The sequence below is a fragment of the Alligator mississippiensis genome, chromosome 12 (genome assembly GCF_030867095.1).
Source record: "Alligator mississippiensis isolate rAllMis1 chromosome 12, rAllMis1, whole genome shotgun sequence".
Lineage (NCBI taxonomy): Eukaryota > Metazoa > Chordata > Crocodylia > Alligatoridae > Alligator > Alligator mississippiensis.
The window spans coordinates 67,149,084-67,290,598 of NC_081835.1; the positions used below are offsets into that span (position 1 = coordinate 67,149,084).

At 53.8% G+C, this 141,515-nt stretch overlaps 1 protein-coding gene and 1 long non-coding RNA gene across 3 annotated transcripts; one reads left to right on the forward strand and one right to left on the reverse strand.

The window, feature by feature from the left end:
* Positions 1-5,205: 5,205 nt before the first annotated feature.
* Positions 5,206-103,482, forward strand: LMX1B (LIM homeobox transcription factor 1 beta). Of its 2 annotated transcripts, XM_059715764.1 has the most exons (8): positions 5,530-5,740; positions 5,832-6,018; positions 89,950-90,182; positions 93,280-93,458; positions 93,857-93,934; positions 94,303-94,369; positions 96,033-96,194; positions 97,834-103,482. In XM_059715764.1, the coding sequence occupies exons 1-8, from the start codon at positions 5,602-5,604 to the stop codon at positions 97,989-97,991; spliced, it is 1,203 nt and encodes a 400-aa protein (XP_059571747.1). In that variant the 5' UTR covers positions 5,530-5,601; the 3' UTR covers positions 97,992-103,482. The 2 variants fall into 2 exon arrangements, with proteins under 2 accessions (XP_059571746.1, XP_059571747.1); XM_059715763.1 differs by lacking the exon at positions 5,832-6,018 and having other exon boundaries at positions 5,206-5,740.
* On the reverse strand, positions 8,364-12,323 carry LOC132244495 (uncharacterized). The gene is made up of 2 exons (XR_009455967.1): positions 11,797-12,323; positions 8,364-9,998 (listed from the first exon to the last, which is right to left on the reverse strand). It is a non-coding gene; the product is annotated as an uncharacterized LOC132244495 (long non-coding RNA).
* Positions 103,483-141,515: the final 38,033 nt, after the last annotated feature.

A 141,515-nucleotide genomic window follows, 5' to 3' on the forward strand; every position in this document is an offset into this window, starting at 1 on the left:
GTGCATTTAAGATAGAGATCAAATAGAACGTGCATTGGCATAACAACATCACCGAACTGCCTGGCCTCGGTGATGCGTCCATGTTTTCAAGGCCAATAAACTTTAATGTACTTGTGGATTTTTTTCAAAATCACATAAAATGCCTTGCCATGGACTGTTCAAAATGTTCTAACGCAGGTTTTATGGTTCGAAACGGTCCTTTCACCATTTCTTTGTTTTTCCAACATGCATGTTAACACAAGGGGTAAGTAACTAATTCATTTAAGACTTTGTAAGACACCGTTCTCGTTTGCTTCTATTATTTGTCTTCTGTATCATTTGCAAGCCAATTCTGCATGTTCAGTCACTGAAATTATGTCAAGGAGTTCGGGTCCCTGCAAACAGCTGACATCTGGGCCCGAAGGCTGCGTGCTTTCCAGCTGTTTGTACTCTCCTTACCTGAGACCTATTGCCAGAAGGAGCAAGAGGGCTTGGGGTCCCGCGGGGAGGCTGCTGGCCTCTCACCCATGTTCTGATCCGGGGTGTCGGTCTGCTCTGACACCCCTGCCCCACCATTCAGGAGGGATGCCCAGGGCCTGACACCAGCATGGAGGGCCAGGAAGCCTGTCCTGTGGCCTTGGCTGTGCAACTTGCCCTCTCCCTCCCTTGGCTTCAGCATCCCATCTGTATGCTGGGGCTGGCACCTGCCTGCCTGCTTGCCTGGTGGCAGCATTGGCAGATTTGGGTCAGACCGTGGCAGTGGCCGCAGCCCGGAGAGGCTGTGCTGTGGCACGCCAGAGCAGCCGACCCTCGTCGGTGTGGGGGGTCAGGTCAGCCTGCTCCCCCCGCCGTGCCAGCTCCGCCGGCTCGTACGGGGAGGTGAGGGGCGCAGTGCCCTGCGAGCAGCTGCCGCAGTGCCACACGTCGGCAGTCATCCATTGTGCTGCCCCAGGGGAGGTGAGCGTGGCGTGGCTCCGGCCCTGCCCAAGTTGCAGACTCCTGAGATGCTTCCCGGGGACGCTCCGCTCTGCCTGTCCGAGGCACGTTTCTGCCCCTTGCTGCAGAGGCCTGCGTGCGTGCTAAAGCCCCGGCAGCCAGGGGGAAAGCTCCCGCTCCGTACTGTTTGTAAGCCTGCTTTGTTTTTAAGCTGGTCACGTGCTATTTTGTGTCCCCGGTTATGAACGTCCAGCGCTTGCGACGGATGACAGTGACCCGAGCAGAGCTGCGGCCGATTTCAACAGGAGCAAGGGCTGCCTTCGAGTGCTCCTGTCTCCATCTGCTGGTCAAGCCCAGCTAATCCCCGGGTCCTGGCTGCCGTGAGGGGCTTCGGAGAAACCGCATTATCCTGGTTTTTTCCCTGGGCTTTCATGGCCCTGCTTGCTCTGCATTCCCCGTCCATGTTCTGGGTGCAGGGGAGACAGAATCGCACCCGGTGTGTATTTATTGGCAGATGCTCCCCCTTACAATGGGATTTTTTACTGCACTGAATCGCTGTTGTAATCCAGACCTTTTTTCAAAATAAAAAAAATGACTCCTATATCTTTTAAAAATATATACACAACTTTTAAATTGCTTTCCCTGGGCACTGGCAGGATTAGAACAGCAATTCCAGAGGTGAAAGGCCTGTAATTAATCCTGTGTGCCAATCAAATCCCATCAGTGAAACACATTTCATTGATATTTGTTTTTTTACTCTTCCACCACTGTTATAAACACTCTAACGGTTCACATCTGTCTCTCATCGAGCAATTGTAATTGAAATTAAAACACTGGTTTCTCCGAGGCAATTAAATTTTGGAAATGAACATTCCTGGCAGTAGAAGAACAGCATTTTCAGCTGCGTGTCTCTGACCCCGTGGCTGGAAATAAGGGACGTTCCTTGCCCCTGCACCAGGTGGAAGGGGACAACGACTTGGCCCTGACAATCCCCGGCAGCAAGGCCTTTCCCATGTCCTGCCCTTCCTCGCTCCATCTGCACATCTTTCCCTGGCCACTTTTAAGTCTGGAATTTACTGCACGTTTCAGTCTGTCCACTAAATCCCCTCCTCTCACAGGGGCTTTGTACAGAGCCGAAACTCGTCCTGCTGAAGTTAATGGCTCAGCTCCAGATGATTTCAATGGGGCCGGGGACTGGCTTGCAACAGTTGGAGCCAACGGCAGCACCCACGGTGCCTTCAGACACAGTCACAAGGGGAGTGCTAGTGTGTCAGCTCCGAGGCGCTAGATGGCTCGGACGTGCATGCTGTTTGGGTTGCTTGCTGATCTGCACACATTTAGCTCTGCTGATTGCTCGGTCACGGGGGGCTAGTGTGACCTGAGAAGATGCTGCACAAGTCAGCAAGGGAGCCCCCCATTCGGTTACTTCTGCTAGGAGACAAGGTCAAGGAAGTGAGACGCTCAGTCTGGCGGGTTGCTCCTCACCCGTGTGCGTGCCCACGTTAGCAGCAGCATGCTGGTATCTTGCAGGTACAATGCTTGCTAACTAAGCACCACCTTCTCTTTGCCTGTTTGCAAATGCTCCACAGTCCAGGGACGCTGTGAGCAAAGGCCTCCTGCATGCCTGGGAGAGATCAGCCTGGGGGAGGCCTGGAGGAGCAGGGAGGGCTCCCGGACGTGGGCGCTGGGTGGGCAGGGAGGGCAGAGTCGGAGCCGGGGACCCCAAGCTGCAGCCCACAGGAGGAAGGGACAAGACTGGCCTGTCTGGGTGAGCTGCTCCCCGGTCTGGGGAGGCTTCCTCCGTCCTTCCCCAAAGAGCTCTGTTTTCTACCTGAAGCTGTGACGGGCCCCGCGCAGGAAGGTCTCTGCACGTGTTGCAGCTTGGCCAGCGGAGAAAAGCAGGTTGCTGGGGAGCCAGGGCCTGGACCACTCATGTAGGGAAGCCCTTGGCCCCAGGCTCAAGGCTGCGCCGTGGCTGCTCGGAGCCTGGCCAGGCCCTTCTGCTGAACCGAGACAACTTCCTTAAGCGACAGCCCGAGAGCGTGCTGCAGCGAGGCGGCCGCTCGGCCTCGAGACACAAGCGCTGCGTTCTCGGGGGCACCCCAGAAAGGCATGTCGCTATTCGGGGATCTGCTGCAACCAACATGGCCATCCCGATTGCCTGTAGCTGTGCACGTGGGAGGGGCTCGGAGGCCAGACCACGGCCATGCAGGCATGTGCATGCAACACGATAGATACCTCCTGCAAAAGGCAACGGTCCAAAGGTGCTGCAAAGGCGGCTGCCTGTGTGGCTGTCCCCCGTTTGTCCCCACACGTCCTGGCAGCGTTGCTCATGCAGGGACGAGCTGTCGGCCCTGCCTCCGTCCAACCAAAACTAGGCCCTAAAAGCACCCCTGAGCTCAGTGCCGTCTCCCCAGCGTATTTAATCCCCTTGGGCCGAGGGGCAAGCTGGTGCTGCGGGGCACCACGCATTAACCTGCACCCTTGTGTCAGAAGAGGTGACTCCTCAAGGGAGATTTCCCCTCTTGCTTCCTCCTTGCAGAGAAACAATAAGTGAAACGGTGCATGGAAAGCACCGCGGCTCCGAGCGGAGGCACAGGGGAGCTGGAGGGGAGCACACGCGAAGTGCACTTGGGAGTGTCAAGGGGGCTAATCCGTCACTGTCTGAAGGAGGCTCAGGGTGAAAGTGTTTATTGCTCCTGATAACCTCTGAGGCCCCGGGATCAGAGGAAGCCCTTGCGGAAGACCCCCTCGGGCACGACGGCCCCTCGGCCAGGTGCCCTGCAGCAGGACCGAGCCGTGCCCGGAGGAGCAGACTACTCCTAGCCCCTGCGTGCGCGGCTGGGGGAAGCCGGGCCGCCGCTCCCTGGCAGCGGGCGGTGTCTGCGCAGACCCGCGGGCAGGCTGCAGATGTGCATCGTGCCCTCCGCCCCGGCACCCGCGCCCGCATCTGCGCGGCGGCCGCGGCTGCCCCGGGCCTGCCTGGCCAGCAGGTAAACCGCAGGCAAGGAGTGAGTGGAGCGGCGAGGGGCTGCTGCCCGAGCCCCGGCCCTTTCCAGGACGGCTGGCAGAGGCCAGGGCTGCGCAGCCTGGATGCGGGCAGGGGTCAGCGCCGAGGAGCCGCTCCCGCGGCCCGGCCGCTGCCCGCCCCGCCCCGCACCGCCGCCGCCGCGGCCCGGCACCCCCGGCCGGCGCCCCCCGCCGGCAGCCCCAGGCCCGGCCGGGCGCGGTGCGGTGCGGGGCGCGGGGCGCGCAGGTGGGAGCGCGGGAGAAGCCGCGGAGGGAGAAGCCGCTGCCGAGCCGAGCCGCGCGGGCCGGGGCCGGGACCGGGCCGCCGCGCACCCGCCGCGGCCCCGATGGGGCGGCCCCGAGCGGCTCCTCGGGCGGCGGCGGCGGCCCGCACCCCCGGCCCGGCCCGGCCCGGCCCGGCCCGGCCCGCCGCCTGCAGCCGAGCGCCGCCGCCGCCAGCCCCGACGGGGCGTCCGCCGCTTCGCCCGGCCCCGCACGGCACGGCACGGCACGGCACGGAGCGGGGCAGAGCCGAGCGCGCGGGCCGGGCCACACGCGTGTGCGGGGCGCGGGGCGCGCACGGCCACCACGGGCCTGCGCGTGTGTGGGGCTGCGAGTGTGCGCGCGCGTGCGACTGTGCGCCTCCGTGTGAGTGTGTGCGCGTCTGTGGGTGCGCGTGTGAGTGCGGGTGCGAATGTGTGAGTGCGGGTCTGTGCGCGAGTGCGGGTGTGAGTGCGGGTGTGCGCGTCCGTGTGAGTGTGTGCGCGTGAGTGCGGATGCGAATGTGCGCGTGTGTGTGGGTGCGAGCGCCTGTGAGTGCGAGTGTGAGAGCGCGCGTGAGTGCGTGTGAGAGCGCGCGTGTGAGTGCGGGTGCGAGTGTGTGCACGCGTGAGTGCGAGTGTGAGAGCGCGCGTGAGTGCGTGTGAGAGCGCGCGTGTGAGTGCGTGTGAGAGCGTGTGCACGCGTGAGTGCGAGTGTGCGCGCGGTGCCGGGCCGGGGCGCAGGGTCCGGCGGCGGGAGCGGGCGGGCGGGCGGGGAGCCGTGTCTCACACTCGCGTGCGCACAGCCCCCGCGCCCCGCCCCGTGCACGCACCCGCAGTCCCCCGCGCCGCGCCGCGCCGCGCCCCGGCCGGTCCCGCGTCCCCGGCGGTGCGGCGGGTCGGGTCGGGCCGGGGCCGGACGGGGCGGGCGCCGCGGCGAGGAGCCCGGGGTCGCGGCGCCCCGCAGCCCGCAGCGCGCCGCCCTTGCCGCGGCCCCGGCCCCGCGCCCTCGCCCGCCCCGCGGCCCCGCACGGACCCCGCACCCGGGCGGCGGCGGCACTACTTTCCGTCGAGCAGACGGATCACGGCGGCGCAGCGATACGGGTTCAAATGTCAGCGGGTTTGGGGGGGGAGCCGCATCCCGCCCGCCGGGCGTGTCCCTCCGCCGCCCGCTCTAAACGCGGCGCCGCCGCCCGCCCCCGCGCGCACTCCGCCCCGCCCCGCCCGCCGCCGCCGCCGCCCGCCCGGCAGGTGCCCGGCCCGGCCCGGCCCGGCCCGGCCCGGCCCCATGGGCAGCGCCTCCCGCCCCGGCGCCCGCTGCCCGGCGGGGCCCGCGCTGCCCCGGCCCCGGCCCCGGCCCCGGCCCTGACGCCGCCCCGCACCGCCCCGCCCCGCCCGCCCGCGCCCGCCCGCCCGCATGGACGTCGCCGCCGGCCCCGAGGCGCTGGAGCGCTGCTTCCCGCGCGCCCAGCCCGGCCGCGCCGCGATGCTGGACGGCATCAAGATGGAAGAGCGCGGGCTGCGCGCCGGCCCCGCCACGCTCGGCGTGCTGCTCGGTGAGTGCGGGCGCGGTGCGGGGTGGGTGCGGGCGCGGGCGCGGGGCGGGCGCGGGGCCGTCGGGCCGGGCTGACGCCGCTGTCCCCGCAGGCGCGGAGGTGCCGGCGCCGGCCGTGTGCGAGGGCTGCCAGCGGCCCATCGCCGACCGCTTCCTGCTGCGGGTGAACGAGTCGTCGTGGCACGAGGAGTGCCTGCAGTGCGCCGCGTGCCAGCAGGCGCTCACCACCAGCTGCTACCTCCGCGACCGCAAGCTCTACTGCAAGCAGGACTACCAGCAGTAAGCCCCGCGCCCGCCCCGTCGGCTCCCGCCCGGCCCCGCGCCCGCGCCCGCGCCCGCTCCGGCCCCGCGCCCGCTCCGCTCCGCGCCCGCTCGGCTCGGCTCGGCTCCCCCGGCCGGGCGCTCCCCGCGGCGGGACGGCCCGCGGCTCTGCCCGGAGCCCGCACAAACAAAGAACAACAACTCTCGGGTTGCTGCAACTTTTGTGCGGCGTGCAGCAGGCTGCCAGCGGCTTAGCGGCAACAATGCGCATTTCATAGCTACAGCATGAAAATCCATCTCTATGGAAACCCGGGGTAAACGCCAACAGGACGCGCCGCGTGTCAGTATTGCCGGGGTTAGCGCTCCGGCAGGACACCCCCGTTTTTAGGAACGCGTGGTTTCGGGCCCCGCGCTCTTCTCTCCCAGGTAGTTGGACCCCAAACACGGCGGCTGTCCTGGCCGCTCCAATTCTGCCCCTCGGGGATTTTTTTCGGGGGGTGTTTAGCAAGCGCCTGTATTTTCACGCACACCCCTTGGCAGAAACGGCTGGCGTAGCCGGGGCTGTGTCGGATCCCTGCGAACGCGCTAGGTAAAGAGGAGACGCTGCCCGAGCTTTCTTTTTCTCTGCGCTAAGGAGCTCTCGGTAGAATCCACATCCTTTAGAAATGCAAAATGTGAAGAGCAGCGTGTAGGACCTGCCTGCTTTGAAAAGCCCCGGGGAAAACAATGGTGTTTTGTAAACTAGAAGTAAGAGAAAGGGCCGCACCGCGGAGGGGAAACAAGGGTCTGTCCCTTTGGGCCGGGGGAAAATATTTTTTGACTAGCACAGAAAGAAACCCTCGGCAGAAGTGCAGATATTATCAAAGGCGTCTAATTGTATAGGGGGAAGCAGGGCAACCAGGCTGACTGGCAATAAAAAGATATCAACATGTTAGCCTTTGTTGGATCACAGCACCTAGTGTGACATGACATGGCAGCCCGCTGTGCGTGCCCCCAAGGACTGACAGCAGAAGGAGCTAATGGAAAGAGGGAGGGGGGCACGGCCAATCCAAATTCGTTTGCCCTGAAATTTTATTAAATCGGGAGAGAAAGCACGGGCGGCTAAACTCACGCTGTTCACGTCCCGGCTCTGGCAGCCGCGGCCGAGGCTTGGAGAAGTTTTCTGCTATTAGCGATGCCTCCTAACGAAAGTGTAAAAATAGCCCTGCACGCAGGCACACACTTGCGCGGCGGCGTGTTGCAGCACACGGGTTTCACGGGCAGGAGCCTGGAGGGCTGCGTTGCTCCGACTTGGAGAAGCCGGGAGTGAATTGTGCTGCATGCCCGTGCCCCCTCCGCACCCTGGCCGTGCCGCCGGCCACATGCCGAGCTGGTATTGAGCGATGCTTTTTTTTTTTTTTTAAACCAAAAATGAGGAGTGAAGGAATGTGCAGGGCAGCGATCCGGTCAGGTGCCTTTGTTATCCTGCATCCCATGCACCGAGCTCAGAGGGAAAAAAGAGAAGGGAGATTTCCAAAAATTTCTTAAATTTCTTAGTTACTTCAACTTACTTTAAATAGCTTTTCCCTACATAGCAATGCAATCTAAAGGTCGGCTTTCTCCAGAGCTCCCAGGACTGTAATCGAGGCTGTGTGTCTCTTTGGAAAACGGGGCTCTCCTCTGCCTAATGAAAGCAAGCTTCTGATGGGTCGGATATCAGACCTTAAACCTTTCCCTGGGTCAGGAATGATTGCTGCCTACCCTGTGCAAATGTGGGTGGGGGAATTTCACATGAGAAGGAAAGGAGGAAGCATTTTTCAATTTTATTTTTTTGAATAAAAATGCTGGCCGCTGGAAGCTGCTCCTCTGTTTGGAACGTAGGGATAAATCCGGGGGGAGACGGACGAGCGGCCGGAGCGCGGTTCGCAGTGGTCAGAGGTGCCTGATAAATGCAATTTATCACACGAATATCACCGCTGCATCGCGGGCTGCGCGGCTGTGCCCGGGCTCTGCTTCAGCTCCTGATTCGATAAGGTGCAGGAGGTGGATATTACACACCGGTCTTTTGATTTCCACGTGAACTGCTCATGCATTTGTAGGGGGGGAGCATTTGATTGCAAGGAGTTTAGGGGACGACAGTGCAGCGGTGTAGCAGCATTTTGAGGGATGGATCCTGCGAGCCTAATGCAAAGGAAACTGCACTGGTGGCAGTAAAGCTTTGGCAACGAAAGGGTGGCAGGATTGGGCTCAGAGTTGGCACTTTACACTTTGGGGGTGGGGGGGATGAAATCTCTCTGACGCAGGGGAGTATTGAATGCATAGTGATCAGTCCTGGGGAAAAATGAACGAGATCTCAGGTTTTGCCGCAGTAAAATCAATGAAAATTATTTGCTTAAAAGAAAGTATTTATTAGAAATGTAGGGTGAAGTTTCCTGCTTCAAAACCGTTCATGATTTAAAATATCAGCTTGGCACTCTCCTCCCTTCATTTAATCATGGTTGGACTTGGCGTGCCGTTGTGATCTAAATGTGCAGCGTTACATAAAGGCTGTGTCTGGTTTTGTGCTGTTTGGTAACAGCGTTCACTCCGGTTCCCAGCGCTCGGGGCTCGTCGGGGCTTGGGTGCTGTGGGCAGTCTTTGTCTGCGTCTGCCGTGTGTAGAAAAATGTGTCCTCCTGTTGTATCTCTGAAAAGCAAAGGTGGCAAAAGAGTTCCTCCTTTCACAGTCCCTGCAAATGGGGACCTGCCAGCATTAGCTGATGTTCCAGAATTTTTCGTTCGCATTAACAGTTGGTGTTTGCTCAGGGCAAGAGGGGAAATACATGGGCTTTTCTCCCGAGCACCAGGACGTGTCAGGCATTGTTTTAAGCATCCACGCTGGATGCCGTGAAACATTAGCATAGATTTCTGGCATGTATTTCTGCTGTTCCTGATCTCTGGGCCTTTCTTTGTCAGCGAGTACACTTATTTTTGAAGCGAAATCAACCTGGAACGGAGCATAAGCAGAGAGACAAAAGAAATTCAGTTGGGCATCATTACTATGCTAAATTTTAGGCTTGCCCGATTTTGGAACTGCTTTCTGGAGAGCGGAACAATAGGCTGGTGTTTCCCAGTTAGCTTTTACGTTGAAAACAAAACAAAAACTCCCGATTAGGAAACGTCTCCCCCATTTTTGTGACCGTTCGTTGCTTTTCCAGCGGAGAGGAGCGTTCCTGTGCCGAGCGGGCTGTGGAATGCAGGCAGGGTTCGTGGCACGAGAGATGGCTTGAGCTCTCAGCCTCTGCCACACAGACCCGAGCATAACCATTTACTGGCAGGAAGCCTCTGTTTTGTTTTCAGTTTCATAGTTTTTTATTGTTGTTGTTTTAGCTGCGGAGCCCCAGTCTCATTGTTGCGCTCCGCAGTACAGATGTTCAGATTCTGAGCACGGTGAATTCGGCAGCGTTAGCGTTCCCCTCTGCTCTTTGCCTCTGCTAAAGACTGGCACAATCCTTCTTCGTTTGCCTTGAACAAATAGCCTAAAAACTGCGCAGGGCTCAGAGATGGGGAGCAGCATAAGAACTCGCTCAGAATATGGAGTAATGATTCATTTACAGCATCCAGTATAAATGTAAAGAAAGTGTCTGAAATGCTCTGCTATTTTTGCTGAGGATTCGATGCACTCCTTTACATCAAACCAACTGGCCATGTTAACAATCCTTAGCAAAACCCGTTTTTAATAGCACCTCCAAACAATTTGGTACACAGTTATGTGAAATAAATGAGTCACTGGGAAAGTTTAGGAAGCATTACTGTTATTTCTGCAAATGACGTCACCAGAATAGCCAGAGACCAGGCTGCAAACCCGGCGCTTGCCCCCATGCCGGCAGGAATTCATCCCCACGCAGCCTGCGTAAAGGGTGGCAGAGGAGATCCTTCCACGGGCTCTGCAAGGAGACGCGAGGTTGATTCGGAGGATGTGTAGTCACTGCTAACACGGAGATTGCTTCGAAGGCGATTTCTGAATTTGAGGAGGCAATTCTGTTTCGAAACAAAATTTATTAAGCGGAACTTTTCTAGATTACAAAACAACGAGAACAATTTTACACTCAGCCACAGTAGAAAATGAGGATGGTTTTTTACGTAACAGGCTACGTGCAATTATGTTAAGTAGAGGAGTAATCAATAATATTTAAACTAGTAGCCTTGGAAATTATATAAAGAAAAAATAACCAATAAATAGGAAAGCCAATGTGAAAATATTTTTCTTTGAAATATCTAGTTGAAATGGAAATTTCAGACTCTGTTAGCACATTCTTTTTTATTCGTTTGTTTTCTTTTAGGGTTGTGATTTTTGGGGGGAGGACAGAAGGGTCTAAATTTTTTAAATAAATCAAAAATATGCATGGCATTCTTTTAACTGTAAATAATACACCATGGTCAGCATAAGGTATATAAATCCTGCTGTCCTTTTGCAGACTAATTGTTGTATGGGTGTATTTCCATTCTAAGTGCGTACACCCTCCATGCTCCCCTCCACATGGATCGGCATATAAAGAATTATGAGTCTTAAAATGCCTACTGCCATGGGGGACTTGAAAAACCAAGGGATATTTAGTAATAATTAAAGACTGCCGTGATTTATACAGATTGCTGGGAAGAAATGTTCAGGAGAAAGAGAGATTCTCTACACGCTGCAGTTACTTGTGACTCAACTCCAACAGAAGATCCTGCATTTCTTCCCAGGCAAAATTCACAGCACCCTTTCTGTAAAGAATACCACTCGCCCAGCTTTGTGTGACGTCGCAGAGTGAATCCAGCATGATTTTACTTAACATCTATCCTTCCCTGGGCGTGCAGCGTACAAAAGTTACTGTATTCTGTGGACGTGTGCCTGCGTTCCTTAAACGCCTTCAGTGGGAGACTTGGTTGCACCAGGAATGAGGACTGGGCCCTCTGTGGATGTAATAAAATATATACTTAAATATAAACAGGCTTGCTCCCTTGCCACCTTTGTGTAGTGTGTGTGTGTGTGTGTGCACGCACGCAGCCCAGCGTGCACGCACAAAGAGACCTTTACACTTTTGCTGACTTGCTCAGGGAAGGAACGAGTGGGGCAGCTATTAAAATATTCTTTTATTCTTTGTCATTGTTAGCATGGTGCAGAGGGGCAGGCAAGCCCGTTTTGTGTGCCTTGAACTCTTGTGCGGCTCGGTTGTGACGGGGGTGTTTGCGCTGTTCAGTTCTCGTGATGGTTTTGCAAGGGTGGCAAATGCACGGATGTCACTTACGCTCCGTATTATTGAAGAGTAATTATGTGCTGCTTAGGCTGAATTAGACCATTTTCATGTGTTGCATAGGAAGCAGCCATCAGTGGGCTGTGTGTTTTACCTCTAACAAGTGACAGAAAAAGCATATTAAAATGCCACGCACTGCTTAGTTGTACTGCATCAGAACGGATATTTGTGGAATAACTAGGGAGAGACAGTGCTGTTTACTTACATTTTCCTTTTCTGATGTGTCATATATATATATAATATAGTGCTACTTATCAAGCAGTAGAAAATAAAAAATTAAAGAGTGAGAAGTGAATTATGCAGTAACCCTCAGTAAAGGAAAACAAGCCATGTATTACTCTTGGATGGTGTGCTGAGGTAGAAAGGGTTTTTGGCATGATTTTGAGATGACTGCATTACGAGGCAAAATTTACTCATAATGAAATGAAGTTTCTTGTTCATTGCAAAATAAGAAAAGCCCCCGTTTATCCTGAAACAAAGGAGCAGGTTAGCCATGTCAAAACATGGTATAAAACTTAACAGCTGAATTAGCTGGCGGTTACCTTGCATGTCAGCGGTGTTGGGGTTTACATCGGAGCGCAGGATTCGTCCTCCTGCTGTCGCTGGCCTGAGAGAGAGTCCGTGGGCAGGGAGCTCCGACCAAGTGATTTTCAGTACAGGACCCTCAATCCGTGCAGCGCTGGTATGCGGTGTCTAAACTTACTAATTAAAAATACACTAAAAAATGCAGGGTCAGTATTGCATGGAAGCCAAAAGCGTGCTCCAATTTAAGAGATTAAAAAAATATAACTGTGAAGCATGCCCTGGTTACATTCCAGAAAAGAGACCAAGTTTTTCTCTGTAAGAAACTGGGAAAAAATATATATATTGTTTGCTGCGTGTCTAACTTAAAGTAAATGCTGCAAACGGCAAAGCGCGGGGACCCCGAGCTGGAGCAAACCGAGCGCAGGAGATAGAGGCGTAATCGCCGTCCGTGACAACAGGCTGGTTTTTGGGTCTGGACACGGTGCTCGGTCGTGTTTGTGGCCGGCACATGAACACGGGGCAAAATCCTGCTTGCCGTATTCGGGTGAATTGCCCTATCCCCTGCACCCCCCCACCCCCACCCCCCCCCTTTTTTTTTTTTTTTTTTTTTTTAGATGCTGTTTTAATTTGGGAGCCAACTCGGGCACATCTTTAACAGAGTATTTCTTTTGAATTTGTAACCTTGCATTTATTTTGAGTTCCTGAAATTGCTTTGGCCAGACTGATATTCCTCAAGTGAAATATTGCTGTATTTTTTTGGAATGTCTGAAAGTGCTTGAAGTATTGCACCTTGACAAACTTGCCCAATCGGTATGAGTAATGCAGTCGCAGAGATTTGGCCCAGGCATTGGCATCAGGAGGTGTTATGAAAAGTAAAGACAATTTATGTTTGTAAGACCGGTTGGGGGCGGGGGAGCGAACGGGGACGTTTGCCCCCTGGAAGCATGAACAAACCTGGCTCAAAACAGCAGTTTTGCAAAATAAAATAAATAAGTTGTGCAGCAACAGCTGGTATTTTTAACAAATATTTACCCTCTATATATATGAACAATGGGCATAAAGAAAATATGCAGTCGCCATTGCTGTTCATCTGACATTTACTGTAGTTGCAAAATAGTTTGTAAGTAGCAGGCATTATATATAACATGTTATGCAATTTAATGCAGTGTATGCTGAAGTAAACACGCTTGTGATGAAGGCTGAAGCTTGCAGTATCCTTTGAAAAAATAACAAGTTCAGGTCTTTACTTCTCAGTTAAGCCTGTGCTTTATATATATATATTACATCCTATAAGCAATAATAATATCAGCCTTGCAAAATGGGTATGGAAATTTCCAGCCCCAGCTCAAAACAGCTCGTCTGCCTTTGATGATTAAAAAAAGTAAGGTATTTCCCTTACCCATCAAAAAGTACTTGCCACAGGCAACCGATCAAGTAGACATTTGCAAGTTTGTATTACAGTTTAGGAATTGTAATTTGGTTATCTCCAGTTTGATACGTTGTTGGTGCAATTCATCCTTGAATTTGTAGTCATCTGAACACAGAGCTTGTGAAGACATTAAATAACTTGCTCAGTTAAAAATAATTTCTCTTTGATATCACAGTAACAAAACCAAAGAGCTTTGTTCTTACGGATTTTATCATGCTTTTTACTCAGACATTTCTATTGGTAGCTAACACAGCTATGAGGAATATAGCCTCATTTCTGTGGTTATTTGTTTGCTTCTGGAATATCTTTGGGTTTTTCTCCCTCGTGTGCTCAGTACCTTCTGCAGGTTTGAAGATGAAATAGCGTACGTGTAGCTCCCGTGCATTTCCCTGGGAGACAGACACATGCACGAGAGGGTAGGATTTGGCTTTTGATTTCCCTGTAATCAGTGTATGATGGTGTCTGTCGTGTACAAGAGCACACATGTATTTTCTTAGAGCCAGCGGGCTGTACTGCACATGCTGGGGACCAAATGCTGCTCGCAGCTGACTTCGGGTCAGTAGTTTGCTCGAGTAAAGCACCAGTATTTGGCCCCCTGTATAGTTTAGATTGGCATACATACATTCATCATTAAAAGAAATCCTCGTAGGACAGGCTGCCACAGCAGTGTTTTGCAATTGTTACACTTACGATGGAGATATTAAACAGGCAACTGAAAGTGAGAAAACTAGTCATTTCCTACTCCGTTTCAGGCTTTGCTTACTGCATCCAGAAATGACTAATTATTTTCTCAGACTGGTAAAAACACTTGCTGTTCTGCTTGTAACGCTGCCGGCTCGCTCTCTGAGCGCCAGTGACAAAATAGGAAAGCGCTGCGAGCCCAAATACCGTGGCATGGAGGTGTTCAAAAGCCTGGTACGCAGAAGTGTTCGTTCGTTAAGTGATTGGTGTGTGCGGCGCTGAGAGCCCTTCTCTTCCGGCGAAGTTGGTGGGAGTTGGGGCCGCTGTGCACGTTGCAGGATTGAGTCCTAAGGGTGCAGCATTGTACCTGCCCCAATTCATTAGTGAGAAAGGTTGTAGTTCTCATTAGCATCCATCGGCTCCACAAATCAGTTGTCTTAACCTGTGGGATCCTATCTTTTGACATAATCGGTTTGCCTACAGCTAGCATTTTGATATGGCTTGATACATTCGAGTCCTGCAAGTCCCCACGGAAGCATAATTTCACAGCTTTCCTGTTTTCAGGCCTTTTCTCAATATGTCACAATCTCAACCCCGTTTCACGAGGACTGGTTTGTTTAACAGGGTTTTGCTTGGTATTGTGTCACCGGGGCGGGGGGGGAAGAGACTTCCCAGCAAATCAGAATAACTACTCTAAGAAATGTGGAGTGAACTGTAAGTGGTGGAAAAAACCCAATGAAACGAGCACAGAATAAGCAAACTCTTCTGACTCCCATTTTGAGGTGAGCCTTGTTGCAGTGAAGTACAACCCTTCACAAGACAACCTGATGATCCTGGCACCACCCATAACCACGTAGGCTTTTTTACGTACGTGTCACTGCAGTTAATGATCCGTGGCAATCGGTCGTTAATTCAACAGCCTTAAACAATTTTGATGGCAAGCTCTTCCATTTTTTTGCTGGATCTAGACAAATTAGTGGCAACTGCCTGACACAGTTTCAGGCTTTGGTTTTGTATTAGCATTGTGTTCATTTGGGGGTATATTCATCATCTGCTAATTATTCAGAAAGTCCCAACAGTCGTTCTTGCCAGCTCATTCTGAGTATCGCGTGTGCATCTTTGCACGCCAGGAAAAGTAGTTTTCTTTTGCGAGCCGGCAGGCCAGTAGTTGTGCTTCGCAGGCCGTGCCCTGCACGGGGGCGCGGCGCGGTCGTTTCGGAGAGGACGGCGTGCGCACTGGGGTGTATTCTGAGCTGTGCAAGCTCGTCGAGGTCGGCGGCACATTCCTTATAGAGCCGTCGTCCGCGTGCGAAAACACTCCCTGTTTCGAGTGGCTTGTGCCGTGCGTGAGGTCATGTCATTGGACTGAGCGGGGGGGCCTGAGCCGGCTGCAGATCCTTACGTGATCCCATGAGCCGTCCCGCGGAGGACCGTTTTTTTCTGGCAAGTGGCAGCGTGCAGCGTCATGCAAGGTCACTGTACGTGCGTGTCTGGAGGGGAGTCGGTGGGGCTGCTCGGGGGATACAGGTCTGTGGGGATCGGGTTCTTTTTAAGGTAAAACGCTCTGGGTGTTCATATTAAATATTAAAATTGACCCTGCGAGTCCCAGTCAACAGTCCAGCTTGGCACAGAGCTACCTCTGATGACAATAAGACTGCCACATAGGTAGGGGGACGGGGTGGGCTAGCCCCTGCTTATCCTGCTCTCAGTGGGAAAAGCAGAGCTGGCGTACCATGTACTGGTGCGTGCACACACGCTCCCACGAGCAGCTGAGACTGGAGTGTCTTCCTGTTCAGAAGCTTCTCGGCCTGCTTGAGCATGCTTTGAAAAGGCACGCTCGTGTGCATGAGCATGCATGTGGCTGACACGTAGAGATGCAAGCATCTGTGGCCGGCCTTGCCGCTGACAGCATGGCATCGCACAAGTCGCTCCATCTCTCTGCCTCTCGCTGCTTGGGGAAAGCGAAAGCATTTCAGTTGTTATTCGTGAGGTTTAAGGTGGGAATGCTGCACCGCAGACGTGTTCAGACTCCAGCGTGTCGAGTACGTAGGAGCCCTAGACAGACGGACACTGCTTTGGGGGGAAGTCACTTCTCTGCAGACACTCCGCACAAAGCCTAAGCATCTCCTACGTTTAATTATTAGGGTTAAAAATGGCCTTCTAGACTACGCCATTCATAGCTGGGCAACTTACATTTTTACACAACTTTCTATAGAAGCCCCTCTCCCAGGCGTCGTAGCATTAGTGTTACGGTCACGGCCATCGTCCGTCAGGGTTCTGCCACGGCCATCAGAGATCATCAGCACTTAAACAAACATTTTTAAAAATGGAAAGCATGCATTTAACTTTCAGATTGTGGTTCCAGCGACCTGCGGTGCCTGGGGGTGCCAGGAGGCCATCGGGCTCAGCAGAAGTCCAACAGCACAAGCAATAAAAAAAGAAACCCTACTGAGTGAGATCGCAAACGTAGCGCTGGGCCGAAAGCAGGAGAAAGGCTGGAGACCCCGTGGACCCCCCGGGCCCGCGTGCGGCTGTCAGCGCCGTGGGGGCGGCGAGGCGAGGCGAGGCGAGGAGCAGCACGAGACGCTGAGCCGGGCAGGGAGGGGAACGCATGGCACGGCCGGGGGCCGCGGGAGCCGAGCCCCGGGCGGGAGGGAGGACTGGGCCTTTGCAGGAAGCCAGAGGAGTTTCAGCAGCATAAAGAGCGGAGGAGAACAGGCTGGCCCCAGTGTAAATACAACTGCACCGAGGCTGTTTTCTCTTAGGCCGCTGCGGGTCGTCGTGTCCCTCCCCCCGGGGAAGAGTGGGACGGATGGAGCCTGGCTCCTCGCTGCCCCTTTTCCCCAGGGCCTTGTGCCGAAACGGGGCCCGGGCGGCCCAGGAGCCCGCGGCGCCGCGAGATCGGCGCGTGCTGACGTGCGATCGCCGCCCTTCCTGGCCGGATCCCCGCTGCGCACAGGCCGCGTGCGGGAGAGGACGCCTCCCGGAGCAGCGCGGGGCACGGAGCGCCAAGCAGGCTTGGGGAAAGCCAGGTTTCTGCCGCAGACCTCGCGAGGAGGCGTAAACAGTTCCTCTGGCCTTTATTTTCCTAGGGTCTGTTTCTCCCTGTGGCCTAGAAAGAAAGGAACTGCTTCTGTCTTCCTAGGTATCGCGTTGAGCCCTGGGGACAGGTCCTTCTTGCTCCTCCATGGATTCACTTTCATCTAATCCAAACACTGAGAAGCCTGGTGAAGTCTGGAGACAGACTTGCTTTATTTATGCACGTATACACAAAACTGCTTAGCTGATGATTTCACGTATCAACATTTGCCTGGACCATAAGCTGCCCGCACAGTTTTCCTTTGGAAATCACCAACGTGTGACAATAGCAGTGTTGAAGCCACACACTTTCCGGCCAAGAGCACTTATTCTGGCATTCGCCTGAGCAGGGAGGTTTCTGCCAGTCGCCTTTCTGATGCCCAGGGCAGAAGGCCTGGACGTGCAGTGCAGACGGCAGACTAAGACTCGGTGCGATTTGTGGGAGTTACACTAGTGCGTAGCTGCAGCGGTCCCCAGGCGCTGTGCACCACTGATTTAAAACGATACAACTGGAAGTCCCACCAGCAATTTTTTCCGTTCGGCCCTGTGCCCCCAGGCAATCTGTGTCGTATAAAGTAATCACAATCAGTCTGTTAACGCGTACCCCTGACAGGCTGTCTGTGTACCCGTGGTGGTGCCCGTGCCACAGGTTGTTTCAGGGAAGTCCCCGGAGGAAGAACGGGACCGGCAGGGGACGTGGAAGGCCGTGCTGAGGTTATTGCGTAGACCTGGCTGCTCAAACCTGCAAGCCCTTGCCTTTGTGGCAGGTAACAGCCAGTGCTTGCTGCCTGATGGAGCGAGACTGAATTTTTGGGGGGGCTGTAACAGACTTTCATTAGAGTAACACAGGGAGAGCTGAAGGACAGCTGGTTTCTCGCCTTCCCTCTGCAATTATTCCTCCTCCTGCTCACGGGCTGAAGCCGTAAGTCCCACGTGGAAGACGCGCGAGGGCAGGCGTGAGACTGGGAAGACCCCGTTTCGGCACTGCCGTCTCTGTTGCGTCATGCAGGGACAGATGTTGGTGCCACGGTGTTGGTCGCTGGCAAGGAGCCTCCTCGCCCTGACCGATGCTGTGGGATGCTGGAGAGGTCTCAGCCATCTCTGAGCACATCCCTCCCGTGCCAACACGGTGCGGTGGCAGGCATGCTGGCTTGGCCCAGACCCCGGACGGCCTTGCGGGTGTGAAATAAATGCGTGTCCGTGCTGCCTAGGTGACTTGCCTCGGGAGAAACCGCAAAGGGACGGAGCGTCCTGCGGAGCAGCCGCGCTCAGCCCTGCCTCTCCGGCTCCGCTGGCTCCCCCAGACCGGCGGAGGGCTTGGAGCGGGCAGTCTCGACCGGGGGCCGTGAGATCCTTTCAAGGGGGGCACGGGTTCCCGTGCACTTTGAACACTGCTGGGTGCTAGAGATATTCTGACTTGTGATCTTTGTGCGTTCTTTGCAACAGCAACATTGCTCTATTGTTTTTCTGCAGTCACAAAAAGAGTGAAGACTAAGAGCTGGCACTTTCGGCGAGGTGCCCTCAGTGTAAAGAGGTGGAGACCCACAGGCTTCGACCAGAGGCGCTGGTGGACGGTGCCGTTCTCTCTCGGACTTTCTCCAAGTCAGCGGAGTGTCTGCTCTGCTCGGCCCCGCAGCGGGAGAGAGCGGGCTGCGGCGGTCCACGGGCATTTCAGATCCTCCTTGACGTAGCTGGTGGGATGGCACCGACTAGCTTTGACTTGTTGGACTCGCCATGCTGATGTTTGCCTTACTGTTAGGTTGTATAAAAATAAAAAGCCATAGCAAGTGAAAGGTCTTTATTTCATACACATCTTAGGAATATCAGTTGTCTAGGATAATTGAAGCCTGTTACATTTGTGGGTTTTTTTTAACTTAAATATTTAGCTCACATTTTGGCACTGGTTGGTCTGAGCGCACAGCGGATACGTTCAATGACATGAGCTATAACATTCAATTTGTTGGATGCCACAATTAAACCTCAGCTTTTTCACCCAGGCATTTAAAAGCCAATTGCAAGTTGTCACTCAAGCAAGAATACATATAAACAAGGGCAAGGCATAGCCCCAAATCCTAACAATGTGATTTTCATCACCCTATCAGTCTTTGGGGAGTCTTCAGCTTCCATCTGGAAGTACCTTCAACCCTGTCCAGCTTCGGATCTCGAAATAATGAGAACAGAGAGAAAACCAAAATTACATGGAGTTTATTGCCATTTCAGAAGGAAAAAAGTGTTTGCAAAAGTTTATTCAGGAAGCCAGGGGAAGTTAAGTGGGAGACATTTGCCATTTCATCAGTCTGTTGGTGATAGCCATTCATGTCATAAATGGCTTGTGTCATTTGATGCCAAAAATAACACAATTTTCCTCCCCAAAGGCCTATAGGGTTTTTTTGCAATAAATGTTTATTTGTTAATAATATACTTTAAACAGCCCAGTCTTGACCTCAAGTCTCCAAAAGAATCCATCTTCTCTCCGAAAAATCCTACCAAGTTTGTGTAATTTTTCTGGGGAGGTGTAATTGATGGGGCAGTGAAGGGTAGTGTGTTTGCTTTAACTACTGCAGCTGCGTGGATTAGCTGTTTATAAGGGCCTACTGTGCTTTGAATGGCTACTTTCTTAGATTTCAAACTCCGGTTGACAGCACTTCCTAATGGTTTCATGGATTTGCTTAGGTTTGATCAGGAAAAATAAATTTCTGTATTAGCTCTCCCATTGTTCTCCCCTCTGCGCTGCTGGGTCGCAGTCTTCGGGGCACTGGCATGCGGAGGTGCCTTTCATTGATGAGCCTGCTCCGCGCCGCGTGCGGGAGGGCTAGGGACGGGGTAACCGTTGCGAGCGGCTGATGCGGGGTCCCATCCCGCGCCGCCTGCCCCAAATCTCCCGGTGATTGTAGTGGAAATTTCGGGTGCTCAAGGAGCCGCTGTTTGCAAATAGTTTTCAGTGGAGTCTCTTCATTTGTGAATAGGAAACTCAAGTCGAACACACACAGCTACACATGTGAAACGCTCTTTCTGCTGACAGTGCCCCAGGGGGGTGTTGGAGCAAAAAAAAAAAAATTAGGAATTGTGCAAATCTGCACAACAGAGAATTGTTGTAGTGTGAGAAGAAAAATGCTTTCACAATGCGAGTCAAATCGGTAGAATTTGACTCTAGAAGAAACAGAAAAACAATCCTAGTGAATTTAAGCCTGTTCTATAAGCTTGAAGTTGCCTTTCCAACAGCGAGAGGTAGGTTTCTGCTGTTGTAGTGTTCGCAGGACGTCCGCGATACGTCGTCGGCCGTCTAAAGATTGCCTTTGCCTTTCCTGCGGGATTACTACCTGCCGTGTCTCGGGTCACGTCAAATCCTCTGCTTCGCCAGTTTTGTTCTAACGTCGCAGCCAGCCTGCCCTTCCTCTGGCGTTGCTCCTCGCTCCTGCTTGCCTTAAAAGGCAAAGCATTGAGGCATTTGTTGAAAATGTTTTGTTAGCCTTAAACCGGGGAGGGAAAGTTTGGTACGAGTGTCTTCGGCGCAGAACTGCAGCGTTTTGAGTTACTACAAAGGACCTTGGTTTTGTTTTTAAGCTTTCTGTGTGTCTAGGTGAGTCTCATCTGTATCGAGCCTCCCAGGGCAGCTTTTCAGATGAATATAGAGCGACTGAGAGCACCCGCGTCAATGGGGCGTTCGGGAACACTTGCAGCAGCATGTGTGAAAATGGATGGAAGTCACTGTCTCTTCAGACGTTTCATGTGTGGGGAGCTAAATGTTCTGGATTACTGGCATACTTGTGAAACTCCCTTAACTCATCCCTTCGCAGGCGGGCTCCATACTGCCAGACAGCAGCGGTGTCTTGCTGGGACTATCAGCCTGGCTCTGATTCGGTTAGGGCTCTTCCCATGTGCGGTGTTTGCTCTTATCCTGGGAATCGGCATTTCTCCTCCGGGCCCTGATCCCAAAAACACTTCCAGCTCGTGCTGAGTTTTGCTCGCCGGCTCGGAGACCCTCTGTTCACACGAACGACGTCCCGGTACGCCCGGGGAAGGACTGAGGCCTGAGTGACTAAACAGCAGACAAACGCTGATCTACTTTCCAGAGGGGTTTTCTGTGATAGTCGGAGCATTTGTCACCTGAATAACTCTCCTGTACAAGATTACTTTGAATGACAAAGGCTTGACTTTGCTGCCTGTTCTGCCTTCTTTAAGATGGATCTCTTCTTCTTCAGTTTACGGAGAGGGGAATCTGTCTGCTTAAATTACAAACTAATCCTCACTTAAACCCAGAAATGTTAAAATACTCAGATGACAGTTTAAAAAATGCCTGTACATTTTCAGCAGGGCTAGGACCTGTTCCCCTTCAATCTTGATGCATTTCTGGTTGCCGTGGAAGGGCTCGGAGCAGAGCGCGCTGCCCATCGCCTCCCTCCCCAGCAGGACCGTGCTTTTCCTCCCAGGTTTTCCCCGTGGCTCGGGGGCTTTCCCTGTGCTGCCGTGCTCGCCGGCGCTGGGGACAGGACCGGTGTCCTCGGCGGGGCCCACAGAGCGCGCAGCCTCAGCGCAGGCCCCACCGAGTGAAACGCGGCGGTGCAAAGAGGTGCTAACGCCGGGGTCGTTGTCGAGGGGAGCAGTGCGTGCCCTGAGCGGTCACTGCCTTCTCAAGAGGCAGAAAAGATGCTGACGTGAGCCAAAAGCAAACAGCGCTGGGCTGTCTGCAGCGGCTTGCATCTTCAGCAGGCTGCTACCAGCCATCCCGCTGCTGGGCACGCAGGCGCTGACGTGGGACGTCTGCCCCTCGCCTGTCCGCGCTCTGACGCAGTGCCTAACTCCAGCCTCGCACGTGAGCTCTCGCACCAATTTGGGGCTTTTCTTGCAAAAGATCCCAGTCGCTTCTGTGCCTGCGCAGCCGCGGCTGCAGCCTGAGAGCGGTTCCTGGCCCGCTGCTGCGGCGGCCGAGATGATTCCTGTCCGAGTTTTATCTCCGCGCCTCTTGCGCTCTTGTGAGATCCAACATCAGCAGCGTTAAATGGACAAATGAGCAGGAGAGAGAAGAAAAGCAAAGGAGCAATTAAATGTAACTTTTCATCATGAAAAGGATTTCACTGGTTTATCTTCTAATAAGATTATGTCACTAACACAAGTACCCAGAAAACCCCTGATTGACAGGCGCCTGTACTTTTATCAGGCAGTGTGACACTAAACCTCGGGGCCTTTTGTCCGATAGAGTGAGCTAACGGAAACTTGCCATCCTAATCCCCTTATTCATGTCAAGCACAGAAAAGAAGTGCTGCTCAGATGGCACCTTACAACAGTGTCACCTCCACCCCCTCGGAGCTGGATGGACGTGGGACATCTTCTGCTTTGTTCGGGCTCCGCGCCCCGCTCGGCTGGAGCCGCGCTGCCTACTGTACGCGCCGGCCCCTTCCCGACGGGTCCGAGCCGCTCGGCCCGCTGCTCTTTGTGTCGTGTCTTCCCGCGCTGGAAGTATCTTGTCATATTTAAAGTTGAGGGACTCGTACGTCTGTTGCCAAGAAATCCTGCAAACGGTATAGACGTGCCGCCACTGTAGTACTGTTTAATTTCTTTAGAGAAAATGCTGTCTGCACACGTAGATTTTTCCCTCTGCTCCCTGCGTGCGAGGGGCTGCCTTGGGCTGCATTAAATCTGCCACCTCGAAAAAGGGCTTGGAGGGTGGAGCTGCAAACAGGCAAGCTGTTCAGAAACGCGGCGTCGGAGAGAAGTGCAGCGCGCTGTTGTGCGCGGTACCGGCTAATGGGCTTATCATTTCAAAAGCTCACAGCAGAATCGATCGTGTCGTGCTAAGAGAGCAGAACTCGCTCCCGGTGTCGTGGAAGTCAACAATTCATCCCAATCACCGGCATTATCGTTTCATAGCTCCCGTCTTTTCTTAGTAGTGGGAATTCCTTTGTGCGTGTCCCTGTGGTAACCTATTTCAACTAGTGGTTCCCTGCGGTGCTTTATTTACTTGTCCAACTGTTTGGAAGTCTGTTAGTCTAAAGATCAGATGCACTGAAACAAATCTGATTACTTTAACCAGTCCTGCAAATTCTTCTTTCTCCGTTTTTATTGACTTCTCTTCAGCTAGAACTAATACACATGCAGCAGGTGGGCAAGTATGTCTCCCAAAGTTTAGCCTCTCCGAGTTACCGTGAGCAACTATAAATCTTTCTGTTTTTCTTGGAAAATGTGGGAAACCACAGGTATTTGAAAAGTCGCCTCCTCAGTAGGTTTGCAGAGCCCGTCCTGGTTGCCCAGATTTCTGAAAAGGAAGTCACTGGAATTATAGAATTATTCTGCATTTTGGGGAATGGGCTTGTTCTTTTTTTCTCTATAAATCCATTTTAAATCTTCAGTGTTTTAGCAATCGTAACCAGAACCGGAGGGGAGGGGAGGGGAGGGGAGCAGCCTTAAGAGCTGGAGATTTTTTGTCCTAGTCCAGCATTATCAGTCCAAATAGCGGCTGAAATTTCACAGGAAGAATTTGCTGAAAGGCGGTGGAGCAGGACAAGCTGCCAGTCTGGTGTTTAGAGGGTATTTTCCCGCTCCTCTTTACTTTTGCACAAAGTGGGGTTCATTTTCAGGGGCAGAAAGGAGCTGTTACTGGTAACCAGTGTTTTGGACGTGTTTACCAGCAACTCCAAGAACCGGTCTGAGCGTCTGCGGGGGCGAGGACGATGCCCTGCAGAGCTCACGGCACCTGGAGGCAGCCACCGCCCTGCTCCCCGTCTTGGAGCTAGGGGTCTGCGTGCTGCATTGGGCCCCGGCGGGCTGAGTCCCTGTCCCTGTCCCTGTCCCGTGCAGGACTCGCTGCCTGCCCCCACGCAGACGATCTTGCACCGCAGAAACGGTTCATGTGGGGGCTTCTCGGGGTCTCATTTATAACCATCTTCTTTCCAGCATTTGCTGGTGTTGTGTCAGGCTGTCTTTGTTTTAACTTGCATATCAGGAGCTGCAGTCCAGCCCCGCAGAAAACCCTACAAACCGTGCGCACTTCTAACAAATAAGTGCAGGAATGCAGCAGCGAGGAGGGTTCCCGGTTAGCAGAGGTTGTATCAACACATCTGATGGGTTTGATTGCGTTTGGCGCTCAGCACCGTCTCCAGTTCGACTACGGGCATGTAATTAAGGGCAGAGTCGGGGGGAGCAGCAGGACCCCGTTAAATACAAACACCCGAGCGATCGGCGAGGCTAACGAGCGGCTCTGCTGTAAGCTGAGGGGCTCGGTGGAAGCAAGAGCCAAGTCGTTTGGCAGATGACATCCCGGCGTAGGTGCGAGGCGATATTTGGAAGTGCGTACACGATGACGAAGACACCGGCGTGCCAAGCAGTCCCAGGCGAAACGCAAGACGAGGGCTGCGACTGCGTCATGCCAGAAATTCCAGGGCCCGTCGGATGCCTGCCCGGTTCAACGCAGCCGGCTTTGGAAAACAGGAGGAGAAGCCCTCTTTTCTGCTAGGGTTCACGTTTGGCAACGTCTGGACTCCTCTCTGCTCCCTCAGTGCTTGAAGGGCAATAATTCATGTAAAGAAGAGGTCCTCGAGCAGGATGTCACAGAGTGAAAACGAGCAGGTCTGTTTTATGAGAAACGAGCTGGTCGGGTATGTTGTGCATCTATCAAAGGCACCGAGCCTTCGGCCCGGGGGAGCGCCGTGAACCCGCACGCAGCAGCCCCGCAGACCCCGCGACACGTCCCGGCCCCGCCGAACACGAGGGTCAGCAAACAGGGACGCAGCGGTCCAGCGCCAGCGCTGGCGGGGCGGTGTCCTCGGCTGTCGGGGCGCTGCGCGCTACCTTGTTCTGACGGAAAGAAAAATAACCCTTGCTTAGACTGAAAAAGAAAAAAAACAACTTTGGGGATTAAATTTCAGAGCCTCCCCGCCTCTCTCCCAACCCCCCACCAAAAGCTGAAATGATTTGTGTTCAGGGGTCTGTGACCCAGGGAGGCATCCAACAGCCGAGAAGGGAAACATTTGGAGTTCAGAGGGACAGTGGGTATGGATGACCAGCGTAAGACAATGCAGATGTTTCAGATCAGGAGTCCTCTAGCGATGACAGGAAAGTGCCCTCCGACAGCCCTGCTGATTCGGCTCTCGGCTAAGGTTTTGTTTTGGTTTGGTCCCCCCAGCCCCTTCCTCTGCCTTGAGACGCGGTCTTCGGTCCAGGACTCGCCAGGAAGGACACGTCTCTCCTGCCAGGCTTGGGAAAGAAACCGAGCGCCCGGGTTCTGCTCGGGACGTGCGCGCGCCGCGAGGGGCCGGTCCTGCTCCCCCAGGAGGCCCGGGGGCTGATCCGGGCACCCCGCCCCGTGCAGCGCTCCAGGGCCGTCGGGATCTGGTCGCAGCACTGCCGCCTGCATCGGCGCTTCAGCTGAACAAGCAGCCAGGGCCTCCGCCTCCCTCCGTGCATCTCCCCGGGCGAGGGGCGCTAAGGGCAGGAGGAGCCCCCTGCTCCTCGGATCCCCCTCCACGTGCCACGGGCAGGCCACGCGCCGGTCCCGGCTGGGCCGCGGGGTTTGTCTCTGCGGAGCTCCCTGCCCGGGTAGCTTCCCCATCCTACTCTGCTCTCGCCGTCGCCCCGGGCAGAGCCGGCAGCGTGCAGGGCGCTGCGCTCCCGCGGGCAGCTCTGCCGTGGCCGTGGCCGCGACTGGCGCGAGCAGAGAGGGCGTTTGCCGTGTCAGCCTGAAGTCAGGGCAGATCTGCACCTTGTAGACTGACTGAGTCAGAGATGTGTAGCATGAGCTTTCGCAAGCAGAGGGCTGACTCCATCAGCTGGTGCAGGGGGGCTGCGGGAGGCCGAGCTGCTGAATAGCAAGCAGCGAGTACGCTGCAAAGGGCACAACCGAGGTTGCCAGGCATCGTCCTCCGAGCAGCCAAGCCTGCACGGCGAGGGCTCGGTGGAGGGCGCGGGGCGGCACTTTGGCCCCGGCCACGCCGAGGTGCCCAGCCCTCCGCTGGCTCTCATCGGGGCGGAGGGGCGAGCGATCCAAAAAGAAAGCATGTCCTTCAAGAACCGTTGCTTTGGCTTTAGGCCGTCGGTTCAGGGAGCGTGAATGCCACGGGTGCCTCTGGAAAGGCGAAGGTGTCGTAGTTTCCCGCCGTGCTGCGCGGTGGAGCAGGCAGCCCCTCTCCCCTTGCCTGCTCAGGGCCACGGCCCGGGGGTGCAGCGCCACGTCCACGCCCCGGCCCCTGCAGGCACGGCAGCGTTTGGCCCGAAGCCGCCTCGCAGGGGGCATCGATCCGTCCTGGCTCTTCTCTCCACCAGCTCTCGTGGGATTGTCTCCCACTGCCTGCTCCAAACCGAGCCTGGCAAGCAGGCCTCCGCGCTCTTGCCGTGACAAACGACCTTTGGATAAATGTGTCTTCGCTGACAAATGGCTTGCCCAATTCGCCTCGTGTTTGGGGGGCAAATTGTGTCGTCCCGCTGACAAGCCACCCTCTGCCTGGGGCTCTGTCCCTCCTAGGAAAGGGGGAAAGATCTGTTCTGGCTCAAGTGAGAGCGAGGACTCCCGCGCCGTGTGCCCTGCGTCCAAGGCTGCGGGCGCTGCCGCGCCGCGCTGGCACTGCCCCTGCACAGCTTTCGCTCTCTGCAGCGAGCTCTGGCAGCGTGCGCTGGATGTCCTCGAGATAAGCTTCCCGTTTCCCCTCATCTGTTGTGTTGCTGCTTTTTACGTAGTGCAAAGTGTCTGGGAAAGCTGGAGCGCGCTGCGGTCTCCTGCCACACCGCTGTTGCGCGGCGCTCGCAGTTCGAGAGCCCTCTTCTGATCTACTCCGGCGGAGGCGGAAACGCTCTGCCAGTGTCTCGGACGGAGCCTCTCGCTTGCGCGCACTGGGCCGCTGGAGTCCGGTGCGGGGCTCGTGACAGAAACCGAGCCGTGGGCTGCGATGGCCCGGCCTCGGCCCTGGCCTGGTCGCGGCTGGGCGAGGAGCACGAGGCTTTACGACTGCACGCTGGGACGCGCGCTTGCGCTGCGAAGGAGACGTTTTCAGGGAAGATCCTGTTTAGAAACAAATGATCCTGGTTTTCCGTTTCGGGGCTCTTCGCTCTGAAGCCAAGCAGTCTCCGTTCCAGACGCGCAGCCTCGGCGTTGTTACATTTGGGCTTTGAGACACCGAGGAAGCGTGCGGCCTGCTCTCGATGGCGCGGGCAGCCGTCGTGTCCCCCCAAGTGCCGGCGTGGGTGATCAGCTGATTCTTTACGTTGAATGCAAATTAAAACGACATCTGCCTCCCATATGTCCCCGATGCACCCCTTACATATGTTTTTGGATGTGTTATCTTAATCACATTTATTGACCAATGCAAAAAAGTGAAGTTTTAAAATGTTTTTAGCTCCATAATAATAAAAAACTAACGACTGCAGAGCAAACGAGCCGTTTGCCACGCTCTGGTGGTACTGTGCAATTATGATCCGGACTTGGGAATTGCATTTCCTCAACGGAGTGAAATCTCTGGACAACTCTGCTATCTCACCCCTATTTTTTTTAAACCAAGATCTAAAGAAAAATTAATTGTGCGTCTCTGACTGATTGGTGTCCCGCTGCAGTATGGTTCTAATCCTTATTAACATTCTCCAAAGTCATGCATGAAATATGACTTTTGCGCTACACTCGGAGGCATATGTTTTCTCTTTCCAGTGTATTTTTCAAAGTATCTTCAGCCCTCACTGCTGTTCATTATTTTAAGATAGGTTTAAAGTTTGCCACAGTCTCAAAACTGATCCAGTACAGAGCATTGCAAGGAAAAAAATGACACATCATTCTGTTCATGAACACAAATTGCTTCTGATTATTTAGCTTTGAATGTTCCCCTCATACTGTTTCTATTAAAAGCTCCAGTATATTTACCCTTGATAGTGTCTTCAATTAAGTTAAGAAGGGTCCCTTTTCTATAGCAGTATGTAAAGAAAATAGTTGTTACAACCACAAAATTACCGTAAAAACCTGGTTCTAGTAAAGTACTACTTCAGTTCAACAACCACAGCACGAAGTTTGCTGTTTCCTTGTAAACTTTCCAACCATTGGATAAACAATCTTTGTATAGGAAGGAGCGTCATCCCTTTGTCTCGGGGTGGTTTCACAGCTCTCTGCAAAACACCGGCTCTCTTAATGAGACGAGCCTTTTTGAAACCCTGTTAATTGAGATCTGAAATCGAATCTCTTGAACCATCCCTGACGCCGAACTTGAGTGCGCGAGAAATGCTGCTAAGGGTTGGCGAGCACCCCGGCCGTGCCTCGAAGTCTCTTGGTTTGCGGCTCGGGAGCGGGCTTCGCTTAAGCAGTGACAAGGGGAAGAGCAGTTGTCGCAAGGGGGACGCCGTGACTTCGGCACAGACTCGCGCAGACTCGGGAATGGTTCATTTGCCTTTAACCCCCCCCGAGCAGGACAGCGCTGCTAGTCGCAGGAGAGCTGGTTTGTCTCGTCTTCCCACGCTGCGGCGTCACTCGCTTTCTTAGGCCGCGCAGGCGCAGACCCGAAGCGAGCGTGTCGGGAGCCCGGCCCGTGTCGGGGAGTTTCCACAAGTGATTTCATGTCGCTGGGAAAACCCCTCCGCCTGCGCTAGCGCTCTGATCTGATCCCTCGCTCCAGAGGGGTTTTACCAGAGTCCAGATGGCGGAGCAGAGCCGTTTTGATTTTCTTCTCTTTTCTTTCGGGAGGGGGGCACTGCGTTTCTGCCCAGATTGCTTTGTTCCCGTCGCTCTTGCAGTGGGCGCACGAGATCAGCTGTAGGGGTTTGATCAGGAAAGAAAGAGGAAAGGTGAAACAGAACAGGGAGACGCAGGTTACCCCCCTTTCAAACCATCGTAGCACGGACGCTGCTGTGTTTGTCGCCGGCTCCCCGGCTAGCAGCGACGGCAGTGCATCTCCGAACGAATACTTCACATGCTTGAGGCTACAAAGCTGCTTGCGCTTTGAAGGCGCTGGGGTATGGAGGAAAGGGCTGTTTGAAACATGTCACTTTGAACTGCGGAGGAGGGTCCCATGGAGCTGGCCACCTCGGCCTTGCCCTGCCGCCTCCCAGATCTGGTTCCAGTCTGCGAGCCCTGGAGCCAGGGCAGAGTCTGCTCAGGTGGCCCCACTGTGAGATGTCAGGCTGATAAGTGAAAGTAGAGACTTACTCGTGAAGATCAAGCGTTTGCTGCGTGAACCGAACCTCCTTCTCCGGGCAGTGGCTCCGGATGACAACAAAGGGGTTTTCTGCCTGGAGAGACGGATGCCGCCTTTGCAGAGCGGTGCCTCAAGTACGAAGGCTCAGCCTGGGCTCCAATAAAGGCCGGCCCGGGACTTCAAGGGACTGCATCAAGAGGAAATTCGGAGCTGGGGGGCGGGAGGCGCTAGGTGGGTCTGGAAGACCTTTATGAACAAATGTTTTTTATGGAACCTGTAAAAGAACAGCAGTGTTGATTATGGATGGGTTTTACAGCACGTGTCTGGTCGGAACCGGCAGTCTCGCAGCTCGGGGCTTAGTAGCATTCGTGCCAAGCAAGCCAGACCGATGGCTGGTTCTGGGACGTCCTGGAAGCACCGATCGCTCGTGAAAACGAACTAGCGGAGCCTCTCCCTGCGCAGCGGCAGGGCTTTCTTGTCACGTCCGCGGGTCCGGGCCAGGGCAGCTCCGCTGCCTGCTCTGCGGGCTGATGCGAATTGGCAGCATCTCCCCAAAAGAGGCTGTTTTCTCTTTGTGTTACTGAGGTTTCCGGTGTGAAATCACGTCCACAGTTCTTCGGATAGCCTGCTGAAATGTTAGCCCTTCGCTCCCACCTCCCGCGCCATCTCTTCCAGCATCCCTCCAGGAAAGGGGACGGTCCCGAATTTGGGGGAGAGGAGAAGCGCGTGCAGGGTTCAGGCAGCCCAGTGATGGGCTTCAAATGCACAAGCCCTTCTGGGAAGCACACTTGAAGTGTTAATCCTGGCACGTCCATCAAAAGCAACCGTGAGACTGTGCGCGCAGATCTAATGGATTCAGTTGAAGTCCGTCTGTTTAGTGACCGAAGTGACTCGCGCCGAGGAGGGGCGCAGTACTGCCGGACTCGCCTAGCTCGTGAGAGCAGCATGAACTGAAGAATTAAGAGCGACTATCTGCCGGCAGCGGGTGGCAAGGGCTGCGAGGAAGAAACTTGTGAACAATTACGGGTTGTGAATAAACTGAGCGCCCCGCAGCCTGCCCGCGGAGACGTTGCAAACAGGCCGGGAGCTGACACTCGACAGCTTGTGTGTTGAACCGCGCTTGCTCAGCGGCTCTCTCGATGCAGCGAGGGCCGCATGCTTCTTCGTTCGCTTTAATTTGGGTGCTGACTGTAGGCAGCAGTGCTAAGCTCGCAGCCCGCGAGAGCTCGTGTGCGCTGCAGTGAGTTAGACCTGAACATGCAAGAAATGTCAAAAGAAAACATTTTGCTCCTGGTGCTTGAATTCGGTTCACATAAAGCTGGGAGCACAAAGAGGTTAGCAATTGCAATTTTTTGCAGCCAAATTTTGTCTCTCTGATACCAGTGTAAACCCAAAATCACTCTGCCAGGCATGACCTGTGCAGAATTTATGCAACTGGGTGTAGTTTTGACCTGTCAGAAGGACATAATGAAAGAGTGCAAGCCTTTCAAGCCCTGGATAGAAACAGTGTCATTAAGCATTAAGAACTTGAGAGAAGCTTTTAATAACTATAATTAACATTTGTGGTTGTTTTTAAAGGCATAGGAATGGGCAGCATGCCTATTTTAAGGGAAGAAATGAGCTTTTAATTTGATTTCCTGAAGACCTTTGGTCTGTAAGTTTTACTATTTATTGATATCAGTCAGAACGCACAGCCCAGGGCCCGTCGCCTTTGCGGGCGAAGGCTGCGTCCGACCAGGACTGACGCCGGCCACAGCAGCATCTGTCCCTGCCTTGTGGTCCGTGGCCCCTCCTGCCCCTCGCGGGAGGCCGGGGCCATGTGAATGGGGCGCTGCAGCCCCCGCGGCTACGCAGGGAGTCGCTGGCAGAGCAGGGCCCAGGCCACCGGACCGGCCTCGCCGTGCTTGCACCCGCCCTGCCCAGCCGGCGTGGCTCGGCTCCGCACCCCTCCCCGGGCTGCCCACGCGGGGATGCTGCCCCGGAGCTTTGCTCGGGGAGCTCCTGCTGCGGGCAACTGTTGGGAGCGCGGTGGCGTGGAAGAGACGGTCGGCGCCTTGCCCTCCCTGCATCTCTCCTCTCTGCATCCTGGCGCGTCCGCCAGCCCTGGGCCTGGAGAGCGGCTCCTGCCGGGACACTGGGGCAGCTGAGCCCCTTGCTGGGGCAGCCCCGAGAGGGCACGAAGCTCCGAGCGAGAAATCCTGGCGGTGCCGCTGCGGGGCAGGCCGCGTCCTCCCCTGTGCCCTGTGCTCTCGTGTCATGCGGGCAGGCCTGCGTCGGCCGCGGAGATCCAGGAGAGCTGCCTCCTCCCGGGAGCGGGGCAGGAAAGGGCCAGAGACGGCACAGGCGTTGCAAACCCAAACGGGCTGAGGCCTGACGGTGTGAACCCGGCACGGCTGCACCCCAGGCTCCGGGCAGGTGGGGATGGACGGATCCGGCGCTGCCCCGTGTCGGAGCGCGAGGGGGGTGCATGCAGAGGGATGGGGGGCCGGGGAAGCTTTCCTCCCCTGCGGCGAGCGGCTGGCGCTGGGACAGGGGAGCTGTGCGGGGCAGGAGCTGTCGGCAACCCAGCGGCAGCCTCCTCAGACGTGCTTGTGGGCTGCCACGTGCTCGGGCCAGGCCTGCTGCAGCTTCTGCCAGCCTCCCCGCGTGATGGTGCCAGACAGCTGGGACACTCGGGCACGCGCCAAGCCTGCACTGCAGCTCCCCAGAGCTGGGCACGTTTGGGGCGCACGTGCAGGAGGGGCCAAGGGAGCACACGGCCACTGCATCATCCTCCTGAAGCGCGCTGAGCCCTGCCCACGTTGCAAACGCTTGGCCCGCCATGCTTGGCGTGTGAGCCAGCACGAGAACGCTGCCAGCGCCCGCCGCAGACTAGGATGAGCCCAGCCAGGCGCGTGGGTCACAGAGCGAGGGCCCGGGCAAGCGGTGGGGCACCCGGCACGGCCGTGCAGCATCCTCGCGCCTGGCTGGTGTGGGGCAGCGCTGGGCCGTGCACCCGCAGGGCCCACCGCCGGCTGGGCACAGCCTCGCGCGCAGCATGCGTGCCGCCACAAGCCAGCTGGATGCGCGGCAGGGCGGGAGAACGGGAGACCGCTGTTGCCGTGAACGGCGCCTGCTTGGGGGGGGTCACGTGCTGTCTCGGGGGCCGCAGGGTGAAGCAGCGCAGCCCTGTCGCTCCATGGGTGGCCGACAGCCGGAGAGGCGTCTGATCGAGACCCGGGCACCTTGCGGCAGGACGCGGGGCAGCGCCACCGACCCCGTCACGTGGCGTTTGCTTTCCATCCTCCCCCCAGGCGAGCGGGTGCAGCGGGATTTTAAGCAGTTTTGCTTCGTGGTGATGCTGGAGGAGGCCGGGTCCAAGGCACGTGCTGTGCAAGGGGAGCGGACAGGGCCGAGGCTTGTGCTGGTCCCTGTTTCCCGAGGCACAGGCCAGACCCTCCCTTCCTCCCTCTCCCGCCTGCAGCAGCTCCCCTGTCGTGCTGTGGTTCGGCTTTGGCAGACGCCCTTCGCCCACGCGGACCACGAAGGCCGTTCCCAGGCCAGGCCCGGTGCCGGCTGCGCTGGCTCGGGGACACGGGTGCACCGGGCGAGCTGGCAGCTGGCCTGTCTGCGAGCTTGCCTGGGGCAGGTTTGGCGCTGGGCAGTAACCGCGTCGGTCCGGCGCGTCCAGGGCAGGTCCCCACGTCTGTCAAGGGGGAGGGAGAGATGCTGGGTGTCCAGGCACCTGTCCCTTGTGGAAGCCTTTCCCAAGCCAGGAGGGGCTGGGTGACGAGATCCAGGGGTCACCACTTGCGCCCCTCCTCGGGCGAGCGCGCTGACTGACTCGAACCTCTGCTCCGGCCTGGGCGCGGGCGGTCTCTGTGACGGCGGCCCGTCCGAGACCGGCGCGGCGTTGCGGCGTTCCTCGCTGCTCTGGCCACGGAGGCTGCAGGTGAGGTTCAGGTGGGACCAGCTGCCTGGCCGGGCCGGGAGTGGGGCTGGCTGTGAGCAAGCAAGGAGAGGAGTTGTGGGGCATGCGTGCCGTCACGTGCAGCCTGTGCCAGCTTTGCTGGGCGTCTCTTGTGAGGTGAACGAATGGCGGGAGTTGTCTTACGCGGGAATCGCCCTTGGGACCGGTGGTTTGCAGAGAGGACGAATGCAGAGCCACGTGCCTCCCCGCCCGGGCACGCCTGTGCCAGGTGCACGCGCGGGGAGCCAGCGGAGGGCAAGGGGTGCACAGGTGGGTGTGCTGGCACGGGGGGGGCCACAAGAAAGCTTGTCGCAGCTCGTTTTGGTGAGCTCTCCTGCTCCAGGTAACACGGCGGCGCGGGTGCAGGGTGTGTGTGCGTGCGCCGCAAGTAAGGGGCATCCTGCCTAGGCAGCGCCCAGCTCCGGGCGCCGGTTCCCGGGTTGGCATGTTGCAAATGCTTGGAACCGGCGCGGGACCCGCCAGGGTGCTTCTCCTTCCCTGACCTGCTCTGCCCGCGTCCGGGGGGAAGCCCCAAGGGGCGGCACGGAGGGCACTGCCGCGATGCGGCGTCTCCAGCGAGCTGCGGTGGCGATGTGAGATGTTGTGCAAACGTTCTTGGATCGAGGGTCATTAAACTGTCAATTAAACCAGCGGTATCAAAGCCACTAGCAAAATGCAAAGCTCTGAGCTGAGACAATATAATCTCCACGTATTGTTGCTCTGTCAATGCAGTGCTTTACCAGAGGGTCGCTTAAGTATCTTTAAAACTAAGGATTCATTCAAGGTGGAAATAAAATGAACTGAAAATGACTGAGGAGTGAGCAACGAGCAGTCCCCATAGGCCATATCACAGTAGGAGAAAACACTTAAAGTTTCTTTAGTGCTTGCAGGTTCAAAAGTCATGGCTGGATTCAATTAGCCTGGGAGAGTCTCAGTGATAAACAATTCCTGTGGTCTTGCAGCAGAGGGGCTAGCTGCGTGCAGCCATTCCCACTGCTCCGGCTGGCCCTCTTCCCCCGTGCCGCGAGTAGCTGTCTCTTTGAATGACGTATTTGTCATAGTTTGTATATGAATTCTTCTGAGTTTCTGAGAGAGGAAAATACGAACAGCTAGTCTTTCTGGGTAAGGCATGTCTTGCCTGAACATTGCCCAGAGCATCGGCTTGAAGCATGCACAATATTGGAGCAGCTCCTTCCTTCCTGTCCACGGGACTGGAATATGTGTGCGCATGCCAGTGTGCGCATCCACGTGTGCATGCATGTGCCTGTGCGTGGCGCGGGCCTGGATCCCGCACAGCCCCGGGGGAGGATGGGTAGTGTGGAAGGACCTTGCCTCCCCAGAGGCAGCGCAAGACCAGACAGGTGAATGAACGCCGGCTGTGCTGTGTTCGGTGTCGCCCGTGGGCGTAGCGCCCTCTGGAAGCAGCACCTTTGAGGGTGATGCTGCAGTGTGGCGTGCACCCCAGGCACATCTATCCCAGGAGAGGGGGATGTGCGTGGACCAGAAGCACATCCACGGCTCCTCGAGCATCCCCACGTTTAGCTACCGCTCTCACTGGCGATGCCCGCGGAGACGACAGCTCACTTGGCAGATGCAGGAGCCCGCATGAACAGATGTGTCGCTCTGCGTGGGCTTCCAGTGCCAGTTGTTACAGGTGCAGCGGCGTGCGTGCAAGCAGCTACTAGAAAGGGAGTTTCAAACTGGACACAGGATGACACATACTGGCGGGGATCCCCGTCCTAAGAGCGGGGCGCAGCCCTGTGCTCGCGTGTCCCCCCAACACGAATAGGTCAGAGTCACTGGCCTCAGAGCGGGCTGATGAACTTTTAGCCCCTGTGTCTTGGATTCACGTGTGGGTGGATCAGCGTGCTCAGAAAATCGCTTTCTAAATCGCCACTCTCCCAGTCGCTTTTCTTCATCCAGCAAGTGCTAAAACACCCCCTCCTCGCAAGCAGTGCTCTCTTGCCATGAACACGCTTTGCTGGCGTCAGCTCCCCAGCCTGGCGATGAAGTGCTCCGGAGAGCCCGTTCCAGCGTGCGAGTGCTGCTTCGCAGCTCCATCCCGTGCTGGATTCCTTGAAGCATTTTGGAGGCAGCTGTTTCTGCTCATGGAGCGGAGGCAGGAAGAGTTTGCAGCTGGCCAAGGCGAAGTTCACTTCGGTGCACCGTGTCTAGGAGCAGCCACCCTGCCCCAGCACCCGGCTGGAGGGCCTGCAGGCGCGTTGTGCCGGGCGGACAGCAGGTGCGATGCTCGCAACACGCACGACCTTGCACGGTTCGCTCGGGGCACCACGGTCCCTGGACCAGCGAGGCCCTGGCCAGCCCGAATCCAGAGTTTGCTGGTGCCGTTTTCCACGAGGGCTGCGCACGAAACAGGGTTACATCCTCGGCCAGTCAGACACTGGATGTGCTCTGCTCCAGACGTGCATCCGTGCAGCTCTGTCCCTTTTTCCCTGCTCCCAAGCCCTTTGGCCCCCCAGCACCACCGGCCGCTGTGCCAGCGCTAGCGCTAGCTCGGGGGCTGAGCCCTGGCTACAAAGCGCACCGTCTCCTGCTTGTCCCTTCGGTCCGTGTTGGTCCGGAGAAGCCGTTCCTTGGATCTGCGTGTGCTGAGCCGCGTGCGTGCCCAGGAGGAGCTGTGACGGCGCCGCGCAGTCCGTTCCAGGGGAAACGGCAAGGGTGGCTGTAGTTATTAACTGGCGATTGAGCAAACGCCGCGACCAGAAACTCCTGACACAAGGCAAGCTTAAAAATAATAAACCGTGGAAGTAAATTAGCACGCGGCAAGAGCCCTGCCCCGAGCAGAGGGTTTTATGGCTGCGAGGGAGAAGTGCCAAAGTCTCCACGAAGTCCGCTGGGGACTTTGCTCCTGCTGCTGGTTGTGCAGGGGTGGTGCTCAGACCGGCCATGGTGAGCAGCGGGAGAAACCCGGGGGAGAGGGAGAACTTCTGTTTCTTTTAGCAGGCTGCACGCTCCTTATTTTTAAACGTCTCGTTGCTCACAAGACGTGAGTCATGTGCAATGCATGCGCCGTGAGCAGAGCAGGCCGTTCCCGACGGACACGGTGTTCTCTGCATCTGCTGCCCCGCGTCGCCGGTCCCGCGAAGCTGCCGCTGCTCGCTGCTGCAGAGGTGGCTGCACGTCAGCGAGCAGCCCGGTTTGTGGCACGGCCCAGGTCACACCGCTCTCGGGGCTGGTCTCAGGGTCCTGAAGCGGGGTGGAGAGGGTTAGTCCTAGGACAGAGTTTCCCCAGAAAAGTGTTGATTCCCTGACATTTTCTGAAATAGTTTGGGACTATTTTTGGGTGAATGAGAATGAATGAATATTACATGTTGCTGTTAGTGCGCCTGTGGAGCCATTACAGCCAAACCCATCAGTGCATCTGCCAGCACGAGCATGTCTTGCACGTCTCAGCCGAGCAATTCAGCGCCATGGCTTTGAGCATCTGGCTGTCAGACTAGCTTAGTCTGATGCATATTTATTCATTACCACTAGATCTGCTCCTCTCCACACATTTGGTGAAGGTACAGGGTATCTGATAAATAATTATCTCTATAGACATAATATTTCTACTCAAAATTCTGCCTTGGTATTTAGCAAAGTCGCCCTGCAGAGCTGGTGCTTGTCTCGGGGCTCTCGGTACCATGTTGACAACGTAGTTCTCTCCAGGAAAGCTGGAGTTCTGCGAGGAGCTCGTTCAGTATTGATCTTGCGCGTCTCCCCTCTGAACATGTCGCCTTCCTTAGCGATCACAGGTAAAACTGGACTGCAGGGGCTGGGCACGCTGGGTCTTTGTCAGGGTGAGTGGAGAGAAAACCGGGTAACCCTCCAGAGCAGACAGGGCAGCTCAGCCGGGAGCAGGAGGCCTTTATCCCGCGCGTGGCAGAGTAGCCGGTCCGTCCTGCGTGGAACCGTCGAGGGCATTTACTTTGGAGACAAACTCGCCCCGAAGTTCGTAGCTCAGCGCAGTTTCTAAACTGCTGCAGGGACTTGGCCGTCACCATGGAGAGCAAAAATGCAGCAAGGCAGAAGCCCTCTTTGCTTTGCACACCTGTTCTCCACCTGCTAGCCCGGGCTGCAAAGGCTCCTTTGTGCTAGACGTGACCAGAGGCCGATTAACCCGCCAGGAGCACGGCTGCCTTGTGCCGCTGACGTCTCTCTTGCGTCGAGCAAACCAGGCCAGGCATTCCTGACATTTCCCATCGGAGCCGATTCGCGAGGCGAGGGAGCACTCTCGCGGAGGTGACGGGCTTGACTCTGCTCACACCAAACCGGCACGGCCCTGGGCGTCCAGGGAGAAGGCCTCGCTGCGCCCGCTTCTGCGGCGGGCCCCTCCAGAATCGCGGGCGGAGGATGCCCCGCTTTGTCTGCGTGGCAGCGCAGGGACGTCCCAGGCCCACGAGCCGGTTGCAGCGGTGCGGCAGGTGGGTCAGGAGGCAGAGGGCTCCCCGGGCTCCCCGACAGCACCGCTGCAGCCGGCGAAAAACCATTCCACCTGGGGCTGCAGGTGAGCGAGGCGCCGGCCGGGTCCTGGCTTCGCCCCTCCGGGTCTCGCGCCCTCGGTGCACGGTGCGAGGAATGGGGCGTCCCGGCTGCACAGAGGTGACCGCGCTGCCCCGTGGCAGGTGCGTGTGCGCGGGGGCCAGGCAGCGCTGGCGTAGCTGTGGGCTCGGGCTCCCCCTCCTGTTGCTGTGGGCTGCCCCAGAGAGCCACGCCTGGACAGGCAGCTGTGGCAGGCCACGGGGCAGCCGCACGGACACGCTGCGCTGCTCCTGTCCCCGGGGGCTCGGCCCTCGATGATCTTGCAGGCTGGCAGCTCTTGCCCCAGGCTTGTGCGCGCCGCTGGGATGCAGCTGAGCTCAGCGTGGGCCGCGCCGGGGCTCCGTGTCATGGCAGTGCCCCCGGGACACGGGTCAGCGAGCAGCTGATGGCCAGCGGCAGAGCCGTAGCCGTGACTGCGACCAGCCGCAAACCAGTGTGAGCATGGCGGGTCGGGGGTAGCGCGGTGTCCTCGGGCTCTTTTCCTAGCGAGGCTTTGGGGACGGGGACGTTTCCGAGCCCAGGCTCGGCTGGTCTCCGTGCGGCTGGCAGAGGTTCCTTCCTGCGGCGCACGCGGGGCGACCCGCACCTTGCGATGCTCCCAGGGGAAGCGGGGAGGACCGTCGGCGTGATGCAGGAGAGCTCTGTGTCAGCCCGGCAGCCATGAGGTGGCAGAGTGGGCTTAGACTCAGCTGGTTTTGAAATGCTGCTGACAAGGGCTTGAAGCCCTGGCACCGGCTCCTACCTGGTGCTCAGCTCAGCTCAGCTTCTTGTCCTCGGAGCGGCTACTTCGCCTGCGCCCGAGCTGGACGTCCCCTGGCTCTGCCAGGTGCTTCCCCCTTCCCCTCCAGCTGCACCGGAGAGGGATGCAGCGGTCTCATGCTAGGCAGTCGCCAGGATGCTGGCTAGGATGCATCGGGTGCACGCCCTTTCCTAACGTAGCTGCCAGTGACTCCACGGGACGTGGACCAGGCCTGACTTTGGCTCCTTGTGTTTTCTCTTACCGGCCCGATGGATTGTGCAAAGCATTACATGCAGCCCCGGTTCCCAAAACACAGTTTGTTGATGCAGTCCTCCTCAAACAGCGTCATGCATTTATGAAGGTGAACTCTTCCCTTGCCACAATATTCGGATTACAAAAGCGCTGATTCAGGACAAAGCACCATGCTTGGAAAGCCTTGCTGCAGGTGTTTTGTGCCTCCCCCGGTAGCTGTCTCACACGCTGGCAGTTCGCAGCAAGAATAAATATTGACACTTGAACTATTTATTCAGGCTCAAAAATGTTTAAAAGAATTGGATGCCAAGAAGCCCTGGGCAGCTCTGTAACCCTGCGACCCAAAAGCCCCGGCTGTGCAGCACTGCACGCCTGAAAGCACCTGCATCCCGGGGACCCTGCAAGCTGCTTCAGCTCAGGCGCACGCCCAGATAGCCTGCGATCGTCCAGAAAAGGGACGGCGAAGATCCCTGCCCCGTTTCAGTTGCTCTCAGCGCCCAGTGGTTTGAGCCCTGAAGTCAGTGGAAGGACAGTGGTTTCCGGCTGGAGACCTGGCGTGGGCCTTCTGCCACGGCGCTCTGGGTCCCTCCGCCAGGCCGGATCCTGCGCTCCATAATCGAGGGCAGTTCCCAGTGACTTCAGTGCAAATGGCGTTCGGTTGGGAACCACATCGCACACCTCCCGGTTCCCGGCGTCTGGCTCGCGATGCAGAAGGGACACGCCGAAGCAGCAGGCGAGCCCTGCGCCGGAGATGGCTCGGGGTGTCGGTGTCGAGTTGTTGCGAGTGCTTAAATCATACGTGTGTGATTCCAGGACTAATTCCTGGGGATTTGCTTGATATGATTATACCGCACCGCTCTGCTTGCCGAGTTCATTTCACGCCTGCCTCAGGACCGACCTCGGGAGGAGTTTCCTTTGATTATTTCCCTCACAACAGCCAGCACAGTTTAAATAAAACAGGCCATGCATAATTAAAGGCGTCATTGCTTTCTCACTCAAAATAGTAATAGGGCAGTGGATCTAATTTCCTACTTAGCACTTAAAAGCTGTGCTTATTAACTACTAGTCTGACTCTTGTTTACTAAACTCATTGTACTGCTGGCATGCCCTGGCCCACGCCGCCAGCCCGTGCGCAGCGCAGCGCAGCGCAGGATCGAGGCCTCTCCCGGTCGGCCGCGGGCTGCAGCCCGGGGGGTTTCCTTTGCATGGCCACGGGGGAGCAGGACTCTCGCGCTGCGGCCTGCTCGCCCATCGTGGTGCCTCCCGCGTGGCTCCCGCCGGGCTCTTCCAGGCGTGGCGCTCGCTCGCTCGCCTGTTGGAAATGCTTTGCACACGAGAGCGGAGAAAAGCCTTGGAGCTCCTCGCTCTTGCATGCCACCGCTTTGCGCTGTGGGCGCTGCGCTGTCGTCGCGATCCATGCCAACCCGCTCGTGTGGCGGGCAGCGCGGGCTCCCGGGGGAAGACGCCCACGTTCGGAGCCAGCCTGGGCTCGCCATCTCTGTCGGGAGGCTTTCCTAGCGGCGCCCAGATCCTCCCTTGCACGTTTCATACAGCGGCTGCCATTAGCACGATGGCGCCTGCACCTCCCGGTGCGTCCCCGAGAGCAACGCGAAGGAAGAACAAAGAGCTCACCCTCGACGCTGACCGTGCATCCGCTCCCAGGAGCACGATGGAGCCAGGTGTTGTCTTGGAGCCGATGGCGGGAGCGAGACCTGAACCCGGGACTTGGTGAGCCCAGGACACGGCACTAACCAGCACGTCGCAGGAGGCCGGTCCTGCAGCGCTCCCCCCTCCTGGCTGCCCACCAGCCCGCGCAGAGCCACGGGGCCGGGGACACGTGCTGCCCCTCCATAGTGCGTGGGAGCCGCTTTCGGCCCCAGAGCCCTGGGGTCGTCTGATCCGGGTGCGACAGGAGCCCAGGACCCGATCCGCAGCCCTCCAGCGGGGCGGGAACCCCTCCGGGTCTTGTGCAGGCAGCGGGCCCAGCCAGGCTCACGGAGCCGCGGTGGAGAGCAAGGCCTTGGCCGTGCCCGTGAGCACGTGAAATGACTCGAACCCAATTAAAAGGCAAGCTGGCGAGTCGAGCAACAATGGAGCGAAGTCATGTAACCACCAAATTGTGAGCTCAGCTGGGTTTTTAGGCTGTTAAATATCTGACAAACCTCTGGTTAATTTTAGCCAAGACCAATGACAAGTGGGTTATTGCCATTGTAAATTGTACGTAACAGTTTAATGGTTGCAATACCGGGCATGTTCCTTTCAATCACCCGGGGCTGGAGTGCTGCAGACCAGGGAAAGCATCTGGATCCGCAGCGGCCGAAGGAGGAAGCTGTTCCTGTTTTACACCGTGCCCCCGCGCCTGTCCGTGCTCTTTGTGAGCCTGCCGGGCCTGGGCAGGCAGCGGCCATGGCTGCAGAGTGGCCGCATTAGAGAAGAAACGGAGACCAACCGACCGAGCGCAGCCCGCTCCCACGCAGCTGCGTCTGCTCCACGCGGACACGGCCTGTCTGCGCTGCGTTGCATTGCGCTGCGCGGTGCCGGGAAGCGGGTCGTTGCCTGTGCGGTGGGCACGCGCTCACCCGCCTCGAGCCAGGCTCCGCAGCACGGCGACCCTGCCCGTGCTCCTGGGCCGTCCCGTGCCCGCAGCCAGCTGGAGGACGCCGGACCCTACCAGCTCTCCGGATGGAAGCGCCCCCATGTCGACGCCTTACGTTAGTGGCTGGGACAGAAGTGGGTCTGCGCGCGGGGCCGGCCACCCCCTCGGCATCCCCTTGCAGAGGGGGCCTTACCCCAAGAGCGCTTTTTACAAGCAGGAAACGTTTGCTTTAACTGGGGGATAATTGGGAGGTAATAAAGGGGGCTTTGCAGAGCTGGTCAGCCCCAGGAGGGGTGGGAAAGGCGAGGGAGGGAGGAGGGAGCGCAGTTTGTCTCCTGAAGGAGCAGAAGCTAAAGTATTTGCCATCGGGAGGCTGGGTTGTGCCATCGAGCACGGCCCCACGCCAGCCCCGGGCCTGTGCTGCGCTCCAGAGCTGCCTTGCAAGGCCATGGGCCGCTGGGCTCGTCACGGCGGGTGCTCGGGAATGGGCCGAAGGAGGGACGTCGATAGGATCAGTGGGTGCGATGGGAAACCCCTGTGGATGCTCTCGCTGGGAGGCAGCGATGCCTCGGTGCTCGGCGCTGGATGATGGAGCGCGGCTAACTCGCGGAGCTCGCTGCCACAGGACGCTGTATGAGGCTGGCAGTTTAATCGAGTTCAAGAGAGGACCGGAGACGTGCCTGCAGGGCAGGTTCGCGGGGGGTGTTAAACCCACCAGTATGGCTGCAGCCCCCGACGTGGGATTTTGGAGGCCCGTAGGAGAGGGCAGAGCATGGGTCAGGCCCTGGTGACATGCCCTGCCCGTGAGCATCTGCTCTGCGCTCCTGCGAGAGACCGCGGGCCAGGCTGGGGCAGCCCGGTACGACAGCGCTCCCAGCGTTACAGCGCGTGGCCGTGGGCAGGGAGCGCGGGCGGGCGGGCGTCTCGTCTGCCCCTCCCGACGCGCTGCTCCAGGACCTGGCGTTTCGGGCGGGCAGCGCTCCGCCGTTCAGCCCGGCTGCGGAGACTGCCCGGAAAGCGAGTTCAGCGAGAAACCATCTCGGGAGTTTCTCGCCACCTCGGATCCCCGCCGAGCGCCGGGACGCACCGCCTGGGCCACAAGTACGATTCTGCTTGGGATCAACCAAGCAGGAGGCTTTGCTGGCCGAAGCAGAGCCCCGGGACGCGTCAAAGGGAGACGGTTTTGCAAAGGGCTTTGACTCCTGCTGCCAGCGATGCAGCTACCTGCACAAGTGCTCGTGGAGACCGCGGCCGTGTGATGCCTGCTGCTCAGTTTGCAGTCGCACAGCTTTGTGCTATCCCAGCTCTCCAGCTCACAAAAGAAAAAATAGCTGAGATTTGTCTTGTCTTGGGCTGACAGTACAGCCAAGTGATTGCCAGTCCAATTTGGCAGTTTTTAATCATTTTATCTCTGTTCTCCTCTCTCTGGGGAGACAGCCAGTGTTTAGCAGTCTGCTCAGAAAGGCCTTGGGGCTCGTTTCAGCGGCAGTGGCTCAGAGCTCCGATTATTAGCTCTGCTCTTAGGAGCACACTCAGATCTTTCCCAAGGGAGTGGTGTGAAAAATTAACACAGGCTTAGAGCAGCAGTGCAGCAGCAAGCTATGTAACTGTAATTACTCCATTGATATTCCTCACACAATAACACTGTCATCACTCATTTACATAAACTTTTTCTCCATGAAGAGGGAATGGCTGCTTATAACCCTATTGGGTGCTTCCAGAGCATGCATTATACATTTTATTTGCTCTAATTTCAGGCTCCGGGCCTGTAGGAACAGAGAGGGGAGATGTGCAGAGACTTTTTTTGTTGTTTCTTCCTGAGCAGCAGTAAATGCGAGGCGCTCTGCTGAATGGACACAGAGGCCAGCAAGAGTGCTGATGAGCTGAGAGCAGGAGTTTCCCCGGCTTGGAGGGCTCCTTGCGGCTTCTCGAGGGATAGAGGGACCGGGCGGCCCAAGCCTTGCCAGCCCCCGTGCCTGTTGCAAGGCCTTGTCCACTGCTGGCAATCAATCGTGTCCTGCTGGAGGGAGGGCATGGGAGGGGCACTGGCATCTTGGCGGGAGGCTTTTCCCCCAAAAGCATGTTTTGGAAGTGCGGAAAGGAAGGGGCAGCGTGGCCCTCTGCGTGGACCGCATCCTGCGCAGGTTCCTGCCGTCGTCTCCGGGCAGCCGCTCGGCACCCAGTGCCCCCGCGTCCCGGCAGCAGATCCACCCGGGTGGGAACAAGAGGGAGGGGATCACAACAACGTGCTGGCACCCCCCTCGCTCGGGCTCGGGCTCGGGCTCCTGGTCGGGAAGCCGCGAGGGGCAGGCTCTGTCTTTGTCTGAGCACCGGTGATGCGTTCGGAGCTGCAGCGGGTCCGCGAGGGCAGTGGCTCCCCTCCTCTCTGGTCCCTGCCGTGGCCCCTGTGAGGACCTGGAGCGCTCCCAGAATGACAGTGCCCGAGCGCCCAGCCCAGAAACCAAATTCTGATCCCACCAGGCAGCTTCCAAAATCGGTCTGCACTGATTCTTACGTGCATGTGCACACGCACACGCATTGCACGTTAGCTAGCTTACAGCCCAGACCTTTGCATCCTCAGGGCGCCCAGTCTCGCATGCCGACTGCATCGACTCGCTCCCGTGGAAGAACTGGCGCCTAAAAGCTTGCTTGGTGCTGAGAGTTCCCCAAAGCTGGGGCTGGCTACAGACTCAGGCGTCCACATAGGCAAAGAGTTAAACTTCCCTGGAAATTACACTTTAATTACCTAAGTAAAGACTTCAGAGTCACCTATTCCTGGGGCCAAGGCTAATAACGTATGCAGAACAACAGTAATCCTGTTTGAGCCGCTGCGCGTTTGTCGCTGGAGTCCGTACCTGACAGGCAGTGGCCGTGTCCTGCCTCGGCACCGTCTCTGCCACGCCGTGGCGCGCAGGCCTGCAGGGCACGCCATCATTTATTGCTGTCACAGTAAAAATTCTGAGCGCTGCAGCAGGAAGTATCTAGTGGGAAAAAGGCGCATGATAGTCAAATTTCAGTTGCTGAATATTTAATGAAGCCTGCAGTGTTTATTTGGTTAGCCTGTCGATTTTTATCGTTCTGTCAATAGCTTCTCATATGTGGCATGGTGATGATCTTTAGCAGCCTGTCCCCTGGGACCCGAAGCGCTAAATGCAATTATGGATTTTATACCGCAATGTGTTTGATATTTCCACTGATCTAATTTGCAGTCTGGTAGTTTATTGTTTGGCATTTTAATGTCGTTCAAATGGTATGGAAAATTTGATTTCTCTTTATAATTCATCCTAACGTCATTAATGCTGGTAGCAGGATGGCTTGGATTTTAGAGAGCCAAATGTATAGGAAAATAATTTTTGTAATATGGACCAAAAACACACTGAATTTGAACTAAAAGGAAATTTGTTCCCTTTGTTAGAAGAAATTTCCACTTGGTCATCTCCCTTGTACCCTTCCTCAAAAGTAATGTGGGTGTTTAAACAAGTGCTGACTCTTGCAAACCAAACCCGTGCAACGTCCGCGCAGGCTTGCCTACGCCGGGGTGCCAAGGGTCCGTAAGAGCCTTTTGCGGCAGGGCATGGGCTGGGATCGTGGACGCAGAAGAGACTCTCCCTTTTCTTGCTCGGTCGGGAGCTGGGTCTCTGCTTTGTCCCTGCGACAGCGTTCGGGGGCAGTCCAGGCAGGCACCGCCGTTGCATGTTGAAACAAGGCAGAAGGTAGGGCAAGGTGGCGCCTTGGGGGGAAACACAGTTGGGCAGGATTTCTGGTGGTTGCCGCAGAGAATGGGCCCATCCCAATTACATGGGACCAGGGTAGCGAGGCACGGGTGTTATTTTACACATCTACAACACTTTTATTGTGCAGTAACTCATGAGTTATGGGTCCTCTGCAATTGCAAAATAAATCCTTTAATTAACCACCTAGTCAGAAACAATTTAACCTCCTCAGTGTATCTCATAAACTGCATTAGCCCCAGATTTATTTAGAATAGTGTTGTGTAAGCATGATCTATTCACATTGAGGAGAATATGCCCTTCGTTAGCTTTGGTATCCCGAGACAAGGAAACACAAATCTCTTTTATAGGGTTTCATCCATGCTTCTAACGTTTTTTATTGAGTGTCTCCCAAATAGAAGCGAACGTATCCTCCTACTAAGCAGTAGATGAGGGCAGCGGGAGAAGAGCTATTTTACATGTACAGGTAGCTTCACATTTCCCTCTTTGTTGGCTCCTTTTGGAGCCGTGATATTTTAACGATAGCTACATTAGAGGGAAACCTTACTCCCCTCCTTTGCTCGGTAAAAGCCGGGCTCGGTAATGACACGTTGGCAAGCAAAGATTCCCCGTCTGTGAATGCCGACGACTTTGTTTCTGTCTTTCAACGCTGGTATGAACACGGGGCCGGCTAGCGTCATAAATCTTCCAGAATGCCAAAACCTGGTGCGTTGCTTGTGGTTACGAGCGCAGGAACCTCAGCTGGGTTCAAGAGAGCGCCTGGCTGACCGGACCCAGCTCGGGGCTGGCCGCGAGTCCTACAGGAGACGGCAGGGAGCGTCCGGAGCTCCAGGGAGCCACGCGCGACTGCAGCCGCCGCGTTTCCTGCCACTTGCAAGAGGACGCTTGTCTTTCCTGCACCGTTGGGTTTTGGAGCAAACAAGAAGTAAACCTGCTGGCTCGAGTGCTGAAACCGGGAGAGTCGAACAGAGCCCCCTCATAGCGCTGCTGTCTTCACAAGGCCCCCGCGCGCCAGGAGCAGCTTCCTGCAGGAGGAAAGGGCTGTTCAACACGCACGCAGACAAGTATTGTATTTCCTGGGCCATTTCCGGACAAGTGCGTTTCAACTCTCGAGTCTCCCAGGTTCCCCCGCTACTAGCAGACTTCGCACGCTGCTGTGCGAGGAAGCCAGGCACAAGCCTCTTGGCTGGGGTTTGTCTTTGCAGGAGTGAAGGCAAACGCCCCGTCTGAAAACTGGCCAGAAAACTCGTTAGCAAGTTAAGAAAGCCACCACCAAGTTGTGGAGCAGGCGAGCTAATGACATGAGGTCTGAACCTCGGAGTGATCTGTTAGCAGATGATAGATGAATGTGCGTCTCACTCTGCAGCACCACCAGCCTTGCTCCGTTCCTGAATATCTGTCAAGATGTTAAGTGGACGAGCAGTGAAATAGGACCTGTGTAATCTGATGTTCCACTTAGGAAAGAAAACAAAATTCCTGCCACCTCGTATGAGACTACACCAGTCAACACAAGCAGCGCTTTCAAGGAGCATGAGGGCTCTGATACAATCTTTACAGCTCATTATCATTGGTAATTTAGAGATGTGTGTACAGCTGTAACGACAAACAGTGCATGGCAACATGTCCAGGGACTTTTATTTGTGGTTGATCCCATTGAAGTGAATATTAATATGTAGCTCATGTGTAGCTTCTCTTTCCCTCTGGTTTGTTCTTGTGCTCAGACTGAACCGCGCTGGAAAGGAGAGCCTGCCTGTAACAGGCAACGTTTCACTAAAAATCAGCACAGATCAAAAACCAATGCCAAATTTTGATGATGGGAAATCTAGATGTTGAGTTTGGGGGGAAACGAAACAAAGATTTGAGCGTTTTAGAGGAAGCAGCCTTTGAGCAAACCACAGAGCCAGGCGAACCAGAAACGATGGCCTTTTCACTGTTGCCTTTTCACCCGTGCCCGCCCGATAGCTTCGCCGTAGTAGCCTGGGCTGCAGAGAGGACTAACGGGCCGTAACCGAATGCAGAGCAGCGTTTGCAGAGAAGGCAGAAGTCGGCTGCGCGGGAACCTCGGCCCCTCCAGCCAGGCCACGCGGCGTCTCCCGCGTTGGGCCTTAGGGTCCACAAGGTCAGAGGTGCACGTGCATAAAAATCTGTGACAACCCCATAGTGTTTAATGGACTAGGTGGGAATGCTCCTTCCGCTCTGGCCTGCTACAAAGGGTTTTCCAGTTTTGTTGGGACTATTCCTGTCCTCAGTGACGCCTTGACGGCAGCGGGGCATCTTCGGTGCTCCTGAGAGCATACAGCTGGGGAGCGGAGCAGCTTGCCAGCATTGTCAGCCGCTGGTTTGTGGGTGCCACGACACAACTCCCCCTGCTCCGGCTGCCCCAGAGACTGAGCTGTCCCCCTTGTTGCACTGCCATGCGTCCTCTGCCTTCCTCCCTGAGAGCAGGGAGCAGCATTCATCCCATCTCTGGAGGGCTGAGATGCACACAGCATAGATTAGGAGCCTGTATCAGACATGGGAAGGAGCCCAGAAGGCCTGGCATGAGTGGTTTGGCACAAGCCATCAGTCCTGCCTGCGGCACGCGGTACACTAGTCCTCTGTGCTGCACCCGGTCTGTCCACGTGTGCGCCTGCCGGGCAGCGATGGAGAACGACCGTTCGCGTGGCCACCAAGCGGCTGTGAGCCGGGCCATCCCACACGCCCCCCATCAGCACTGTGGGCAAGCAGCCGCTGGCTTTGTGCGACTCGGGACGCAGCGTGGAGGCACGGATGAAACTGCAAATCCTGCATCCGATGCAGACCCAAGTCCATGTGCCAAAGGCTGCACGGGTCCCTTACGTTACGTTAAGTTCCCCGGAAGCAGCGTGCTGGTTATTGCACGTAGCATGCCCAAACGAGGTGAGAGAGAATAGGCAGGATGGATGGATGGGTGGGTGGGTAGACAGACAGATGGATGTTGTTCTCAGGAAAGCGCGTCTCCAGGTTCGCTGTCACCCACGGGTGACGTAGGAACGTGGATGATGTTCACCCAGTGTGCGAAGGGAGGCCATCCGCAGGGGCCCTCGCGTGCTCTGTTCAGGACACGCTGCTGTGCGTCGCAGTTGCACGGGGCAGTGGGCTGTAACTTGCTCCTGGTGGCAGGGACGGCTGCATTTGAGGCCTTGCCCTTCCCTAGCGAGAGCAGAGAGTGACCCGGAGGCAGCGCGGGTCTGAATGCTGACCGGTGTGCTTCTTCCCCGGGGCCGTGGAAGGGCGATGGGAAGGCCCAGCAGCACCCTGCCAGCATCCCACAGCTGGAAAGAAAGACATGCCTGGCCTCACCAGAGTTTCCCCTGGGCACCGGCGTTTATTGTATTAGCGCTTCCCCTCCTTCCCTAGCGTGCTGCTAGCAGAGCATTGGTGTTGGGAGGCTTGCCTGAAAGTAGCTGCTCTTGCACTGCAGGCAGCCTGAGACCGTGTGCTGGGAAACAGAACCTAAAGCAGTAGAAAATTGCTAACACAGTAACACAGAGCCCCTGGAAAGAGGAGCCTGAGCGTTGTTCTGCCTCGCTGGGTCCACGCTGGCCCTGTCGGTAGGGAGCAGAGCCTCCCGGGCAGCAGCCACACGGCAGGACTGGTCTGGATTTCTACTGCGTTGGGTGTGGTGGATCCCTGCAACCTTGTTAGTGCAGCGCATCCCTGCATGCCAGGGGACGGCTTGCCGATGCACTGGGAGCGCCGCACCGTTGCGACTGCTCCGATACTGGGGAGCGGGGGCTGCTCGGGGGGCAGCAGCCTGCAGGGAGGTAGCTCCGAGGGGCCCCGGCAGGGCTCAGCCCCGCTGCGCCGTCACAAAAAGGGGACCCTGCCCCAAAGAACGAGCAGACGCACACGACCAAGGAGGAAACCAGTCAGCTCTCCATCCTGTGACTGCAGAGATTAATTCACGTCGGTACAACACAGACATCTGAGTAACGACCATGACTTTGTCTCCCTCCTTATCGTGTCCCAGCTCAGGGCCGCTTCGCAGAACGAGAAAGTCTGCCCCAGAAAACTTGTGGCTGGAGAGAACTGCCCGGGGCTGGCGGGAGAGGGGCTCTGCATCTGCAGGCGCTCCCTGGAGCTCTGGGCTCGGAGGCAGAGCACGCCACACCACTCCCGCCTCTGCAGAGGAGCCGAGGGTCTCGGCGTCCTTGGGATCAGAGGCAGATTGTCACCGAGAGGCGCGCGTGACTCGCCCAAGACCCAGGACATTCAGGAGAGGAAGGAGGCAAAGCGCCCGGAGGATCAGCAGGCCGCTGGTCCTCACATGGGCTGGCTGCTTGCCCTGGCCATGCATTAAGTGGAGATGCATCCTTCATATGCACACAACCCATTTCCGCTGTGACAGGAGGATGGAGAAAACCTGCTGACTTGGAGCCTCTGCACTTTTTGCTAAGCTGCAAACTTACAAATGATGTAGGGCCTTCCATGCTTGAACAGAGAGAGAAATTCTGCCTGTTGGTCCCCGTGCTGGAGTGGTAATTAGTTGAGATTGATGAGCATTTGCAGTTGTAAAACTACTGGACTGCAGTGTCAGGAGGTGCATCAGGCAATGCAGCACTACCTGATGAAGTGGTGGGGTAGGAGCATCCTGGACATAAGAGCAAAACCCACGCACAACAGTAGGCACGTGCCCGGACTCCCTTCCAGCCACCAGAGAGAGGCCAGGGCTGCGCGAGCGAGCGCACGCACGCACGTACGCAAGGGGAGGTCGCGGAGGCAGGCCTGTCCTCGTCCGCAGGGTGGGAGCTGTGGCAAGCGGTGCCTGGCGAGAAGCAGCCACGCCGCTCTGCCTGAATTCACCGCTGGGCCTGCAAACCCTGGGGGTGTTTCCAGCGAGAAGAGCTGAGCGTTGGTCCGGAGCAGCACGGGGCTGATACTCTGGCAAAGTGAAGGAGATCCTTGGGCGCCCGGGCACTGGCCAGGTGGTGTGCACGGTGCAGGGCCGTGGTGCAGCCGAGTCGGGCCGTGGCGTGGAGGAAGCCCGCGGGCTCTCCCCCCGAGACACGGGCACTCCCCGGTGCGGGTGAGCGGGTACAGCCGAGTCCCCTCGCTCCTCCGCAGCAGACCTCTGGCACCTCTTCTTAGTGGAGAGGATCAAAGCCCCCGCACGGGACCGCTGCGAACCCGATACTCTCCCCCAGCCCGAGAGCCCTGGACAATGCACATTCTGTAACCAAAACCTTTTGGGGTTTGCGTAACACAATCCTCTCTCGGCAGCCCCCACTCTCGCCTCAGTCCTGCTGACCCTGCCGCGGCCGAGGGACCGGACAGTAGGAAAACATGTCAAGCATGAAAAGCAGCAACTCGAGGGCAAACATGACCCCTCAGCTGCTAGTTAGTGAACTCCTGAAAGTACGTCAAGCCAGCAGAGTCAGCTAGAAAGGGGGCCGAGGACGCCTCGTGGTGTGCAGGATGGGAGGTGAGGTCTGTGCTCTTTAGAACCGGCGTGTTTTGTTTTAATCATGGGGAGAGCTGCTGGCTCGGCGCTGCGTGAAACAGGCTTAGAAATCCCGCGGAAGGAGGAATTTCTCAGAGCAGTAAGGAAAACACAAGTCAGCAGCCGGGAAGAGCCGGGCGGCACTCTCACAACAGGAAATGCGGAGGATCCTGGAAGAGAAAATGAATTATGCTGGGAGTACAGTCCTGCTCGCTGTTATTGCTGACACCTCATCAGCGCTAAGCTGAACCCACAGAGGAGGCAGAGCTTCCCCTGGCGCCGCCTTGGGTCACCGTTGCTGCTGCCTTTGAGCAAAGACCGCCGCCCGCAGCAAGCCGCTCGTGCCCCTCTAACAGGAGCGGGCATTTCGCCGGCACCTTCTGCTTTCAGCGTCCGCAAAACGGGCCCTTGGCGTGCGCGCACCAGATATTTTGCTGCATTTACTTTGTGAGGTGGAACGCAGGTCCTGTTCTGTGCAGCGGAAAATGCTAGCTATACCTATTTTAAACACAAGTGTAATGTTTTATAGCCCATAGAGGGATAATTACAAAGTACAGAATCACAGATTTTATAGCCGGTTTTCCCAGGGGTGCACTTAGGAGAACAGTATGTGTCATGTAGCCAATTTAGATAATGATTCTGATAAAGATAAACTGAATTGTTTATTATAAGTAATTGGGTCTACAAAGGCCCAAATGACACAGATGAGTGCACAAACTTAGAAGCGCAGAAAACCATATTCAGCCCCGACTGTGTGCGCCAGCTCCTCCGCAAGCACTAGCGCGTGCTCCGAGCGCGCTGCGTTGCGGGCTCTCGGTGTGGCTCTGGGACTAGGCGCAGCCTTTTGGACGCTGGGACGTGCCCAGGCGTGGGCTGAGATGGAAAGCGAGGCGTGGGGTCTTCACCTCGGAGGGTCCCCGGTGATGACTCCTGGGAGCCGCCCCGCTGCAGGAGGGGTCCGTGGGCCGGGAACAAAGGGTCTGGGTCCCAGGCTTGGCAGAAGAGCGGGAGAAGACACCCAGAAGCCTGAAAATGGGAAAGAAGAAGCCCAGCCATTTACTGCCCGGGAAGTCCTAGGGCACGTTCAGAGCTGGCCTTGTAAATAGGCATCGCTTTACCACAGGCATGAGATTACTTGTTGAGTAGATTATCTCTCTTGAGATAAGACGAAATCCTTCAGACTGGAGTGGAGCATCTTGTCTAGCCTATTAGTATATGACAAGATGCAGTTTGGGCCCAGTAAGCCTCTATCAATCACAAGATGAACTAAAGCCCTAATTATCATTTAATTGCTGCCTTCAGCTTGAGCTGCCCTTCTTCACAGCTTTCTGCATCCATTGGAGATTAGGCTGCACTAAAATGAGAGCCGTAAAGGGCTGGCAAAGGTGTGAAATTCCCTGGGTAACTCAATTAATGAGGGTGTGCGCTGCTGCGGGGGCCTGCTCTCCGCGCAGACAGGCGGGCGAGGGCGGCGGGAAATGAGGAGCAATCGGCAGCAGCAGCTCTCAGCTCGCAAAGAGCGGCCAGCGCTGCCTCGGCCAGGCCCGAAAGGAGCAAGGGACGGCTCCGGCACCTTTGATTTTGCACTCGTTTTTGTGACTGCATCTTGCAAATTGTTTTATTAAATAAGCAGAGGCCCCGATGCTTCCCCGTCGCCCAGCACGTCCGGCGAGAGCCGAGCACAGAGAAGCAGCATTAGCCGTGGTTTTGCTTTCCCTCTCGATTCTTCCCGGGCGTTTTCAGGCTGACTTGCCGTGCAGGTTGGGGCTTTTACACACGGCTCTTTGTGTCGGTTTACTTCCCGGCGTCCAACACGCCAGGCGGTTCGAGTAAATCGCAGCGGCAGAACCGTGCGTCTTAGGATGCGTTTCCAATCGGCGTCAACGCCGAATCTGGCGGTTGTCCGCGAGATGCTTTGCTACTTTGTAACTTCCAAATACCAGATCCATTTCCAGAGAGAATTATGGGCCATTAGTGCTTGCGCGGGGAGCTCTATTAAAGGAGCCGACAGATCGCGGTGATCGGTGCTTTGGAAGGGCACAGATAACTTGGAAGGGCAACTTGTCTTCCCTATTGAAAAGAAAGGAGGAGAGAGAAATAAACTAGTGCCACTTGGCTTGTAAAGGTGAGCTCCTGAACACTTGCCTGGCTCGGGCAGCGGGCACGGGGCCCTCCCTGAGCGGAGAGCAGAAGTCCTGCCGGCATCGACCCGGCCAAGCGAGCCCTCTCCTTCGGCAGTCCTGCCCCGCGTCCGCACGCAGCGCCCCGAGCAGAGCCGATAACGGGTCCGTTCCCACGGCCTGCCCGAGTGCGACGCCGCGGCACAGAGGGGGATCGATCCCTCCTGGCAGCACCAGTCAGATACTGGGCATCCTTGGGCACAGACCGCTCGGCAGCTTGATGTGAGATCTGGCACCACGTCCTCTCTGGTAGCATCTGAAATACAGATTGGACCCCAGCACGGTCCCAAGTCCTTTTGTAAGAGCCACGCGGGCCAGCAGAGCCGACGAACATCCACCTAACACGGCGTGGTCAGAGCCTGCGTGTCCTTGCCAAGAGACCCCTGTTCTCATGCTCGTCGTTGCTGCTCTTGTCATTACAAATCTTGGACATGGGTCAGGGACAACTGTTTTGGCTCCTGGAGAAGGAGGCAGAGCGCCCAGGGCACAAGCTGGGCGGTGCAGAGCAACAGCGGGCAGAGCGGCCCTTTCTCCCCTCGCTGCGGGTAGGAAGCACTTCCAGACATTCGGGGATCTCCGCGCAACAGCAGCTCACTCGGGGCAGCAGCCCTGTGCCCGGCTTCAAAGTAGCCCCGAAACCTCTGGTCGTGCTTGCCCCTCAGCAGCCTTGGTTGCTGCATCCATGTGCACGGTGACCAAATACCCCCGCTACAATGCACACGTTAGACGAGCCGTAGGAGACCCGGACCCTGACGTGAAAATGTCCGTGATCGTCCATGCAGGAGATCTGTAGGCACCTGGCTGGAGGGTCGTGCACATGGATCCTGCCACGCTACAGAGGTACGGAGACTAAGAGTGCTGCCCGCGCACTGGGCTCTGTGACCCGTCAGTCCTGCTTCATTTAGTCTATTAGCAAAGTAGGAAAAGGAAGTGAAGAGGCCTGGCAGCTGCACCGAGAAGCAAGGCGCTCGGAGGGAGCCGTCTCTTGAAGACGCAGGGGTCCGGGGTCTTCCCTCCCAGAGGGCACATGGGAAGGGCCCCAGAATATTTCCTGGACACGCCAGCCATCTCGCGAGGGTGACAGCCACTGCTCAAGGCCGAGCCGTGCTGTCTGCCACAGCCTTCAGCAGGGCCTCTCTTCTACTTCTCAGTCTGGCCAGGCTCTCCCTTGCTTAGCTTAGCCCCTGGAGCGGGTCTCCCACCACATTTCACAAATGCCAGGAGTGCTTCCCCGCGGAGGCCGGCAGCACGGGACCTCGGCCGACAGCTTTTAGGGGAGATGAAGGGTCCTCGTAGGAGAGCTGGTGCAGTGCTACCAGGGCGTGTGGCGTGTGTCCAGACCAGCAGCAGCTGATCTGGAATCGCTGCAGGCTTATTTCTCCATTAGCTGTTCGTACGCAATGCTTGCTTCTGACTTGCAGCCCTGTCCGCCAAGGGAACTGATGTGCTGGGTGGACAGAGGCATGGCAAGGCTCATAGCAGCTCTGCAGCTGTTTGGGGGAGTAAATATTATCTCCATTGTACAGGTGAGTGTGGCCCAGGGCACACTCAGGAGAATGACAAGGCTGGGGACAGACTTCAGGGCTCCTGGCTCCCAGTGTGGCGCTTCAAGCGCCATGGCACACCTCCTTCCTCTTCCTCGTCTCCTCTGGACACACCAGCAGAGCCCCACCAGGTTTCAGGGAGCCCCGGTGCTTGCGAGTGTGGTACTGCCAGCCCCCGGAGGGCAGAAATGGGGTGCTAAAAAATCAAGAAATTAGCTTAAAAATCATGAGATCCAAAATGAACAGCAGATCCGAGTTCCTTTTTCGCCTTCTCGTCTCGGAGCCATGGAGCTGCACGCGCTTCACGTCTGCGGGCTTGTCCTGGAACCAGGGAGCTGCATGCACTCCACGTCTGCGGGCTTGCCTCTGTGCCCACCAGTGCAAAAACAAACGTAGAGAAGCTGCAGGCCGAGCATCTCGTGCCGCCCGCTGGCACCAGCAGCACCGATATCACCAGCCTTGCCGCGGAGCTGCGGGAGTTGTCGCCAGTGCAATGGAGGGAAGTTTGAGAGGATGAGGGGGCAGAGAAGGGTATAAAACCTCTGAGGAACAGGAGCGATGACCACTGTCGACAAGCCGCCCACGTGGAAAACTTTCCCTGCAGACCGCTTTGGAGTCTCGCCGGTGCCTTGGGCGGTGACAGCTGTCCGGGGCCAGCGAGCGCCCTGCCTGGAGCTCTGTGCAGGTGTCAGCCCTGCTTCCGCTAACCTGCCGAGTGCAACCTGAGTTTCACGGGGCGCATGCCACCCGTACGTGGCCCTTATTCTTTTGTGCGCCCAGGTCTGGTCACCCTGAACTGAACAGGAGAACCAGGCCTTGTGACTCTTCCCCAGGCCACGGACTTGTGTTTTGATGTGACAGTGCTGCTCTGCTCTGCTTCGGGGCCTCCTGCCAAGATCTTACGTCGGGGGACAGATCCCCAAATAAAAAGGAGTGGATTCGAGCCTGGGGTTGAAACAAAGGTGAGTCTCAATCCATGTTGTACGTTCAGGTTGGCTTGGCTTGAACGGACACCGCCGCAGACCAGCGTGCTGCAGGGACATCACCCGTCAGCCCAGCCAGGGCTCGTGGTCAGGCAGGACACAGCGCCGTGCTGGAGATGTCACGATTCATTGAAACTTCCTTCATCGGTGGAAAGCTGTGCACTCTCATTCAGCGAGCGGGGCGATGGCTCTGGCAGGTCCAAAAGCCGGGAAGTGGATGATGGTTGAACCTCTGGCAGGCCATGCAGAGAGCCCTCAGCACGCTGTCCTGTCACGCTGCATGCTGCTTCGCAAAGTGTGACAGTGATCTGCACATCTCGAAGGGAGAGAGAGGCTGCAACTAGATTGGGACAGACTACAGAAGTGGGCAGACGAGACTAGGATGGGGTTCAACGCAGACAAGTGCAGGGTGCTGCACCTGGGGAGAAGGCATCCACAGCACACGTACAGGCCGGGGAGTTCCCCTCTTGAAAGCACAGAGGCGGAAAGGGATCTCGGAGTCATTATTGACTCCAAGATGAACATGAGCCACCAATGCCAGACCGCAGCCAGCAAGGCCAGCCACACCTTGTCATGCGTCCAAAGGTGCATCTCAAGCCGGTCCAGAGAGGTGATCCTCCCCCTCGACGCGACACTGGTCAGGCCGCAGGTGGAGTACTGTGTCCAGTACTGGGCACTGCACTTCAGGAGGGATGTGGCCAGCCTGGAGAGGGTCCAGAGGAGGCCACCCGCTTGGTGAGAGGGCAGCAGGACAGGCCCTACAAGGAGAGACTGAGGGACCTGAACCTGTTCAGCCTCAGCAAGAGGAGGCTGAGGGGGGACCTGGTGGCTGCCTACAAGCTCATCGGGGGGATCAAGAACAAAAAGGCAGAGCCCTTTTCTCCCCAGCACCACCTGGGGTGACGAGGAACAATGGGCATAAACTGATGGAGAACAGGTTTAGGTTGGAGATCAGAAGGCAATATTTTACAGTTCGGGTGGCCAAAATCTGGAACCAACTTCCCAGGGAAGTGGTCCTCACCCCTACCTTGGGCAAATTCAAGAGGAGGTTGGACGATCACCTGTCTGGGGTCTTGTGAACCCAGCATCCGTTCCTGCCTGTGACAGGGGGTCAGGCGAGATGATCTGTTCAGCTCCCTCCCGACCCGAGCTACTAGGAAACTATGAAGCACGCTGGCAAGGTACCTCTGGGCAGCAAGCCTCAAACTCTGCAGTGTCCTCGTGGTCTGAAGGCCTCTGACCGCCGCTGCGCTCCACCATGGAAAAGGTTAACTCAGCCCAACCCCGAGTACCCACAGCCGCCTTCATCCCGTGTGTCTGACCACGCGGAGCAGTCGCAGCTTCGGGCACCCACTGCTTGCCCAGCCAGCCCTACGCCCCCCTCGTCTTGCCCGCGCAGCAGTGAGGTCCTTCCAGGGAGACGGAAAGCTAAGCAGTGTAAGCGCGTGCTCCTGCACGAGCCACGTGGCCCGCCTCCCCCTCTCAGGGGCACTGGCCCGGTGTGGTTCTGCCGGGTTGGAGTTAGCCGGGGGCGCTGGGGTCACTGCGAGCCCGTCGGTGGAAGAGGCCAGCGGGGCCCGAGCTTTGCACGCAGTGCAGCAGCACAAACCAAGCAGAAGCAATTTGCAAAACGGGGCCACGCTTGCACTCGTGGCGCCGTGCCGTTCTTTATTGTTAGCATAAGTCGGTGTTGCGAGCCCTCATTATTAATTCAGGGGACATTTTTATCTGTAAAACAGCCGTTTCTTTTAATAGCCCACACGAGTCTTCTGTTGGAAGAAAATTGCAATGTCGATTGTTAAAACAGCCGTGGAGGGAGGCGGACAGAGGTCAGAAGGGAGGCGAGTCGTGCCACGCGGGTGTGTCGGGGAAGCAGGCAGGGGTGGTTCGACGGTGGCCCGTGGCCAGTAGGCTGTAATGGCCAGGACGTGCACGGGGTGGTTGCGAGCATGGCCGTAGGAGGAGACCGCACTGTTAGGACGTGCCTCCTTGCTGCTCCTGTCTCGGGCGATTCTCGTGGCCTGGGACAAAGGACAAGTAGCAGCCACGGAGCCACGGGCCAAACGGTGAGTGTAGACGTGTGCTCCTCGCTCCCCGGAGCTGCCTGCGCAGCCGTGAGGGCCGAGCTCCGTCAAAGGGAGGGGTTTCTATGCCGCGCTGGGGTCAAGAGGACTTCTTCCCTACTCTGGTATTTGCCATCCGGCCTCACCCGCCACCAGCTGAGCGTGGGGCTCAAGCACGTTCATTTATTTTTCAAAAATTCTGATGGAAATTTTTACCATCACTTGCAGAGCATTTTTATTTCACTGGGGGCTGCCTTTCACTCAGAGCCTGATTTGCTTCCAACAACAGCAATAATTGCCCATACTTTTACTAGAAAAATAATAAATAGACCATAATGGTAAGTAGAGAGTTTACATTCCCAATGGAAAGAATACATCTGTTAAGATGAGTTTCATTAAAATGTTAACTGAAACGGACGGGTGAATTTTCAAATTGATTCCATCTTTGCCCGGCGTATTCGAGGTCTGCTGGCGATCGCAGCTACGAAGCAGTCTTTATGGAAGATAAACAAAAACAGTGGATAAGGGAGGCCTCCTCTGCCTCTCTGTCTCTCTGGGTCAGTATCTCCACCTCTTGATTAGATTTGGGATCTACTAATTAGATATAATTCATTATCTGCAAAAATGAGATCAGAAATCAAGAGCTGCTTTTCAGAATAAGGCGATCTTTCCCCTCATCCATCATGGCTATAAGTAACCAATTTAAAGTCAGACGAATGCATAACCAGCATTATTACCTTGTCATAACTAGTTAGGGAGAAAGACCTGGAATAAGCTGGCATTATAAATGGTTTTTATCACATTATTTTGCAGTTATTTGTCAGCCACTTTGCTTAAGATAAATGCAGAACAAATAATCCAATTATAAAACTAAATCATGGCAAAGATTTTGTGTTAATTGCACAAGCACAGGGGTGGACACAGTTCTCCCCTTTGTCGGGCAGGGTTGGCAGATCTTCTTTGGGGAAACATTCAGCTGCAGATATTTTCGAGCGCTCCGATCGCATGGAGCTGGTGGGGTGGGAGATGAGACATCGGAGCCAAGTCTCTGCAGCCAGCAGGGCCATTTGGATGAACAAAAGCCACTCGCACAGACCGGTCTCCAGCTCACCCCCGCGTGCTCGTTGCAGGCTGTTTCCATATATGACTTGCTGAAGATTTAGTTCTAATCACAGGAAATAAAGGTTAATTCTTGCAATGAAACCCACCCGGGCAAGGATTTGAAGCTGTTGCCCAGGTGCTGAGCAAGGCTGCGCCTTTGTCCAGGCCCTGCTGCAACGTGCAGGGAAAGGTGGGACGGCTGTCTCCGGTTTGGTTTCTGGGAGCGGACAGATCCCAGTGCTGCCGCGCTGGGGGACGCGCACTCCTAGAGCAGCACTTCCCCGGGGCTGAGCTTGGTGGACTAAGTGGTTTTATCTACACTAGGCACCTCCCCTGCCCCACTTTTTGCCCCAGATTTCCTACTATTGGCATTGCAAATGTGCCACCAGCATGAGAGCGGCCTGAAAGCATGTGTGTAAGGGGCCTGAGGGCAGCCGGGCAGCACGCGTGCAAGCAGCATGAGGGCAGCAGGTGCTGGGGGAAAGCTGGGCTCCTCCAGCCAACAGACCTTGGCCCCTGGCTTCAGTCGGACCAGGCCTTCAGCCCGCCCTGCGCTGACCTGCTCCGAGACGAGACCCGCCAAGGGCCAGCAGAAATGCAGAACAACTTCCTCTCGTGTTACTCCGCATTCACGGAGCAGGTCTGTTGTGACTGCCGCTGTAACCGCGGCTCACAAAGGTCTGGAAGCTGGAAGTGCAGGGAAAAAGCCTGCACCGGTGAGCAGGGCAGAGCTCTGCACATCCCAAAGCAGGAGCCCAGCCGTGGCTTGGGCTGGATTCAAGGGGGTGGGAGTCTGCATCCAGACGCATCGTTCTGCGGAGCTGGAAGGGGCTGGGTACGACTGTCGGCAGAGCAATGTTGTTTTAATCAACATGCAGAAGTGTGTTGTTTTACAAACAGCAGAATAAAGACAATGTGGTTCTGGGGAAGGGCCGTCCCTGTTGTAGCATAAGAAAGCTGAAGTCACTTGGCCGTGGTGTGGTGGCACAGTGCGCACACAGCCCAGAAAATGTGCAGATCAGGCTAACTATGATTCCAAATTCCCTATTGTAAGCGCGCTTTTTTCAGAGCGTTGCTGAGAAGTGACGCGCCAGCGCTGCCTCCGTCACAGGAGAGCACAAAGTGGGGCAGCGGCAAGTGACATTTATCACATTATTTGCTTTGTACCAAACTCCCCGCTAGAAACAGTGGCGTGATTTCGGTGACCTTCACGGCCTGCACGTTAAGGTGAGGTTGCGCTGAGTGCCCTCCTGCCACGGAGAAGACCGCTGCAAGAGCCCTGGGCTGGGACTGTCATTTGTGTTTTGTTTTCCATAAAGCTGCAGCCGATTAAACGTGCAAACACAACTGCAGCTGAAAAATGCAGCAGAGCGGGCTTAGGAACAACTGCAAATGACAAGCTATTGCGTTTTGAATTTCTCTTCCCCAGCGCCTGGGCTCTGGCTAGGCAGGCCAGGGAAGGAAGGCTCTTTCCTAGCTTTTCAAACCTAAATGAAAATTTCATGCCTTCTGTAAGCGAGCGAGTACCAGCTCCCTAGTTATGCTGATTGAATCTACCATAGAGGAGACTGTCAACTTCCAGACTTGCACGCTGCTGCAGCCTTTAAAAGTAAAACAAAGGAAGCAGTGATTCCAGTCGAACCGTGCTACGACTTTCTGATGTTGTTTTTGCTCTTACACCCTGGGCTCTGCTGGTTGGAATAACTGTGTTTCAAAATAAATGATTTCTGAGAGGCAAAAACTAGTTCCGCCTGAATTTTGCGCTGCGCATTGTTTAAAGGGCCGGTCAGACGGCGGGCTCCAAGCAGGCTCTCCCCTTTCTTGTGCATGCAGTTTAGGTGGCTGCAGAGTGAAAAGGCTTGACAAACTGTTAGCATTAATGTACTGCGCATAATGAACACCAACCACACAGCACATGGTGCTTGTCTCCTTATTGGTGAATTTAACTCACTTTAATTGCAGCGTTACTTACGTGATGGAAATGTTGCCCTCAGAGGGATCATTTGGGTGAGGAATAATGTATTGGTGTAAAATGGGGGGAAAAAGCCTAGCAGATAATCTGCTGTAGTAAATGATGGTTTAATAATTATTACCCAGCTCGTGTTTGGCTTAGGGTTAAAGTAGAGGCACTTCTGGAAAATAGGATGAAGCCTGCCTGAAGCGCAGCCACCGGGGCTCTCTGCAAGTGATACTGGTGGTAAGAGCGTCGGGAGAGCACCTGGGAATAAGCGGCGTCTGCGGGGAGGAGAAAGTATCGACCCCGTGGGCATGTCAGCGAAATAGAAGGTGACAAGAAGCCCGAGGCCTGTTTTGACCACATCACATGGGTCTCCTGATCCTATTGAAGGTGGAAGGCAGCAACCTGCCCTCTTAGCAAATCTGACACCTGGGAGGTTTTCTATGCGAGTGGGAGGTGTAAGACCTTTACCCTCCAGCACGGAGCTGGTGCCCTAGGCGGTGGGACACTGGTGGTGTTAGGACCTCCCTTATGTCTCTCGTTTGTACCCTGAACATTGAATATCTTCCTCATTATTCATCCTACACACCAGAAACAGCTGGTCTTCAAGGGAAATTACCTAATGAATCAACAATAAGGCTATTGTGTAGGCGTGACATTTCTGATAATAAATTAATGCTTTCAGGAGATTGACCGCGCTTGTCTGGGCTCTGCGCTGCACGTTCAGCTGCAGCGCCTTGTGCTGCTTTACATAACTGAGAGCTGGAAACCTTGACGTTTAACTGCAAACAGCCTCCCCGCTTTCCAAATCTACATCGCAGAAATTCCCTCTTCGTGTATTCGGAACAATCCCGGCGAGGCGTTTCCGACTGGTGTTTTGAAATGATTTTCATTTGCTTTTGTTTGAATCAATACTCGTCACTGCGTCGTGTTTATCTTAGAATTAAATGTGGAATTTAAATATTTTTATAGGGGAAAATGCAAACAGACTATAAATGCAAAGATTACATTTTTATTTCAATTAGATGAATTATGTGTTTGCATCTTTCGCGTGTGCTTGCGCTTGAAGGATTAATTTTTCAGAAACGTTTTCATGGCATGCAATAACAACTAGATAATCCGTTTCTAACTTTCCAAAATGATCCGGACACGACTGATTTATTAAAACATGGTTGCCCCATACGCAACATGCTCCAAAGATGATTATTTGCAAACAGCTTCTCTGTGCGTTTGCAGGTGTTAATTGCCTTTTGCTGTTTGTACGTGGACAGGGTTGGTTAGCCGTTTGAAAAGTGACTCTCTGCTCCCTGTGAGCAGAATGGCATCGGCACGAGCGTGGCTGGTTTCGCTGTCTGTGGCAAGCCCAACGTTTGATCTCCGAGGAATTCTGCGGAACCAGTTCCTGAGGTTTTAATTGCATGCCTCTTTTCGTAAGCGCCCAGGCAGTAAAAGGACAGCACTCCTGCTTTTTGCCACATTTCTTGGGGGCAAAATGCACAGTTGCAAAATACGAGCGGAGTGAGCTAAGGTAACTGAAGCTGGGAAGGAAGTCTCTATTCTTATGCAAGTAGTCGTGGAAGTTGAGAACGAGAGCCGAGGCAGGGAATACATGTTTTAGCAAGTAGCTTGACTTGTAAGCGCTCACAGCTACTATCGTTATATTTGCTGCTGTTTCTCTGGCTGGTGGCTGCAGCGTTATATAAATGTCTAAGACAATGCCGGCTCTCCTGCCGCCTGACACGGCGTGTGCTGCGGAGTGGGAGGAGGCAGCACGGCACCGGCACCCCAGCACTGTCCAGGGGGGGTTTGGTTTGAACGACTTACCTGCTGACACGGCCTGCCTGCGCTGAGCAGCGTTCCAGCCGGGGAGAAGCGGCGTGGCTTCGAGAAGCACGTAGCCGGCGCTCCCTGTTCCCCACGGAAAGAGGACTGGCTGCCCCCCTTGCATCTCTGCATATCGGGGCCTTCCAGCTGGGGACCGGGGAACTGGTCTGGAGGGGACAGGAGGCTCTTGCGTCTTCCCAGAGAGGCACGACATCCCATCTCCCTGCAAAGGCAGTTAGCCGTGGCCCCCCCACTCCCACGTGCTGTGGTTCCAGCAGGACGGAGAGCACCAAACCCGGGGAAAGCCACTGTCCTTGAGGCTACGTGGCAAGCCTGTGCTTGCAGTTTCCACCCAGAGAGCAGGGGAGAGGGCTGAATAAAGCTCTGAGAAGTGCCCGAGGGAAGTAACAGTCCAGTGGATAAATCACACGCGCAGCAGGCAGGAGAGCTGGGCTCCGTGCCCACCTCCACCCTGCGACCCCATCGGGCACTTGGCCCGCGTGCGCTCAGGGCCTCCCCGCGCTTTGGTCTCTGACGGGAGACAGCTGGAGCCGAGCGCCCCGTTACCTTGCAGGGGGTGTGCTCTGCCCCCCCCCAGCCATCAGCCCCAGCCCAGGCTGAGTGGAAGCGGGAACGTTTCAGGCTTGCTTGCTCCCTGCCTCGGTTTCCCAAGCCGGAAGTGCTGACCCACCTGGTAGGAGGGCCGTGGGCTCAGCTGCCAGCACCGCGAGGCCCTCGAGGTTTTCCTGGGGGCTGGGGAAAGGTGAAACCCGACTGCGACTACAGCTTGGGGCTGGGGGTGCCCAGAGAGCACCTGCAAGCCTCTGCCGGTGGGTGCGCCAGGGTGCTCGCCTCCTTTCCCTGCAGGGTGCTGGGGCCGGCTGGGTGTCCTGGTGGGTTTGCAGTCGGCTCCCTGGTCCCCACTGCCGTGAGTCCTGCGTGCACCTGGGCGTGGGGCAGAGGAGGCCCGGCAATGCTGTCCAGCGGGCACGATGAACCATACCTAGCCCTCCTTGAGCAGAGGCAGGCTGTGCCGGGGCCTCCTCTGCGCGCAGCAGGGTCCCGGGGGGCGGCTGTCCCGGCTGCACGCGCACTGGGGCTCTCCCCTGGCCGGGGAGCTGGGAGCTCAGGGCACAGCCTGTCTGCAGAGCCGTCCCGTGCCCGGGGCGGGACGCGCTCCAGGCAGTGGCACCTGCACTCATCAGAGACGCTCTTGAGCCACGAGCTGTGGGGTCTCTTAACCTGGGGCAGGCGTCCACACCAGCGCCAGGCTGCCTCATCCCTGTCTGGGCTCGGGCACGTGGCCCTGCTGTCACCGGTCCCCGTTGGCCACCGCGAGGGCTGCCGTGGTACCCCTGCACTCAGCCGTCCCTTGCCCCGAGTGAGCGGCGTGGCCCCGTGCCCCGCGGAGGCGCCTGGGCTGGGGCTCGCAGGCGAGGTCTGGATGCTGTGGCAGCCACGGCTGCGGGGAGCACGGGGGTGCAGCCCGTTGGAGGGGCGAGACTCCTCATAACCCGAGCAGGGATCTGCAGAATCGTGCTGCTTATTGAAAACAGGCATTCGGTAATTTTGCAGAGATCTGCTTTCTGAGCGGCCGGCGGTGGCCCTCGGCCAGGCAGAGCACCGGGGTCTGCGTGAGCGCGCTACAGTTCGAGAGCAATGACCCAAATGGCTGAGAAACCGGGACCGGGGGCTGCGCCTTGCGGGGAAGTCCCGGCAAGCGATGCCCTTCCCGGCCCCGCTGCGCCCCGCGCTGCCCGGTGCAGGGAGCTGAGCAGAGGGTTGCTGCTCGCGCCACGCGGTGAGCTAGCCGTCCAGCCAGCCCGGCCTCTGATAAAGACGTGATGCGTGCGGGAGCGTGCAGCAGCCGCGGCAGCTCCGTCTCCGTCTCCGCAACCTGGCTGCAAGGCATGAGGCCTGTTGCGTTTCTATGGTGATGGCCACGAATTCCTCCCCAGCTCTTCAAAGTGAAAGACATATTTGTTTTGCGAGCGCAACTTTGTAGCACAAAAGCGCTCTCTTTTTCCCCGTAACACCTGCTAATCTGCACTTGGTCCCTTTGAAGCCCCCTGCTGATCAGAAATTCAAATACATTTTTGCATGCTAATCTCGGCAGTAATCTAGAGCCCGCGTCTTTCATGTTCTGTGCAGGAAAACAGTTTTCTTTATAAATCACCGAAAACGCTGGCCCTGGGGCTCGCCGTGGGGGGAGGAACGGCTGGGGAAAGCCCGCCGTCAGCCCCTCGCAGTGTCATGTCGCCTGGGCCAAGCTGTCCGTGCCGAGGGGCTTATCCGTCCTCTCCGTCTCCGCGCAGGGGTCTGTCTTTGCAGCAGGGAGCGTGGGGCTTTCGTGTGCTCCGTGGGAAGGCTGTCGCTGCGTGCCGCGATGCTGCGCCCGGCGTCCCCGGGTCGGGGCTCGGCTCGGCGCGGAGCACCTCACTGCCGCAACCATCGCGGCCGAGAACTCGAGTGCCTGGGCCTTTGTTGGCTGCCTGCTCACAAGCCTGGTGCCGGAAGATGCGCCGAGGGCCTCGTGTGCCCTGCGGTGTCCAGCCCCCACGAGTGACCGGAACCGGGGGCCGGGCAGCACCTGGCCACGGTGGCACGTCAGCCCCCGGCACCCCACGCGCGTGCAGGCAGGTCGGGCACACGTCCCGGTCGGTCCCTGCACCCCGGGAACCCGGTGCCAGCTGTCGCCCTGTGCCCACCTCCTGGCACAGGCAGTCCTGCGTAGAGCGAGACGCGAAGGGGAAGGGGTGCACTGCCACGCCGTTCGCCTGCTCTAGCGTGCAGGGTCAGTCGCGTGCGTGGTTTGGAGGGAGCTGCACAGCCTTTGCTAGGAGCCGGGAGCCCATCCCATGCCCTGGCCGACATGGGTGAACCTGGACTGTTCGAGTCCCATGAGCAGGGCTGGGCTAACCTTGTGTCATCAGGAGCTTGCATCAGGGCAGCGGCATGAGTCACGGTCTGGTTCTGTGCCCTCCTGGTAGCGCCGCTCTGACGCCGAGCTGGATGGCAGAGAGCCCCTGAGCCTGCGCCCGGGGCTCTGAGCGGGTCAGAAGCGGCACCGGGGGGATCTGGGGTTTTCCCTTCCCTTTGCATGTGTTGTGAGGGCGCCGGGGCTGTATAGAGGCCTGGCTGCAGGGCGGCACTGCCTGCCCGTCAGGGAGAGCCCGGCCCTCCTCCAGGCTCCTGGGCACCCTCGGTTTGGACCCACCGCTGCCACGATGCAGCCGAGGCCAGGCCGGGCGAGAGGCGCTGCCCGGGAGGCAGAGTGTGGCCGGCTCTGGGGTGGAGCGCGGTGCGAGCAGCCCCTGGCCCATGAGAACAGCAGCCCTGGTGGCTCCCTGCCCGGGGCCCTGCCCTGGGAATGACAGTCCACGGCCCTTCCCTTGCTGCCCCTTTTCACCCGCAGGGAGACTGAACCAGCCGTGCCTGGGAAGCCGGCTGGGCCCTCGCTGCCCGTGGCCATGGGTGCAAGGGACCGGACTGGCCATAGGCCAAGGGGAGCAGCGTATGCCGCAGGAAGCTTGGGTGGGGGCAGCTCAGGGCGGCCGAGCACAACCATCTCTGGGGTCTAGCTGGGGCCGTGGCACAGCGTGGGGTTTTCCGAGGTGCAGCCGTTTGCTGTGGGGCTCACTGGGGCTCGCCACGGTCTCCTCACGCGAGCGGAAAGGTCCCCGCTCCCCCGTGACGCGCCGCCTGCCCTGCCCTGCCCCTTGCCGTGCAGCGACGTGCCGGCTCTTCGGTGCAGCCTGCGCCCAGTGCTGGGCTCTGCGGCCTCCTCGTCGCCCTCCAGGAAACGCCGGGCGTGACGGGCTCTGAGTCCAGGGCCAGGCTGGAGGTTTTCACTAAAAACCCACCCAGGAAACTTCGCCCCTGCGTGTCTGAGCCCATTTCTGTGTGCCAAGCTGGCCTCTGCATCCGGCAGGGGCCTGCTCGCTGGGTACGCGCCACGCCAGGCGGCTGGGGCTCCTGAGGCAAGGGCAGTGGGACGCTGCTTGAAAAGGCAGTGGCCCTGGTTTCTCTCACTTTCCACTTACTGCCACTTAAGGCCACCTCCGTGATGTAGGCAGCGAAGCCTGGTCCCGGGGCAGCTGTGCGCACGGGGCACCCCAGGCGCTGGCGCTTCACGCCCGGGCTCCGCTGCCCGCTCTAGCAGACGAAGAGGAGGCCGAAAGCCCCTCGATTTTCTTATTCAGACTCATTCTGAGCACCGGCTCAGACTGGAGATTTGCTGAGTAAATAGTCTCAACAATAATCTCAGCCTGATTCCAACTAATTAAATCCTGTACAAACATCCCTCTCTGGGCCAATATAGTGAAAGACAACGAAAACACAGAGAACCAGACAGAGCTTTCCTCCAGATTGTGCCCAGCCCTTTAATCCTGTATCTTTTGAAAGATAGTAACGTCCGTAAGATGAGGGGGTCAGCCTTCTTGCCCTCAGCATCAAGCAGTGGAATTTTTCAATAATGAACAGCTGGGTCACCAGCGACACAAAAGCTGCTGTAATATCCTGTAGGCTTACGGGGCACAACAGAAATCCCAAAGCAAATCATGATGTACACAGAAAGGGACCATCCTTTTCTATTAAGGAGGCCACTTCAAACCAGCCTCGACACCACCTTTTCTCCAGCTTTTCGGAGGTGGGATTATCCCCTGCGTATATTTAATCACGCACGGCGGGGAGGGGGAGGGAGAGGAACGGCTTTGATTGCCTTTTTGGAGTCGGAGCATGCGGGAGAGCGGGGAGCTCTTTGTGTGCCCGCGCCGTCCGGGAGGCTTCGACCCGGAGATATTTACAAACAAGCGCGTCGGCCGGGAGGAATGTGCTGCGGCCCCGCGCGGCGCGCTGGCAGAAGGCAAGGCTGGCTCTCAATTAATGCCTGGTCCTCGTCCAGACCCGGAGCCAGGGCACAAGAGCGGTCAGCTTTTCAGCCTTTTTGGGGGGCTTGGAATAATAGACGGCCTTCTTCAGCGGAGCAGGAAGATGGGAGTGAGCTTGTGGCCGTTTCTGGAAAGGCCCAGTAAGGCAGAAAGCAAGCTGGGATGACAGCACCAAAAAATAAAATACTGTCAACCCGTGTCTAGAGACCCCAATGTCAGTCCGAGATGGACTCGAGATAAGTTAGAGAGTCCTGATTAAAAGCAGTTTGTGTCAAGGAAGTTACCACTTGCAACATGTAGAACATCTGACAGTGATTAAATGGAGCGAGCTATTAGCTTTTCCTAAAGAAACAATAGTTAAACATATCTCCGCAAGTATGAAACACTTTATGTACTGTATCTGGTACACCTCATTTAAATTGACTTAGATGGAACAGACACACTAAGCCAAACTGGTAGGTTATTAAGAGTATAAACCTGGTGCCCAAGAATTTACAATCAGTTATATGGGCGGTATCCTGACTTGCCTCCCTTCCTCAGTGCTTTCATTTACTAAGCATGTGCTGTAAAGATGTCACAGTTAGAGCAGGGGACAAGTTGAGGATGTTTCTTGCAAACAGTCTGAAGTCACGTTGCTGGGGCAAATGTCTCGCTGCTCCACGCAGACAGCGCAGAAGTGCTGCCGCAGGCTTTAGACACCGGCTACGATGGCAGAGACACCGGCGTGGCACGGGCAGGCACGGTGCTCATCTATTCATCGGTTTGTTTGGAAACTGTAATGAACTTTGATAGAAAAACACTGACAGAAATGTTTTCTACAAGCTGATGAACAGGCAAAGTTTTTTTCAGCTCTGTTAAACCACATAAAGGTCCAGAAGAATGTGTTTTAAATTAGGCACATCATACTTTTAATACTAGTGGTTAGCAGAAGAAGATTCGGGAGAGTCATCCAGCTTGAAGTGGACAGTAGTTATAAATAGAGGAAGTGCTGCAAATAATAATTATTTAATAAGTCTCCCAAAAGGTATCTTTTTAGTAGCTGGCGTATGGATCAAGAAGCATGCTTAGATGGTTATTACCAGGTTCTGTTCACACTTGCATGCCCTAGTTCGCATTCATAAATAGCAGCGAAGGAAGAGGCAAGTCAGAAAAGTTTGTGTTCAGCATTTCAGTATGATTTGAATTACGAATTTTCCTGTTATTTGGAGAGATCAGTGAGCAAAATTGCTAAAGTGAACTTCTCCACTGCTGTGAGCTCAGTCAGAGCGACACTTTCAGAAGGCCTGGACGGATCATAAAGCTGACGCCCGTGTCGGTTTTTCGCTTACCATTTACGCAGATGGGTTTCCAAAAGTGCTGCTGCTCCCATTAGCAGGCAGGGAAAACCCTCTGGCTCGTGGAGGTGAGCACAGCCACCTCTCCGTCTGTACAGGGGCCAGGCCAAGAGTCGCATGCAGCTCTTCCCAGTGGACCTGGGAGCAGTAGGGAAGAGCTCGTGGACTGAGGCTCTCCAGGGGTCGAACCCTCATGGTTAAATGCCAACTGCATGACACAAAAACAGCAAAGGGAAGTCTGTGCCCAACTTTGCTCCCTTGCCTCCAGGCAACCATGGGCCGTGTTTGCCGCCCACCCACCTGCCTGTCCTCCGCAGGCTTGCGGACGCTTGGGGTTCTCCAGCAGGCAGGAGCCGGGGGGCTCTCGGCTTGGTTTCATCCTCCTGCCCGCTCCATGCGTGTCCCACCTTGCTCTGCTCTGCAGTCACTGCCTGCTGAACGCTGGGCGGAGGACAGGCAATGCAGCGACCCACGTGGCTGCTGGTCCCTGCCTCTGCGAGCGCCACAGCCGCAGTCCAGCTGTGCCGCCTGGGGCCAGGCGCTTGGCTGCAGCAGGCTGGGTTACGGCAGGGCCCCGAGCACCCTCTGAGCAGTAGCAGGGGCTGAGCATCTGGCTCTGGCCATGGGCCCAGGCTGGTGCCTGCAGTGGGCTCCAGGCAGGTTTTGCTCCGCTGTCACAACACTGGCCAGGGTCACACAAACAAGCATGACACCAGAATGGGACTCCCGCCAGCACCTCCTGCCTGCCAGGGCCCCCAGTCCACGTGCAGGGCCATGCTCCGCCGAGGTGCTGCTCTCCCGTGCCCTGTGGGCGGATCAGCTGGGGAGCCCTGCACGTCTTGCGCTGCCCTGGCGCTTGTGCTCTCCCCCTGCGCAGGCTCTGGAGGCAGAGATGCCCCTAAATTCACGACTGGAGGGACGAGGGGACGGGCCAGCTGCGCCCTCCCAGCCCCCTCTCAATACTGCACGAAGCCGCCAGCATTAAGTTGCTGTGGGACCTTGTCGCACTTAGCGGACCCGTCGCTGTCTCTACCCGTGGTGGCAGTCGCTCAGGAATGGGCACGCTTCGTCCTCTGGGGAGGCCTGGGGCTGGCACTCGGCGCGGTGCCAGGCTGCCGTCGCTGCCGCTGGGCAACGCGCTTCCCGGAGAAAATACCACCCTTGGGCCAGCGGCTGCCATTCCTGCCCACTGCCTCCAGACCTGCCTGCATGTACAGGCCAGAGCGCCGGGAGGGTAAAGCTGAGCAGCACGTGGGGTCCCCTCAGTGCTCTTAATTGGTTCCTGAAAAACTGAGCGTTAGGCGAAACGAGCCTTAAGAGAAACCAAAAGTATCTGCCGGCCCAAGATGGCAACTGCAGTTGTTTTTAATGACCCAAGATAGCGACTGTGAGTGTTATAGTGAAACTCGCTGAGCGCTACGTGCAATCAGGTATCAATTTAAAATGAGTGTTATAGCAACAGGGCGTTAAGTGGGGGTTGCCTGTACGCGCGTGTGGCGCAAGGGCCAGGCTGCGGCCACGCTGCACCACCAGCAAAGCCGACTCCCCAGGACCAGGACGTCTTCAGCCCTCAAGTCACCAGGGCGTTCGTAGCTGAGTGTCTGAGAAAACCCACCTCCCACCCACAGGCCCCCGTGGGGCTGTTCCTGTCGCACGTGGCAGCCGTGGGGAGCCAAACCTGGCCCGCGTGCCTCCCTGGAGCTGTCACCGCTCCTTGGATTGGGAGCATGGATGGCACTGCGAAAGGGCAGTGGGTGCCGCTCGTTTTCCTGCAGGGTACCGAGGGCTGAGACAAAGGCAGGGGCCTAGGGACTGGCCTTCAAGGCCTTTCCACGTGCATGTAAAACTCCCCTCCCCTCCCTGCCCCAAGACAGCCTGACGGGGAGTGGCACGCTGGTGTGCTGTGCATGAGATTCGCACGCCGGGATTGTGTGCGCTGGTCGGTCATTATGCCCACCTCCGTGCTACGGCAGGTGGCGGGCAGTGTCTGCGCGTGGTAGGTCTTGCCGCAAAGACACCGCGCCGCCCTCACTTTGCCAGCACGAAGCACGCGTTGCTGCAGAGGAGACGCTAAACAAAAGCAGCCACTTGAAAAGAGAAGTGGAAGCTGCCCATGGTGATCAGATGACAAACGTTTTTGTCAGGAAATAATACCTTTCTCCGGTTTCCTGAAGGGCTGAAGGCAAAGCATAAAACAAAGGCTGGTGATGAAACCCAGAAGAATCCCTCTGTGTATTCTGCGGGAATACAACAAACAGGCGGCTCGCTGCAGCCCAGGTACAGCAGGCACTGTTTGGACAGCTGCACTGTCCGTTTCTAAGGCGCTGCTTAATCGCATCGTGGTGACAGTGACTCTCGCGGCCCTCCGGACAGCTCTGGAGCCACACCTGCAGGAGTCGAGCCCGCGCGGCACGGAGGCTCGGGTTCCCGATGCCTGCCACGCACTGATGTGAAACAAGACTCCAGCCAGAATTCCCTGGAAAAGCTGCACTTGGTGGAGCAATAATAGCAAAGGTCGCCTTGGATCACGCTAGCAAAAGGTCACCCACCCACCCACCTGTGTCTATCTCGGAGTGTGCACACAGGGTGGAAAGCTGGCAAATGGGTTGGACCCCTGGTGCAGGACTACCCGAATCTGCTGGGGCCCAGCCTGCCAGCGCCACGGCATGCAAGAGTATTCTGGTAACAGGACTGGTAAAAACTGTCCCAAAATGCTTGAAATGCCCCTGTTGCATTGCGCAGGCTTGGCCTGTCTGTCTTCCAGCTGCATTACTAACACTGCATGCATTTAAACCCATTACAACCAGGGTTGCACAGCTATGTGCCATTGCCTTTCCCTTTCCGTGACGGGGCACCACGTATGTAATATGAAATGGAGCCATTCAGCTCCGGGTCTCTAGCTTGGCTCCCGGAAGGGAAGAGAATTGTTATCACCTGATTGCTGCTAAGTGGCCAGTCGTAAATGGTCTGGAGGTCTCAGTTCACTGCCTAGCGTCAGTAATTTTGTGATCCTAGGATGAAATCAGACGGGCAGTTTGCCAAACACCCCTCCTGGCACAGGGCAGCGTGTTCCCCCCAGAGCCCGCCGCTGGCTGAGGAACTAGGAGCACCGAGAAGAAGCAGAAGTCTGCACAAAGCGCTGGCTCGCCAGCTGTTCTTGACAGCTGTTCCAAAAACCTTCCCAAGCTCATCCTCGGCACTGCAGCTTGCTGCCTGGAAGGCGAGGTGCTGCTGGACGTGGTTCCCATTGCTGAATCATCATGTAGGGGCATAAGCCAGCAAGCCCTGAGTCCCAGGGCCATCGGTGGAAGGGAGGAGGCAGGACTTGACTGATGGGCCCATTGCAGACACTCTTGCTTGCTAGGAGGCCAGTTTCCAGGCTAAGGAGGGCAGAGCCTGTAACCGGCCATGCTGTGCTGAGTCCCACCACTGCCGCCCTGGAGTAACGGCCCAGACCTGAGCTGCTCCAGGCGATTCTGCTGCTGTTGCTTATTCACGTTGTGAAGCCCTGATCATCTGGGCAGAGCGGCCCCTGCCCTGGCAGCGTGCGCGTGACTGAGCAGCAGCTGCCCCGCTTTCCCCACGGGCACGTGAACATCCCGCCTCGCTGAAAAGAAAAGGCCAGGGCCACGTTCTGCCCCGGGGCGGAGGAGACGCCCCCGGTGAGAGCACGAGGGACGTGGAATCGGCGCAGAATCCGCCCCGAACTTGAATCAAGTCCCTGCAGGAGCCTGCTGCGCCCAGGAGCCGCACAGGCCGGGGTGCAGTGTAAAACAGCAGTCACAGCGAGGGCTGCCACCGGCGAAACGTGTCAGATTTTAGCAAGATGCTGCTGAAAACGCGTGCACCTCACTGCGCGCCTCCAGAGGTGCAAAGTGACCGGGGCCCTGTCCACCACAGCCTCTTCCTGCCGCGTTTGCGTTTTTCTGTGTGAATGCGGCACTCCTGGAAGTGAGAGATCAACAGCCTTGGCCAAGCAGGCTGCAGCCAGCACTTGGCACTCTGGCCAGGGCTTTAAACATGGAAAACAAAGCGTGGGACTCAGAAGGTGGTTTCCAAATATTTAACACAAGCCTCCCTGGCGGCATTCAGCACCGCTCCCACTTCTGGGCTGCCAACACTCTCCAGTAAATTTTCCCAGAGAATCGCTGGCGTCCACAACGCGGCTTCAGTGCTGCTCTTCCCTCGCCCCCTTGTTCAGCTCAAGATTTACCTTTGCCTCCGAGCCGGCTCGGTGTTGCTAAGCGAGAAGAATAGTCGTGTCTCTGGCATGTTTGGGATCCTCGTGCTGACATTCAGGCTGCTAGGCAGGCCCTTCAGACAAGTGTCAGAGGCCGCTGTGCCGCCTGGCGTTGCTAGCTCTGGCGCTTAGTGCATTTTTTCGAGCGAGACGCAGTCCGGGCTCCGAGGAGCAGTCACCAAACAGCTCAGCGCGAGGAATTCTTTGTTTGAGCAGCCGGCCCCTGAGCGGCTCCAGCGCCAGCGGCGCAGAGTGCAGGCCCAGAGGAGAGGGCAGAGCCCCTGTGCTACAGGTGTCAGACTCGAGGAAAAGGGGAGCCCCGCCGGGAAGAGCTGTGGCCTCGTTCCAGCTGCAGGCACTTGCTATGAGCAGCAGCGCCTCAGCAGCCCGCTCTTTGGCAGGTAGTTGCTGCCAATTAAATGGATCCCTGGGTCCCCGCGTTCTGGGAAGCGGGATCTTATCTTCACGTGATGGTTTCCCAGGCTCTGTTCTGCATGTGCCAGGGATGAGCGAGTGAAGCAAACACTGAAAACTCCAGTTCTGCCATCAAGCGTGCCTCCAACGGCCTCTCCCCGGCCCCGATCCCGCAGCCAGCGGTGCACACGTCTGATCTGCAGCACACGTGCAGCCGGTCCCGTGCGCAGGACGGTCTGCAAGGTGGAGCCCGGTGCCTGCGCCCTGGAGCGCCCGCGGGGCCCCCTTCATGTCCCGCTGGAGGGGTGGGGTGCTGACGCATGTCACTGGGGCCTGCGCCACCTCCGAGCAGCTCTAGCAGGAATCGTTATGAGTTCAAGCTACAAAGTGACTAATTATTAGGTAGGACTCACCTAAAGGGTTAACATGGGATCTTTTTAATTGTCAAAAGAGTTTCAGGCTATTAGTGTTGGCATATTCCTCAATAATCTGTTTTATTTTTACCTGCTGGGAGCTTAATTAAAAAACAAAGAGGCTCAATTTAAAGCCCATTACTATGCTAATTTTGTAAGAACTGGGCGGTGATTAAGAAGCTTTAAAAAGAGGAGTTTAGTTTGCTCTAGGGAATGGGTTGGAGGCAGGTTTTATTTCGTTTCATTAGCTAGCTACAATTATTTATAAACTAAATGGAAATGATGATATTAAAGAGTAATGAAAAAAACAGCATCCATGTATTATTGAGCAGCAGAACTTTTTTTTAATTTAGCATTGAAATGTGCGGGGCCTTTATTACTGCAACTCGCAGTTAACACAGCTAAATGCAGTTGTTAAATATAAGATGCCTTTTAAATATGCCCATAAATACAGAGGTGCCTGGTTTGCTTTTCTTGTAAATCACTGGAATAAGTTTATAAAGACATCACTGTGACAATAAAGATGAACCACTGGCTCTTTTTACAAAGATTTTATGAGGTTTTATGCAGGAAACTGTCTTAACACAGAATAAATTACAAGAACGTATCATTACGCTATATGTATTTGTGTGTACGTTATATATATGCATGTTCGCATGCATGCTTTTGTATTCTGTCTCTCAGATGAACCAAAATAATATACAGAATTAAATAAGACAATTCACGATAGACCGTGAGCAAGGAGATGTACAATGTGCAGCCTGCACGTGCATCACAGAGTGGAGCTACAGAGCGCAGGGAGGGCATAGCTGTGTTTTGGAGAGTTAAGATTTGGAAAGGGGCTGGCGGCGCGGCAGAGCCGTCTAGCGCGACTGTCCCTGGGACACGAGCAGAGGGGCCTGGAGCGAGAGGGTCGCGGGAAGGAGTCCAGGGAGGGAGGTACTGTGGTGGCTGGGAGCAGGAGACGGTAACACCTGTGCACATCTGCCCAGCTAGATCCAGCCGGACGGAGCTGGTGCCTGGCACATCTCTAGAGACACCAGTGTTTCTGCAGAAAGGAAGTTTTCCTGCAGGCTCCCTGTGATGCGCACGGTCGAGAGGGACACCGCTTTCCCCAGTCGAGAGCCGTGCTGAGCAAGTCTGGCGGTTCAGACACACCACCCCGCTCCGGTCAGCGGGGCGCTGGCTCTGAAACGGGATGACCAGCGATTACGTCTGCTCACCCAACACGGTTCTAGCAAGAACGGGGGCAGAGGCTGAGGCTGTAAGTGCCATCGCTGCTCCTAAAGGCGGGTATGGAGACGTTCTCCTGGTACACCGAGCACAGGAAAGAGATCGGGGCTGACCTCGCGGCAGATGTCTAGCCGACACTGATGGCTACGTTCAGGAACAGTTTCCCGAGAGGGTGGGAATCTCCCTTGCTGGAAGTCTTTAAGCGCAGGTTAGACAAACACTTGTCTGGGACATCGGACGAGACGTTCAGGGCTGGGGCAGGGGACACTGGGGACACTGCTCCGAGTTTCCGCTGCCCCCCATCGTCACTTCCTGTCAGCCACGTCCTTCTCTACCCGGCTCGTTGTCCCCGGGCCTTGTTGTGGCTTCTCGCTCTTCGGGTCAGGTTTGAACTTGAGCTCTGATTGTAAAAGCCTGGGCTCTGGGTCGGCACTGGCGGGGCGTGGGGGAGCAGCAGAGACGTGGGCCCTCAGCCGGCACCAGGAGGGCCCAGTACTGACCCCCCAGCTCCTGGGACCCGGCTCCTGGGACCAGTTGTCCTGGGGAAAGGCTGGACAGGACGAAATACCCAGTTAGCAGTGCTTTGCTTCATGGCCACCAAGCTACATGTGACAGCTCTTCAAACCACAGGTTGCAGAGTTGGATTGCGTGCCCAGTCCTTAAAACCAAGAGGTGGTTTCAAGGTGAGGGGTGTCGGGGCTGTGCGGTGCTGGCCGCGCCGATGCGTTTGGCGTGACGGCGGGGGCGCTGCGCGCTGGAATGCGTTGCCCTTTCCGTCCCGAGCGGCGGGTCTCAAGTGAGCTGGGTCCTGTTCCCCTTCCTGCCGCACATTCAGTGGTTCGCTGCTCATTATCGCGGGCACATATTTATGGTCCTCGGCAGAAGCATTAAACACAGCGCTTGGGCTGCTGCCGCATCCCTGCTGTGGGCACCCTGGCCATGAGCACAGGCTGGCAGAGCAAGGGGCTGTGCCCGTGCCCGGGAGTGGGCTGGTGCGTGTGCCCGGCGCAGTGTGCAAGGGCCAGCTGGAGCAAGCAGGCAGCTGATGCCATCGCCCCAGCTCCTGGCTGGGACGTGGGAGGCTGTGCTGAATTCTTCACTGTCGTGGACTCCCTGGGTGACCTTGGGCAAGTCTCTTAGATGCGTGTACTCCTACATGCACAGGAAGTCCTGGGCCTCTGAGCCTCGGCCCAAACCTACGAGTGCAGACGCTTTTCCTCAAGTTCAGTGCGCTACGGACAGAGCTGCGTGCATCCTTGCACCTCCGTTCAAAGAGAAATGGCACCCCTCCCTTGCTCCCCCCACCCCAAGCCTGCTGTCCTGCGCGTGTTGGCTGTGAGCTGTTTGGGAGCACCTTTCGCAGCCCTCCTGACATGCATCTCGTGCTCAGCGGTGCTTCAGTGGTGAAGGATATTTTTCTTCCCACTCCAGTTGCTTAAAAATGGCTTTTCCCCAGCCGTCTGCGGACACCACCTTCCAACTGCGAACAAGCACTCAAGACCATCCAGTGCCGGGAGCGGAGCAGACACTAGACCCTCGCTGGAGCCCTGCCAGCCCTGCCGGGTAGAGCAGCCAGGGCAGCACGGCTGGGCAGTGCCCCTACAGGTGTGCATGGCCTGTTTCCAAGATGATTAATGAGCTGTTCACAGTCCCCAGGTGGCCTAGAGTTGGTGATCCTGCTGCCTTTGCATCCCAGACTACTGCAGCCTTCTCTGGGCCTGGCAGCTACGCTGCTGCTTCCAGCTGTGCACGAGGCAGCCCCAAGACCCACGTTGGCCACATCTTCCTTCCCATGCCTGAGTCCCTCTGCTGTCTTGCTTGTCTCCATCACAGTGACGTTCAGCTCTATGACACAGGCCCATCGAGCTCTCTCCATGGCTGCCTCGGGGCCAGGGCTGAGGGAACGGGGCTCATCAAAAACCTGGAAGATGGGAGGGATGAACCCTCAGCAAGTCTTTAGATGACACCAAACTGTGGGAGTAGTAGATACACTGGAGGGCTGGGCTACGATTCACAGAGACCTTGACAAGTTGGAGGACTGGACCAAAAGACATCTCATGAGGTTCAACAAGGACAAGTGCAAAGTCTTAACACTTAGGATGGAGTAATCCCATGCACCGGGGCAGGCTGGGGGCCGACTATGTGGGCAGCAGCTCTGCAGAAGAGGACCTGGGGACGACAGGGGATAAGAAGCTGAACAGGAGCCAGCAGTGTGCCCTTGGTGCCAAGGAGGCCACCAGCATCCTGGGCTGCATCAGTAGACGTGTTGCAGGCAGATTGAGGGCAGTGATTCTTCCCCTCTATTCGGCACTAGGGAGGCCACATCTGGAGTCCTGCGTCCAGCTGTGCACCCCACTGCAGAAAGGATGTGGACACACTGGAGAGAGTCCAGTGGAGGGCAGTGAAAAAGGTTGTGGGGCTGGGGGACAGGACTGGTGAGGAGAGGCTGAGGGACCTGGGCTGATTGAGTCTGCAGAAGAGAAGACGGAGGGGGATTGAACAGCAGCCCTCACCTCCCTGCCGGGGGGCTGCAAAGAGGATGGGGCTGGGCTGGTCTTAGTGGGGGCAGGTGACCGGACAAGGAGCAATGGGCTCAAGCTGCAGCAAGGGGAGCTGAGGTTGGATATCAAGAAAAACTCTCTCGCCAGGAGGGTGGTGAAGCGCTGGGACAGGCTCCCCAGGGAGGTGGTGCAGTCTCCATCCTTGGAGGTGTTGAAGACCTGGGTAGACAGAGTCCTGGCTGGGATAATGTAGTTGGGGCTGGTCCTGCTCTGAGCAGGGGGTTGCACTGGATGTGACCCCCTGAGCTCCCTTCCACCCTGAACTGTGATGCTGTGAGTCTAAGGCCCTGTCCTTTCCGCTGCGCAGGGGGGCAGCTGCACCCCGTTGGTTCTTCCACCACAGCCAGCTGTGCTTCCTTCCACCCTGCTTGTTCGGTACGGGAAGCACCTCCCCAGGCCACTGCCAGGCCCTGGCCTCTCCTCTGGCCCCTGCTCCCCAAATACCTCCGCGGACCCTGCGGACTGAGCCCTCTGCTCCTTGGAGTGAACTCTCCTCCCCCAGCCTGTGGCAGGAGGGGGCCGAATACCAGCGCTGGGAACTGCTGCACATGGAGACGCTGGGGCTGAGCTGTAGCGGGAGGGCAGAGGTCCGTCGCCTGGTTAAGTGTAGAAAAGCACACGACTAATCAGCTGTGCGGCCAGTGGCCTTCTGACCACCCTCACCCCATCACCCGCCGAGTCTTGGGGCAGGAGCTGAGCTCTCCGGCGTGAACAACTGGGATAAGCGAAGACATCCCCGACCCTGCGCGTACTGCTTGGGACCATCCTGCTCCCGGTCTCTGGCTGCCGCTGGCGGCCCCGGGGCAGAGGCAGCAGGGCAGAGAACGCACGTGGATGACCCGGCCCTTCCTGGCTTCGTTGGCCAGTCTTGCTCCTTCCTCGGTCATCTTCATTTTATCTGCTTGCAGAGCTGGGCTATACGGTGCTTGATAATTGCAGAGACCCTTTTCAGGCTGAGCCTTCTGCTGAGGCTCCAGTTTGCTTCTGCTCAGGCTGGTTTTCCTTGCGCCGTGCCAGCTTTGTGGTGCTGTCGTGACGGGGATGCATCAGGCCCAGATCCTCCTTGCTCTTTCTAGTTTACGTGGCAGTTATGCCCCAGAAAGTGCTTCTGGCGAAAGCTGAGTTACGACGACACTGAGTACGCAAGTTGGAACGGCTCCGAGCCTCCAGCGCGTCTGAGAGTCCAGGGGCTGCCGGCAGCGGCGGGACGCTGCTCTGCAAGTTGTACGTGCCGGCCCGGTCTGTAACGACGCGCGGCACCGCTAGCTGTCGAGCAGAGTAGCTCCCGGGGCTCCCAGAAGCGCACGGGGCAAAGGCGTTACGTGGCAGCTCCTCTTTAGCGTGTCTGAGAGCAAACCCGGGGCGAGTCTAGTCCCGGAGGTGCCTCTTGGGATAAAGGTCATCCAGCTGAGCAGCTTCTGAACTGCTTTTGGCTCTGAAAGGCAAACTGACTTTCCAAGATCCCTGAGGCCTTTTAAATGTCCCCTGGCCTGCTGCTGACCCTGCATACACCTTACATTCTTCCTTTAATGATTGACACTCAGTGGGTTTGTGCCTGCAGGCACAGCCCAGTTGTAGCTGCTTCTTCATCAAAGCAACTGTTTACAGATGGTTTGAGTTGGATACCAATAAACAGTATTCTTATTGTCTCAACAAAAAAAGGCAGCTTAAGTCCCTAATGATAAGGATTTTGTGCTTTGCAGAGAAAAAAACCCAGCCAGGTTGAGACAGCCAGCCCCCTCAGCTTAGCAAGTCAGAGTACTTTATGCCTCCAACTAAACCGCTTTTATCTCCTCCAGTGAGTGGGCCATAGATTCTTATCATTGTGGCAGAAGTGATGAGGGTAACATCTTTAGTTGGAAATCACTGGCAACATGTGGAGAAAGCTTAAGATGTTGTCACACTTTAACTTGGTCCTAATCTGTTCAAAGGCAGTTCATACTCTTTAACGGCACCAGCAGGTAGTGAGGAGGAGTCAAAGACTATCGGGGTGAAATAGCTCATGCCATTCTTCTGAGAGTTTATGACTTTCATAAAGTGGGTACAAAGAAATTGCAGCAGTAACTGTTATTGTCTAAATGAAGAGCTTATGCTCACCCAACCATATTTCATTAACTTGTACTTCCCGGCTTCTGCAGTCCCTGCCTTGTTTGTGCAGCGCTGGAGGCAGCGGGAGAGACGTGGTGAGAGAAGGGCCTCAGTTCCCCTTGCTCGGCCTGGACGGTCTCGTAGGGTTTGACAAACCAACTTACCCCCACGAGCGCGTGCAATTAGCAGGGAGCACATGTAGGCCGCGTACCTGGCGGCATTTCCCCAGAAGCGGACTGGTGAGAAGCAGATAGGGGTGAGAGGGGGGGAAAACCCCCAGATGTGTGAATTAGGACCTAACCCTGTTCCAGAGAGGCCAGTCTGGGGAGGGTTTACTCGCTGCTCATTCATAAAAACACCTGGTCTTGTGAACACGCGTGCAAACCCCAGGAAGATCCTCAAGTGCCGGGCAGTGTGGACCGCCCGTGCTACGGACAGAAAACACGCTGACGACTTTGCTTCGTGGCTCTTTCTTTTCTTGACCGACACCTGGCAGGTCCACTTTGCCAAAGAGTTTTCATTTACGTTTTCTAAAAGCAGCCTCCTTGAAACGCGACCCAGGATGCCGATGTCTGGAAAGCTGCTCGTGCGTTCAGCCCCCTCTCCCTCCCCCCGCCGGTCCTGAGGGCTTCGGGGCCCGTGGGTGCTGGGCTGGATTCTGCTCTCAAACTTTCAGTGTGCCTGGAACCGCCCGTGCGAGACACGTGCACCAGGTGGGACAGCTCGGGCGCTCCCGCCGCGCCGTGGGCCTGGCTCCCCAGCAACGCGGACACGCAGGGGTGGGGAGCAGCGTTGGCCCGCAGGTGCAGCGCTGAGATGCCTAACCCTCCGGCTCAGCTCCGTCGCCTTCATCTGCCCACGTCGCCAGAGGCAGGTTTTGGCAGTGGACGCAGGTTCCCGTTAACAAAAGCGTCGGGCTTATAGAGCACGTGCTGCAATCCTGCAGTTTGAATAAACACTGCCGTCGTGTCATTAGCATCAAAAGATGATTGAGACATTGAAATACAAATAAATCCATATTAAAAGAGCTGTAATCTACTGCTTCTGGTTGACGTTTGTTAACACTGAGCTCGTTAACGGTGGCTCCCTATTACAGGAACCTAACTGCAATTCCCTGCCTTCCTTTCTCTCGCAAGGTATTTGTTCTGTCTTCCCTGCAGAAGGGGACGGTGCAGCCCCCCCGCTCCGTGTGGTAATGCCGGATAACTTCTCCTCTCTAATCTCTGGGCATCTTTCCTGTGAGGGGGATGCACTTTGGAAGGGCAGGATTGTAAAGAGAAAGTATGTGACTGGAGTGGGAAAAACAGAAGCAGCTTTCACACATTAAAAGTCAGGCTAATAGACAAGGACTCTGTGCAGAGTATAGCAGGGCCCTTTGTCAGACAAACAACAAGTTTTCATGCTCAGATGGGGATTCTTGGGTTAAATTGCTATCTTTGAGTTCTGAACACGGAAAGGTATTAAAGTGGAATTAAACCTTTACACAATCCAGCTCTTGTGTCATTCAGGATTTTTTTTAGGTCTGTTTAATTGTACATAGCAGCGGGGTTCTGAGTGACTGGTGCTCTAAAGAAATAAGGGGTAGGGCTAAGTCTGCAGCCCACTGCTCTCTGCTAATCCTTCTTGTTCCTTGAAGAAGGATTTACTTTTGCTGCCAGCTTGTGAAAGACTTCCCTGGTCCAGAAGAGATTGTTGTGGCTTTCCCGGGGAGGTGTGGTTGCTATAGCAGGGAGTCACGCCTGGGTATTCTTTCAAACCCTACTGAGAATGGGCCCAAAAAAAGCCGAAGAAGAGTAAAACTGGGGATTAAAAATTGGAACAATGGGAGACAGGAAGATCGGAGTGGGAGCAAACAGGAATTACAGCGCCAAAAATAATGCAAAGTGACAAAAAGAGGAAATAGAAAAATAATAGCTGCCAGTCTGCCTGAAAAGAGAAACTGCTACAAAAGAACAATTTATTTTCCACTAACAAAGAAAATAACAGGGCATTTGGGAAATAAGACACAGGCTTGTGCTGTAGCATTATGTTGGTCCGTACTGTACTGCAAACACTTGCAGCGAGCTCCGTGCGGCAGCCCACCCCGGCTCTGCCCTGATCTGTCTATTCAGGACCGCGGCAGCTTGGCACGCCGGTGTTTGTTTTCTCGCAGGCCCGCTGCTCACGGATTTCCGTCTCTGCAGGTTCGGGGCAGGGCACCGCTGGAGCTTCGGCATAAATGCCCTGCTGCTGGGATCGTGAATAACAGACCCAGCTTTGCACCCTGGTTCGCAGCCTGAACGGCCCCCGAAGCACCGGCGGTGGCTGCCTCCCGCTTACAGGAGGATGAGTCCCGCAGCGCTTGCCCAGGGCTCCTCGGGCCTGGCCCGGCCTGTCTCCTCCCCCGGCCCCCATCATTAAGAGCTCACCCATCTAGCATTTCTCCGGGTTGATACGTCCTTCTTCTAGACTCGTTTCATACACACATCAAACGGGAAAATCACTGCACGAAGACTGAACTTTTCCCACTGAGTGAAGAGCATTAGAAAGAAGAGCTTGTCAATTGAGAAAAGTTTCCAAAAAAAGAAAAAGGGAAAAAAAAGTTAGCTCTGCATCTAACAGCAAATCTCTCCAAATGCCTTTCCTGCACCCTACTGTTTTATATACAGGGGATGCAAAGAGACGTACCGGATGAAACATTTTGTTTATAAAGTGTCTGTATTTTGTTTTATTTCACATGTTTTTGCAATATAGATAACAGATTACAGCACAAGCTTCCACTGCCTTGTGCAATAATGATACTATAAAGCCTTTCTAGGGGTATTAATAATAGATTGTGTTGATGAGTTTGGAGAAGCTGGCAATAGACCCCCTACTGCAAAGACATTAACACCACAGGACTAAGGTATCTTTTCCTTGCAAATCAGTTGCTAAATTGGCTGTGCTGATGGGTTTGGGCATGAGCTCTTATATAGCTTCACTGCAGCAGGCACAGGAAGTTATTTTGTTTTATACTGGCACATACCATTTTTTCTTTTTAATGTTCATAGTTGAGAGGAAGGGCCTGTATAAATTCTTTCCCTAAGTCATTCATTCCCTACACCAGTCAAGAAATAATTTATAAATTAAATTTGAATTGTATTGGCACTTGATTTTTTTCTTCTTCTTTGCAAGTGAAAACTGAAGCCGTGAATCACAGACATGATTTCCCTGCTTCCTGGGCCTTTAGGGTGAATTTCCATCTAAACCGATATTAGCAGGATGTCACCACGTTGACAGCAAGGTGACTTCAAGGAAGTTGTAAATTGAGAATGGCGCTGAGCGTGCGAGGGTGGCGAGACGTGCCAGAGACGGGACTGCCCCCTCTCACGGGGAGGCCAGGGAGGCCTGGCACGGCAAGGCTGGGCGACGAAGCAACGCAAGGCTTTGCGAGATCGGGGCTGGGCGCGGGGTGGAGAGCTGGAGCGCGGCGGGAATCGAGCTCAGTCTGTGTGAATACCTGAGCACAGATCCAAAGAAGGAATCGGGGAAGAAAGCCTCGTCTGCCCAGTGGAGTAAATACAAAAACCTAAAACTCGTGGTTCCAAAACGATGCCTTTCTAGTATGCTCTCGTTTTCTGTCTGTCTTCTTGTCTGGGTCCAGCACGGCTACCAAGCACACCCCTGCACAATGGCGTAAAGGGCATTTTAGTGGAGGCTAACAACTGTCCTGCAGGAGAGGTGCACACTGCTTACTGTCCCTCCCGTTTTCGCAGCTCTCTGATCTGTGTTAGACTAACACAACCGACTCAGTCTGCGTGTGGGTTGTGAGGATGTTTTGGATCCGTAGACAAAGGAACTCCATTTCCCAAATGTTTAGGCCGCCGGAAAGTATAGTTCTAACAAAATCATTGCATCTTGTTAATCCATTAGGCTTTTTAATTGCAGCTATGACTTTATAAATTCAATTGAAGCGCTTAACTTTTATAATAGTTTCTATGCTTCAGAACAGATTAGGAGAAAATTGCAGCCATAATCTGTACAGCACAATTGCCGTGCTATAAAGAGGAAAGGGAGTAGCTGGGAAGAGCAATTGGATTCCCAAAGGTGGAGCACAGTGGAGCAATATCAGTGACTTTGTAAATGAAAAATTGTTTTAATTCCCTGCTAACAGCAATGATTCGATTCTTCATAAATTTTTCCATCAAAGTGTTGTAAGGAGGAGATGCCATAAAATAAAGCTGCCTGGCAGTGATGGAAGACAGAAGAACAAAGTGGTCAATTAGGGGGGGAATATTAAGCAGAGAAAAAAAATCCATTCTGCCATGTGCTGCTGGAAGCAAAATGCTTGAAAGCCCTCTGCCTTTGCCCGTGTACGCTCCAGTTCGGGAAGATGTGCTCTTTTTAGGCGAGCTCTGATTGAGCAGGATGTCGTGGCGCACACGCAGCCTCTCTGAACTACACGTGGATACGTGGGCTTTCCTGAATCGGGGCTTGCTTCAAGTGTTTCTTTTCGTGACCGCCGGAGCGCAGGTCTGCGCCCATGCCGTGGTGCTCTTGCTTGTCGGAGCAGGGAAGATGACTGAGCTCCCTTTCAGTAGGGGCAGTAAGGCAAGATGGAGCTTCATCAAGCTGAGGAAGGAGCTGTGCCGTGGTGCCTGTGGCGCCACGATACAGGGGTCCCTCCGGCTCTGCGTCCCTGCCCCGGTGATGATGGACAGCCATTCCCCTGAAGGCCGTGTGGTGCAAGACGGCCGCGTGGCATGGAGTGAGGGGTCTCACTGCCGTCCTTCCTGACCAGCGCCCCTTCCCCAAACCCCATCAGCAGCCCTGGCATCACCCGATGCCAGCAAGGAGGCCGCAGGGGGAATGGGCAGGAGATCCAAACCCCTGAGGGGTCAGGGCCGGGGCTCCTGGACACGGGGTGGAGTCTTGAGCTGCTGCAGCTCATGGCGAAGCGTGCACCTGCAGGCTTCGGGGAGCCCATCCCGACCTGGCATGGGCTCTGTGTTCACGGCCGGTTGCTTTTTAAACTGCAGTGCCCGTAGAAACAGCAGCACGAAAGTGTCAGGAAGGTGCTCGGAAAGGAGCTTTTGCCCGGCCGCGCAGAACCGGCAATCCAGAGAGCGGGCGGGCAAGACCCACGACTGCAGCAGGAGCAAGGTCGTATCCAGTGATACGAAACGTGCCGTGACTTGCACAGGTGACAGCCGTGACCCTGACAGCTGGTCACGTAGGATGGAATAGCGCAGCCTTGCATGACACCAGCTCCAGCAAAGTCCCTGCCTAACTTCCACTGACTTCAGTGTAGGGAAGAGCTCGCCTGTCATGTGGCGTCACGCTTCCTGTTATAATTACTGTAATACATACAAATACACGTGCATATTATCTATCTATCTATCTATCTAGCTATCTCCTCTTCAGCCAAATGGCCTAGCCAAGCAAAGAAAAGTTTAAGACAGCACAAGTAAGATATTCACTGATCTCTCAGAGGGGAAAAAAAGCACCAGACTGCTTTTAAGCTCTGCTGCCAATGGCCTGGGATGTACACCTCCGCTTAGACGGTGGCACCTCGCAGCGTGTACCGGCTAAAGGCAAGCACCGACGCGGAGTCATCCTAAGCACGGGGGTGGGAAATAAATACTGTCTTCGCCTTTCAGTATATAAGAGGATGCGTTTGTGTTCGTTTCCTTGGGAAGTGGTACTTTTTCTTCATAAACCTTTTATCCTTTATGCCGATTTTATTGGTACCTAGAGAAAGTGAAATGGTTTACTTCCACTGAAATTTCAGATATGAAATTGCCTTTAATAAAGCCATTCATTATTTTTTCTGATTGTAGTTTTTAAATGTTCCGGTATTTCTCAAAAATAATTGTGTTCTTTCATAAATCAAAGCGTTTCAGTCTTCCTTTTGCACATCTGGGATGTTTCAAATGTTTAGGATTTATTATGACTAAGCAATGCTTTCCTTTTGTATATGCATTCATAATCTCTAAGACACAAAAAAAATCCAAGACTCCTTTGCTTTATATATAGCTGGCATTTCCCCAGTCTAAGTCATAGGGGAAAAAAACCAGTTCCATCTAAAACATCTCCTGAAGGGTAATAGATGGCATTCATTAGTCATTTAATTTTTCTCTTACTAAAATTCGGTTGTGTAGAAAGCATAATACATCCGCCTGCAGTTTGGACACATTCTGTACTGAATGATATGAATACCAAGTGAGTTCTTGGCTGACGTGGAGGTACAGCCATGCTGGTGATGACATATAAAAGCCATGATCCGGGGGGAGTTAAAGACCGTACAGTATTTTCCAAAGCCAGCGATCACCAGCTTTGTATTTATGACCTAAACAAAACTAGGTGTCTGCCACGATTTTTTCCAAAAAGCCACATCAGAATTACAGAGAAAGGAAAATGATTTAAGGTCTCCAATAGTTAGACAGCAGCATCTGTCATTTAGCATACATCAAACATAGCTTAATAGCTGCCTAGTTATTGCTTCACTGCAAAGGTCCAGTAAATACGCAAACAGACTGAACCAGGCTATTTTTATAACGCTGTCCTGTTGAACAAACCTCTTGAACCACACTTAATATGAACAGCAAATTTTACACTGCACATCGAGATCTCTCAGCTTATAATAAATTAGTTATAATAAAACAATTAAAATCTATTTACCCACAAACAGAAGGAAATGAAGGGCCCGGGGTGAAGCATCAGAAAGGTAGAGGGCAGGTTGTTAGGACATTATAGGAGTAAACAGCAGAACAGTGATTCTCAGGAGCAGAGCAGGGTCACATTTAAAGCAAGATAACTCCGCTAGAGATAATAAATCAGTTGTACATATTAAACACCAGATGGTTCGGCCCTATGCAGGAAGGCGCATGGATCATATAACTGTGGCTGTGTTTGTAAGGATTACCGAATCAGCCTCACTGCACAGGAATATCCTAACAAATAAAAGCTTTATGGCTACTTCCGCTGGTGGGCATTTTCATCTACTGTTTAAAGACAGGGCCACATGTCTCAGACATCTTGTTGCCCCTAAAATGGATGCAAAATTAATTTAGTAAGTTTGACCATTTTTAAGATGCAGTGTGTGTTTTGCTTTCTAATACTGTAAAGTTGTTTCACAGTGATTATTACAAATACTCAAATGAACAAAACAGCCTATTGTTCCAAGCTTTAGCTCAGCTAAATCCCCGAAGTGTTTCAGGCATAGATGCAAACACACTTAAAAAAAAACACTATTGAGTTGTCTTTCAGAATTGTCCAGGCAACAGAATTTATTTATAAAACTCTTGCAATCATTGATTCAAAACAAGGTTTTCTTGTTCTGCTTTTCTCCTTTGTCCTCTTTGAACAATTTTCTTTGGAATGTTTTCGTTGTGCTTAGGAGTCAGAGATTTCCCGGGGCTTCTAATAAAGGCATTTGATTTCCACTGTGCATACTTTAACGAGTCCAAGGATTTTGAGGTTTGACGTTAACTTGGGAGAGCTGGAGATAATCAGCAATGGGGTAAAAAGTCAAGAGTTATGCAGATTATTTGTGAAATTTATAGAAGGCAAAAGAAACGTTTCTCCAAATGTGGTTAGAGCAGCTTAGCTCAGAACATCACATGTCTACCCTTAAATTATTGCTTTGATTGAAACCTCCGTCGGGGTGACCTGTAAAGTATTTCTGCTATCCTCAGACTTCTCAACAGGTTTATTACCATTGTTTATAAAATGAGCAGTCTAATGAGCAGTGTTTTAGATCACAGATATCAAAGTCTGGTCATTTGTCAAGATTAGTTTCCTGTTGTGAGACTGCCTTGTGCAAAAAAGTACATAACCCTGGGTTACTTTCTGGGAGCTGAAAAACCTATAAACACTCTATAAGATAGATTTAATGAAGTTTTCATAATCCGAGAATTAAATCCAAATCACTGTGGATTGTGTGTGTATATTGCTCTATACATATCACATGTTGCAAATTTCTGACTGTGGATTATGGCATTTTACTATGTTGCCTAAGGATAAACCCAAAGGAAGGCAAGAAGTTCACAGAGTAATGTCAAGCAGAAATATAAATCTTTAGCCATAATTGGCAAACTGCACAAGTTAGTATTACATTGATGTAACTCGTTACAAGTCAGAGACCACCTACGAGAACGATAATGCTGTGCTGCAAGTACTCTCCACCACTAAATAATATTTTAAAGTTACATGATAAAGCACCTTCCATCCTGAATGGAAAGCCACACTTCACGAGGCACGGAGACACGGTGCAGAGGCGGGAGGGGGCTGGATTGGTTTCCTGTGCGTCTGTAGACAGGAGGCAGGCTACTTTATACGTGTGCTTATTTGCTGTGGTGTCCAGCACTCCTGGTGCGGTCAGCCTCGGCCTCTCCATCAACCCACGGCATTGCTGTCGCTCTCCCGGGGTGACGGCGGATGGCACAGCTCTCTAGGGGGTCAGCTTTTCTTTGGGAGAGAAATTAGGGACGCTGATGTGGGGTATTATCTCACGTGATCTGGTTGTTTGCCCACCAGGCGCCAGTCTTGGTTGCCTGGAACAGAGAGGGCCAAAGACTATCCCCTTTGCCGAGCCCAGCTCACATGCCCCTGGCTCCAGCCCAGTCCCCCTGCCTCCGGCACAGGCCGTGCACACGGGAGCGCCCCGAGCCCAGGCGCGCTCTCACTTGCCCCGCACGCCGGGGGCTGCCTCGCTGGCTCTGCAGCCCGGGGGGCCTGGGTTCAGCTTTGCCTGCCAGACCGGGAAAAACATCACTATCCCCAAGGAGCATGTGGGCAGCGCGGCTCTGGCCCCCTCACAGGGGTCTTGCGGGACGTGTCCCTGCTATGTCCCCCTTTCTCGGGAGAGTTTCAGTATTCGGCGTTCAGTTCGTTAACAGTAGAGGCAATAACGCTGGATTTGCTCTGTATCATCATGACTGCAATGCTCTCACGGTGCCTTTCTAAAGGACCCCACCCCGCATGGTTTTAGGATTATGGCCGCTAAGGTCACGCTAAACAATAGCATTTATTTGAACTGCAAAGAAAGCCAGGGAAGAAACCTGGAAGCTGCAGCAGCTGAAAGGGCATCAGCAGCCTTGCCCCGCTCGGAAGCGGCTACCCCACGTTGAGTTTGTCCCATCCCTCCTTGTAGCCACCCATTGAGTTGTACTGAAGCGTGCACAGGTTCACTGTCACCACAGTATAAATGAACTGATGCCAGTCAGAGGAGTCGCAGGCCTTCACACCAGATTTGCTAATCTGCCGACTCTTCAAGCATGCTCCATCATAAAACACCCTCCTTAGACAAAAGGTGCAAGCTTAATTAAACGGAGGCAAATAGGTTTAAGCAGCTAAACAGAAACAACTTTTTTAAGCAGTTAGAAATGTTTGCCTTTTTTTTTTTTAAAGTTGTTTAATCCTTTTAGCTCCTTCATTACGCATGTGCGCCAGCTATTTGCTGTTTAGGGATTTACCGGCTAAAGCCTTTTTATAGTTTAGTCCAGTTTAGCAACCAAACGCAGCGGCAGGTTTTGTCCCCGTTTGCACCTAGCAGCGAAAGCAGCTTCAGGGAAGTCCTGGCGCGGCGGGACGGGAAATGGTGGCGTTTGCTGGAGGGGCTCACGGCGCACTGGGGCCTTGGCCCCTTGCACCCCTCGAGAGGAGCTTGTTGGCATGTACAGACCCAGGCATCTCTTTCCCATCTCGCCCGTGTGAGACCTGCCGTCTCACTCCAAAACGAGTGGCTGCCATTTTGCTGTATTTTCTCAGCGGAAACAAACCAGAAGCCCCTCAGGGCGGCCCCAGGAGCCGGCCTAGGCCACCCCGAAACAGGTCCCCTGTGCCTTGTCCCCGGGAGGTGGGAGCTTGCAAAGAGAACAGCGACAGGGCTGAGCCGTCACGATACAGTTACGCGCACGCTGCTCGCTGCGCTGCCTTGGGGAAGCCCCGTGCCTTCGCCTGACGCGTCAGAGCGCTGCCGCAGAACAAGGCTGACCCGTAGCAGCACCGAGCGCGCCGCGTGCCCCAGGACGCGAACCAGCCGTTCACCTGCCTGGGAATCGCGCCTTTCCTGCAAGCTACTTCAGGAACGTCCCAGGCATCACGAAAGCGAAGCTAAGTCGGGGGGTGGGGAGCGTGGAGGGTTGAGCAGGAGTGGCGTGGCGCGCGGGAGCAGCGATGGTGCGGACCGAGCCAAACGCTGCGCCCTACCTGGGCTGTTTCACATCCCTGCAAAAGGGACAGCCCCTGCTCGGCCGGCTGCTGCGGTCCCAAGGAAGGCTTGGCTGCTCTGGCCGTCTCCGAGCTAGTTCTCTTCCCCCACAAGCGCCCGAGTACTGCCCTCCACAGAAAGCAGCACACCAGCAAGGGGCTCTCAGAGGATCCGTGTAGAGCAGGTTCTCAGTCGCAAATCAGCAGCAGCATAATAAGGCTTGACTCATCCAGAAGCTGAACCAAACTGGCTCTGGCCTGAGCTTTCAGGGCGTGGATAACATTGTTCCATTTTATTTCTTGTGCCTCTAGCCTTTTTGATTCTCTCTCCCAACAGAGAAGCAATAACACACTAGAACAGAGGTACCAACCTCCAACCTCACTAAAGCAAACGTGTAGTGGGAATCTTATGAGGGGTCCAGATCTTAGGGACTCCGCAAGCCAAAGGGGTGCAGAATCCACGCGGTGCCGCTGGTATGGCGGTGTCCAGAACACGCAGCTGCCAGCGTGCCGAGTCACTTTGCAAACTGATTTGTGGCCAAGTCAGGCTGCCCGTTCCCAGCGCTGCGGTACTGGGATGCACGTTCTGACGTTTCCCTCGTTGCCTTTCATTCTCGCAGGCTGTTTGCTGCTAAGTGCAGTGGCTGCATGGAGAAGATTGCCCCGACGGAGTTTGTGATGAGGGCCCTGGAATGCGTTTACCACTTAAGCTGCTTCTGCTGCTGCGTTTGCGAGCGGCAGCTGAGGAAAGGGGACGAGTTTGTTCTGAAGGAAGGACAATTGCTCTGCAAAAGTGACTATGAAAAAGAAAAAGACCTGCTGAGCTCCGTGAGCCCGGATGACTCTGACTCAGGTGAGCTCTTCCTGCACCTCTTCCAGTTCGAAAGGCCACCAGGGCCAAGCATCCTCATCCGATTCTGCAGGACTGCTCGCTGCTCAGCCAGCCTTTGTAGCGATGGTGCCTCCATCCTCGTACCCACGGGGATCGGTGCGCTGCCGCGTGAGCGCCACTCCCAACTATCTAACCTGGATCTTCCCTCCTTTAATTTCAGGCCATTGCTCACTGTCCTATCCCTTAGCAGAGGGCAGGAATAATTTACAAGCTGCCAAGATCCAGACAAGTGATACTGTCCTAGAAAAGCAGGGTGGGTAGATCTGTCTGGTTTCGATGGCGGAGGCCTGATCCAAAGCCTGCTGTTTCCATCCATTTCAGCAGCAGATTGGAGCTGTCACAGGGCCCACGGCTCCTATGTGATGATGGAGCACAGGTTGCACGTGCACACGCTGACACCGAGTCAGGCCTGGACCATGGGCTCACAGCCATGGCCCAATTCCTGGAGCTCTCCAGGACAAGTTTCTCTCTGCCGATCACACGCTGTTGTGCTAAGAAAAGTCACAGACCCAATGGAGACACGTCCAGGGCCTGGAGGACCTGAACACTGAGCTTGGTGTTGCAGGAACAACGCCTGTAGTGCACCGCGGCGTGCACCGCAGCAGCAGGGGCTGTGCCCCGCAGCGCCGCCCTTACCACTCGCTCCCACACGCAGACGGCCCTGGCCCGTCCCGGCGGGCAAGGCCTCCGCATGGGGCCTGGTACGAAAGGGAAACCCCACTTTGCTGCGGAGGGCTGTCTCCACATGCCACTTGGCTGTTGTCTCTTCCTGCACCCTAAAGCGCTCGCCATGTCCGTACTCCCAGAGAGGACGGTTGCTGTCTGGATGCGAGCAGTAGGAGACAAACCAGAGCGGCAGAAAAATGTGTGCAGAGGAGTGAGGGACAGAATATTGTTAAAGGGTGACAAGTGGCTGCCCGTGCCCAGGGAATGGCTGTGCGTTTGTCACGGACAGTCCTGCTTTGACTGAATTAGAGCCTGATGCGTGAGGTCCAACCCCCGGGTGCATCTCAGGGAAACAACAGCGATCACCAGTCCATCGAATGCACAGGTGGCCGGGGCATTTCCCTCGGGTCCCTGGAAAGCCTGGCACTCCTGGTGCTCCTTGGACACGTTCAGAGCAGGACTGTGGTGAGGTGACGGTCGCTGCTGTGTCACGGGATGCGTGGGTCTCGAGCCACTCGTGGGCCAGTGTCCATCACAGCCAGGCCAGATCTGTAGGCCCACAAGCCCCTGACTCCAGAAGCCCGGGCTTGCACGCTCCGTGCCCCGAGCAAACGTGGGTGCTGCCAGTTCCCTCCTGGCTTTTCAGCATCTTATTCTCTCTTTACCAAAACTTGGGCCCATCTCCTTCTCTTTATTTGGACAAACCGCCCTTGAAAACTCCTGCCTGCTCCTGTCCTCCCCGTGTGCGGCTCTGTAGTAGCAGGGAGGACGGGGTCCTGCCTTCCCCTCCTCTGTTAACTGTTAACGTCACAGCAGTACACGGGCAGTCGGTGCTGGCTGGGGTCCAGTTCTTCTTTCGGACACGGGTGCACTGCCAGGGCCACCTTGAGTGTCACGAGTGCCTGGGCCAGGCCCAGCCTGCTGCAGAGGCAGCTGGCTGCGTTTGCTCTTGGCTCCCCACCCCAGGGCACACACAGTCATGCACCCGAGAGGTGAGAAGTGCTTCTTTTTATGGACAAACAACCCTTTCCCGAGCCAAGGCCAAACCTGTGGAACAAGAAACCAAATTAAAGAGGACTCATTTTCCTTCCACTGTTTAATCCTGCAAAAGCCCGAAGCTCCCCACTGCTTACGTGAGTGCAAACAACTGCACACCGCTCAGGCTGAGAGCATGTCCTTCTCCAATCAAATATTTATCCACTGGCCACAAAAGCAACTCTCCAATGAGCAATATTAACCTTCACTAAACCTTTCTGTAGAAATGGCAGGCTGGAAAGTTAATAATGTCAAGGTTATTAAAATGATGGAACTTCTCTTTAATCATTATGCAAAAGATGCTTATGGAACTGAAAGGCAATTAGATTGCTAGGTGCAAAATAATCAGATCTAAAATGAATTTGAAGTCTAATCTGTTCATTCCCTAAATGTAATCTTTGGATACATCACAAGTACAGTATGTTTCTTAACATTAAAGACCCCCAGAATGCTAATGCTTTCTGCATGAAAAGCAAAGGTTTAGTGAAATGCATGTAAGAGACCCCTTTGACTGCTATGAATCATAGCGTTTGGCCACAGATGTTGATGTGGACACAGAAGTTATTTCAACCGGGACAAAATATGTGCTTACTCATAAACCTTTGGCAAGCAAGTCAGGATTTCCCACTGCTAACCACTAATGCACACTGCATTATCAGATCACACGATCATTCACATCGAACTAGAGAAAATACAAATCATATATTCATGATAGATATGCACGCTCCCACAGAGTTTCATACAGAGGTGTACACACCCGGGGCTGTATACACTTCAGCCAGACACACTTCGGATAAGCAGGAGAGACGTGCATATGCACTCATGCATGTCTGCAGTACAGTGAGAAAAACTGCTGTAGTCTTCCATAATACACGGCAGTGAAGAAACAAGCAGTATGCTTTTAAGTTACCACCAGGCTTGCAGAAATATTTAAAAAAATAGTTTAAAACAACGGATGTCTAATCAAAAGACCTGGATTTTAACTGTCCTGCTTTTGCAGCACTAGTGCAACCACCATTTTGGAAGTTGTGATGTATGTTGTAGAATAATCAGCAAGCCCTGCTCTTGAAAACATTTAAGCATGTGATGAACATCAAGCCGATGAGAGTAGCTAGCCCTCAGTTAGGGCTGAACAGAAGCCGAAGTGCTTCCCTGGACCGTGGCAGAGAGGCTGCGCAGGCGCCGTTTAACCTGATAATCAGCCAACTGGGAGGGTGCTGGATTTGACACCGATGTAGGGTAACAGTGTTCAGTTTGCTGTTTAGCGGGCCTAGTAACGTGCTAGTTTAACCTTCTGAGAGTCCCATTGCCTGAGTGAAACAAGCAGGACTTTCACTTCCTTTTGATTTTTCCACAGTGAAAAGCGATGATGAGGATGGAGACGTCAAGCCAACCAAAGGACAAGTGAGCCAAGGGAAAGGGAGCGATGATGGGAAAGACCCAAGGAGGCCCAAACGACCAAGGACTATCCTTACAACACAGCAGAGAAGAGCATTCAAAGCATCCTTTGAAGTGTCTTCCAAGCCCTGTAGGAAGGTAGGCTCCTCCGCAGAGACCCACGCGTAGGGTGGCCATCATAGAGGACAATCCGGTTGTCCTCTGTCCTCTAGTGATACGAAACCCGACGGCTTTACGTCCTCTATTTTTCCTTTCAAAGAGAAAAATAGAGGACACAAAGGCATTGGGTTTCGTATCACTAGAGGACAGAAAACCAGCATGTCCTCTATGATGGCCACCCTACCCACAGGCTGAAAGCCCACTGAAGTCCAAGGCAGAGTCTTGAAGGAAGCAAATGTCCATGCGGTCAAAAATGAACTGATCGCTTACAGCCGGGGCTCTGGGCAGCACGTAGCGCGCCCAAGAGGAAGAGAAGCTGCCACACGACCTGCCTGATCGGTGCACGGAAGCTAATCTTTAAATGTTTCCTCTTGTAGGTCAGAGAAACACTAGCAGCTGAAACAGGACTTAGCGTGCGAGTTGTCCAGGTCTGGTTTCAGAACCAAAGAGCAAAGGTAAGCTACCAGTTAACCTCCGCACGGACTTCTCCTCTCACAGCAGGGCCCACGTCACTAAGGTCACCAGGCAGGGATGAGGCTTTACACGAGGTTTGTGCTGTGCACCCTGCACGTGCTGCACAGGTCACACGTGCATGGGAAGACCCACAGCCATGCACAGGCCCCTCTGTTGGGGGGCTCAGGGCAGGGCCAGGTTAGGACTAGGATGTGCACATAAACATGACCAGGAAAACCAAATATGTGTCCAAGAATGAACACGGAGGCCCCAGGAGTGTTTGCACAACACGCAGACTATATAGGTTTGTAATGGAACCGGATCCTTCCCTTCGGACCCGCAAGGTTATTCTGTTTCCCTTTTTATTCAGATGAAGAAGCTAGCGCGAAGGCATCAGCAGCAGCAGGAGCAGCAGAACTCTCAGCGCCTCGGCCAAGGTAAAGCCACGGTTGTGATGGACGCAAGGAGAGGGGCACAGGGCAGCGGGGTAGTTTCCAGGGTCTCTGTGCAATGGATGGGAGCGCACACACGCAGGTGTACTCTCCCTGTGCCCACCTGCACATTTATATGTGTATGTACAGAGCACAGCACGCGCAGAGCTCTGTGTTTACGCAGCTCTGGGGCCATGTTCGTGTTCTGCCGCGGGGCCAGGTCCCGAGGCCAGACCTACGGGTACCCGCCATCAAGACAGGCAGCAGCAATCTCCTCCTCCAGGCTTGCTTCTCTGCACTCAGACAGGGATAGGGCGGCCTGCACTTCTGCACCAGCCAGGTCACGCTCAGGGCTCCCAGGACCATGCAGCGATGCAGACACAGCCTAGGACTAGCCAACTGCCCTGGGGATGCTTTGTGGGGCTGGAGAAGGGATGCAGCTGGGTCCCCCCCGTGTTACCGCCGAGCCAGTCCCAGCTTCATTCCCTCCCTCAGACGGAAGAGAAGCTGGCCAAGGACCGTGGGCCTGGCCTGGATCTGAGCGGGGCTCGGTGCTGCCGCTGTGTAGCACCAGTGGCTGTAGGCAGTGGCAGCAGTTCCCCTGCGCACACATCTCCCAGGTGAATGAACCGCCCACGGGGCACAGCGGCAGAGACCCTGGGCTATTCCCATGGCTGTCGAGGGTGTTCTCCGTACTGGTACTGCCTTGCCCTGGTGGCTCCAGGCAGCACCCAGAGCCCGTGTGCTAGGTGCTGGACATGGACAGGCATTTAGAAACTGCCCCAGGAGCTCAGTCTGCTGGAGGCTGACACGGCCGGTGCCAGGCTCTGGGCCTGGGTTCGGGAAGCAACCCTGGCCAAAGGAGGTGGGGTCAGTGCTCCTTCATGCCTCTTGCTGGGGACTGAGGGGTCCTGTGGTAGCACCTAGGCAGCAGAAGGGAGAAAACAGACGAGCTCCTGCTTGCACCTGGCCCCTCGTTTCCTGTGGCCCAGGCATTCGAGGCTGGTTTTCAGGAGCCACAACGGACTGGGAGCTACCCTGGGAATACAAAACACGGTGTGGTGCCTCGGTGAGAAGGTGAAGTGGCCAAGTGCCCTGCAGACACGAGGCAGGGGAGTCCTGGCAGCGAGAGGAGTGGACGTCCAGGGCAGCACGCAGTAGTTGGGGAGCCGACATCCTAGCACAGCCTGGCTCCCAGCGCGAGCCTCCAGCTGGCAGGGTGTCCAGGCAGAGCTGGTGTCTGAGCTGGGGGTGGGCTCTGCCCCGGGCCCTCACAGTTCACGAGACACGGGTCAGCGCCGTTTGTGCTCCCGGCCGAGGCTGACTGCTGCTAGGAGGAAACGAGGGTGAGCAGGTGAAGGGACCGTGGAGGCTGATGGCATCAGAGTACCAGCCGGATGCCTCATCCTCAATTGATGGTTGTCTCTCGGGACCTGGATGGGATCCTCCTGGCTTTGGCACCGACACCGCTGGGCGCTGGTGGCTGGGGTTATCCGGGGCATTGCAGGGTGAGGAGGGATCCCTTAGGGTATTTCTAGCAACTGCACCTCACGGCTCATCTCCCCCTGCGCAGCGCGGTGTGGGCGATGGGGGGGCAGCACTCCCAGTCATACTGCCCCTCAACCTCCCCCTCGCCGAGCAGCCCTGGACTCCGCTGTCTGTTTTGCAGAAGTGATGTCCAACCGGATGGAAGGGATGATGACATCATACACACCGCTGGCACCGCCGCAGCAGCAGATTGTAGCGATGGATCAAAGCAGTTATGGCACGGACCCCTTCCAGCAAGGTCTCACCCCGCCACAGATGCCGGGAGACCACATGAACCCTTATGGTAAGGCTCTCGGCACACCGCTGGGCTGGGAACGTCTGTGCAGACAGCACGCGGGCAGTCTAGCAGTTTGTTTTGGCCATCATTTTCCTGGGGTTTGCACTAGAAGATACACTGGACCCGTACTTTTTGTCTTTACGTATTGATACGCACGCAGATGGGCAGTGGAAGCCTTGTCCCAGGCACTAAGCAACCATAGCAGCTAATTCAGAGTACAGAGCCAGCGACTTTACCACCCCGAGGCAGCCAGCAGAGAACAAACAGCACATAAACCACCCCCAAAGCTCAGGAGGAAGGGAAGAGAAGGCTTTGCTGTAGACGCTGTAGTGCGAGGGATTAAATGCATTGGTCTCAAAATGCAGAGGCAAGCATCCTCAGAAGATCCCACCAGGCATAGGCTCCAGATCTGTTAAAGAGCTCTCGTACTGCTGCTAGATGTGTCAGTACAGAAAACATCCTCCTGGCTTAACAGTCACTGACGTAAGGCGATTACCTGCTTCTGCCAGTTCCCAGTTGCAGCATTTCACGCAGGCAGGTGTAACCCAAGCCAACTCTTACACGTTACTGCAAGTGCGTTGCAAAAGTAGAAGGCTAGTGGCTCATTCAGGACAGATACAGCCTGGTATTTAAACATGCCTGTAGTTGTCCACCTGGTATCCCGCAACGGCTCTGTTCTGTCTATGGCGTAGGGCCACTCAAGCGTAGAGACACATACCTACATCTCTTGCTAGCTCTAATGGGAACAAAGTGCAGGCAGTGGGAAGAAAGTTGAACTCCATCCACACTGGTGTTTTGGTTGCAGAGAAGAGCCGGTGGTAGCGTGAGTACTGGAGAGTGGTAAAGAAAAGAGAAAAGAGCTAAGTTTCAGTGTAGTTTAGGAAGAAACCTGCAGCTCAGGTGAGCTCCAGGTGGGTTCATTTTTGTTGCAAACGCTTTGCCCAGCCCTGTAAAGGAAGCCCTCTGCTCTGTGCATCCAACCAAGCGCACATGAAACCACTTTAACAGAGTGCCTAGGAAAAGAACCAGGATGTGTGACCCGGAGCACCGTCTGGTGCCTTCACCGGTGAAGTCAGTTGAAATTGCAGCCAGTGAAGGGAAGAGACGGCTGTCCTTCCTTTATTCCAAACCAAGCCAGAAGACACGGGAGCTTGTGAAATGTAGGCACGTGCAAAGGTGTAGCATGGTCAAGGGATCCATCCGTGTCCAGGAAGGTTATGCCTTTAACTGGGTTCCCTTCCCGTGCAGATACGTCCTCTCCTGCACTGGGCCACGCAGTAACCCTGTGCCAGGGCGGAGGGCCCGCGCCTGCGCTCCTTGGCTGGCCAAGGCTCCAGGGTCGCGGTGTGAAGAGTGAGTGGCCCCTTTCCCGTGTCCATTAGGAAAAGGTGTCTTACATGCTGAAGACTGCAGTGTCCACGCCACGTGGCCGCGCTCCACCTTCTCTGCCAGGTTGCTACCCTTTGAACTGCTGGCATCTGAGTGCCAGCCTGTGCTTAAAGAGCAGGCCCTCGCCGCGAAGGTGTTTTACCCCAGCGCGTGACGATCAGGTAGTTGCCCCTAGCAGCCCGTGTAGGACCTGAGACCCTGGCTCGGTACTTCTCTCTGCGCAGGACCAAGCTTAACGTGTGCGTTTCGTTTGCAGGGAACGACTCCATTTTTCATGATATTGACAGCGATACCTCTTTAACTAGTTTGAGCGACTGTTTTCTTGCCTCCTCAGAAGTTAACTCCATGCAGGCTAGAGTAGGAAATCCCATTGACAGGCTGTACTCTATGCAGAGCTCGTATTTCGCCTCATGAAAATAAAAGGAAAACAAGAGCCGGCATATCTTTAGCCAGTGACTTTTTCCAGTGCAGACTCTACAGCCATATGTCGTCCAGCTCTTCCTTCACAGTGACTCCGCTGCCTCTGGACTGCCAACAGCCTTTCTAGGAAGCCTGTGTGTTAAACAGAAAAGCGTTCAGCCACCACCGCCCCTCGCCCTCCCTTGCCCAGCGCGCACCAGGCCAGGAGGGAAGCGTGGAAAGGCCGAGGCCCAGCTCTCCAGCCGCCTTCGGTTTGGTTGGCTTGGAGCTCGTCGTTTGAAAGGAAATGGATTTTGCCCAAAGCCAGACCTTTTCCCTCCGTTCTTTCTTCTTTTCTTTTGGATGTTTAAGCATTTTTTCGGAAGCCGCTGAAACCAACATCAGTCAACCATATGACAAATAAATCAAGGAAACTGGAGAGTCCTCCCTTTTCGTACTGCATGACTCATACATGTTGTGGACAAATTGCCATTTGAACTGTGAGAAGTTAATGTAAATGTGACGTTCAACATTTGTTTCCTTTCTACACTTTTTCTACATAACCCTAGGTCTGCTCATTAGTTTATAGCCCTTATACTGTATGATACGTAGAAAAACTGGTTAACAATGAGACTTGTGGAGAAAGCCAGTGATTTCATAATAAAAAAGGTCTTTGACCCCAGAGAGAAGCTGCATGTTAGGGACAGGTCATTTAGACTAGTATTGATCTTAATTAATTAAAACAAAAGGTGCTTACAAGACACAGAGCTATATTTAATTTTTTAAGTGTGAGAATAAAACATTTACTTTTATTTGTAATTCAGTGCCAAATTTCAAGCCTAGACTGTGATTGGCAACACACGTGTTGTTCATTTTGGTCTGTCTGGTTGTGTTTTGCACAAGACGTAAATGTGCTACGCTCCACTGTCCATCTGGAACAGTTTCGCTCTCCTTCAGGTCCTGGTCTGTTCCGATTTGCCAAGGCAAGCCTCGTCCTGCAGTCCGAGCCCGCGCCCGCGCCCGCGAGCAGGCGACAGACTGCAGGTGCACCAGGGCGGGAGCCTGGCGCTGCCCTCACGTCCCCACGGTCCACGCCGGCGTAACCCCGTAGACCTTCCCGGGTACGCCAGCCAGCCCCGTGCTTGCGGCAGCGTAGGAGTGAGGTTGTAGCCCAACAAAAGCCATCACCCTCAGCGGTCTGTGCGTACGCGGGTGAGAGGACACGAGACTGCCGCGTGCAGGGCTGCTGGGGAACGGCGCCAGCCTGTGCTGAAGTCTGACTTGCCACCAGAGGCCGTTTTTACAGGGCAGAAACTATCTTAAATACTAATAAAAGTAACGATGATAACGTAGTTCTAAAAATCACACGGTGGTGATTGTAACGTGGAGCGACAGGCAGGTATAGGCAGGGCTCAGAGTGGAGAGCGCTTCATGGGGAAAAATTTGCCAAGACAACATCCGTAATGACACGGGGTGTTTAAAAGTGAGAGCGCAGGGAAAGATCGGTAGACAGGCCCGTCAAATAAATGTTTAGCAAACACTGACCATGCCAGCCAAAAACCAGCTCAGTGCGCCAGTTAACTGAACTCCTCGAGTGTGACAGCTGGCGCAGACTCGGGGCTGCAAATTCTCACATAAGACTCAGCAAATGATGAAGAAAATGCTTAAGCACTCAGCCGTATGGCACGCGGCCATGGCGCCAGCCGTGCCTGCCACCGTGCCGGTCTACAGGCAAACCCAGCACCCAGCTAAGTGTGCGACAGGGTCAGCCCGCTCCGTTTAGCTAGGAGCGCCACATGCTCAGGAAAAGGCCGGGCTGTCGCTGGACTCTTCCCAGGAACAGTCCAGCACCCCCTCTTCTATCACCAAGAGCCACTTTGTGCCCTGCACCCTGCGGGGTGGGCAGCAAGCAGAGCACGACAGCGCCAGAGCAGCTAAGCGAGAGCCGTGCTCCTCTCCTGTATGGAAAATGAGCTCACACATCTGGGGCCCAGGCAAGAAACCGAGACCGCGCCTGCCGTGACAGGTGGTGGTTATTAACCATCACCGCCTCCCCCGACACCCAGCAGGCAGGCCCCGCCAAGCGAGGGCCCGCGCCCGAACAGACAGGTTTGTGAGCGCCAAGCGTGGCCAGGCAAACCAGAAAGAGGTGTGCAATGGACTCTGTCTGCAAGAGAAAAGCTTGACTTTGCACCTTCAGGGCATGAGGAAAGGATCCCCGGGGAGCGGAGAGGGCGGCACTGCTAGCAAGCAGAAGACATTGGCACAGACCTCCTAGCAATACCTGGAGATCGCCCCACAGCTCAACTGCTCGCAGACAGACGGGCACCACCTCGCACTCTCCCTCTCACACAAGCAAAAAGCAGAGCCCTTGTCCGCCAAGGAGACAGAGCCCAAACCGCACACTGCTGTGACCAGCTGCAGCTCGGGTGCGTGCATGCTGCGCACACAGCGCTTTCCTCGTCACCTTGGGAGGGGCTTTTTCCACCTGAAGCGGGCAGCGCATGGGAGCCCACCGGCTCCCTCCTGCCACCTGAGAGGGAGAAGCTTTGCTGGGTTTTTCTTATCCAGCCACTGCCAACACTTTCCCTTCTAGTGTACCAAAAAAAAAAAAAAAGACCTCTCCCCCGCCCCCCTTCCCACCTCGCACCGGCTGGTATCGGTACAGAACGCAGGTTGGCTGTACGCTTGCGCTGCGTGGTCACAGAAGTTGGCAATGTTGGCACATTTTCACGTGACACACTTGTAAATACCAGGGTTACCCAGACCCCCCTCCCAGCAATCAGCCCAGCGCTGCCTTTCGTGTCACAGAAGACGTGCCACGCCAATGGACTCTACGCCGTGGCGGAAGCAAAAGGATGCCTTATTGCATCGGGATGCCTGTCGTGGACTCCTTGCTCCTTTGCCACCCTTCCTTGGCTCTTAGCCAGCTGTTGCAGGGGGAAGTTCATGTCCGGGCAGGAATAGGCAACGCTACTTCAGTGCACAGATGCTGCTGCGCACACCCTGCCCATCCAGGGTAAGCATCATCGCTCCTGACCCCTTGGGTGCTGCATGGCAGTGCTCTACTGACTGGCTCCCCCATGTCCTGCTCTGGCACCACATGCTGCTGCCAAGGCTAACTATACACCTAGTGCCAGTGTGAATTTGAGACAGCAAAGGGTAGGAACGCACATCTGAATGCAGGACCAGCCACTTCCAGCATGCCCAAGATAGTTCTCAAAGGCCAAAGTTCATTAAAGCAAAATAAATGTCACTATTATTTGTAGTATGAATTATCCCGCAGGAGCGCGATCATTGTGGTTTTAACCTGGGACCTGCAGTAAAAGATTATAAAGCAACCTCTGACCTTTTTGATTTCTGGTTTACTCTTGTATTGTCAAGGGAAATGTCACTGATCAGGCAAAGGTAAAATGTATCATGGGCCACATCACAGTAATATCTTACAGCAAGTCAAACTGATAAACTCCTGCCAAAAACTCTTAGCATCTGGCACTTCCACGGAAACCACAAATAGTGATTGCACATGTGGGAGTTGGAAGGCGAGAGGTCATGACAGCAGTTTATTACATGTACCGTACAGTGATCACTCTTGCTAGGAAATTAACCCCTCTCCGGTATAAATGCATCACATGAGCTCTTCATGGCATTTCAATCATGCTGTCTTGGCTAAGGACGGCATACGTGTCACACTAAACAACGCCAAGATGCAATTAAGTACAAGATGATGGATAAGGTTTCAGTGCTCGCTCAGTAACATTCAGCAAAAGATGATCTAATATCAAAAAGGATAAGCTCAATAACCACTTCCTCCAAGGTCCTTATCATGCAGATGATTCAAAGCGATGCTAGCACCAAGTTTCCTGCCTTGCATGGTCTGAATCTATTCCCTGTGCTCGGTGACAGGTGCGTGCTTTAAGCTAGTGACCAGCAGGTTTCCATTTCATACTTTCAGTACTGGTGGAAGTACTCCCCACCGAGTGTGATCCCACACGGCTCGGTAGGGCAGTAGGCAGAGAGAGAAACCCACAGTCCAGGCTGTTAGAGGTACAGCATTAAATGAGTTTCACATCTGCTAAGTAAAAGATGACTCGTGCTATGGGAAAATACGCTGTTTGCCAACTCTGAACTGAAACGCAACCTAGGAGCCTTGCGGATGTTTCCTTCCTAAAGCGCCATCACCGAGGAGGCCCACGTGCTTGGGCCCAGGTGCTGCTAGCCACGCCAGCACGTGGCCAGCACAAGGCGTGCTAACCACAAGGTGTGTGTGACCCCCGTCACTCTTCAAGCGGCTGCTGGCTGGGTTTCAGTTTTAGGGAGCTCTGCGTGTAGCACTGAATCATGCCTCTCTGGCACCCCCCGCCCTGGTCTCTGCAGCAGTAGGGACCCTTTTGCAGGCAGTGACTTCCAGATGTGGTGTTGCTTGCCTCTGCCTTGCTTGGGCTGGATTCCTTCCCCGCTTTCCCTAGGGTCAGGCCCCATCCCTGACTGGCCTCAAGGCAGCATTTTCTCTCTGCTATAGCAGGGCGAGGGATGGGGCCCGTGCAGTTTGTTAGACCGCCATCCGCTTCGTGATGCCGTCTCATAACCCCACGAGAGTCCAGGGAGAAAGCTCCAAACACGAGGCCCAATTCCCCGCCGCAACAGGGGAGCGGGGATACTAGAGCCAGCATTTGGAGCCACAAAGCTCTCCAGTGTTTAGATGCAGGACGCCAAACCCCTGAAGCCCAGCACGGCTGAGCTGGCAGCCACTGCGTGTGGAAGCCCCGGTTCCCTCAGCCTTACCGGTGTGAACAGCACATCACCGCCACCTGAGCTACAGCTTGTCAGGTCTCCGTTCAGCAAGGTGCCTCTGCACGGAGCACGTGCTCAAATCCCACTGGCACGGTGCAAGTGCTTTGCAGACTCGGGTGGGATCAGTCTTGCTTGACTGGGGTCTTCCTGAGCGATGTGGTAATGAGCTTATGCCTTCCCGAGGGCACAGCGTGACTCCTCTTGGTCGTGCACAATATTATTTTGTTTAGCAGTGACTGTGAAGGGACTTCCAGATATTTTACATGGGGATCTCTGTTTTTAAGTGAACACCCTTTTTTAGCTGTGTATGGCTGTATTAATTGTATATTTATATATTCTGTATTTATGTTACCAAAATGTAGTATTTTGTAGCTGTCTGTTACAATTTGTTTAACTTGTAAAAAATATGAAAATGCTCTCTCATACTTAACCATCTGCCTGTCACAGTAGTTCCCTGCCTTCCCCTTCTCTGTTGGTAACGAGACACCATAATGTGTGTAGGTTGGATTTTTTATTTAATTACTTGTCATTGTTAAATTATTTATTAGTGTTTTAAAATTTCATTCCACTGCATCTTCCCTGCCACTGTCACCTGGCAGCTGAGGTACGTGAGATTCCCATGCATTGTGCTCCTTTCCCACAAGAAAAAGAAGAGAGAGAGAGAGAGATAACACTTCAGTATATTTGTAAATAAAAGCAACCTGCAAACAAAGCAGCTGCTCTGCCGCGTGCCCTTCTTTCCCCACACGTGTGCCAGCTGGGCACCGCAGCGGGGCGCCGCGCTTCTTCTGGTGGGGCGCCGGGCCCGGCTGCAGGAGCCAGCTTCCTCCGTTCATCCTAGGGGCAGACGCGGGGAAGGCAAGGCAAGGCCAGGCTCTTGCCCCTCACCCCGTGCCCCCCTACCCACGGTCCTAGGCCCACGTCCTGCGGGTGCTGCGTGGGCTTCCTCGGAGACAAGGCAGGACGGTGAGGTCGAGGGAGGCGGTTGCCCTGTGAGCAGTGGTGACTGCATGTTTCCAAAAGTGGGTCTGGGAACAGAAGTTCATAGCTTTACTAGACACCAGAAGGTGGACTGGACACAGACGGTGGCTTTCCGGCCCGTCGGCACGTACCTCCTCGGTCCACGGGGCATCGCGGATGCGCAGAGGCCGGGTGAACGCCAGCACCTGGTCTTTACTCGACCTCTAACCACATCAGACAGCTTCACGTGCAATGGGAAGCGGGCACTGCAGCTGAGAAGCAGAGGTGACTTTCACGAATAGAGCGCTTGCTTTCTCCTGACCCCATGTGCACGGTATTTCGTGCCCCAGATCTGAGGAAGGGCATTTTGTGCTGCAAAGCTTGTCAAGCATCTCTCCCAACTGACAAGCTGGTCGAATAAAGACAATGCCTCACCTCACAAATCTTGCTTCTCTCATATTCCCCGGACCGTCACAGCTGCAATGCTGCCATCACAAAACGACTGCGACTAAAAGCCAGTCAGTCGAGCCCGCAGGCCATTGCAGGGCGCTGCCCAGTCGGGCCCTGCAGCGTCTGGGCCAGGCGCTCTTCCTTGCCAGGGGGCAAACATCTCCCAGGCCGCTGCACGCACCTGGATGTGCCCTGGGTTCACTGGAACCAACAAACGCAGCACAAGAGCTTGGGGGAAAATTGGCACGAGGGACCAAAAGCCGGGCATTTTGCACTGGTGCAGCTCATTGCTGGCTCTTGCCTAACATGGCATTTTGCAAACTGCTTGTCCTGACCAAAGCTGCATTTGGTATCTGAAATAAGTGGTGAAAGCAGCGGTACCGGGGCTGGGACACCAGCTCCTGCACCATGGCAGCAATGTTCCTGTCACTTTTCCTCTTGCAGATGGCCAGGCCCAGGGGCTTCAAGGCAGTGATCTGTGAAGCGAGGCAGATTTTTCACAATGGACCGGAGAGTCTATTGCATTCAAAATCCTGTGTCTAAAGTGGATTCGTTAACAGGCTAGCTACGCTTAGGGAAAAATGTGCAGAGGCTGCAACTACTCCAAAATAAAGCGCTCTCAGGTCTTCCTTGGGATCGAACCTGTCCCGAGGACCCACCCCCTGCCACTGGCCGAAACCAGACACACAAAGACATGCAAGTGTGAGGTACGAGGGAATTAAGGGAGAAGGAGAGGTTGCATGAAAGAGAGAAATAAGCAGAAGCCCCACACCCCGCGTGCCAAGCCTCTCCCCGGGCATCAGGCACCGTGTCCTTAGGGAAAGGGACTCTTGGGGCTTCCCGGCCTCTTCAGCGACTGCTTGCAAAGCTTGTCCGCAATGGCGCTGCCAGGTACATTTGGCTGGAGGTGCCACGGGGCAGGGAGCACCGCACCATTACACAACGCTGTTACACAAACAAGTGCTTCGTGCTTCTTGTCCAGAGCTCCCCCGTTTCACCCAGGGGGCTGCCCCCGCCGACCTGCCGTCTGCCCAGCCCCGTGGCCGGAGCGGCTCACAAATTCACCTTCGTTGTTGGGGATCAAACCGCCTCCTTCCCGTTCGCTAGCCGGCTCCGAACTGCAGCCCTGCCTCCCCCAATGCTAGTTATTGGTACAGTGTCACGGAGGAAAAATGCATTGCCATTAGCAATTGGTTTCACCTTAGTCAGAGTTATCTGCTCAAATATTCATGCTCGGTGAGCATCCAGTATTTATGAAGGAAGAAATACGGAGTTGCCCTCAGCGGTTTCTGAATCTGCCCAAAAAGATGTGTGAAAGGGATCAGTAGAAAGGAAAAAAAAATGATGAATATATTTGGGGCTTGGCGTTCTGCATTGTTTGTGTTGTGTTTTCTCTCCGGTGTCAGCGAGACAGAATGAAGACTGATTTATACGGCACAGCTGTAGCAGACAAAAGGCGAGGAGAGAAGGGAAATGGCTGGAGGTAAAAATGCCGGTGCAAAGGGCGAAAGCCTGCACCTGGGTACTGCTTCCCCGGCTGCTGCCCCCCTCAGAGCACCTTGTAAAATCAGATTATCTGCTGGACACAGGAGTTCAAACGGCCCTTCAAAAGATTTGTCTTAATAATTGCTGCCTTATCTTAACTCCTGGGTTTTTTTATCAGCCAAACTGCTGCTGGGAGGCAGATCCAGGGGATAAGGTGCTGTCACTCTTAATTATTATTACCTCTTATACTGAAAGCACATTTGTTCATTTTTCTGTGGACTTAGAAATGGGCTCAGCTAATGAATGCCTGGTGTTTATCAATATTTTTAACCAAAGTAATGTTCCCTGTTGTATAAAAATAACCGTGCATTAAACCTGCTAAAGAGCTAGCGTATATGCTTCCCCGTCATTTGGACTCCGAGTGGGACGAATCGCTCTGCTCCGAACAAACCAGATTTTCACATTCACAGAAAACTGCTGCTGCCCTGACCCCACGGTGTGCAGCCACCCGCACAGCGCGCTCTGCCCGTCAGGAGGACCGCGGCACTCATCGTGCGAACCAGCACTACATCCCGAGAAGAGAGCGTGCATCTCTTCATTCACTTGCTAGCAGGCCGGGCGCTCCCGTCTGAAACCCCACAAACAAATGCGGCCCAGGGCACTTATCAGAGCAATGACCAAGGGGGCGATTTAAGCTGCTGAGCTCAGCTTTGCAGATTTTCAGAATTGGCTGTGACCCATCTCCCCAAGGCAGAGCCAGGTCACTCCCTGTCCATCCCAAGGGAAGCATAAAATCCAGGCATTATCCCACAGCTTCACTCTCTCTCGTCCTCTTCCCTCCAGCAGGCCTGGCCAACCTGAAATCCCCCTGGGGAGGCTCCCCTGCTGCCTTCGGCGAGAGCCGGATCCAGCCCTTCCCACCAGCCCTCAGACGAAACCCAAACCACGGCGTGCCAGCCCACCACCGCTGCGGTCCAGGAAGGCCTGGTCTGTGCCCAGAGGTGCGTCCGGGGCTCCTGCCCCAAAGCCACTACAAAGTTTCTGGCTGTGCAGTCAAGCTAAAAGGAAACCGGAGTTTTGATCAGGACATTGTGCCCCTCGTGAAACTAGAAAACACAAGGCTAAGTGCAAAGCAACACGGTACATCACATCCAAACCTGGGCCAGGGCCAGGGCCAGGGCCGAACTACGGCAGCAGCACCGCTGCCCAGCACAGCTCGGTGACATTTCCCTCTGGCGACTGCGAGGCATTTTCATTATGGGGGGACACAACGTAAACCGCAGCTCCGGGGAGCCCCGAGGAGGAGCTCTGCTGCCTACCACAGACCAGAGCACTCGACAAACACGCACCAGCCAAACCCCATCCCGCTGCGCCAGCCCCAGGGTCAACCGCGGTGTGGGCGCAGCGAGAACCCGACGACCTGGTTTGGCGTTTGCTCGCACCGCGCCATTTCTGGAGACTGTCGTCTCTGCTTGCGCCTGCCCACCGCCCCGGTCAGGGCGGTTAGAGAGGGGCACAAGAACACCACGACCGGACTAGACGTGCCAGGTCCCATGCTGCCGATCAGACTGCTGGACGGCGGCACCCCACCGGACACGCACGTCTCCTGCCCCTCGCTGCCCCAAATCCATCTTGTCAGCTGCCGCACGGTTACATTTTGGGGAAGGCTGCGGCAGACTAGATTCTTTTCCGGGCACTACTCAAGTTCTTCCCCAGCCCGAGCTGTAGGATACGAGTGTGCACAGGTGAGAGCCGGAGCCCGCGTTCTCCTACTTGAAATATAAATCAAGGTGCCAAGTCCTGCTGCCTTTTCCAATTTCTGAGCTAGGCCAGGCTGGTGGCAATTCTTAGTGAAAATGCTTGCAAATGTTGTTGCTGCTCATCAGGCAGGATTTCTGAGTTCCCCGTTGTGGGGAAAGCCTCTACAGAGAGGCATGCAAAAATATGCATTTGTGAAACTGGACAAAAGCTGGACAAAGCAGAGCATGCCAGTGCCCAAAAGCCACGAGCTGACGAAGGATGGAAGAGCAGGTGGCTGGCAGCATGGAAATCTGGAGTCAGGTCTGCCCAGCAGTGAGCCCGAATGTCATCTGTGCTTCCCTTCAGCCCTGCCTGAGAAGCGAGGGTGATTTGCAGCCTTTAAGCTTCACCGACTTCCTCGTTCTGATCGGCAAGCCATAAGAGATGGTCTCTTAGGTGCTGCTTCAAAGAGCACATCTGATTTCTTTATCAAGCCAGGTTTCGGGGAGGCTACACAGACAACTTGTTTTATTTCTTCATGTTTTTCAACTGCGCTTCTAGGCCTTGCCGACACGTGAGGGACCACAATGCCAGCCCCGGCAAAGGATGCTGACCTGCAGGACCCTTGCCAGCAGGCTCCTGCACAGCCTCACGAAGAGGGAGACGAGATGAACTTTGCAGCCGGCCGAGAGGGAAACAAATCCTAAACTGCTCCCCAAATCCTACTGGCTTCTTTACTTTTCATTCCATCCAGGAAGAGCACACGCCAACTGCTGCAGCGTCCTTAGCCTGACGAAGGGTTTTTGAACCCGAAAGCTTGCTGAATAACTATTCTCCAACCATTTGGGTTGGTCTAATAAAAGAAATCAAATTCACCCAAGGAACCTTGTCTGCCTATGTCCTTAGACCAACACGGCTACAACCTACACCCCAAATCCTACTCCACTCACCAATGGCTCCACACTTCTGCAATAGCTTCAGACCACAAGACAAGCCCCACGAGTGCCAGGGAGGTCCTGGATGTGGGGCTGGGGCATCTCTCCCCTTACCAGTGTCTGCAGTGCCCTGCCCAGTGGGGTGAACTGGGGGGGCACTCCGGGGTGGGAGAAAGCTGCCAGAAAGCTGGACAGGCTGCTCCAGGGAAACAGAAAGCAAGAGAGCTAGGGCACCTGCAGCAACCGCCTCTGCAGGGGACCAGGATATACCGCTGCAGCCTGCACGGAGCCAAGCCCCGTAGCCTGGGAAAGCACCGACCAGCTGCTAAGAAAGGGAAACAGGAATGTGAAAAACAGCCCTGAAAAGGAGAGCAAAACTCGCCGAAGGGGATGGTGCTGAGCACGGCTGCCCAGGCAGGGACCTTTGCACGTGCAGATGCACCCCCATACTTGCCTGGCCAGCCCTGCAGACTCATCTGCTGTAGAGGACGTGGGCCACGGCACTTAAGGCTCTTCCAAGGAGAGGGTTTCACAATCTCAGCTTGTATAATTAAATGAGGAACATGGCGTATGAAATGCATTTTCCTTTCATACGTCCATTTTGTAAATACCAGAGTCCGCTTTAGAGACAGCGTGTGTGTGTGAACGCACATGTGTTGTGTAACGATTAGTGCCTTCGCACGTAGAAAAGGCAGAGACACCAGGCTTCCTTTCAAGTTCTCCAGCAAGCCTCCCGTTATTACCAGCACCACTCAAGCAGGTTTGCTTAATTATTTCATTGTTTCACTTGCTGCAAGTCAGCTGGTGCCCAGCACTTGGGGATGAGTTATTGCTGAACTGATCGGCCAAAGATACACACCAGATGTGACATTCCCTCACACCTGCCTTGTCAGATCACCAGCGATAAGGTACTGCGAAGTGTTGCACAGAACATGCTCCAAGTGAACGACAGACACTGCCTTGATCTTTCTTTACAGCCAAGGGGGAGGCTCCAACCTTCCCCTGTAAGACTGAATGGAGGAGTCAGATAATTAGCCTCCTGGTGGCTTTCATGCCGGACACAGCAGTTGGAATCTGCTTAATGAAGCAGACAAAGCCTCGGTGGCTTGAAAGGAAACACACAAAAGGTGTGGGCAATCCCAGACTCACTAATCGGAAAGAGGGAAAAACCCTGAGGTCTCTTCATATGTCATAAGAAGCTGAAGCAGGCAGGCGGCAAGGCCCCGTAGCCACACGGAGCGGTGATTCATCCTCTGAGACAGCCTCCTGTCACTGAAATCCAGAGACCTGATCCAGGCTGGTTTTTACATCTTCCTGCCCAGGTCCTCTGAAAGCTCTGCTCCCTGGGTTTACCCAGAAGCCAGAATCAACACCGCAATCAAGATCTCTCTCCCTGGTCACTCTCAGCTTCCCAAGGCTGAATAAAGAAGGAACCTCAACTTTTACAATTAAATGGCCTCCAACATCTCCTCCCTGCATTCAAAACTTGGTGGCATCTGGCAGTCAACTGTCAGGATCTCCGTGCGCTCCCGGCTTGACGCGGTTTATCGGCCTGCTGGAATTCCTCTTGCGGTTCATGCACTTTTCTTAAGAAAGCTCTCATCTTCATTTCCCTGCTCACGACTGCACCCCCAGTCAGTCTAAGTGCCACGAAGCTGAAAAGCACTAGACGGCTGCAAAGTCTAATTATTACTGCTGTTAGAGGGCTGGGAGCAGCCTCGGCCTCACCTGTGCCAGTGTTTCATTATGCTGCTACACTTGTGATGAACAGAGTCTGCTTCTGAAGCCAGGGATAGCCAGACACACTATAATTTTCCATCTCTCCAGTGATGCAATCAGCAACAATTAATGCACTGCATCTTGGCATGGAAAGGACCAAGTGCTTCAGGTTGCTGGTCTATCTGGTCTTGAGCTCAAGTTTAGAGTCTAATACAATTTATTGTATGTGTTTGTGGAGCATTTGCTGTTTCGCCGGGATCTGAATCTTCTGAAACTTTTTAGAGGCCTTTCACACTCAGAAGACTCTGGTAAGACAACTGGAACATGCATGAGAAAGAACAGGCTTTTGAAATCTAATCTTCTCCAGCTCAAAATAGAGAAGTAGTGCTGTGCTGTTGACAGTAGGTCTCTGAAGACTTTCAATATACTTTTTATTCCATAGCTCTGGCACCACATAGGAAATTAATTCAGCGACAATATTTTCATTAGATTATAACCCAAGTTCTCAATCTTAGGCACATTTGTATGCTTGTAATACATTCTAATTACTTGTAAAGAATAAGTCTGTGTGCTGGTTGGTTTATTGAATATATTAAATTAATGAATAAATAAATTTGTCTCCATGCTGGGAATGCCGCTCGACGTCAAAGCCTGCCGCAGAAGGAGGGAACCAGGAGCGGGTTTCGTTTGCAGTGTTGGGAAATGATATGGTTTGTATTGTATGAGGATTTTTCGGCCTCCCCTATGAGTGACGAGTGAGGAAAAATTGCCTTATTCCTGGGTAACAGCACGTCAACTGTTTGGAGAGCCCGGTGTTGTAAGTAAGCATTCATTCTGGCTTGTGGAGGCGGACCAGAGGTATCTCCCTGTCTTCGCACCCCGGCCCTGGAGCCGCCACGGACAGTCTAGCCCCGGGGACGCTGCCTGCTGCTCTAGAGGCTCTTCTTCCTTCCCAGCACGTGCAGAGCAGGAGGCCTTACCAACCAACAGATGAATCCTAGGAAAAATACAAGGCTTCGGGGACCGTGAAACAGGCAACCACTTTCTCCCTCCCCTTACAGCAATCTTTTGAGTTATTTATTTGATAGGGCTTTTTTTAACATCTTACCATACATCATTACAAAATGATTAATTTCTGGGTGGGACAAAGCCACCAGAATTCACTGCTTTTCTTCAAAGGATGGAAATTAGTCATTTCTGCGGCAACGTACTGAGTGTCAGACCCAGTTAACTGCAATTTCCCCCAGGTTCGTTCAGTGATGGATCTCAGTGGTTCCTTGTGCCAGGATTCCCCTTTCTGAAATGATTTTCTTTCCTGGCCTATCTGGGAGAAGTGCAAGCCTTAGCATGCACTGAAGATGACACAGTATTCTGGCACGAGCTCCCTCTCTCTCTCCCCTGGAGCAGAAGGACGAGTGCTTGGATTTGTGGGAAGGGCTCAACAACCTCTCAGCACTACAGTATCCCCTCGCAGGCTAGCGCGTCTTATGAGGCCTCTTCTCAAGTCCACGTCACAGTGGCAGAGTGACCTCCCGATGGTGGGGTCCTTTGACACAGCTCTGACATCTTCACGTGGCTCACGGGTGACATGGGGAAAGAGCACAACATTTTGCGTTCTTGTCTTCTGCTCTCCCGGAGTCCTGATGCGAAAGTCTCACCACTAATCACTGCCAGGAGATGCTGAAAAAAGGACATAACAATGGGACGGGGGCCTGGGGTGCAACGGCAGTCCCGTGCGCAGACACGGCGGAAGTACAAGGGTGGCTGCGTGTGTTAGGGGAAAGCTATCCTGTGTACAAGAACTGTTTGTCCCTGTGAAATGCACAACCCCTGTCAACCTGCCAAGTGAAACCTGGGGTGATTGTCTGCGTGAGTGCTGGTAGCACAGGGTAAAGCTGCCCGTGGGCTACTTTCACGTACCCGCCCAATTCTTTTAAGGCTTCTGACTGTTTGGGAAAGCAGAATGTGTAGAACTTGTTTGTTTGCCTCAGATTATGCCCTGTTATCAGGTTTCTCAACTGGCTGTGGAGTTTGGCTCTTCCATACCTCTGGCAACTTTCTCAACATCCACACTGCATCCAGGGCAGGACACAGGAGCCGGGCGAGGCCGGAGCTACTGGAAAGATGGAATCGGGCACAAAGCAGGAGCGAGCCAAGCAAAGGCTTTGCCAAGCAAGAAGCTGGTCGCTGGCGCTGCAGCGGGGATGTAGGCAACCCCACGGATGCCAGGAGGGGTGTGTGAGGGTGTAGCTAAGAGCAGGCTTTGGCTCTTAATCTACCCAACATTACTAGAAACATGGCCAGGTGCCACTGGGCTCCAGCTGAAAAGAGAAGTATCTATCATCCGTTAAAGACATGTCAGTTTATACGCTCAATTCCTGTCTGGCCTCCATTCAGATCAAGCACTGAGGCAGCCCTCATAAGGCTTGCAATAAGCTCAGTGTGTGCTGGCACTTCTCCTCCTGCTGCACTTATCAGCAGTCTTTGTACACTGCCTGCATCACTGGAAGGGTTGTCAGGAAGTGCTATAAATCTACCCTTTCTCACCACTTGCAAATACATTTTTCATGGGCCAAGACGCTGCTGTGAATGTATCTCCTTTCACAGCCACCGTAGCCTACGCAAGGTCTTCCAGACCAACAACGCACTGAAGTTGGCAGCTCAGTGCCTGCAGGTTTCTCGGCGGCTCTCGCTATGGGCTTTCTTTATTTATGGGACATTGAGCTTTGAATCTTCGCGTTTCTGGATGCTGACTATCACCATGTTTAAATTACTATTTCCCGGTCCCCAGCAGTCCAAACCTACTCTCGCTTTCACCAGTTTTCTCGAAAGATGGTTACCGTTCAGCTTCCAGGTGAAGATCTCACGCTTTAACGTTGCATCATTTTTTCACTTCACAAAACTAGTGACTAAACCATGTTTTCTTCTGTAAGTACTCTTTTAAAAAAAGATCCCTACCAATAAATACAAAGATCTCATTATCATGGATAACAGAAATGGTTTTCAAAGGCACAGTGAAGAGCTAGGTCTTTGAAAACCACCTCCAAACTTCCAAAGGGTCTCAGCGTTTTAGTTTATTATTATTTCTCTCCAAGCATCTAGGCAGAGGTTTCAACCCCTACTCGGACTGAGTACCACTTCATGGATAGCCCTGTTCATATCAGTGGAGACATTCGCACTCTAAGAAATCACTCTGCTTTAATGGCATCGGAATCTGACAAATTATATCAAGAATCAACTATCAATAATTTGCCACTATTAGGACTACTTGCCAATTAAAAAAATGACGCAGGTTTTTACATCAACTAACAATCAAACAGAAGCTTCCAACCAGAGGATGTAATTTCTACATATCTGCTAGAGCCATGCTTTCATTTATATAATCACTGAAAATAACAATTATGCCAGAGACGTAAAAAAACTAATGCACATGAAGAAAGTAATTAAATATTTTCATACTAGTTATTGTTACTTTAATTTGTCAAGATAGAAGCTCACAGTTTGGCAGTGCTGGATAGAAAACAGAGTTTCCATCCCGCAGCACCTCTGACGGTCCAACATTTCCTTCTGTTTCGAAATGGAACGAAAACTCGGGATTTAGACGTTACTTCTACAACAACAGTCCTGAAACATTTCAGTGCAAAACTATGAAATCATCTCTTTTGGATAACACGGCATACTATTTCCAGCTCGTCTTAAAATGAACACCTTAAACAAAGAGTCAGAACAAAGCCTTTCACTTTATCAAAACGTAACATTTCAATACTGGCATGAAACCATTTGACTTTACTGAAATTATTCGTTTTTAGATTTTCTTATAAATTCCTTCGTAAACGACGGTCCCTAAGCCTCAGATGTCAAACACCCTTTGGAGCCTAGCAGTTCACCAGGCTGGCAAGAAAACACTTCTTCTATTTCTGTCAAACACTTGTGACTTCCTAGGCACGTATTCTATTCAGACATGCCAGGAAGGGAAGGTTGTGTTGGGCAGTTCCTTTCCTCGCTGCGGTAGAGGCTGGCTTGACCAGCAAAGCCATGTCATCCTCGCCAGAGACAAGCCCTTCAGCTCGACTGCCGGAAGCAGTGTAGACACACTCTGCCTCCGAATGGGGCACAGAACAGGTGAGCGTAGGTGGGGAATGTGGAAGAATAAACACCGTTTACTCCGTTTCATCCAGCCTAGCTGGGGTAACACACACACAGCATACAGGTACCCGGTGCCTCGAGTGCTCCACCCACTCCGTACCCGTGGGATCAGCATGATACCTGAGGAGGGTCGGCGCCCTTCCCAGAAACGCCCAGGCTAGGAGGAGCCAGCACCGGGGCAGCACACACTGGCTTGCAAAAGCCACTGCACCTGCATGGGAAGGAGAACCCACCAATTTTTGTCAGATGCCCAAGTTATAGTCTCTACAGCAAGAAGCTTGGCACCAGCCTAGGTACCCCTACAGAAACTGATCTTGGCAGCATTTCAGTGGCAAGATTTTCACAAGGATTAACTGTCCTGGAGCTATTTCTCCAATGCACCAGGCACAAATAATCTTTTCTTCCCAATCTGACATACAAGTCTTCTTGTTCTTCCTCTACTTTCTTAGACAAACTGTGTGGCCACAAAGGAAAATCCCTGCTCTCCAGTTCTGTTTGACTCTCCTAGTGACCTGAGCTGCTGGCATCGGGCAGGGCTGTATTTCACACTTGTGCCTTCGCTTCCCAGGCTCCTGAGCTGCGCAGGAACCAGCCCAGCCACTCACTCATCTGCTCCTGCGGCTCTGTCTGCTCCTCACTTTGGCATGGGAGGGTCCAGCGGGGCTCCTTGACCTCCTGGCTCAGGAGGCACATACCTTTGTGTCTGGCTGCCGGCAGCTCAAGGCTCCCTCCACTAGCTCTTGGGGGGTGAGCACAGAAAAGCAGCTAAGGGATCGTTTGTAGGGACGGTTATGTTCAATATGGAATACGCACAAGAGTCAGAGCATGGATGGCCAACGAGCCAGGCTGGGGCAGGGGAACTGCCATCCATGGGAAGTTGTTGGTTATTCTCAGGAGGCCTCCTGGAAGCTTTGGGCTGCAACTCTTTCCCGGTCTTTCTGCTCCGGTCCAAAGTCCGAGCCACCTTGCTTAGGAAACCTATCGACTTCCCTGTGGGTAAGAGCAGGCTCCTGTGCCCTGTTTTCACGGGACCTGGCCAGCGCCATCTCAGCACTGACTGGGGAAGTTGGCAGCGTTCCTGCCCTTTCCACTACCAGGTAAAGCAGCGCCTGCTGTCTGCCTACTCCCTTGGTTTTGCCAGTAACACCCAAGTTTCGCAACAGAAAGCTTTCCCCTGGCTGGAGTTTCTAAGAACCTGTGTAATGCATCCCACTTACTTACATGAGGGATTTAAGAATGGCCATAGAAAGGTGATAAGCATTTCTCAGTATCCACCTTAACCTGGTTTCATACTGACAATGTGTGTCATCACTGTCTCTAATGCATGAAAGCACAGTCGGCTCTTGCCCAAACACCAAAAGCTACAGCGTGACTCAGACACATCGATCTGGTGGCACTGTGCGTGTGCATCACACATGAATATGCTGACTCCATTCGGGTTTCTGCCCCGCTTGTAAGTCCCCAGCGCGTTTAACAGCACCTCATGGGATTGCTTGGGTTGAGGACCGCCCTGTAGAGGGGAAGGAGGGTCATGAACCTCTGTGATTTTGAACAACTTCTTCAAATGGTGACCTCTGAAATCCCCTCCCCAGTCGGTGCAGGGACACACAGCAGAGCACTCCTCCCACAGCATGCATGCAGCTCTCACGTTAGATGTGCCTTCCCAGGACCAAGAGAAATGGCTGGTTACTGAGATGCTCCCCACGCTCTATTAGCCGGAAATCAATGTGCAACTGCTCCAAAGGTTTGCTGTTGGTGATATTCTCCAGATACGCGGATCTGGTGGGCAGAGTTTTTGTCTGAACACAGGGAGCACATGTCTCACATTTCCTGTGAACATCCTCCGCCATCTGGGAGCGGGAGAACCTATTCCAAATAAGTTCCAGGGTTCCTCCGCGGCCATCACACAGCTCCCATGCGACCCTGTAGCCCCTCGGTAGCACCAGGACTGCAGAGTAGTCCTCACTGCACCATTACTCAGAATTACTTTACTCCAGTCTTTCAGCACTTGTCTGCACAGGGGAGTCGGCGTGCAGTGAACGAGGCTAGACATTTACATGCAGCACAGACACTGCCGCGTGCTAGCTCTCTGTGTGATCTCTCTGACGGGGCACAAAGAGAGCAAGGTACCTCATTCCACTTGAAAAGTGCACATTTTGATTTGTTTGATAACTTTTATCTCGTTCAGACATGTTCAGGATTTCAACAAAAAGAAAACCCTACAGCTCTTCAGTTTTCAAATGCAATACAGAGGGAGAGACATCAGTCTATCTTTATCCCAACTACATAGCACGGGTTCATTGCAAGTAGATCCTGCCTGACTAACCTTGTTTCTTTTTATGACCAGGTCACAAAATGCTGAGATGCAGGAGTCGAGGTACATGTCATCCACCTAGACTTCAATAAGGCCTTCGATATGGTATTGCATTCCAGTCTCATAGATAAACTGAGCGGCTGTGAGGCAGATGATTACACGGTCAGGTGGGTGGCAAATTGGCTTAGGGGTCGCACCCAGAGAGTGGTGGTGGACGGGTCGATATCGACCTGGAAGGGTGTGGGCAGTGGGGCCCCCCAGGGCTCGGTCCTTGGACCGGCGCTATTCAATGTCTTCATCAGTGACTTGGACGAGGGCATAGAGAGCACCCTGTCCAAGTTTGCAGGTGATACCAAATTATGGGGCAAAGTTAATACAGCAGAGGGTAGGGAACAGATGCAGGCGGATCTGGACAGGTTGGAAAAATGGGCAGAACGAAATAGGATGCAGTTCAACAAAGACAAGTGCAAAGTGCTGCGCCTGGGCAAGCAGACCCACCAACACACTTCCAGGCTTCTCAGCAGCACGGCAGCGGAAAAGGACCTTGGAGTCACAGCTGACTCCAAGATGAACATGAGCCGTCAATGTGACAAAGTGATCTACAAGGCTAACTGCACTTTGTCACGCATTAGCAGACGCATGACGAACAGGTCCAGGGAGGTGATGCTTCCCCTCTATGCAGCACTGGTCAGGCTGCAGCTGGAGTACTGCGTCCAGTTTTGGGCGCCGCACTTCAGAAGGGATGTGGATAACCTGGAGAGGGTCCAGAGGAGGGCTACTCATATGGTCAGAGGCCTGCGGGCAAGGCCCTACGAGGAGAGACCTAGATCTCTTCAGCCTCCGCAAGAGAAGGCTGAGAGGTGATCTTGTTGCTGCCCATAAATTCATCAGGGGAGGGCAGCAGGGAATAGAAGATGCTCTACTTACTAGAGCATCCCTTGGAGTAGCTAGGAACAATGGCCACAAAGTCACGGAGAGCAGATTTAGGTTGGACGTTAGAAAGAACTTCTTTACAGTACGGGTTGCCAGAATCTGGAGCGGGCTCCGAGGGAGGTGGTGCTCGCCCCCACCCCGGGGTCTTCAAGAGGAGACTGGACAAGCGCCTGGCTGGAGTCACCTGACCCCGGCGCTCTTTCCTGCCCGGGGCAGGGGATCGGACGCGATGGCCTATTAAGGTCCCTTCTGACCCTAACATCGGAATCTGTAGTTATGAATCTATAGTCTATGAATCTATAACATGTATGAATCTATAGTCGGTCCAATACAAGATATCACCCTAAGAAATCCTTGCCGCTCGCGTAAATCCTGAACCACCCCAGCTACAACATCACTCTTACACTACCCATGAAACAACGCTTTTTGTTGTAAATTTCTGCAGGAAACTGTCTTTTTTGAGCAGCCCTAACCAATCGTTACCCACCACCTTCTGTCTGAACAGGAGGGATACAAGGTCTATAATCCCTTTATTGCATTTCCAAGCAGAAATTCCAAATCACGCCTGTCGTGACTCCGACAGAGCTCTGGAGGACGCCGCATCTCCAGCTCCTTCAGACAGGTCTCAGCTGCGGCTCACAACCAGAGCCTCACTTGAGTTTGGGCTTCAAGAAAACAGCCAGAGACGGTACAGAGAGCGGCTGGCTTCTGAGCGAGGGCTCCGGCGTGCTTCTAAAGACGACACGTTCTGAGCAGAATGAACGTGGTATTTGAAAGGAATAAGGAGTGCTATAATCCATTTGAACAATTCACGTGTTGTATCTTCCTTTCCTTTATCCACCCAACATTTAGTTTTGCTTCACGCACTGAAAATAAGGGTGTTTCAGGAGCTGTCCACAGTAATCCCCAGATCTTCTTCCTTTGGCTTAACATGTAATTTAGAACCCAGGAAGGGTAGACATCAAGGAGACGTTCCCTTCAGTGTTCATTAATTAGCATTTCTTAACACTGCCCTTCTCCTGTCTATTTACCTAGCCTGATTAGGGTTCCCCTGGAGCTCCTCACAACCACTGTAATTGAGCCTGACCTAAATACTTTTGTGTCGTCTACAAATTTGGTCACTACATCCCTTATTCCAGATGGGCAATGAATACGTTAAATACCAGTTCCAGTGGAGAATCATCTGGCATCAATTATTAACCGTAACCCTTCATTCTTACTTAGCTTTTTGTTTCTTGCTCATTTTCAGGCCACAACAGTACTTTCTTTTTCACTCCAGGATTATTTAAGTTCCTTAACAACTTCTTGTGCAAGGCTTTGTTACAGGCTTTGGAAGGTCCAAATAAAGAAGAGCAGGTGGGCAGCTGAGACGGTACCCTGCTGAAACAGTCAGCAAACCCAGTTTTCCTTTGTACACCAGCACACCATGGCTATTGATGGGTTTATATTCTGGATTGGATTACCTTCCCACTTTTCACCACAGAAGGAAAGCAAACTAGGCGACAAGATAAAAGTACATATAAAATAACAAGAGCCACTAAACTGAAAGGCAATCAGTTCAGAACTGATAAAAAGAGATGCAATTCTGACAGCAGAAGTCCTTGTGACACAGTATCACGGGGGTCTCTTCTTAGCACAATGCATGGACGGATGGGCTACCTGGGCGGGTGTCCAGAGAGCTGTACTAGTCAATGCACAGGTCTATCGGCTAGTTTCTGGCACTGCTATCACAGCTGTCACCTGGTTGTTCCCAAGGTCTCTGGGCACTGCGGGCGGTTTATCGGGGAGATGAAATGCTGTTCCTGCCTTTGACATTTCTGCTGTTCTTGGAAGGTGCTTCTGGAACGCCTGCGGCCACGCCGGTGATGCTGACTCATCAGGCAGAAGTGTCTTTCAAGATCCCCACATGCTTTGGCACGCATTTAGGACTATGCCCTCCAGGCCAGGGAGAGACAGACATGTCACGGAAATGAACAGGGAGTTTCAAAGTGCTGGATGCTTGTGAAATTTCACTTTGCCCTGCTTTTCTCTCGAAAGATGGGGCAGACCTCAAGTAGGAATCTACAGGTAACCCTCAGACTTTGCCACAAACCCCCCACCCCACCACCCTTCCAGTGGCATCCCGTTGAGGTATCAAAAAGATTCTGACTCTTTGCATGGCAATAGCTTCCTGGGGTTACAGCCATGGATCAGGAGCTTCTTGTGCTCAGCATTACAACCCAGAAAACCACGCAATAAAACGACACTTTTTACCCCAAAGAACTGCAGTCTCATGTACTGTGCCATTACTAGCAGCCCGTGATACTTTCCTCCCTGGCAAACTATTCACATTCAAAATTAGTTTATACATGAAGGACCTGGTTTTCCAAAAACACCAGGCCAGTCTCAAACTGATGTGCACAAATTTGCTTGCAGGTGCAAACGGGTGAATTTCGATGTCTAACTCCTTGATTTGTCAGCGGACATATGGGGGCAAGGTTTGAGAGTTCGGCATTCGTGAGCCAACTGTAACCCTGAGTTAGTTTCTGTGCAATGAGAAGACAGCAGAGCTTTTGCAATCCTTCTGTTCAGCAAGTTGAACAGCGCTTTCACAGTTCTGCAGCTCTGACGATTCTGGCTGCAAATCTCTACAAGTCCATGGGGTTTTTAATATGAAGGTCATCCTGACCATGGGAGGTAGCAGACAGCAGAAACGTAGGTGGGGCCCTTCAAAGGGAATTAGGCACGCGGTTCTCCTCGATGGTCGGTAGGAGTCAGCCACTGAACCCATGTGCTCGGTGATTTGATCCATGAACAATTTACCTAAGGACACTCCTATCATCTATGTCAGAAATTACCTGTGGAGCTGCACACACTCCCTGCAGCAGTAGCAGGATCGTGTACCATGCACCTTTTTCAGCTTAGGACTGGCAAGATAAGATCTCAAAAGAATTCAGTAGTGAGGTAGGTGATGAAATGCTCCTGTTGTGTCTGAATACATCAGGTTGGGGTTGTTCTGACTCCTGGTTGTATATTTAACTCTCACATGCTGCGAGATGAGCACCCTCCTGCCTCCTGCCTGTCATGGAGGGAGGAAGAGGATTCCTGTGCAGAGCACTTACTAACTCGAGCAATAATCCAGTTGACATCAGCCGAACTAGGCATGTATTATTCCAAAGTGGTTAATGACCTAAGAGTCATCCGTACCTGTACTAGTACATGGGATTTAGACAGCATGTGTTGGGGAAGTGAATGTACACATTCCCCAAAGTGTTATTAGTTTGTACAAGGGAAAATAACTTGTGTAAATTTAGACCCCAAAGATGGTTACTGACTTCTGCCATGCCCTATTTTTTGCACTGAAGGAATAAAAAGGCGGTATTAGGTAACAGAAAGGGCAAGGAAGCCTTATCAGCCAGGATTTAATAACTGGTTCTTCAGATGTGAACTGTGGGCATGGCATGAGGATCACCTACCCATCTCTGAACTAAGAGAGAGGATTAGTGCACAGCAGAGAGAGCTGCCCTCTGAAGGCAGCGCAAGACGAGTAAGAACCCAGCTCCCCGGTCTGACACAGCGCCGGGGGCAGCTCGTGTCCCGGCTGGCGTGGTCCGGGGAGCTCCCCGCCGCAGCGCGGGCAGTGGCAAGGGCAATGAAGAGTCATGCTGCCTTGACGGCACTGCCCGGGCTCCCAGGTTCCTGTCCCTGGCCAGTTGGTCTTCTCTGAACATGCCCGGGGGGTGGCTGGCTAATAACATCCGTGCAGCACAGAGCCCAAGGCCCAGCACTCCAGCTAGGGCGACCGATCTTGCACCTGAAAGATTTCTCTTTCTGGTTCCCTTCACGCCAGGTCTCTAACCAGGGCCGTGCTGTCCCCTCATTCACCGCACCTCTCAGCAATGCAATGCAAAGGGGACAGCACAAAGAAGGGCCAAGAGCCTCGGAGAAGAGGGAGGGAGTGGCCGCAGACATATTGTGAGGCTGCCCGAATCACAGAGCTGCCAGCCGAAATGTAGGGAGCAGCCGTCTCCTATTGTGCAGGATGCACCAGCTGAGATGAGCCGAACAGCATGGGGCGGGGGCGGGGAGGGATCAGCTGTGGGCCTGATCCCAGCTGCATCCACGCATCTTTGTTACGGGCAACAAAGAGCAGAAGAAAAGACTTTTGTCCTTTATTGCAAGAGCGTGCAACCTGCAACTCCCTGGCAGGGCTGACAATGAACCGGATGGGATTCATCTATTGTCTGGCACTTGAGAGTCCCCTCCCCCCAGTAGTCACTCCAAACTGCCGAAATAATGGGCGGCGCCTTGTTTTGCTAATGACTCAGTCTTGCTCCGGCTTTGTCTGTGCCAGACTCGCAGCCTGGAAAAGCAGGTTGGCAGGCTTCGAGCGTGTTGAGAGATGGCTATGGAATAAAGCGTGAGACAATGTGTGAGGAAAGGGGCAGCGACAGGCTGGAGAGCGAAGGGAGCCTGGAGCCACCAGCAGCCCTAGGGCTCTGAGACGCCAGCGTCCCCGACACGGGCCACGGGGCCGCGGCACCTTGGCACAGGAGAGCTGCCCTCCCTGCAGCCGGGCCGGGAGTGGTGGCACACGAGTGCAGCCGCCTCTGCCCAGGGCCGCAGGGGAGGAACGAGTGCCGCTCAGGGCCGCGAAGGCCCTGTCAGAGCAGGCAAGATACCAGACCCCCTTCCGGATGCTAATCCTAGTCTTCTGCTGGAGAGCAAATCATTTTTGTGTATTTTGCCTTGGCTACAGAAAAAAGATACTTAACCACAACAAACCTGTTGCCAGCAAATGTCAGTCTTAGCTGCTCAGGTCGGCGTTACATGCGCCAGCTACCGAGTCTGACTGTCATTTACTTCTTGCTGGAGACGTACCTCACACATTGACACACAACTCCTGGCAATCACGGCGCCCTGGCATTCTTCTGGAAGCAAGCATATGCAGTACTCTGAGACATGAAAGCGAGTTAATTAGATTTAGAGCTAGAAGGCACTTACAATTGCTTCTTAAATCTTCTCTTACAACACTTGGTTGGGAGTGCGGGAAAATTCTCCTTGCAAAAAAAATGACTTGGTTAGCTTGGGCAGGGGGGAAATTCAGTCTGGAGGAGTTCACCCTGACATTTCCCCTTCCTGCCCCACCAAAGCCCGCACCCCGAGACACGGCCAAGCAGCCAATCGTCCCACCGTCGGGAGATGTGTAACGACAGGAAGGACAAACCTCACAATATTAGTACGACAGGGAGAGAAGGCAACTCATGTCTAGCTGGTGCTCAGCAGCTTGAACTGTGACTTTTTAAACGTAATTCCCCTTTGGAAGCGACGGTGCCGGAGCGCCAACAACCCACACGGAGCAGCACCTGTGGTCGCCCCGTTTCCTTTTTCTTCAGTGAATTCAGCACCAGTGCAAGCAGCGGGTTTTGCAGCCCAGGTGCCTGCAGCCATCTCCTTCCTGTTGATGGGTGGCATCTTCTCTGTTGCGGCAGCACGCGAGGGCCGCAGACAGGCCCGGGGCCCCTCCGTGCACCCCCCTCCCCATCCCCAGGCACCCCAGAGGATTGCTGTGCGGATGGGGACAGAGACGACGGCGGGTCCCCAGGGTCTCAGCCACCTCACATGGCCAGAAGCCTGGTCAGTCTTTTTTCCCCAACACCAGTACGGCACAAGGACTTCTCCCCAACTTTGAATCTCCCCCGAGGAACAGCCAGCCGATAAACAGTTTTTCTGGTATGTATATCTGCCCCAAACTGGACTAAGAGGCCAACTCATTCTCCCTAGTTATCATCAGCTGACATCGCTGTTTGGTCATTATTAGTCTGACGGACACTGGGGACCCAAGGGCAGAGGTGTCACTTCCAGGGGTTCAGCTTGGACACACAGCTTCATTTCTGGATGACTAGTCTAGCTGCAGCCTAATACTTACTCACTATCTTTCAAATACAACTTTCCCAAACAGACTGAGGTCTATACAAGAAGCTATCCAAAATCTTGCTGCTTACAAAACTGCATCACTTCTAAAAATATACGTATTTGTACGCTGCTACGCTCGTGGTAGAGCGAATGCTGAACGTTGCTAAAGATGTGAAGAGCAATAAGGATGGACTCTGCACAGGAACAAAAGGAACGCTGGAAATAGACTCGTGGGGACGAGAGGGGGCTGCAGAAGAAAGAAAGATCCAGTGATAATAAAAATACCACCTTGCACACAAATAATGTCTGCCACATGTAGTGCCTGGCACACAAGGCATTCAGAGAATTTTACAAACATTATTAACAAAGTCAGACAATAGCCTGGGGGGAGGGGGTATTGCCATTTGCCTGATTCTGCTAAGAAGCAGGTAATAATAATAATAATTATTATTATTATTATCATCATCATCATCATCCACTTTTTACAGCTGCATAAACTGAGGCACTTGGTAGTGTTTAGCTTTTTTACTAATGATCTAGTAAAGGGAATACAGAACATGATAATGCAAGTGGCACAAACGAGCACGGGACTACAAGCTGGTGCTGAGCCATTAGAAAGTACAAGCAGAAAGTAACAAGCAAAACTGAATCTGAGTTGGGGCAGGAATACAGTTCCCAGGACAAACACCCAACACAAAGGAATCAAATGCAAAGCAGCAATAAAACAATGCAGGGCTGACAGCAGCAAAGAGTCAGGGCCCCACCTTCCCTGGGATGAGTCAGGTGCATAAAGCTTGGTGTGAGGCCATAAGCCTTTGCAGGACTCAGGTCCAACTGCTTGCTGTTTCAAGCACACATGCAATGGCTGGCAAGAATGAACTGGGAGAATGGGCCAAGTGTAGTCTGGCTTTCATCTCTGGGACTGGCTCATGCATCTTCACAGCCGCACGTCCGAGAGGCATGCGCTCCCGTACCTGCCTGTCTGAAGGATGTCCCCTTCCAGCCCCGGCACAGGAGCAAGCTGCCCAGCACTTCCTTGGGGGCTAGACTATCTCCTGGCAGATAACTGATCCCAGGCTGATAGTAGGAAAGGGACTACACGTGCACTCCCACAGTCAGTGTAAGACATGCAGACAGCAGCGGCAATGGGAGCAAAGCTTTTTCTAATCAGAAATGACTATCGTGAGCCTTTTTATTGTCAGAGTTTGTCCCGCAGAAAACAGACTCTCCGCAGCTTAAGTAGTGCCCGGAGTCCATCTTATTCTGCTTTATTTTGCTGCAGTTTCTGTCTTGGCAACTCTTTCCCGGCCCCCTGGCAGCTTCCCCTCTGGGGGGCACAGAACCACTCTAGTGAGCTGCTCCCAAGGAGACAGGCCAGGCCTCTCACTCACGCTCCCTGGCCCTGCTTCTGCTCCCAGTTGGCTGCTGAGCCCCTTGCCTTGCATCAGCACCGATAGCACAGACAACTGGGGGTGACCAGCACCAAGCCTTGTTGCTGTGCTCCAGTTCGAGAGGATCCAGGCCCTCACAAAGCACAGGTAGTCAGCCGGTCCTTTGAGCCCCCGCGCACCCCAGGCCGTTGGTCGCTCAGCGAGATGGTCTTTGGAGAATGCCGGCAGAGGAGACCTGAGATCAGCTTCCAAGAGGTTCCTACGCCGAAGCGGCCGGAGAAGGGACCTGCGAGTCAGGTTTCTGGGTTAGTCCCACAATGGCAGACCACTTGCTGCATGGCTTGTGCAAGTCATTGACCTTATCTGCACTTGAGAGAGAACAAGAGGCTTGTGAGGAAACATTTTGCTATCCTCGCACAGAACGTGAAAGCTGTTGTTACTAACACTGTCAAAATGATTAATTAGTCAGACTGTTCCCTTTCCATCACAGGGATTACAAATGATGGATCCCATGTAAGTTAAACCCCCTTTATTTGAACATATTACTGAAGAGAAGAAACTAAATGGCAGCACTAACTACAGTGACTGTATATTTATTGGAGTAATTATTTTTAAGATATTTAATTATCAGCCAAATGGAAAGGGAAATGGAATTAATGTACAGTAATTTTTAGCTACTAAATCTGACATGTAGGTGGCAGTGCGCCCTCTCTGCTAGCATACGTGCTCACAAGTCATTACACTGCATACGAGCTGCTTTTTAACCCTCCTACAAGTGGTCCTGGGTTTTGCTATTCCCAATCTCAGGCTTTCGAAGCACTTTTCCAGCGCGCTGCTCCCTCCGCATGGCAATTCCCTCCATGCATCGAGTCAGCGGTCTAGCGTGCCTGGCCCTCAGCATCCCTGCCTCAGCAAGCATACAGTACAGTGGAGAAGGGAGTTTTCCTCATTTACTGGGCACCTCCCCAGTGAAAGATTTTGCTCCCTACTAATGCCAAGAAAAATGATATTTCACAAATTTCAGAATGTTGTTTTACTTCTGCGCTGCGTGTCCTTGGCACATTCATTAGTTCAGACCATAGAATTAGCTGAAAATGAGTTGCAGATGGACACACGGCACACCAGAACGCTACCATTTGTTTAAGACCCATTATGCGTATGCACCTCGCCCAAAGTGCAAACTAGAGCAAGGGCAGGACAGAGACAGCCAGTTTCCACTGCTTCATTTTACAAATAACTTTTACTAAAGTGACTGATAAAGAGCTTAATTCCTTCCACATCATCCTGTGCATTTTTACCTGTCTTAAGAGGGGCTGCCAAGCATGGCAACACATCTAAAAGCAGAGAGAAGAGATTGGGTACGGGCCTCTGGCCGTGATGCCGGCACTCGCTGGCCATAGTCCCACAGTAACCTCAGGAGTACGCCAGGCGTGCCCCTCGGGACAGATCCCTCTGGAAGACGTGCTGTCCTGTGCGTCCAGGAATGACGTTTCCAGGGGCAGTAATCACCATGCCCAGTGCAAGCAGAGACTCGGGTTTCTGGAGCTGCTTAGCGGAGGAAGGCTGCATCTGCCAGGTTTCGGGTTTCCCCACAAACTGAAGGCTCTCAAAAAAGCTTCATCCAAAGCCTCCCCTCATGTGCTGAAGGAACAGGCTTGATGGAAACCAGGCAGAGCTTGGAGATCTCATGCCCTCCCAAACATGAAGCTCAAAGCAAAGGCACCGTATGTCAACAGAAGCAACGTCCATCTGACACCATGTTCCAAACCTCCGTGAGCTGAAAACCATCCAGTTCCATGCAGGAGCCTCAGTCCTGCCTTCCAGCTTACCTCCCAATGCCAGCCCTGCCTCCGCCCCCCACAGCACTTCCAAGGCTTTCATATGTGATTTACAACTCATGCTGCTATTTCAGTTCTCAGCCCCTCACAACCGTCTCTGCTAACGGCGTATCCTGCAACAGCCACGCAACTCCGACCCTGAACAGTCTTCCAGGGGCCACAGACTGGGCAGGGATTTTGTGATGCTGAAAAACATCCACTCTCATTGCATCTACACTTGAAAATTGTGCATCTGTTTCCCAGTAATGGTGTTGCCGTATTGGTGGCAGCAATGCTGTGAGCACTAGAATAGGTGGGACGAAGAACATGGCTTAGATGCATCACTGTTGGACATGGGGTACAAAGTTGTAGATGACGAGACACGAGTTCTAGGGTGGCATACGCTCTATGTTATTCCACGCAGAATTTGAATCCAGAGCCTAAACGTACTGTACCACGAGCAGCCATCACTACTACTACTTCAGGTTAATGGATCACCTGTGCGTGTCCAAACGTGTTTCCTAAGTCTATACCCACACCAACCCAGACTTACCAAAGCAGAGAGTGGGATGAGGTTTACATTGCTAATTATGTGTGTACTTGCCAGTCTCTGCAGCATACTTGCACAGTGTCTGCTTTGACACATTAATTCCCCACCTGTGTGCATAAAAGTAGCTGCACAAATGGGTTCCCACAGAAATCTAGACGGCTGCATCCACGGCACAAGAAGGAGATGGAGACAGATTACTGGCTGGTGCCATACTCCACCCTAGCCATAGCACACCATGTCAGCAGCAGCCTCAGCACCATCACTTAGGAGCTTAGGCAAGTGTGCTACGCTCCAAAACCCATCCTCATCCTCTACACAACAGGAGTAACAGCCTTTGCTTCTTGGCCTCTCCAGTATGTTGTGAAGGGCTCACTGCCGGGTGCATGCACAGCAATCCTTAGGCCCTCTCATCAGGGCCTACGATAACGCCGGTGGCAGCTTCATGAGAGGAGCATGTTTGGAGAGGATAATTCTCCTTCTAAACAACAAATCGACAACAATGAAAAACTTCCAGTGGGAAAAAGCAGCATCAGATGCCAGACAGGTCAGGCTTTCACTGCAAATCCACTTGTTAGCTTTGAGCCCTGGGGTCCTGTATCCTCGTTTTATCTAAACACCACAGGTGTTTCATACGTCTGCCAGGGATTCGGGAAGGAACGAGCATCAGAGCCGCCTCCTCCTCAGCATGGAGGAGCAGTCCCACTCCAGACTCCTATTCCCTGACCGCAGAGCAGGAAAGCGCGCGGCACGACTTTCCCGAGGAGCTCCCGCGACCCGTGCACGGCTTGTTCTGCCCAGGAAGGGGGAGCGATATTCTGCCACAACATGACAGGAGAAAAGCAGAGCCCTGTGTAAGTCCAGAGAGCACTGTGCAAATGTCAGCTAAAGAGTGGATTCATTTGTAAATCCATGTGTGCCTACTGCTGAAATAAGAGAGGAGAACACAGAAACAAGAATGACCTGGCAGGCCCTTCTGCGGCCAGTACGGGGGCAGCCTGGCAGCGGTCTGGGTTTGTGCAATTCCTCCTCTGGCCCAGCCTCTTTCACAGCTAGAGAAACTCCTCTCTCTTCCAAAGGGCTTGCTATGAATCACTTGCTGCTGCTAACAGAGGGTGTGAGTTGCCTGCAGGCTTCTTGGGATCCCATGAGAGAAATCACCCAGCAAGTTCGCAAAAAGCATTCTAAAACTTTTCACCGTGGGGTGTGCTAATGCCTTGCTTCACTGTCTCGTCCACAAGCCACGGCCCTCCCTGCCCCGCCACACCAGGCTGCTTCTCACCCTGAGCGCTGAGGAGAGAAAAGTACACGGGGAGTTTGAAGACACTGATGCTTCTCCCTACACACAAACCAACTTTTCCTCTGTGATCCTCCAGTCAAACATCAGGCTAGTCTATGGGTCTCAATCATTTTCAAGGCAGCAGGCTGTGGTCACTACCAGATCTTCTGGACACGTCTACGGCAGGTCCCTGCTGAAGGAGAAGCCCCAGCACAAAACACAGACATCTCTGATGCTAGCGGGTAACGGGAGAAAAGAGGAGCAGGGGAATCGTAGGGGTCAACGAGCACATCTGCCCCAACCTGAACAAATCACACTAAGGACTGGGGGCTGGGGGCAGCCTTTAACCTTCCCATGGCACCAGTGTTCGGGTCCGGCACTGCAGGAGCAAACGCCCAACACCGCTGCTATGTATTAAGCACTGGGGCAACGAGGCACGCCAGGGACACCAGGTTCTGTTTGCTGGGTGGCGAATCGAAGTTACCACCTTGTGCCACCTGACTCGACCTTCGCACCCGCGCTCCCAGATCAGCACTCTCCACTCGTGCACATGGGCAATACTGCCCTGCACTCGCGTCACGTGCACTGGTGACGACACACAACGCCAGGCAGGGGAGAAGCAGGCCCAGCTTGGAGACTGCAACGCGGGGCTTGAGGCAAGTTTCAGGTACGTGCGTGCAACAGGGAGGTGATCGGGCACCCTCCGTGGGCTGCAGACAAGTGACTGCAACTGGCTGTGAGCAGAGGAAAAGCAAGCCAGAAAGAGCAGTCTCTTCCGCCTGTCTCCTGGTACATCCTGATCACTGCCGGCCACATTTACCCTAACAAAGCCAGTGTTAGAGTGACTGACAGACTCCCAAGGTTTGAAGGGTTTGGCTAACACTTGGTTAAGCATCTGAATGCTTCATCTGGGTGTTCAGCCTTCCAGACCATCTGAATGTGCTCACCCTTCTCCGACACGGGGCGCTCCCCGCTCTGGGGAGATGGAGCCACCAGCACCACGGCTGCTTGAGGTGCTTGGCAGAAAAAGGGGACATGAAAGGAGCCTGCCTCAATGACTTCAGAAATCAAGTTAGACAAAAGCAGGGAGAGAACATAAGACAGCAGATAACACAGGTGGGACAGAAGTGAGAGGGCACAGCGATGGTCACAGCCGCTCACGCACACTCCAGGGAGCTCCTTCGAGCCAGTGGTGATTAATGAGGGGGCTGGTTTTGAACGGAAACCAGGCGCTGGACTTCTGCGCCTGGGTGCAGAGAGAGCGGGTCAGGACTGGGGAGCACCCAGCATCACTCGCTAACACGAGATTATTTGAGCTACAGCAGCAGCCTGACACCCCACCAGGCAGTATCAGGGCACTGTTGTGCTGTGCGTAGCACAAACGTATAGGAAGAATCAGCTCTAGTTATATAGTACAGACCAGGTCCCAGGCTTTCAGAAAGGACTAGTGGTTTTGGAGGCCAAATCCGAGTCACTGAGAAGGGGCCTCACGCTCAGAGGCCAATTGCTTGGTGTTTTTCTGAAGAGCAGGCCTTTCAGGTCTGCCTCACTATGCACTTTTGAAGCTCTTAGCCCTGCTTGGCAGGGGTCCGCATCCTGTGATTTTACACCAGAATCGGTGGCACTGCAGCTGAGGTCAGAATCTGGGCCAAGGTGACTGCAAGCAGAGTGTGTAGTCACTGCACAAAATTAACTGAAGAGACCAAGGGTTCATACGATGTAACCGGTTAGCTGTGCGCAGACGGCAGCACCACAAATCCATTTTGTCTTTTCCACAATAGTTGAAGGCATTTATTACTTAATCATCACTCCCAGCCCGTTTTGGCAAGACACCATGCTGGAGTTCTCAAGCCTTTCCGCGTCCTCGTTAGTGCACGCACCAGCTCAGCGTAACACGAGACGTGTAGGCTTGGTACAGGGACGGGAAACCTAGACGCATCGCTCACAACTGTGAGTTTCCTGCCACACCTGGCTAATGGGGAAAAAAACAGAACTCAGCTTCTGTTGGAAAAGGTCCCATCCAAGGAACAGGTTGCATAACCTACCCTGAGGAGAGAAAGGGAAAAGGGTGGGTATTTTTTCCCAAACAAATAAGAAGTCTTTGCAGGCATGCTTTTGTGCAGCCAAACTGTGCAGACATTTATGGAAGTGCCTGCTGTGCTTTGGATGTGGGATGGCTGTCTCTTCCCCAAGAGTCACTCAGGCAGAAGATAGGGCAAGGTGGAGACTACCTGGTTGAGAGATGCATGAGCTTTTGCAGGCAGCAGCCTGCTCCTTCAGATGTCCGTGCCTCCGAACCAGTTTGTCTCTGAGGTGCCAGCCTGCTCTCCCTTCTGCCTGCCCCCAAACCGACAGGGCTAACCATAGCCATCCCCATGCTCAAGGCTGGCTCAGCAGCCTGCACTCGCTCTATTGCTCCGCAGCACTTAGCACAGCACTTCCTACCGCGCGCGCTCCTCTCTGTGCCCGGGGAGAGAGGTGCCAGAAAGCAGTTGTTTCACTTATTTCAAACACTGCTGCTGGCTGGGACCAAACTGGGGAGTTGGCTGATACTTAGCAGGGCACACCTGTCCCGCTACTGCCTGGAGGTTGGAAAGTCAGTGCCGTTTCAGGGCTCTACTTCTCATGAGCAAGACTGCAAAGCATTCTGCTCTATTCTCTGTCAGATCCCATGTTACTCCAATAGCTTGAATGCTTTGAAAAGACACCATGGCCCCGCGCAGGACGTGCCAGGAGCCCGCGGGGCGGTGAGGTGTTGGCAGGGCCGTGCAGACAGCCGGGCGCGCAGAGCTTGCACGTGGGAAGGCTATCACCTGACAACCGCCCGGGCGACAAGATGGGGAACAGAGCTGCAGTTCCCTGACTGGTATAAAGTTTTATACGCTCCTCAATGTATGCGCCTTGTCAGGATTTGCAGTAATTTAAGGTGTGTGTTACTCCTCCAGGCATGGAACTCGTAAATATTACCCTGGACTATTTGTCACTGCCTCCTCTGCCGTGTATGAAATGAAATTCGATACTTATCTCTGTATCGTTAGCGTATTAAACAGTGGGATTTATGGGGTTCGAGATTTCACTTGCTTTGGGAACATTAACTTCCTCAGTAAAAGGCCTGGATGAAATAGGAGGAATGCCAGCCTACCCCGAAAGTAGCTCTGGATCCTCAGGTGTGCGGAAGCCTCAGGCCCGAGCACACACAGGTATCTCACTCTGACCTTCATTGCACGGGCTCTTCTCCTCTCCGTTCCCATCCTTTACCCCCTGTAACCAGCATCTTTCTCCTCCACCATCACCATCAGACAAACAGGACAACAAAAGCTTATCTACAGGGATCCAATTCCCACCCAGATCTTCATCCACGCAGACTGGAGCCATCGGCTCAACCTTTTACTTTGCTATTCCCCAGGAACAGAAGATACAAAAGAGCCTCTGAAATATCCAGAGCCTTGTATCTGACTCCAGGTACTGTGTAGAGATGATATTTTGGTACTACAAGCTGCTGGAAATAATTAGGAACATGTATTATTTTTGGACAACTTTTACATGAATTCATCTTCCCACTGCATAAAGAAATACACTACCGTATGGGAAGCACATTTTACGGTATCTCTAAATAAAGCCCACAATAGCGTGTTACCCATGTAGCGCAGAACACTGACACGGTAATCTTTACAAACGTCACCGATTTATAAGCACCTCTGCATAGGACAAAGCTGAGCCACAATGGCCAGTGCACTCGATACCGCACAAATGGCAAGAAATCCCTTCCTGTGACTACAGTTTTCTGTCAAAATGACACCGAGAAAAACGCCTGTGAAAAGATTAAATGCACACGAGTATCTCCATCCTTCTGGACGGGCAGCAGCTTCGAGACAGTGCTCTGAGAGAAGGTAACTTCAAGGTAAGCAACTTCAAAGTGCAAACAATGCTGCACCTGTTCTTGCCCCGAGAAGAGTGGTTCCACGTCATACTGGGCTCCAGGTCTGCACTATGCAGTACTATATACCTCCGACGCATGCCTTTAAGCTGTATCTTTTCTCAACCAGTTGAAATAGGACGATCCATTAAGAAGCACTTACAGCTCCTACTGTACATTCCCGTTCTGTCACTTAAATGGAACAAAATGTTCTCCACGGAGTTTCGGCACAAAATTTTGTTTTCAGCAACATCTGTTACTGTTATTAGAACAAGGGTTGCCTCCAGACTTGGTGCCAGCATGTTTTAATATAAGGTTTGTTCCTGCGCATCTTATTTTTTCTTAAGCAATCAGGACAGATTTGTTATTCTTTAAGCCATTTTTGTTGTGGTTTAGTTTTAGAAACCTCTCCATTGTCTTCTCGCTGATGTATGTGAATGCAAATCAGGGCTGCTGTTCTTGAGCTGGAGATACCAGAGCAAACTCTGCGGTTTCCATTTCTTCTTCTTTACGCAGACTCCTTCTCAGCGTGTCAAACGCTAACTCCGCAGTCGGGAAACAGCCTTTCCCTAATCCCTTTTGAGAAGGCTTATGCATCAAGTCAGACTTTTGCAGGCTGGACCCCATACCTACATAAGGTAGCCTTCCTCCTTGTGCCTCTTTAGACATGTCATATATGGATACACACAGATAAAGAGGAAGAGGCAGACAGACAGGCAGGGAGCACCCTTAATTTAAAGGATGATCCTTATTTGATGCATCTAATAAAAGGGCTACTAATAAGTATTTTAAAATGTGTGTCAAATTCTCCACTTTCAAGGCTCCCTGAAGGCACTGGTTTGTGCCAGTATAGATTTCAGCCCTATGTTTTAAACAGTCATTGGGGAGAGGGATTAGACAAGGTTGTGCAAATGCATAATTTTATGCAGATAATAAATATCTTGTAGGAGGAGTGCTATTAAGATAAGCCTCATCTCATACTTCCCATAGTCTCATTCCTTCTTTGAGAGAGAGAGGGGGTCACAGTCGACAGCACCTTCGGTTCTGTTCACTCGTGTTCTTGTGCCGTGCCCGTGGCTACCGAGCTACAACATCTCGCTGCGTTCTGCCAAGGGTTGGATTAAATGACAGACGTCAAAAAGCAGGATGTTCAGTTCACGGTGAAATCTTTCCTGTGACTTTGCGGAGGAAGCATGAAGGCCTATTGAGCACGACAGAAATGCCCCTCCCCACTTCCAGCAGTGTGAGCAAAGGGCGAAAGCAGAGGTGTGCAACATGTGCACAGGCCTCCTCCGCACTGTCATGGCCCAGGCTAACTTTCGGTATAGGAAGAGACACGTCCTTTGGATAAAGCTGAAAGCAGAAAGAACAGAGCCAGCCAAGCGTGGGTGCTCTCTGCACACGGCCAGTGCAGGAAGTGAAAGTGAGCCCACACACCCAGAAGTGTGCCGCTCAAGGGCTGTAGTGCCAGCTGTTAGAGAAATGCACAGAAAACCATACTTCTTCTCCACGGAGATCATTACAGGAGGTCTCTCTTACAGGAGATTCGAAGGTCCCGAACACAGATCTCTCACTTGTTCACTGGGACGCCCCTCCGTAGCCTCAGCCTGCCTTCCCTGGATTCATTCTTTCCATTACTCCCCCCCTAACACCTCCTGTCACACACGTGCACAGACTGTGGCCATCCCTTCTCCTAGGATAGCTCTGCCCTCCTCTCTCCACTGGCCCATTTTTATTATTTATTTGTCCTCTCCAATATTTGCAATTCTTTCCATTTTAATAAATTAATGAATCTCATTAACATGCGGCTGATTCCCACTCCCAGATTATTAATGAAAACTAATTAAATTAACGAGACTGGACTTAGTACCAATTCCTGGGGAACCTAACTAGACAACTCTCATTAATTAGATTCAGTGCTGTTTAGCATCACCCCTGTCGAACCATCCTTTAGCTAGTTCTCAGTTCACGGGACTGCATTCCTAGCTATGCCAATTTACAGGCACTATTCAGTAAATTGTTCATGAGGCACACCAAATGATTTACGCAAACCCAGATGTGTAACAGTACTATAGTCTCATCATCGACCAGGTCAGGAACACTATCAGGAACGTCTACACCCCATCAGCTCATCTTCCTTAACCTACAACCTATACCCTGGCCATCTCACAGGCAGGGTACTGCTAACGGCTGTACACGTTCAGTCCACCCCGGATGTAACGGCTTGTGCACTGCAAAGCTGCTGGCTGAATAGTGCGCCTTGGTAGAAACACACGGCACTAACGGTCTGGAAGGTGCACCGCTTGTCACCCACAGGGCAAGTTTTGTACAAGACATTACAGACTTTCTACGGAAACTTAAAAAGATAGACCTCCTTCCCAGCAACACACTCCTAGCCACCGTGGACGTTACCAGCCTATATACCAACATCCCACACCAGGATGGCATCCAAGCCTGCCTTACATATCTACAAAGGGTTGGTCTAATAAAAGATATCAAATTCACCCAAGGAACCTTGTCTGCCACGGGCACCTGCTGCTTTCTGGGCAGGGCTGGGTGTTGGGCTCGGCCTACAGCTGGGAACAGCCTCACTTTCCCATGTCATACACCACAGTTATGATCAGTGGGACTTCCCGGTACCAAGAAGGAGCTGCCGGCCGATCGTCCTCAAAGCTGGCACCAAGCTGTGGAATTCGGGCGCCCGCTTGGTCCAAGACAGCCCAGATCTGCTGATCTTCAAGGGAGGCCGCAAGGCTAGGCTAGCCTTTTGTCGGGGCAGCATACGACAGGGGGCTAGTTTTCTTGGGGAGGCAGGGTAAGAGCGCGGGCTGATTGAACCTCTAGCGGATGGTTTTGTTATTCTGGGGTGACTGCATTTCAGCTGTATCAAGCACAGGGCAAGCATTTTACTGCATATATCATTACAAATAACCAGAATAACTGGACAAATAATGAAACATTCAAATGTCAACAGGTGTGTAATTTTTTTGAAAACAAGAAAGCATGGGGAGGGGAGGACTTTGCAGAATCTGGTGTTTGTAATGAAACTGCTTCAAGAAATCTGGAAAGAAGACTTGCATGTTGAAAATCATGTATGCTTGCACTTCAGCTCAGTTTTAGCATTCACTTAGGAAACACCCTTTCATATCCCATGGACTACGGATGTTTAATTGAAAGGTTACATACAGGGTCATCAGCATGGCACACAATGCCTCTAGCCTTATAATACACTTTCAACTTCAAAGGGATTGGCTACATTCCTGAACCTTGTACCAATAAGCACTAATAACACTGAAAAATGAAAACCAAAACAGATGTCTCCAATAGCATTGATTCTTCTTAGCTGTTCACAGCTATTCTTACACGTCTAGGCATAACGAAGGAAAGTCCTCTCACGTTGTGTGCAAAGCTGCGCTGCGCCATGGAAATGCCACTGGAATGTTCACCTTCACCGCCGCCTCGTTCACCCTTGACAGACCGTCTCCATTACCGTCTTAAGAAAAGCTCTTTAAAATGTCATTTAAAAATGCACCTAAATATGTAAACGCTTACGTAACAATGGCTGGAGCTGACAACTGTATATATTGCTTGAAATGCATTTTGGGCAAATGTGAATATAATATACATTCGGAGGGATCAGCTGAACTATACATATACGCACAGCGGTCCCTACATTAACTGAGCAGTCAGAGAGCCCGACGGAAACCTGCTCTCCTTGCATGGCGGTGGTGGTCAAAAGGCAAACAAAACGCTAGTCAAAGGTGCCATTAAGCAAAGGCAAACAAAATGCCAGTCATAGCACGATCTTTGTCCCATTATGTATACAGCCCAGCACACTGCCCTTAGGAAAAGGCTGTATTCATTTCTGGTCAAAAGACAGATCACAATAAAAAAAAGGGGGCTCAGAGACACTTGACAACAGTCAGAGAGAGAGATTTCCGTGCGAGGAGGCACTGACGGGAATGCGATAGGGGTAACACAAACACATCAAGGAAAGGCAAAGCGCATACTTTCCCCCTCTCTTCTATAACAAGTGAAGTCATATTCTACGATGCACGTTCAATGAGGCTGAAGGATGACATTTGTAAACCTGTTGAAAGGAAATACATTCTAAGGTGCTAGAAAGATGCCAAAAAGAGCATGGATCTGACTGATGAGAACATCCCCAGGACGGGGATAGGACTACATAGGATTTTTCTTTTTTATAACTTAGACGGGATCTAAGTATGCCACAAGCAAACACCTCCCCTATGGTCAGGGTATCTCGTAATTGTCCAGTCGGGATTTCTTGCCTTTTCTTTCAGTATTTGGCCCTTTCAAGGGTAGGATACAGGAGTGTATGGTCTCACTGGGTATTACATTTCCTTTTTTGTCATTACAGAAGCAACACTTCTTTGACTGCTCACAATAGCTCCGTCAGAAAGTGATCGGCATCTTCACTGTAAGTGAAAGAACTATGCTAGTTTAGCCTAAAAGATGTACTGGCTAGGGTTTGTAAAGTTTCCCATTTCATTTGGTTTTGCCTAATTTTCTAATATTTGTGTGTACATTTGTTCCAATTTGGCCACTTGGAGAAAAAAAGAGAATGGCAGCATCCAATGGTCTGGAGACAAGCACAATTATAAGAGGACAACCAAAAGTGGCAACTTCCAAGCTGATAAAAGGAAGTGCTTTTCCACACCTTGTATAATCAGCTGACAGAGTTTCCTGACACTAGCCCTGAGCAGAGCGCTATGAAAGATTTGGTATTTGGATGGACAGCAAACGTACCCAGAGATATAATGTTAAAAAATGAACGTGCACCCCCACGCTGCCGCTGCCGGGGGGTTGCACGTCCGTCCCCAGTTTGTAGAACTGGTAAGTGCCAGAGACAGGACGCTGACCTCGATGGACTTCTGGTTGGTACGGTGGGCGGTGGAGTCTGGCATGCTTGGCTGACTGGAAGCTGGAGTTGGCCTCTTAATAATGAATGAAAAATAATGGAGAAAGTAGGGACTAGCTTGCAGGTGCCTTGAAGTGCAGACAAGCAGCTTGCGTTTGAGGAGGAGAGAAGCCAATGGAAGGATTTCAGAGAAGCCTAGATAATGACATGTACCCAAGACTTGAATGTCTGCAGACTTTTCGAGTTTAAAGGACATACTATAGATTCATTAGTCAAGTCACAGGTATAACATGATGTCTCTTCAGAACAAAGTCCTCGTACTCTGTTCAGAAGCACTAACAGCAAAGCCTTCTCTGGATTTTGTTGCCGATGTCTTTGCTAGCTATAGTAAATCAGCACAGTTCAGCACCTGGTCCAGGAAAGAGACATTGTCAGTAGCACAACACCAGCATCTTCCCTCTCCTGTGTCCCTTCACACACCCAGCCCTTCCTATGCCTTGAGATGCGTAGCTGGACTCTGGGCTGCCAGCCCCAGACACGACCCTGAACAGCTTTCTCGGCACTGACAGCACCAAAGTTAAATTACCAAAAGCATAACCTAAACCCTGCCATTTTGATGTACAAAGGAATGACAGGAAAAGGACAGCGCACCAGACGAACCATCACAGCTCGTGCCAGTTGCTGAATAACTTGCGTGCCTCAGTCCTGCTCAAGAAGAAAAATGAACATTAGCATGATAAACTACAGGGCTCTCTGACCTGCCTCGCAGAACCCCGCGGTTTCCAGACCTGCCCGAGTAACTGAACGCCCCTCTCTGACTGCTGCAGCATCATCACGCAGCAACAAAAGCGTGCCCCTGTCCCCTGTACACCAGGGCATGCTACTCAAACCACTGAGCAAGTCCAGCAATTTTCCACCACATTACAATGAGTTTCCTACCCCAAAGTGCAGAGTGAAAAGCCTAAATCAGATAAACGTCCTGATGTGCAGAAGGCACTGGTTTTCACTGCAGTCAGTCTGACCCTTCCTTTGCGCATTCTTCCTCTCGGATGAAGAATGCTATCATACGGCATACCATACAGCCAAATCAATTATACGAGGCACTTTTGGAATATTAAGAATGGGCTTTGATGCCTGCGCAGATCTGCTGGGACCCTTCAGCTTGCTTGAGGGAAAGGCATTTGTTGTGTGCTATACCACGTAGGCTGCATAATTTGACTCTGCAAAGGGGAAAAACCCTAAAGGGAAACATCATTCAAAAAAGCAAGAAAAGAAGAGGAGGACATTTTCTGGGAAGGGCATGCTCAAGTGACAGACTCAGATGTACCGAAACAGCAGGAAAGAAGTCGTGCAAAGAATTTCCCTCAGGTAGCAATTCACCACCTTGAAGGGGATTGAGAAACCAGTTTTAGCTGTAACAAGGTTGCAGAGCTTCACATCTGTGAAACGTGTCTTTTGTTGGCAGCAGAAACGTTTTGCTTTAGGAGGCGTGAAAATGTGCTTTTGTTGTCCTTGCAGGCTTTACCAGCAGCAATAGCTTTTTTGCCTAGCTGTGGTTGTATCTGGTCATGGACAGGACTCAGATTTCATCTACAGATTGATTTTCTAGGCTTACTAGGTACTGAAATCTCAACTAGGCTCAGTCAGGAAAGAGAAATCTTTCTGGCTGCATCAGCGAGCACAAAGTGAAGGGGGGAAAACCTGTTGCCGAGTCCAAATGTCTATAGTGACTTGGATGGCAACCAGACCCTCTCTGCTCCTGATGAACTCCATGCAGGCGGCCGCCGTGAGCAATGTGGAAGGCTCTGGAGCAGACTGAATGCTACCAGCTGATTCACTCTGCTTCCTTTCAGCTGCCAGCCCACAATATTCGTGTCAGAAAAGGCTGCATCAGGAGATGGATCCAGATGCTTCATCCAGATGATGCATAAAGTTCCGGAAATTCACATGCACATCTGGTTGCTGAGAAAGAAGCAATAAAAAACCGAATCTCTTATTATTAATAAAAAGAAAAACCCACTTTTTTCCCCCTAAAGACAGGCTAATTCAGGTGGCATTAAATCCCTCTCGATAATACGACAGCTGAGCGCACCCTGGAACGCAAGCTGGGTGACAGCGAGTGCCAGAGCTGCTGCTTCCTGCTCTAAGACAAGAGTGGGCTGATGTTTAACTTTTTAATTTAACAGCCACTCCAGCTGAGCTGACAGCGGCCGGGGAGCCTCAGCTGACTGGTGACCAGTCAATGTAGAAGTTTGCTTTAAATCTGAATGAAGTAACTCAAGGAGAAAACAGGGCTACGTTCACTAGATAGCTGGATAAGATAGGAAAAATGCCTGTTAAATCCAGGGTGAGCCCCCTCCTGCAGTGACCGCTGGGTCAGACAGTCAGGGCTCAACTCTGTGGCTGTAATGAGCACCCAGGGCCCTGCCTGACGTCGCGTATGCGTTGGGCAGGGTCAATACCTGCCTAGGGCTTGCAGAACTGGCAGCAAAAGTAGGCGGCGTTGATCGGGCTTAACAAATGGTTCAGATGGTTTCTGCTGGCGAGAAGTGCTGGAGCAGCAGGCACAAAGCCCAGTTTCCATGGGGGTGCAGCCACTGGACGCCGTGCTCCCACTCTCCACCCTGCCGTGGAGGGACCCTACCGAAAGGTGGAGGCAATTCTTCTGTGCCCACAACTCACTCCTCGCTCACACCTCTGATCAGCGTGGAAAACAGTGAATCCACTGGTAGGTCCACGTGCCTGTCACTAACGAGACTCTATCTCCCGTACGTCTCAGAGCAGCCACTGAACCCAACATGGAACGGGCAAAACCAAGAAGTCTAAAAGCTTTGCCCCCGCTGTATCCGCAAATACCAGCCCCACAGCCGTCGGCCACTGAAACCACTTCCAAAGAAGAAAAACACAAGTAGCTGCAACAGAAAAGGGGGGGATAGGTAGTCTACCAGCAGGCACCCTCCACCCTCAGTGGAGCAAGCATTGCTCAGCGGGGTCCATCTCAGGCAGTCTGCCGGTGCCAAGCAGGGCTGCACTGCAGCTAACTGGACAAAACTCAGAAGAGAGACAAAGACCGAGCCGGAAGAGTAGAAGTTGCCAAACGTGGCTGCAGTCGGCGCCACTCGTGACCGTAAATGTCATTACCGACATTCGAGAGCACATCATGCTCAAAAGGAGAGTCTTTTAAACACAGCCATATTTAATTTGCAATGAAGAGAACACCTTCATTTATTCTGTCTCTATATGCCTGTTTAATTGGGCCTGTGATTATTTCTGCTGTGGAGACCTTTTATAGGGGAGAAAAGAAAAATTAATGAGAATTATTCACAAGCCCAACTTCTAACTAGTAAAACCAAGAGTTTAATGTAAGAGGCAAAGTCCCCATCTGGTACTTCTCTTTGAAAGGAACAGCCCATGTGAAGGATTTATTGTGACATTACAATGCTTGATGTCAAATAATCTAGCTGGAAGAACATTATTGCCCTAAAGAGAGCCATCAGGCCCTGTGTGACACGGATATGTGAAAGGATTAACTACACTTAAATCAATATGGGCAATGAAAACAGAAATAACCAATCTTTTGGCCACTCAATTATTTAAGAGAGTCTGTATTCCCCGCAGAATGGAATTAAACGTGCGTTTAAGAAGACTGACAATTAAATCTGCTTCTTTAATGCTAAGGTAAGAACATAAGGATCCCAGATCTGTCTACAGCAAGGAGGACCTGCAAACTGAAGTTCTCCGAGATTGCCGTTTATTTGGAGCATGCTGTCGGTGTTTTTTCCTTGGCCATGGAATTCAGGATCACTCTGATAAACACTTTCCAGCACGACCACATTCACAAAAATGCAAAACATGCTTCCCGTTCACAAAGATGCCAAGTCTGCACTAGGGTGTAGGTTGTGGATGTGCTGCAGGCACACCATCATTTGGCCACCTCCCTCTCTGGACCATGGACAGGTCTGAGTGGGATCCATCTAATCTGTGCTAACAGCAGATGCACGTTGTACTAGGTGGGAGAAGAATTTTTGCAATATCTGATCACTACCCAAGTTATATTGTCTCATGATTGGATGTGAACATCAAATACAGCCTGTGCAAAAGACTTGCAGCTGCTTGCAGACAACGCTCTCCAGCTGACTTTTCTTCCCCCCCACAACTCCTAGTTCTAGGCTACAAAACCACAAAATGCTGGTTTCAAACTCTCAGAATATGAACAAGTATATGTATTTTCTGTTAAATGAATTTAAAGGAGCAGAGGGTTGTTTCATCCTTTCCAATCCAGGGAAGCTTATCTTATCTCAGGCTTTTACAACTTGGATAATATTTTACAGAGAAA

Excerpts from the sequence above, each read along its gene's own strand:
- LMX1B (XM_059715763.1), top strand. The coding sequence starts at position 5,295 with ATGTCAGCGGGTTTGGGGGGGGAGCCGCATCCCGCCCGCCGGGCGTGT. Across the intron at positions 93,459-93,856 it reads CTTCCAAGCCCTGTAGGAAG|GTCAGAGAAACACTAGCAGC; the intron begins GTAGGCTCCTCC and ends TTCCTCTTGTAG. Across the intron at positions 94,370-96,032 it reads CTCTCAGCGCCTCGGCCAAG|AAGTGATGTCCAACCGGATG; the intron begins GTAAAGCCACGG and ends TCTGTTTTGCAG.